The sequence below is a fragment of the Hyla sarda genome, chromosome 6, assembly GCF_029499605.1.
Source record: "Hyla sarda isolate aHylSar1 chromosome 6, aHylSar1.hap1, whole genome shotgun sequence".
NCBI lineage: Eukaryota > Metazoa > Chordata > Amphibia > Anura > Hylidae > Hyla > Hyla sarda.
Window position 1 is genome coordinate 113365903 of NC_079194.1, and position 110339 is coordinate 113476241.

The window sequence follows — 110339 nt, forward strand, 5'->3', positions numbered from 1 at the left end:
GGTGTACCAAGCGCCTTTTGCACCTCTGGCAAGGGCTACACTGATGAGTAAAGACATTGTGCCTGAACTGCATGGGGGCAAAGGTCATGGCCTACTGTTAGGGTAAGCTGCAGGTCCTGTGGCTAAGGCTATGTTTCCATTATGGAATATCTGCATGGACATTTTCCATAAGGACGGAACATGCTGGCGCTAGGACTGCTTGGAATAGCGCTGTTTCATAGACAGCAGTGCATTTCTGCATGGACTCCGCAGAAAGAATAGACATGACTATTCTTTCTGCAGACGCCGAAATCTGAATTTCCGTGGCAGAAATTTTGCCATGTGAACAGTGCAGCAGAATCCAATTGAAATCAATTGAACTCTGCTGTGGAAATTCCATCATGTGAACATAGCCTTACAGTAACAGGCAGCTTTCACCTGTATGCGTGTGCACATACCGCTGAAAGTGGCACTCACTCGCCTGGGGATCCATGGTAAGTTGCCTGGATCCCCATGAACAAGCATGAGCCCTCTCTGGCCGGGCAGTGCCGAATGTGTAGTAGACAGTGGCGTACCAATGCTTTTGGCAGCCTGTGCCCCCGGCAGGGGCCAGGTTCACCAAAGCAAAGGTACGCAACTGGATTAACTTCAGCACTCTGTGACCCCACTCTGTAACTTTTCTGACTAGCTGTGGTGTCTAAACATTTTTATTATTCAACAATACCACTAACAATAGATCATGGAATTCAGAATGACCTGTTCTTTCCCAAATGACTGCATTGGCAGGGGCTGGACTGTATATACCGGTGACAATAGGACTGAAGGAAACACCCCAGTTCAAAGAACAAGAAGTGGGTGTATTAATGATGAATGCAGTGCTGTACCCATTTCAGCCACTTGGTGGCACTGCAGGACCTGACAGTTTGCATGAGACTTTTCAATGTAGTTGGTTGATTGTCCCATCTATGGTACATCTTTATGGTTTGATACAAAAACAGACTTTATTTTGCACATGTATCTGCAATGAGATAACTGACAATAGACAACAACATCTCTCAGCATGCCCGGCCAGCCAACGGCTGTCCGGGCATGCTGGGAGCTGTTGTTTTGCAGCATTGAAAGGGCCACAATTTGAAGAACAATGACTGGAATGTAAACAGTTAATGCAACTTGGCATCAAAATAATGGCGCATACAATCACCCCTTTAGTTTTCAGACATATTTTATTGTATGTACAGGTGTAATTTGGCACTCAAAATGGCTGGCCTACCAAGCCTTGACACTAGATTACATAGAAATACGGCTCCTCTGCAGTGGTAGAGAGAGACATGCCCCCCCGCCCCGCTTGGGTGACTGTCTCACTTAGATTGTCACAGCTTTCACTCTACTCTCCACAGTACATTATCACATTCCAGACGTCAAGGGATTCGGCCTCAGCTGCCTTGAAATTCTTCTCTGACTTAGGGAGGTCTTGTATATGCAGCAATGACTAAACTTCAGATAAAAGATTGCTGGTGCAACAAAAGCCACAAGGTGTACAGATACACAGCCACAGGTAAAAATACCTATATACAGAGGCGGCCTCACACTACAAGGTAACTGTAAATACTGGATTTTCCACGAGCAAGGGTCGGCGTACTTGGCATTACTACAGGGGCCCTTTAATGCAGTCTACTCTCAAGGCAACGTGTTATAGAGCAGGAAGAGCTGTGTAGATTACATATATAGTTTAGTAAAAAAAGGTTCCAATATAACTTATATCTCTGTGCATAGTTATTCCTATACAGTGATGGACAGTCTTCCCTGTATAACAGTGTTTTCGGTTCTCCACCAAAGTTAATTTTTTATTTATTTATTTATCATAATGCAGTTTGGTTGCTAGAGATATGGGGGATTCATCATTTATGGTCTACTCTGTGCAGGTTTAGAACACAAATGTTGCAGTGATTTTGACGTGCGTGGGACAAATTAATCAAATGCCCCACGGGACCACATCACCTCAGCATGGGGCCAGTTTAGATGCTTTTGTAGGGCTGGTGGGAGTCTGAGTTTGTGTGTAAAAGAAGCGACAACTTTGTGCACTTGATAAATCACTAACCACTGCAAAAACTCTTCTAAAGCAGTCCACCATGTGGTTATGGTTCTACAAATTCTCTAAATAAAAGGTCCATGAAAAGTTGCACAGAAAGTGGCAGCAACACAATTTACGTGACAAATTTTGAAGAAAAAAAAAGAACCCAGGGTAAACAGCTTGATGAATTCTACCCATAATGCCTAACCACTGCAGTCTTCTATGTGGGTTATTAGGCAACAAGTCCCTAACAACTAAACTATCTTGGGCTCTTTAAGTCTTCAGTAAAAAAAAAAAAAAAAAAAAAGATAGTCTCAAAGAGGGTGGAGAGGGGTAAGAGAATGACTGGTGGTCCAGTTTATGTGGTTTATTTATCAAAATAGCTGGCAGCAGGGGCATTGCTATAGAGGTAGCAGTCACACCGGGCCCTGGTGCCTAAGGGGGCCCCAAAGTATGACGGCCCCATAAGAGACCAGTATTATATTTGACATATGGGGCCCTGTTGCAGATTTTTCAACGGGGCCCAAAAGCTCCAAGCTACGCCTCTGGCTGGCAGTAATTTTTTCCAGGAACTTTTAAAAATAAACTACAACTTTTTATGGCCCAGTTTTGCACCTGATATCCTAATAAGGACGTAGACTGTCAACTGGGTCATCACCACTCTGTTCTCAAGGATAAGAGCATTCAGTTTTATCTCCCATGTTGACAACTGAGCATTAGGGACCACTCTCTTGACAGTCTATGGACATTGTTGCAGTCTATGGATTGCCAAGGGTGCAGTCACCACTGCTCTCAATGGAGCATGAACCTTAGTGCTCTTCCCTTTATAACTGATGAGAATGTTGGTGACCTCTCGTTGATAGTTTACACCGTCAGAATACTGGGCCACAAAACTAACAGCAACAACTGGTTAAACAAAGGGGGCTAGAATTAAAATGTAAAAGTATCCAACTATGTGGAGCAGTGTCTCCAGTAATGATGCCTTACCTTTACTAAGTGGTCCTTTTTAATTGAAAGGCCTCTACATAAGAGGAAAGGGGCAGCCCTGTTTTTGTCTATAGTTAAATTTAATTGTAGTTGATCCTTCTGATCTGTCATAGATACATGTGACATTGGTGAACTCAGATCATAGCTCCTCTCTGGAATGTGAGGGAGAGAGATGAAAACCCCTTTGGCACTGCTCAGAGATTTCTGTTACTGTAAATCGGACACAAAATTCTATATGAAGGTTTATTGAGGGAAATGTCAGTCAGATTCTCAATAAAATAAATCTCTGAGCAGTGCAAAGGAGTTCAATCTCTTCATATAGCTCTTTAATTATGAAAAAAAAGTTGTTATTCTGACCCCTGTGTGTAACATGAAAAGTACCCAGCAGCACTTTCTGGTTTGGGGTGTACCGTTATGCATTCAATATAACACAGCATGTATTTACAATACGCGTATAGTTTGCTCAAATGTAGTGGTAGCCTCCTGTTCTTCCTAGTGTTTTTCAATACAGTTGTTTCCTAGGCTTTGAGATTTCCCTTTGTCTGATTGTCATGAAGTCCAAAAACAAACATTTTTCTCTTTTTTTGTTTGTTTTTGTTAGGTCTCTGCATTGCAAAATGACAGCGTAGGCCTCAAAATGGCTGTTATGGAAACATCTGGTTTAGCTCGTACCACATTGGTTAATGTACCATTTTTATATAGGTCCATACATTGTGTTTAAAACAATACTATTTTGTAGGGTTACGTCTGGCAAATGTTCTGCCTTTAAGTGCTTTAATAAGTCAATATCGTAGACTTAAGTCTTAGGCATTCATCTTCTAGTCCAGTGACATAAGTCACATTTAGCAATCCAAAATAAATACATAGAAAACGGTTCTGTAACAAAACAAAGATATGGCGATTCCTAAAACACAGATGCTCGGTGTGCTTATAACAAGTAACTGCTGTATATCATATCCTACTGATATTATAGAAATGTTCCACCTTGAAAAAACAAAAAAACAGGCACCTTTCCCTTTACAACAAGTCCATGGTTGAAACAATGTTTTAATCTCACAGTTCAATGGTCTCGCTGGCAATGCTGTGTGAATCTATGGTTTGACTTCTTTCGATCAGTCTCCTTCCAAAACTTTTTTCAGGCTCACTGCTCTTGGACATGATGCTAGGTTGGGAGCCTTGCTTTAAAAGTTGGGTGGTAGGAGCATCTTCAAGGGGAAGGCTTTCAACAGAAGATAGTCCATGACGCCAAGGATTCCAACTGATTTTGATTGATCCTTTTGAAACACTGTCCATGGAGCTGACCGACACCACTGCGTCAGTGGTAAGATCCCGTGGGAGCTCTTTACTTTGTTGAAGGCTTTCACTTGGAGTGTCAACCTCGGTTGTTGAGCTACACTTGGCCATGCTGTACATGTGGTCAGGGTTGCTGCATCTTCTCATTTTCAGGTCAGCTGAAATAAGAGGGTCTACTGTCTGGTTCAAAGCAGAGCTTTCTTTTAGGGAAGAACAAGAATCCTGTCTGGTCAGGTAACTAGGATACTGGAGACTAGAATCTAGAAATATGCTGTCTCTTACCAGATGTTCTCGGAACAATGCCTCGTCAATGCTTCTACTAAGATTAATAGGGGACGGTGGGCGAAACTCCAGATCTGTCAGCGAGAGCATTGACTCCTTCTCAAAACAAATACTCGTATAAGAGCGGCCCATGGTCACATTCTGAGATTTTGGCCCGAAAACAGAATCAGGTTTGGGTTTGAAGAGGGGGGATGAAGACTGACTGTTGTTCCCCATAGTAGCATTACTCTTTGCCTCATTGTTTTCCTTAAGAATTCTAAGTGGAACATTTTCGGCTTGGTTGCGGATGAGGGTTTTGCTGATGTTATTATTGACCATCCTGTCTTGAATGCTGTTTGTCCATTCATAGCAGTTGTTGGGATATTCTGGAGCATCATTTTTCTTGTAGGTGCAAAAGTAGCTGATGATTTTTGACCAGCAGGTATGATCATTACTACTGCACTGTAGGCAGAAGCTGTGGGATGCTACAAAGATCATGGAGAAGCAAAGAGCCAGTTCGAATATTCGAAACCAGAACTGCAGAAACCACCAGGACCAGGAAAATTCATTCTTCTTGCCAAGTAGTCCATATAGCCACAATATGGCATATACCTGTAAAGCACAGCACAGAAGTCCAAAAATACTGCCTACTAATAATACTCTGGATGATGTAAAGATGCACTTGATATTTCTTCCTTGGGATTGAACGACCACAATATCTTCACCAGTTGGTGATACTCGTTGTGTTTCATTGACGATCTCTTTACTGCTCTTTCTAAGTTGGTAATATGCTACGAAATTGCCAACCATTAAAAAAATACCCCAAGAAATTGAAAGAATCTGCAAGACCATATTTACAGAAGGATTCAGGAGATGGGTTAGGAGATCAGCACTTATGAGAACAATAAAATGAATGACTGCTATGACAGCAAGCAAAGCAAGACTCTGAAACTTTGGAGGTAGAACTTGAAGACGAGAAATTTTCAGGACTAGTAGAACCAAAGTAGCAAATGCTGTTAGCATAAGTGGAAAGGTAATGTTGTACAGTATAAGGGCAATAGGCTGCGTTATCTTCATCTTCGTCCCATAGGGATCAAGAAGAAAGAACACTCCCCGTAGGACTCCAATTACAAATAAAAGGGCATTGGCCAAAATAACATAAGGAAGATAGGATACTCGTAAAATGGGAGATCCAATAAGGTTGATAAGGGCAATCACAGATAATAACAAGAAGAGGGCACCAGTCCCATAAACGTGCATGTTCCATGCAAAGCTTAAGGTGCGTTGTAGGTCATCCCACTTCAGTAGTGTTTGATTGGCTCCAACATATTCACATGTGCCAGTATTTTTGGAGCACATTGGAGTATCCAAGGTTGGTTTCTTGGAAGGATTGTAAGTTGGGACATCTAAGAGCTGAGGACGATGAAGGGCTCTCTGTGTTGTGACTCTTATCTCTCCTCTGCGTCCATTCTTTCTGGTTTCATTTTGGGACACTTTTGATGTGGAAGTCTCTTCTGAACGTGAAATGTCCAGCAATGGGTCTGAAAAAGGTCAGTAAAAAGGTTAGTGTAAAATAACTAACAATAAAAGAAAACCACAAGTTTTTTCCATACATTAGTTTCTGGAGATTTTAATCTATGTAAGGTACCAAATGCATTTCCAACCTATAGGCAACCATAAATGCAGAGCTGTGTTGTTTTCTAATAATATTTGGTGCTGGTTAAAAATTAGCAAATTAATTTGGAATTAATTTGATTTGGTGATTTGATTCTAGGTTAAAATAGGAGTCTTGCCTCTGCTCTTGTACACGGAGCAGCGAGGCATATATTGTATACCTTGCAGGTCATCAAATTTGTCTAGAGGTAGGCAGTGATACATAGAGCACTGCAAGTTACAATCTCATTTACTTGGCCGGTTGCTCAGTACCTTGCCCAGCACATGTTCACTGAGCAGCTCCTCACTGCTCACTTTACTATAACAGAGACTCCTGTAAACCGGCCCAGACATAAGATAAGACATACCGCGCCACTGCTCACCAAAACCTGAATTGGCCATTGAAGTCATTCAATTCTGATTTGCAGCAAATCCTCCCGAAACATATTTCAGTAGGTTTGCTTATCACTAGTGCTAATTTCTAACTCTGTATCTAAATATCCTAGCCAAAACTGAATAGCTTATTGTCATCCAGCACCTTTGATTCATGTCCCACCCACTCCAGTAACGCTTATGCACGCTCAGCAGGACAGTATCCCACATGATCGGATACAGCAGTTTAGCAGCACATAATCCCAGGAGAATATTTTATAGTAAAATTTCATGATGAGGAATATAGCACATGGTAGGCTTAGATACACTCGATCTGCTGGTGTTTGCTGGAAATATTATAAACATTACTATAAGCCACAAGCAAAAAAAAATTTCAGGCAATTTGAGAGATTATAAAAATGGCCCTTAAACTCACCACCCTCATCTATAGACTGTATCCGGTGTTGTGAAGAAAGATGATACCCAGCACTCAGCAGTGATGCACAGTGAAGATTCATCATGCCATAGTGTAGTACAATGACGCGTTTCGGCATGGGAGCCTTCCTCAGCTGTCTACCTAGGCAGACAGCTGAGGAAGGCTCCCACACCGAAACGCGTTCTTGTACTACACTATGGCATAATAAATCTTCACTAAGCATCCCTGTTGAGTGCTGGGTATCATCTTTCTTCTACCTGTGGCTTTGCCCTACCTCGTGCACCACTGCAGTTCCATAGAAGTGCCGACATACCCCTGTATCCATTATTGCAGCTCAGCACCAGTAACTATGGCTGAGTTGTAATACCAGACACAGCCTTCAGGTTAGAGCAATGCTATTTCTAGAAAATAGAAGGCCCCTATTTCTAATCTCGGAATCCACTTTCTAAACTGTGTAAGTGTTCACGTCCCCATAAGAATAGTATTTCATAAACAATCATCATATAGCATTAGCACAGTCTTATATTCATATATTATATTGTGACTTTATGTTGGAAGGAAGAGCTTTTGATCTCTGTGATAAATAAAGAGAAATTGTATATTCCTACAAGCTATAATCAATCAGATGCCTTCTACTCCGACAGGACAGCTATAATGTACAGTGAAACGTCTGCATTCCTCAACCTTATAGTCATAGGCGTGCACCGAATACAATGAGCTACATTCATAGCACCATTCCTGGTATCAGTCTATGATATGCTATGGATATGATTCATCCACATGTGTAAGGGTGTCCTGCTTCATAGATAAGCCGTTTCTATGGGACTGTATACAACATCAGTTGTGTTAATCCAAAAATGTATAAACAATTTAAGTGTAAGAAACAGCTCTTGACAGCTTGATGGACGTTTGTGATGTGCTTTTCTTTAGTTAATGCTAGTATTTCTATTGCCCAAGGCCTTCATTGTAAATATTATGTTTCTTCAGTTCACCTATGTAACTGACATACTGGATATATGATCGTTGAGCATTACTTAAAGGGGTACTTCGCCCCTGGCATCTTATCCCCCATCCAAAGGATAGGGGATAAGATGTCAGATCGCCGCGGTCCCGCTGCTGGGGACCCCGGGGATCGCCACTGCAGTACCCCGCCATCATTACTGCACAGAGCGAGTTCACTTTGTGCGTAATGACGGGCGATACAGGGGCCGGAGCAGCGTGACGTCATGGCTCTGCCCCTCATGACAACCCTCACTTCCACCACGCCCCCTCCCATAGACTTGTATTGATGGGGCGGGCTGTGACATCACGAGGGGCGGAGCCATGATGTAACGATGCTCCGGCCCCTGTATTGCCCGTCATTACGTGAAGAGCGATCTCGCTTTGCACAGTAATGATGGCGGGGTGCTGCAGCGGCGATCCGCGGGGTCCCCAGCAGCGGGACCCCGGCGATCTGACATCTTATCCCCTATCCTTTGGATAGGGGATAAGATGTCTAGGGGCGGAGTACCCCTTTAACCCCTTAAGGACCGGGGTTTTTTCCATTTTTGCATTTTCGTTTTTTGCTCCTTGCCTTTAAAAAATCTTTCAAAAAAACTCTACTACTTTGTAATGACGTCAGTCATTGTGCCCAAAAATCTACGGTGAAACTGAAAAAAAAATCATTGTGAGACAAAATTGAAAAAACGGTACCATTTTTGCATTGATAGGACTTATTGCTCGCTTTTTATTCATTTTTTCATGATCTAAAAAGTGACCAAAAATGCACTATTTTGGACTTTGGAATTTTTTTGCGCGCACGCCATTGACCGTGCGGTTTAATTAACGATATATTTTTATAATTCGGACATTTCCGCACGCGGCGATACCATATATGTTTATTTTTATTTACACTGTGTTTTTTTTTTATGGGGAAAAGGGGGGTGATTCAAACTTTTAATAGGGAAGGGGTTAAATGGTATTTATTCACTTTTTTTTTGCAATGTTATAGCTCCCATAGGGACCTATAACACTGCACACACTGATCTTTCACATTGATCACTGGTTTCTCATAAGAAACCAGTGATCGATGATTCTGCCGCTTGACTGTTCATGCCTGGATCTCAGGCACTGAGCAGTCATTCGGCAATCGGACAGCGAGGAGGCAGGTAGGGACCCTCCCGCTGTCCTGTCAGCTGTTCGGGATGCCGCGATTTCGCCGCGGCTATCCCGAACAGCCCACTGAGCTAACCGGCACGGTTTCAGTTTCACTTTAGACGCGGCGTTCAACTTTAAACGCCGCGTCTAAAGGGTTAATAGCACAGGGCACTGCGATCAGTGCCGCGCGCTATTAGCCACGGGTCCCGGAAGTTGTTAGAGGCCGGGCCCGACCCGCTATGATGCGGGGCCACACCGTGGCCCCGCGTTATAGATCGGGAGCGGACACATGACGTTCCAGTACGTCATGTGTCCTTAAGGGGTTAAGGTTCATTGACCCAAATGCAAAATCTGTACAGGTGAAACTCAAAAAATTTGAATATGGGGGACAAGTCCATTGTATTTCATTAATGCAACTTAAATGGGTACTCCGGCGCTGACATCTTATCCCCTATCCAAAGGATAGGGGATAAGATGCCTGATCACGGGGGTCCCACCGCTGGGGACCCTGTGATCTTCCACGCCACACCCCGTTAGAATCTGCCCCCGGAGTGTGCTGGCTCCGGGTCTGATTACTGGCAATCACGGCTCTGCCCCGTATGACGTCACGCTCCGCCCCTTCAATGCAAGCCTATGGAGGGGGATTAGATGTTTTAGCGCCGGAGTTCCCCTTTAAAGGAAAGGAAGCATGAAATGCTCCAAAATCTCCTGGTAGACGGATGCGTTGACCCTGGACTTAATGAAGCACAGTGACCAACACCAGCAGATGACATGGCTCCCCAAATCATACTATATTGGGGATTTGGGGTTTTCATGAGCTGTAACCATAATCATCACAATTATGACAAATCACGGCTTGAACTATCTTGCTTTGCATGTAATGAGTCTCTCTCATATATTAGTTTCACCTTTTAAGTTGCATTACTGAAAGAAAGAAATTAACTTTGCACAATATTCAAATTTTTCTGTATGTACTTTAAAGGAGTTATTCAGTATAAAAAAACGTATGCCCTAGGGGATAAGTGTCAGATTGTGGGGGGTCTGACCGCTGGGATCCCGAAGATCTCCTGCCCTGGCTTTCTGCATGAATGAGGTGTGTCAACCACGGTACCAAGCTGTGGCCAACACGCTCCTCCATGCATCTTTATGGGAGAGCCAGAGATACAGTGTTCATGTATCTTTAGATTTCCCATAGAGATACATGGAGGGTGGGGTGTCAGCCACAGCTTCGTACCATGGTTGACACACCTCATTCATGCAGAGAACCGGGCGCTGGGTTCTGAAACTTATCCCCTATCCTGGGGATAGGGGATACATTTTTTATACTGGACTACTCCTTTAAGTTGTGCCTATGTAGGAGCATCAGGAGAGGTCAAATTTTTTGTTTCGTACTAAGGGACCCTTCTTCTTTATGCACAGTATTTCCACTGACTGAATTTCCAAGGGACTATAAAGTGTCCGCTTTAGTGTACAGACATGAAGGGGAATAACTACAGACTGAGCATTGTATTTACCTAAAAATTACTGTCTCTCTGTGCAAGCAAAGCCACATAAGACCTTTCCATGCACCTCCGTCCAGCAAAAGGCTGTAGGGCTTCATGTTCACAATCAATTAACATCATGGGTAATATTGTTTGCCCTGGACCCATTGTGGCATAGGTAACTGCTGCATCTCATCAATGGGCAGATCACAGGAAGTGGTGGGTATTATAATAGAAATCACAGAGCAAGTTACACAAGAGGCTGGGCACAGCCCAACACACACAGGGATGAGTTCATCAGTGTATTCAAGGGCATTCAAATACAATCTCCAGGTCACAGGAAAAGAAAACAGGATTTGATGGGGATTAAGTCGGGCTGGGTGGTATACAATAAGATCAGTGACGTTACTGTGGAGCGCTCAGAGATAGCTTCTTAGCTTCTGTAGTATCTGAAGATGGTTTTATTTAAGAGATTACTAAAGAAAATGTGTAATAATGATATAGATGACTTAAAAATGACTTATTAGGGCATGTGGACATCATTGGGCCATTAACCTGCCAATGCACCCCAAGAGTGCAAAGTCTATTAGCACCATATTGTGGTAAGGGTTGTATTTGCCATTACGGCACCTATAGGCCTGTGCCTAGGGCAGCAGTGTTAAGGGGGCAGCACTTAACACTGTGAATTTAAAAAATGATAAATACTTTTGATGTAGTTGCTGCCGCCATGCTTTGGCCTGGAGAATAAAAATATTTTTTCCCCTACAGGTGAATCCACATTGATTTCACCACATTCTGTGTACAGAGATCTATTGTGAATCTGCAACAAAATCCACATGTAACTCATGTGTTTTTATTGTGTATTTATTGTGTCTAGGGCAGCAAGGACTGTATATACATAAAAAAAAAAACGTATATATCTTAAAAAAAACATATGCGGTTGCAGTACGGTTTTTAAATCGGAGACAAAAACGTGGTCAACCACGGTTTTGACTCCGGTTTAAAAACCGTACTGCAACTGCATACGTTTTTTTTTAACTTGGACGTCAATGGGAAACGCACATGTATACAGTTCCATACAGGAAACTGTATACGGTTTTTATTTTCCACATGCGCATTTGCATCCTAAAGTCCCCACCCAACACCCCTCCCATTAAAAATAGACAAAATTATCAAAAACATGTTTTTTTTCCAAAATAAAATGGACGGAACTGTATGCACTTTTAAAAACAGTATACAGTTTAAAAACGCGCACGGTTAACTTTTTCCCATACTGTTCCATCCGTTTTTTTGCCATACGGTTTTCTTTAGAAAAACGGATTGAAAACAGTATGGCAAAAACGTGATGTCAACCCAGCCTTAGACAGTGCTCACCGAAATCAATAAGCTGTCCGTATAATCCACGTGTAAGAGACACTCTTTGTATACACTCTTTGCTCCGGCCTATACCAGAGGGTCCTGAACATGAATCTCTTTATATTAACTATAATGTATAACTTTAGGGTAGGGAATACTTTCCTTTGGTGAGCCTAATGTACTTCAGTTCTGCACTGGACTCCAATGGTGCATTACTGATGACAACAATACGGTTCACTACACAATGTACAACATTTCTTAGCAAAATGTGTCAAAAATTGAATACCTAGTGAGTTTTGAAATCGGTTGGCAGAAAGGTGTGACCATAAAGAAATCCCGTAATAATTTTCTCCAAAGAGTTCCTTTAGGGTACATTCACATGTACAGGATCCTAGATTTGATGCACATGATTTGATGATCAGGATTTTCTGCTGCAGATCTCAATGTAAACTAAATGACTGAGCACAGCTTCAAATCTGCAGTTACAAATACAGAGCATCAAATCTGTGCAGGATCCTGTATGTGTGAATAGACCCTTACGGGATTTTCCAATTACAATTTTTTTTTCAAGGGGACAGGGATTGAGAGTGAAATTTTAATAAATATCTTTATTTTTTTTAATCTATAGTCACCCCTTCTGTCACTTCTGGTCCAGTGCTTCCATTGCTCCGAGGTGCCCTGGTGCAGCTGCCATACACTCTACATCATGCAGATTGTCCTGTGCATCATTGGGGCACTATCACTGTGGGCTCTGTAGAAGTGCTGGACTAGGAGTGACTGACAGGTGCGTATAGGGTATTTCTTTTTTTTTTCCCCCTCCTAATCTCTGCCCCTTTCAATTTAATAAGACAACCCTTTTTATTATTCTCCTCAAGAAGTCAATGTTTCTTATTGTCCTTTACTATATAATTTTCTCCTTTTACTGAGACATAAGAAATGCCAATGTAGGGGTTGCAACTGACCTGAGGAATAAGGAGGACCAAAGGCCACAATGCCAGCTAAGAAGATGCCAATATCATAAGTAGCACATCATTGGTGGTCTGGTCTTTCCTTGCTGTGCATTATAGAAAGGTTTACTCTACTGTAGCCCACCCAAGTAAAAAAAAAAACAGTAAAAAAAAAAACAGTAAAAAAAAAAACTAGCTGCCTTGAAACTTGGTGGACTATGGGGGAGGGGGGCTGTTACAGATTTTTCAGGGAACCCAGGACACCTCTGTATATGACATACCGGTAGTCAAATCAAGCCTAACTTGTGTCTAACATGTAAATGGGTAAATGACTTTTAATCTCTGCTATTTGTTGCTATCTTCTTGGCTTGTACCTTGTGTTTGTACAGTTCAAATAAACTGTTAAGTAACCTTATGAAATTCCTCCTGATCCGACATATTTTCCCCAAGTCACTAGACTGAGCAAGGCAGTATTTGATGTTTTTTTTAACTTCTTTTTTGACTTGGGTGGGCTACAGCAGACTAAACCTTTCCATAATGCGTAGCAAGAAAAGACCAAAGTTATACTTTAGAGAAATCAATGTTCTTGATGAGGTGGTGGAAATGTTCTTGCAGATGCTTCAAGTTAAACTGTACTCGGCTTGGGGCAGACACAATGACTTGAGGTCCCTACAGAGGCAACGCATGATGCTTCAATCCAGAGACTAAATGAGTTTTGTGTTATGGAAGAAGTGAGTGATGTGGGTCACAGCCCACGGCCAATACACTCCATGCTCCTGGATCTCCGGGCTGCCCTGATGATATTTAAAGCAGTAAAGAGTCAGAAGGGAAGGGAATGAGCAAGAGTTTACTAGGGTCACAACTGGGGTCTTTATTGTCCTAAAATGAATGCGTTTCTCACCTCTTTTAGGATAAGCAAATATAAAAGTGGTAAAGTGACGAAAGCTGCTGGTGAAAAACAAAGAAATATTTTCTGTCTTCTGCAAACATAAAGCATGGTGGTGGAAATATTTACTAAATTCAATTAATTCAAAAAGTTTTATTTTAGACACTTTTATGTTATTTACATTTTGTTATGTTTCTTGTGCTAAAATAGCTATTTTTTTCCTCATCATTCTGCACTAGAACCCCATAATGAGAATGTAAAAATAAAATATTTATTTATAAAAAATGAAAAACATAAATTGAGCATGGACATAAGAATTCAAGCCCTTTGCCATGAGACTTGAAATTTTGCTCTGAGGGCCTTCCATTTTTATGGATCACCTTAGATGTTTTATCATCTTTATATGAGTTCCTTTTGCTAAATTCAAGTGATTTGACATGATATAGAAAGATACAGCCCTCTCTATATCTCACAACTTACAATGCATATCAGAGCAAAAACAAAGTCATGGGGTTGAAAGAACTGCCTGTAGAGCTCAGAGACAGGATTGTGTAGAGACACAGATCAGGATAAAGGTACAAAAATTATTCTGCTGCAGCGGATGTTCCCAAAGACACAGTTTGTTTGTTTTCTCCAAATGCCAATCATATTTACAGGTATGGTTCCCTACACCTGTAACCCTACAGCAAAGCAGCACTCCCCTTCTCTATCTAAACTATATAAAAGGGTGATATGTCTATGGTCTATACACTCCAGATGAGGAGTTAGTCAGCTCTCCGTGACTGATATATATCCCCCACAGATGCTGGTCCTTTGTCTTTCCCTAAATGGTAAAAAATTCTTAAAGGGGTACTCCGGTGGAAAACAATTTATTTTAAATCAACTGGTGCCAAAGTTATACAGAGTTGTAAATTACTTCTCTTAATCCTTTCAGTACTTATCAGCTGCTGTATACTACAGAGAAAGTTTTTTTCTTTTTGAATTTCTTTTCTGTCTGACAACAGTGCTCTCTGCTGACACCTCTGTCCATGTCAGGAACAGTCCAGAGTAGGAGCAAATCCTCATAGCAAACCTATCCTGCTCCGGACAGTTCCTGACATGGACAGGGGTGTCAGCAGAGAGCACTGTGGACAGACAGAAAAGAAATAAAAAAAAGAAAAGAACTTTCTCTGTAGTAAACAGCAGCTGACAAGTACTGGAAGGGTTAAGATTTTTTAAGAGAAGTAATTTACAAATATGTTTAACTTTTGGCACCAATTGATTTAAAATAGTTTCCTTTAATGGAAAAAGTTTGGAACAATTAGGACTTCCCCTAGAACTAATCGTTCCACCAAACTCAGAGAAGAAGGGCCTCGGTAAAAGAGATGACTAAGAACCCAATGGCGCAACCATCACTGCAGCACTTCACAATGTGAGCCTTATAGCAGAGTGGCCAGAAAGAAGCCTCTTTTCAGTAAAATACATGTGAAAGTCGGTCTGGAAATTGCAAATAAGCAGCTAAAGGACTCTCACACTGTAAGATACCAGATTCTCTGCTGTGATAAAAAAAATTATTGAAGTTTTTGCAGATTCATGCTGTGGGGGTGTTTTTCAGCAGCTTGGACAGGAAGACTTGAATGAGGCAAAGCACAGAGATATTCTTAAAGGGGTACTCCGCCCCTAGACATCTCGAGTCGAGTGCAGCGCCGGAGGCTCTTGATGTCACGGTCACACCCTGCTCGTGACGCCATGGCCACGCCCCCTCAATGCAAGTCTATGGCAGCTTCTAGTGGCAGCTTTTTTAAACACAAATAAAACATAGAAAACTTCATTTTTTTAAACAAAGTACATTAGAAAGATTTTTCATTTACCATAAGGAGTGCAATAGCAAAAATTAGTTTTTATGAGAGTGCCCATTTAAAGTTATTGGACTTGACTGCACACAAAAGAGTAGTGATGGTTTTGTCCAATATTTTGAATCTGCGACAGAGGCCACCAATGGAGCCTCTGACACAGACGTGAACCAATCCTTATGTGTATGAGGGACTCAAGACACATCTTTTTTAAACAGACCTATCGCATTTCCAAATTATTTTCTTTAATCCTTACTTTTCAACATTACTCCCCTAAACCTGATCCCTTAATTTAGCTGTTCTCGCACACTCCTTGTGCCCTAATGCACTTTATACACAGATACCAGCTGGTGACTGGTTCACGCAGCTTTATGTGTACTACTGAACCAAGCTACAAATCAAGCCTTTTCCCTTTTTTGTCCGTTTTATTTCTTAATAGATTGTAACTTTTAATGTCACCATTTTGTATATACATGTATGCTCTTCAGTACTGAAAAATATTTGGTGCTTTATAGTTAAAGATGCGGAATTGGTGTGGAATATGCATGCGGAAATTCAGAAGTGTGAATGGGAGTGCGGAATCCCATAGAAGTCAATTGGGCTTTAAAGGGGTACTTCACTGGCCAGCGTTAGGAACATCTAGTTCTGTACGCTGTGCGCGCACTACGGGGGTAGGCCATGCCCCCTCATACTGTCAGGCCCCCTGCCATAGACTTGCATTGAGGGGGTGTGGCTGTGATTTCACGAGCCTCCGGCGTTGCACCCGACGCTCTAAAGGAATGCCAGGTGCAGAAGGAAGATCGCTGGGGTCCCCAGCAGCGGGACCCCCGCGATCAGACATCTTATCCCCTATCCTTTGGATGGGGATAAGATGTCTAGTGGCGGAGTACCCCTTTAATGACAAACTGATCCAGAGTGCTTTGGACCTCAAACTGGCCTGAAGATTCACCTTAAAACAAAAGAATGACGTTACTATATTCCACGTACTATATTCCACTTCTACAGTGCTACTGAACAATTATCTATGGTTGACTCTAAATGCAGAGTACATTTTATAATAAAAAATACTTTCACAAGGGAAAACTATAAAATATAGCCTTATGTTTCCAATAAAGCTAAAATCCAGACTCAAGAAGTCAACTTTCCATTGCAACTGTTTCCAATCAGCCTGTTTTATTAAAGTAACAAAATGTGACATTAATCAATATTCTAGGCCAGAGTGGGGTTGCAACACATTTGCAGCTGGTGATTTTCTCATTGGCATGACGAGAGTCTCAGTCGAGCTGGACGGGTTACAGAATACCTTGGCTGAAAATACCCTGCCGCACCGCCAGCTAGTTATGCAATTGTTATTAAAGGACATCGTAGAGCCGCACACTGAATTCATTGAAGGAATTGCAGCAATGACCTGAAACCTGTGGTCATTCTGCTTTTGGGAAACTATAACTTCGGACTGTTGGGAGTTGTAGTTTGCCCAGAAGCTTCAGAGTCAGTGGTTTCAAACGACTGTTTTACAGAACTAGTTTAGCTGCTTTTTGGAGAGGTGTTCTGCTCAGACTTCACATATCAGTGGTTCCCAATAAGGCTTAGTTTCCACTTGGTTCTTTTTCTGACAGTTTTTGGAAAACTGTCACTGCAGTTTTTGAGCCAAAGCCAGAAGTGTATTTCAAAGGAATAGGAAATATAAAGGAAGGATATATACGTCTCCTCCCATATGGATCCACTTCTGACTTTGGCCCAAAAACTGCCAGAAAAAAAATAAACAAGTGGAAACTTAGCCTAAGAAGATCACCTCTCTGATAATAAAAAGTTCTAATATTTGTCTTCTTTCTTTCAGGTTAGATAGCACTGATCTTTATATGACCTATAGAAGAGTTCCCCATAATCCACCATACGTGATTGGTACTATTGTAGAGTCTTTAGTGAAGGAATTCCCTAAAAGGTAAAAGGCAGTTCTTAAAATCTGCTTAGTTTTCCCCGTTCTTATTCTAAATTTCTGTAAATATATAAATAGAACTGAAAATAATAGACAGACAGTGGTCCCTGTGAAAAATGGCCTTTGTATTCCCAGCCTTTCACTTGAACCAACCTGGCAATGAACGCATGCAATAGCTTTGTTAAACAAGAGCCAACTTTTCTGATTGGCGCTCGTGTTGGGCAGCAGTTTGCCTATAATTGGAAATCAAAAGGTCGGGAAGAAGAGAAAGCATGAGCTCAGCCGAGCTCGTGGAATGACGGTCCCGTTTCGCGGGTTCTCCTCTTGGTCACGCCCCTGGGGCGTGACCAAGCGGAGAACCCACGAAACAGGACCGCCGTTCCACAAGCTCGGCTGAGCTCATGCTTTCTCTTCTTCCTGACCCGAGCCTTTGATTTCCATGTACTGCTTGGAATAAACCTACACCTTCTTTGGCATGAAACCGGGTGAGTGCGTTTTTTGTACCCTCTTCAAATGTCATATTGGCTGTATCATTTTTTCATATGAACGCACCCCCGACATAGCCACATCACCCGTCCATACGCATCCATCAGTTTCAACCTCAGCATCATGGGAGCATTTCCTTCACCACAGTGCTGGCTCCTTTTCCTTTATGTGTCCATAGTTTGCCTATGATACCACCCTAAGGATAAGTCAATTGCTCTCTTTAAAAGAGCATTACAGTCTGAAGGACCTGCTCTGTATAGATATGATATGTTCATAGAAAGCATTGTATGTATCCTGCTTCTGTTCAGAGTATCTGTCCTTCTTTATCTATGTATCTGAGGAAAGGAACTTAGGGGTTATTATTTCAGTAAGCAGACAATGTCATAGAGCAGAGAGAAATGCTAGCAGAATGCTTGGATGTATAGGGAAAGGTATTAGCCAGAGAGACTGAAGTGCTCATGGATGTATAGGGAGAGGTATTATCAGTAGAGAGGGAAGTGATCATGCCACTGTACAGAACACTGGTGAGACCTCACTTGGAGTATTGTGCACAGTACTGGAGGCAGTATCTCCAGAAGGATATAGATACTATAGAGAGAGTTCAGAGAAGATACTAAACTAGTACATGGATTGCAGGATAAAACTTACCAGGAAAGGTTAAAGAACCTTAACATGTATAGAAGAAAGAAGAGACAGAGGGAATATGATAGAGACTTTTATATACATAAAGGGAATCAACATGGTAAAGGAGGAGATTATATTTGAAAGAAGAAAAACTACCACAGGAGGACATAGTTTTATATTAGAGGGGTGAAGGTTTATGCAGTAATATCAGGAAGTATTACTTTACTGAGAGAGTAGTGGATGCATGGAATAGCCTTCCTGCAGAAGTGGTAGCTGCAAATACAGTGAAGGAGTTTAAGCATGCATGGGATAGGAATAAGGCTATCCTTCATATAAGATAGAGATAGGTATAAGGCTATCCTTCATATAAGATACAGATAGGTATAAGGCTATCCTTCATATAAGATAGAGATAGGTATAAGGCTATCCTACATATAAGATAGAGATAGGTATAAGGCTATCCTTCATATACGATAGAGATAGGTATAAGCTATCCTTCATATAAGATAGAGATAGGTATAAGGCTATCCTTCATATAAGATAGAGATAGGTATAAGGCTATCCTTCATATATGATAGAGATAGGTATAAGGCTATCCTCCATATAAGATAGAGATAGGTATAAGGCTATCCTTCATATAAGATAGAGATAGGTATAAGGCTATCCTTCATATAAGATAGAGATAGGTATAAGGCTATCCTTCATATAAGATAGAGATAGGTATAAGGCTATCCTTCATATAAGATAGAGATAGGTATAAGGCTATCCTTCATATAAGATAGAGATAGGTATAAGGCTATCCTTCATATAAGATAGAGATAGGTATAAGGCTATCCTTCATATAAGATAGAGATAGGTATAAGGCTTTTCTTCATATAAGATAGAGATAGGTATAAGGCTATCCTTCTTATAATGTAGGGACAAAGACGATTCATAATTATTCAGAATATTGGGCAGACTAGATGGGCAAAATGGCTCTTATCTGCCGACACATTCTGTTTCCATGCTTCTGTTTCCACTGGTTTGCAGGCAGTCTTGTATGGTCTGTTGATAATGCATTTCCATATTCAGTATCCTGAGTTGCCTTCCAACGAACAACCCACAGGGCTCCTTGCTGCCTTCTACATTCCAAGCCTTCAGCCGCTGATTGTCAATTCCTGCTTTGTTGTTTTGACTGTACAACATGTACGCAGCTATGGGGGCCCTGAGCAAGTTGGAACAAACACATTGTGACAAAAAAACAACAAGGGATGAATGAATTATTGCCTGAGTAAACATAACCCTGAAAGCTACTATGTGCTCTTCAACCTCTCCGCAGATAATACAGGAGAACAAACATCAAATCAATGAGTTGATGGGGGGAATTTTGATTCCATGAAGTTAAATGAATGAGAAGATGTTTGGCCTATAGACACAGGCCCCTACCAAAAGAGACATAAGGGGGTTATGAAGGATTAGAAAAAGAGGGTTGTCCCTAGGTTGTGTGTGGTATTAGAACCTGACTCTGCTCACTTCAAAGGAACCGGGCTGCAATACCACACAGAAACTGAGGACAAGAGTGGCACTGTTTTTAGAATGATTCAGACAAAACGAAATACGAAAATCAACTATAAGAGAACTTCAAACAGTGAACCTTGACCCTTCAAGCACCCAGTTCTGTTGCCTGTTTTTCCATTTCTGGTCATCTTCATGGATGCTAAAAAATACAGGTTTTAGTAAATGTCTATAAAAGGGGTATTTTTAAAATTTTTTTTTTTTAATCGACTGGTGCCAGAAAAGTCAAACGGATTTGTAAATTACTTCTATTAAAAAATCTTAATCCTTCCAGTTCTTATTAGCTGCTGAATACTACAGAGGAAATTCTCTTCTTTTTGGAACACAGTGCTCTCTGCTGAATCACGAGCACAGTGCTCTCTGCTGACATCTCTGTCCATTTTAGGAACTATCCAGAGCAGCATATGTTTGCTATGGGGATTTTCTTCTACTCTGGACAGTCCTTAAAATGGAGAGAGATGTCAGCAGAGAGCACTGTGCTCATGATGTCAGCAGAGAGCTCTGTGTTCCAAAAAGAAAAGAATTTCCTCTGTAGTATTCAGCAGCTAATAAGTACTGGAAGGATTAAGATTTTTTTAATAGAAGTAATTTACAAATCTGTTTGACTTTCTGGCACCAGTTGATTTAAAAAAAAAAAGTTTTCCACCGGAGTACCCCTTTAAGGGCTGCAGCACTTTTTAAACTAGTGAAATCTCCTCTGCAATTTCCATGACAGTTGAGAAAAGCACTTAAAGGGGTACTCTACTACCTTAAAACTCCATGCATCTCTGTGCATGGAGCGGCGTATTTGCACACAATCCATGTACTGTCTAGAGCAATGTTTCCCAACCAGTGTGCCTCCAGCTGTTGCAAAACTACAACTCCCAGCATGCCCGGACAGGCTTTGGCTGTCCGGGCATGCTGGAAGTTGTAGTTTTGCAACAGCTGGAGGCACACTGGCTGGGAAACACTGGTCTAGAGGAAGTGCCGTAAATACCCAGGTACATAATTGTGTCTTGTCATAATGATGACTAGTAATTCTCTGTGTACGCTACCTATATCACTCCTCTCTGCATAACATGTGCAGCAGTAAACAGAGAGAGCAGCCGATACTGGTTGGTGAGGTGCACTGAGGGCAAAGTTCCACATAAGATGTGAGGGAAAGCGTCATGCTTACCCTTGGGAACGCCCCCTCCTCCTCAATAAACTGCCAGGACAGTGGACAGGATAAGGGTTTGGGCAAGAAAAACTATTAGAACAATGGAAGGATCAGAAACATGAAACGAGGAAGGTACACTTTTTGACAAGTACGCCTTAAAGGGGTATTCCAGGAAAAAACTTTTTTTTATATATCAACTGGCTCCAGAAAGTTAAACAGATTTGTAAATTACGTCTATTAAAAAATCTTAATCCTTTCAGTACTTATGAGCTTCTGAAGTTAAGGTTGTTCTTTTCTGTCTAAGTGCTCTCTGATGACACCTATGTCGGGAAACGCCCAGTTTAGAAGAGGTTTGCTATGGGGATTTGCTTCTACACTGGGCGTTTCCCGAGACACGTGTCATCAGAGAGGACTTAGACACAAAAGAACAACCTTAACTTCATCAGCTCATAAGCACTGAAAGGATTAAGATTTTTTTAATAGAAGCAATTTACAAATCTGTTTAACTTTCTGGAGCCAGTTGATATATATAAAAAAAAGTTTTTTTCCTGGAATACCCCTTTAACTCTAAATTAGGGATTTGGATCAGGAATCAGGAAAAACCCAGCTCCAACCACTATAAAGATGTATTAGGAAAAAATTAAAACAGAAGATTGAACTTACTGGTATAACTATAATCTGATACCTTTAAATTACTGAATTTTTCCCAGCATACATCTGTGCTGTTTTGTTAACGTTCATGTTGCTGACATCTGCAGTGAAGCACACTGTACACGGCTCAGTAATCAATGTTCTAATAGGCTCAGACCAGGCCCTTTAAATAGTAAACCTGAGCCATTAATGAATTCAGCAGAACCCTGTCCGACCTGATTGGTCCTATAATTCATAACACAAATGTGACTCTGTTTTTCTCTGCTCGGTTTATAAAGCTGTTTTCCATTTAAATACATGACATAATCAGGTTCCTGCGATGGCAATCACTTAAAAAAATCTTCATATAAACATATGGAGATGGCGAAGACCACGAGTGACTTATAGAGAAAGCAGACATTATTTATTAAACTGGGAAAATAGATATTCATCCACGTAAAACTGATATAGTGAAACTAACTCCTTATAAGGGCCCCAACATATGGTCATATTAAAACTATGTGGACATATGATATTGCACCCACTTAACCAAGGGTGCTCTCAAAAAAATAATAACATCATCTTAATAATTTTGTGGGATTTATAAAGAATTGGAGAAAAGAATATTGTGGCATGTTCCCATAAATAAAGCATTTCTTCTAAAAAGACTATGGTACCACAGAGCTGCTAGAAATACATGTGCTACACTTTGTCATGGTATAATAGTATAGAGTACGTGCTGTGATTGGCCAGGCACATGGGGTAAAGGAAGAAACTGTGTGTGCAGCTGAACTACCCTGGTCCTACCCCCTAAAATGAAGAGAAAAAGAAATAGCTATGGACCATGGAAGGGGCTCTCAGGGGCCCTGGTCTATATTTGTAACCTGTTTTATTTTATCAATATCTTTTTATGGGTGAGGTCTGCAGGACCCCAACTGGACACAGTATTCGAGATGTGGTTTCACTAGAGATCTATACAGTGGGGCTTCACAATCTCCCTCTTTCTACTGGTTATACCTCCAGTCAGGGCTCAAGTCCTGCAGGAACTCATGGGAACAGAGTTCCTTCACTTTTTCTACAGCAGGAACGCAGTTCCCATTAGTAGAAGTCATGGAGGACACGCCCTTAAAGGGGTACTCCGCTCCTAGACATCTTATCCCCTATTCATAGTATAGGGGATAAGATGTCTGATCGCGGGGGTCCCACTGCTGGTGATACGGGTCCCACTGCTGGTGCCAGATGACTGGTGATACGGGGCAGAGGCTCGTGACGTCCCAGTAATGCCCCCTCAATACAAGTCTATGGGAGGGGGCGTGACGGCCGTCACGCCCCCTCCCACAGACTTGCATTGAGGGGCTGTGACGTCATGGGCCTCCGGCGCTGCACCCAATGCTCTAAACGAACACCAAGTGCAGCAGGGAGAATGTGGGGGTCTTCAGCAGCGGGACCCCCGGGATCAGACACCTTATCCCCTATCCTTTGGATAGAGTATAAGATGTCTAGTACCCCTTTAAGTGGAAATCTTGGGTGAGTTCCCACACCCAGGAGTTTTTTCCCCAGGATTTGACCCCTGCCTCCAGTCTAGCAATGCTTCTACACAAGGCTCTGCACCAGGCCTTAAAGTGGGTATTCACATCTGAGACGAGAGGTGGGACATTTATGGCATATCCTGTGTGGCTATGACATAACTGCCCCATATGAGAATACCATATGTATAGTGCCGAAATCCTGAGCAGGAACCTATATTTACTAATAAAAGACTGTGTTCTGCAAGCAATTTTGGAGTGCAATGTCTAGCAGCTGCTTTTAAAGGCCCTGAGACCAAAGTATAGGGGATAAGATGTTTGAGCTGCATGCAGCAGTGCCAGCTCACAAACAGTTGGGTGGCGACCACTGGGCCGGAGAATCGTGACGTCACCCCCTTCCCCCGCTATGCAAGTCTACGGGAGTCTACGGCCGTCACGCCCGCTCTCATAGACTTGCATAGCAGGGGCGGGGGGTGACGTCACATGGGGGCGGAGTTGTGGCGTCACGATACTCCGGCCCCGTGGTCGCCACCCGGCTGTTTGTGAGCTGGTATCGCGGCGTGCAGCTCAAACAAGTGGATGGCGAATGCAAGATTGCGGGGGTCCCCAGCGGCGGGACCCCCGCGGTGAGAAATCTTATCCCCTATCCATTGGATAGGGGATAAGATGTCTCAGGGCCGGAGTATCCCTTTAAGGCCAGCAAGATATCATCATGTATTAAAACAGGCATGGACTTGCAGGATAGGGACATAATGCTACCGCTTTATAAAGCATTGGTGCGACCTCACCTGGAATATGCTGTTCAGTTTTGGGCACTGGTTCATTAAAAGAATGTCCTGAGATAAAAAACAAAGATACAAAAGGTGCACAACTAAACTTATAAGGGGCATCGAACATCTTAGCTATGAGGAAAGATTAAAATAATTAAAAATTTTTGTCTTAGAAGAGACATTAAATGGGGATATGATCACCTTATTTAACCCCTAGACGACCATATAATTGGGACTTAATTCACAGTACGCATTGAAGTGTTATGTGACTATGAAGCAAGCGCAGGAGTTGAACTAAATGCTATCTTACAATCTATAAGTAAATTGCTCCCCCTAGTGGTAGATCCGGACAGAAAGAATTATATCATTTAAGTCAAGACAGGTGAAAATTTTCACCTGATTTGTGAATCCTTGCATAAAGCTTTTTGATTCAATTTAAGTTTTTTTTTCCACAATCCAAGGAAATATAATATATTTATATCCCTGTACTAGAGACTACACTTAGCCCTCCAATGACATGAGGGTCAGGACACTGCATATGTGTTTAATGAACTTAGCCCTACGGCCATCTCATACGCTTTACTGTGACATCTGTTTTGTATAGTGGGTTTATTTGTCCGGAGAGGTTACCAGAGATCATATGCAGTAATATAAACCAGACAGTGCCATACACTGCACTATATTATGATGATGCCATGAATTCACTGCAAACAAAGCTTTAAGATGACATCTCCTAGTCCTGAAAAAGCACTTTATTGACCTTCTATGTCCGGTTGTTCAGGTAGAACCAGAATATCATCCTGTTCTACCTCCTGCGCACTGTGTAAATATCCACTGCGCATTCACAGCCACCATGATCTTATTAAAGGTCTCTCTACACGCTCCCCCCCCCCCCCCATGCTACAAGGGTTTAACCTGAAATGTCCCTTTTAAATTCCTGCCATTTACCTAAAGAAAATGGAGAAGAGCATCCCTATAAAAGTCATCCCTACTGGAGTCACCACCTTGCCCTGCCATTGATGTTTATTTGTAAAAGCGGTAGTGCTTATTCTTATGTTGTTATTGTATGCGTTATATGTGAACAATTTGGTGCCCTATCTGCTTCTGAAGTGTGCACCCTGTTGGTTCTTTTTTGTTGTAAATAGTAGGGATCGACCAATATCGTTTTTTTAGGGCCGATACCGATAATCGGTGCAGGTTAGGGCCGATAGCCGATAACTTATACCGATATTCCGGTATAAGTTATCGGCTATTTAACCCCCTGCGACACTGCTGCAGATCATTGATTTAAAGCGGGCGCTTTAAATCAATGATCTGCAGTGGCTTTTGCGGGGCCATAGGCCGCCGCTGCCGCCACTACCCGCTTCTCTCCCCCTACCTGTCAGGGTGGTCCGGGCCATCCATCCTTCCTTCCTGTAGTGTCCGGGGGCGTTCCGGGTGAAGAGTGAACCGGTCCGAGCTGTCCTTCTTCTCCGGCGGTCATCTTCTCCACTCCGGGCAGGCTTCGGCCTAGTACGCTGCATATACGCCGCTGCGCAGTGACGCCTGTGCGCAGCGACGCACCTGACGTCACGGCGTAGCGGCGTCTATGCAGCGTACTAGGCCGGAGCCTGCCCGGAGTGGAGAAGATGACCGCCGAAGAAGAAGGACAGCCCGGACCGGTTCACTCTTCACCCGAAACACCCCCGGACACTACAGGAAGGAAGGATGGATGGCCCGGACCACCCACATTATGGGTAAGTTTAATTTTTTTATTGACTCGGAGGGTGGGGGAGGGGCCCGACCGGTATAGCGGTATGGGCAAAAATCCATACCGGTATACCGCCCAGCATCACGGTGGGGGGTGCGACGCGGTGCGGTGGGTCGGGGGTGCGGGGCATTATCGGCAAGGTAATTGCCGATACCGATAATGCCCAAAATCGTGATTATCGGCCGATAATATCGGCCATACCGATAATCGGTCGATCCCTAGTAAATAGCTTGTGGGTCATTGGTGCAGAACATGGTGGTACAATGAATGGTGCCACAACTCCAGAGTAGTTGGGGGCAGGTAAAGCGATAAGGCTAAGTATGGTACCAGTAGTGCAGTGTGTGGGCAGACAACAAGAAAAGCCTATGGATCCTGCACAAAGTGTGTGAGCATAGCATGCCAGCGTACAGCCACAGGGAAGTGCCATTGAGCTGTGGGCAAGGACAGAATAATAGGGAGCCTGAGTGGAGTATTATACCCTGTTCCAGAGGAGCCAATGTGCCTGGGAGAGGGACACTATCAAGCCCTAATTACTCCTGATAGCTTTTAGTGCTAGTAGACACATGGGGGGAGATTTATCAAAACCTAACCAGATCTAAAGTTGCTGAGTTGCCCATAGCAACCAATCAGATCGCTTCTTTCATTTTTTAAAAAGGCCTCTGAAAAATGAAAGAAGCAATCTGAAGTAATCTCAGCAACTTTTCCTCTGGACAGGTTTTGATAAATCTCCCTTATGGTACCTTTCTTACGGTACAGCTGCATGTGCTTCCTTAATGCAGATGTGGTATCCCAGCACCACATTTCATACGGTACTTATTTATCTATGGGTCCCCATAGCCAGAGTCCCTAGGACTTAGTAATCTCAGTTAGTCAGTCCGCCCCTAGTCACCCCTATTATAGTGTATAGATTTCTAATTTATCCATAGAATAATGTATATAGTGTTATTTCTGTATATAAATGGTTAATTAATGGTTTCCATGGTGTCGCAGGGCCTTCGGGTCATTTGATGCGTTCCAAGCCTAATTCTGGATGCGTTCCAGGCCTCACTTTGGTACCTCTAGCCTCATTTTGGGTTTTGCAATTTATATAGATCCTGTGATGAAAGCAATCCCATGATACAATGTAAAGTGAGTGGCAGACGTTCGGACCAATCAAAGTCGCCACGCCCCCTGCCCATATAAGGGAGCGGCGGACATCTTCTCGCTCTTTCTCATGGCTCTTGATGAGAGAAGACCTATATCTCAGTAATCACAGTGATTTAGTCCTGAGCCTTGCGGCAACGGCTGAATGATCTAAATTATAGAGTGTGTCATCCCCTAAGCACTCTGCAGTATCACCGGACTCAATATTTCCCCTAAATCCGGACGGATCTGCACATCATTCCCTAAATTCAGAGACTATAGGTTTCATGCAAGGTCCGCAACTTCTGCCAGTCGCTAAGCAACCTAAGAACTGTTATATGAGACTGTTACTACGCATTGGATATTGCAAGCACTGCAGTAAAGTTATTCAAGTTCAAGATAAATCTGCTTGTGGACCTTCAGTCATTTCATTGCACCTATCGCTTCTGGGAAGGGCGGCGATAGGCCGGAACATAGATTCAGTATACCAGCCCTCACCCTGGCGTCACGAGTGACTGGGTTAATACTAACCCCACATATACCAACACAATACCATCCCTACCAGAGGCTTAGGAATGCCTCTTTGACAGCACAGAAGAATAAAAGCATTTATCTAGGTTATGGAAGCACAGACAAATATATGAAAGATACAATGTGTCTCCATGTCTTAATTTTTTATCTAACAGTATCAGCAGTTTAGAATATGATTTGCAGCTGAAAGTGTCCTTTTACATATCACTGGAAAAAAAAAACTTGTGCTAATGTCTAAAACTAAACCTTTATTATACCCTTAACAAAAAGTTCCAACAACAACAACAACACTCTTCAAAAGACCAGTCAAAGAATGGGAAATACGCAATGGATACTGTATATCTGGCTGTGTAGAAGGAAGTGGAGGGGTAAATGCAATCCTACTTTTAATGCCATCCTCTTACCCTGCCTTTTGGAGATACCATCTTTTTAACACGGTGGCACCAAAATAAGGTGACAAAATAATAAATAAGATAAGAAAGTAATACAAAAGACACTGTATTAAATGTGGTACAGCTTCAAAAGTACACAGCAGCCAATAGCCCAAATAGTCATAAAAAGATAGATAGATAGATAGATAGCTAGCAAGGGCTTGATGATGGCCCCGTGAGGTGGCCGAAACGTCGTGCTGTAACACTTTGGTGATTCAATAAAGCCACTACTTTTTGATCACTACTGAGCCATGTATCCATATGGCCAATGACTGAAGACTGACCACAGCATGCACCCACCCACCTCCTGACCGAATTGAGTGCTGCTCCCCTTGCTTGTTGTAGATAGATAGATAGATTGTGCATTAAGTCCCAAAAGACCCACAACAAAGTTAATGGTACAAATAAGTTCCAGTAGCACAAAATGGTTTATGAGGTTTTTATCAGAGAACCAAAAGATGTCCACAAACACAATGCAATAAAAAACACCAGAGCCAGACTAATGGGGAAAACTATAGTAGACTATTATACGTAAAAGAGATCTTTTAGAGAGAGCTTGGCAATGGGTAGCCAAACAATAAGCTCCACTATGGGTGAAATCATCAGGCTGGGGTAGGGAACAGTCTCTCAGAGATTTACAGCAGAGTGTTGGGACAGATGAAAGCTGAAAGTCACATTGGTCAAAACCGGCCTCAAAGCCCCAGTCAGGAACCACTCAGAAAATCATCAAGCCATTTTTGGAGAAAAATTCAGCTGTAAAGTTCCGTGTCATTCCAGAACTGAAGCCCCCTTAAACACCTTTCTGCTGTGTTCTGTAAAGTATTTTTGGTGACGTATTTGGAATCAGTCTATTAATCTTCAAGGAAAGTATTAAGCAGCAGTTACAGTGAACGCTTGTGCTTCACCCCCTTTTTTTGCTGCAGCTGGGGCCTCCATTCTCCCTCTCGGGGGCCCTGCCCCATCCATCGTCCAGACTCTGAGTCATTTCCTACAGAAGAAACTCTGGAATTGCAACAAACTGACACCTGCACAAGTTCTACGGTAACAAAGTCATTCTGTGTTCTTTCAATTGTCTGTTTTAAATTTCTACTCTGGAGACATCGTATCTGGGACGGAACTCAGGAAATGGAATTTAATTCTTTTTATGATACCGGCCGAGAATAACCACAATCATTATCGCATATTTAAAGTGTGACTTTGTAAGTGAGGAAGATGCCTCAGTGATATTCATTGACATTTATCTAGGAGAGGTGGACCCCATATCAAAGTTCTGGGTTATATCATCTTACACCCCATTCTAGAATAGGAGCAGGTATGAAAAAATGGAGCTGTCTCATGACAGACGGCTCCTTTAATAAGATAGCTACCACAGCGATCAAATAACCGCCAGCTCCCATGAGCCCCAGCGAACAGTAGCAATTGGCTGATTATTTCCCCCTGTGGTAACTATAAAAGAAGTATAATATATAATTCGGCCCTTTACATTAATGCCTGTCAATCTAAAAATAAGAATAGCCTGAGGCTGCCACAGTGAGAGCTTTTTGCCTGTTCGATGCTTTTTTGCCCTGGCTTAAAGTGATGGTCCTCAGATGGTGTCCCCCATTGTAATGGCCATACTCGGTGGTAGATTGGTTGTCTATTTCTCTTTCTTAGTCCAGTTATTTAGAATGTATAACTATTAGAGCTAAACATAGAGGAGAGCTGGCAATCCCCCAGAAGAAGAAAAATCACAGGAATAACCCAGCCCCCCAACTCCAATCCGGTTCCCTTCCATCTGTTTCTTGTTACTCCCTTCAGTCCACTTTCTGTATGCAGCCCCTCATCACGTAGAGAATGAAAACCAGTCCTCAGACGCATTCACTGCAGTCATGTTCTTTGTTTTACCGCTCTTAGCCTCAAACTTTTATGCACCATTAGTGACTGAATTCATGAGGCGTGGGCATCAAGCCATACAAGAGGCCTGTCTGTGTATACTTTCTCTTTCTATCATCTATCTGTTGGTCTGTCTGTCTAACTCTCTCTGTATAACTATCACTGGTATTTGTAGTATAGACAGAGGCATAATTCGAAGTTATTGAGTCCCCAATGCTAAATCTGTAAAAGTCCCCCTCTGTGCCATTTATTATACTGGTATCTCCTTATGTGGTAGGGGCCTTTGGGCCCCACTAGGCACCAGGGCCCAGGTGTGACTTCTATCTTTCAACCCCAACCGGTATACATCTTATTTTAGGAAATTGTGCAGGAAAATGTACAGGTAATATTTTCTGCAAGATACTAATGAATAGGAAGCTTAAATCAAATGATATGTAATAGACAAATGCGATGAAATTACCACTAATGATTCCCAGAAGGGGTTCTATTTTGCTTAAACATTGCAAGCAAGGGACCAATAAAATCAATAACAGTATGCTTAGTATATTGAGTTGGAGTTCTCTTTTAAAAATCTTTTCACCCACAACAAATAAATCACACCGATCTGGGTAGATCAGATTGATGCAGATTGTTTAAGGGGACATATATATATATATATATATATATATATATATATACTGTGAGATGACAGGTATGGTCATCGGGGAGTGCTATATTATGGGGATACTGGGTTTGAGAAAGCACATATCTCATCCAAGGAATGGTGGGTGAGATATGGGAAATCCAGAAATAGTTAAAATCCCTGGGGAGACTTAGCTTGCTAAGGACTTTGGTAAGTCCTGTTCTCTGGCCTGGATTTTATAGCATGAAAGCAGGTTCAGGTGTTTGGTAGTGGGGCCTTTAAAGGGGTACTCCGCCACTAGACATCTTATCCCTCTATTCAAGGGACCCCCGCAATCTCTCATGCAGCACACCCGTTTCTCAGCTGCACAGAGGGAGGATCTCTCTGTGGCTGATGACAGGCAATGCAGGGGATGGAGTATCATGACGTCACGCCCCGCCTCCTCTATGCAAGACTTGCATTGAGGGGGTGGGGCGTGATGGCATTAGGGGGCAGAGCCATGACATCACAATACTCTGTCCCCTGAATCGCCCATCATCAGCCCCAGAGCAATCCTCGCTCTGTGCAGCTTTTGGACAGGGGATAAGATGTCTAGGGGCGGAATACCTCTTTAATCCCCTTCCTGGGCTACTTTAGGATAAACTAGCCCAGATCATCACAGGTGCTGAAGACAGTTTGTCTCTGGGCTTTAAAACTAGGTGAGAATCAGCCTTAAACGGGGACGCTGTTTCCTTTGTGAGTAACACATTTGTTGACTGTTGTGTTGGGTAGCTGGTAGTAAGCCACCTATATAGACAGGGAAGTTTTATGTATAGTTTTTAAGAGAGAGACTGGTAATTTAACATGCTTATACACAGGGTTATTAACCCCTTAAGGACTCAGGGTTTTTCAGTTTTTGCACTTTCGTTTTTTCCTCCTTACCTTTTAAAAATCATAACCCTTTCAATTTTCCACCTAAAAATCCATATTATGGCTTATTTTTTGCGTCACCAATTCTACTTTGCAGTGACATTAGTCATTTTACCCAAAAATGCACGGCGAAATGGAAAAAAAATCATTGTGCGACAAAATCGAAGAAAAAACGCCATTTTGTAAATTTTGGGGGCTTCCGTTTCTACGCAGTGCATATTTCGGTAAAAATTACACCTTATCATTATTCTGTAGGTCCATACGGTTAAAATGATACCCTACTTATATAGGTTGGATATTGTCGTACTTCTGGAAAAAATCATAACTACATGCAGGAAAATTTATACGTTTAAAAATGTCATCTTCTGACCCCTATAACTTTTTTATTTTTCCACGTACAGGGCAGTATGAGGACTCATTTTTTGCACCGTGATCTGAAGTTTTTATTGGTATGATTTTTGTTTTGATCGGACTTTTTGATCACTTTTTATTCATTTTTTAATGGTATAAAAAGTGACCAAAAATGCGCTTTTTTTGACTTTGGAATTTTTTTGCGCGTACGCCATTGACCGTGCGGTTTAATTAATGATATATTTTTAAAGTTCGGACATTTACGCATGCGGCGACACCACATATGTTTATTTTATTTTTTTTACACTGTTTTATTTTTTTTTATGGGAAAAGGGGGGTGATTCAAATTTTTATTAGGAAAGGGGTTAAATGACCTTTATTAACACTTTTTTAAACATTTTTTTTGCAGTGTTATAGGTCCCATAGGGACCTATAACACTGCACAGACTGATCTCTCATCCTGATCACAGGCGTGTATTAACACGCCTGTGATCAGTGTTATCGGCGCTTGACTGCTCCTGCCTGGATCTCAGGTACGGAGCAGTCATTCGCCGATCGGACACCGAGGAGGCAGGTAAGGGCCCTCCCGGTGTCCTGCAAGCTGTTCGGGATGCCGCGATTTCACCGCGGCGGTCCCGAACAGCCCGACTGAGCAGCCGGGTCACTTTCACTTTAGAAGCGGCGGTCAGCTTTGACAGCCGCTTCTAAAGGGTTAATACCACACATCGCCACGATCGTCGATATGTGGTATTAGACGTGGGTCCCGGCCGTTGATGAGCGCCGGGACCGACGCGATATGATGCGGGATCGCGGCGCGATCGCGCTTCATATCGCGGGAGCCGGCGCAGGACGTAAATATACGTCCTGCGTCGTTAAAGGGGTATTCCAGGGAAGAACTTTTTTTTATATATATCAACTGGCTCCAGAAAGTTAAACAGATTTGTAAATTACTTCTATTAAAAAATCTTAATCCTTTCAGTACTTACGAGCTTCTGAAGTTAAGGTTGTTCTTTTCTGTCTAAATCCTCTCTGATGACACCTGTCTCGGGAAACGCCCAGTTTAGAAGAGGTTTGCTATGGGGATTTGCTTCTAAACTGGGCGTTTCCCGAGACAGGTGTCATCAGAGAGAATTTAGACAGAAAAGAACAACCTTAACTTCAGAAGCTCATAAGTACTGAAAGGATTAAGATTTTTTAATAGAAGTAATTTACAAATCTGTTTAACTTTCTGGAGCCAGTTGATATATAAAAAAAAGTTTTTTTCCTGGATAACCCCTTTAATGTTGTAATGTAAAATTGTTAATTCCATCCATTTTTTGGTTCACAATGCATTTTCTTGCAGGGGATACCTGTGATTTTAGATTATTGCATATTTTAATCTATTTACCAGCAGATTCCTAATTAAAAGCAGGTTGTCCAGTGAGACAATGGAAAAGACTGCAAAGCGCTCTCAGGGAAATTTCTAGATCACTGACACAGTATTTTATAGTTTGATAGCGTTCCCTAGTGAATGGTTAATGTGAATTTATATTAAGGGTTAACATCTTACCTGGCTGTTTTGTCACTAGCATCTTCCATGTTGTAGACATGACAAGTCCAGGAGGTAGGCTTCCAATAATGGGGTTTCTTTGAGTTAGTGGTGTCAGTTTTCCAGGCTGTGTGGATGGTCTCTCTGCTTCAGAGTCTAAGGGTTAACAGAAAGCTTTCGGTCAGTTTTGTAAGTTCAGAACATATTACATGGATCAAGATGATCTATAGGAAATACGTTATTGGCAGCTATTCTACCTGCCGACCTCTGACCTGAATCATGGATAGGAAACTAGGGCTGGGCGGTATACCGGTTCATACCGAATACCAAAATTTTTTTCCTGCACGATATGAATTTTAACCCATAGCGCAATACCGGTTTGGCCCCTCCCCCTCGGGAATGAATTATCCCCACATCGGAGAACTAATCATATGTGACCAGCGGGCACTGTTCTGCCCCCCCCCCCAATTAATTATTACCCCATCGGGGTAAATACTCATATGTCACCCGCTAGTGCTGTCCTCCTCGTCCTCCTGTTTGTTGCGGCCGCCGGCACTGACACTCTATACCAGTGGTCTTCAACCTCCAGATGTTGCAAAACTACAACTCCCAGCATGCCCGGACAGCCAACGGCTGTCCGGGCATGCTGGGAGTTGTAGTTTTGCAACATCTGGAGGTCCGCAGGTTGAAGACCACTGCTCTATACTGTATCCCTATGCCCGAGCTGCAAAAAGGTAAACAAAATAAACTTTAACTCATCTTCCCCGTCGTCCAGACCGTCGTCCAGACGGACAGCCGTCAGCCAATCACCGGCCGCAGCGATGTTCCGCCTCGGCCGGTGATAGGTTTAGCGCACTGTCATGTAAGAAACCGGCTTCTTACATGACAGTGGGCTCAGCCTATCACCGGCCGAGGCAGAACATCGCTGCGGCCGGTGATAGGCTGACGGCTGTCTGACGTTCACGTCCCCAGGAAGAGCGTAAGGCCAACGTCGGAACATGCGTTTATTTTGTTTACCTTTTGCAGCCCGTGCATAGGGATACCGCACAGTATAGAGTGTCAGCGCCGGCGGCCCACAACAAACAGGAGGATGAGAAGGGCAGCGCTTGCGGGTGACGTGAGTATTTACCCCGATGGGGACAGCACTGGGCTAATAATTAATTAATTGGGGGGGGGGGGGGATACCTTTATATACCGTGGAACCGCCATAAGTTACAAAAATACCGCAATACACATATTTGCTCATACCGTCCAGCCTTATAGGAAACAATGGAAATTTTATTTTTAAATGGTTCCTAGGGAAAAATGTAGAAACTAACCACAGCTTTAAAGCTTTAAAGCAGCACCCCAATGCACCTATTAAGATGTTTTCTGCACAAGAACTAATAAAGGCTCTCCCATTCCAGAACCTAAAGATTGCAAGGGATTGAAGTATGGGACTTAAACTTTAATTTCCCCTGTGGGGCTGCTGCAGGGAAATGTAATATTTCCTGCCTTTACTACCCTCACAGGTTACTGCAAAGCTTTGGGGGTCAAAGCATTAGGACACCCTGTGATTAGCTTACTAACTGGAGAGATCGCACTATCTCACCATTCTTTGAATACCTAACAATTCAATTTGAACAAATGATTGAAAACAACCCTATTCGGTAAGATAATAAACCATAGAACGAGGAAATAATATAGTATACAATGAACCATACTGTCATTTTTCATAGACCGCAAATGTCCTATGAGGAATCCAGAAATAATAAAATTATTTCTTAAAGGGGACCTGATGCAAACATTGAGATCTTGACAGACTATGCATTAGGCTCGGGGATATCAGAGTAACTAGTACTCGGGGCGGGTCCCGGTGGCTTCTCCCCACCCAACTGGCTTGAGTGATGCATCGTTCTTACTATACGCTGCTAGGGAGACACACTTCTTTCAAGTCGATCAAGCAGGGAGCAGCCACCAGGACCAGCCCGAGGACTAGTTACCTGGGTCCCAGTGGAATTTTCAAACTATGATTACTCTGAAATGCCTGAGCGTCTCAGAGTAATTCATAGCGTTCTAGTCTGCCTGTACCAGTTTTATGCTGATGACAGGTTCCCTTTCAGATTCATCATTTGTCATTCATTGAAATGTGGTAATGCCATAATAATATTTGAAATATCTACTCACTTTTTCCAAGCACTTGCATTGCTGGTGTTGGTGTTTCATTAGATTGTGGAGAAGTCAGCATCACTTCTTGTAGATTGGTCTTCCGAGAAGAGACGGGAAAAGTGTCAGTTGCCCTTCTATCCTGATCCCCCTCAAATATTAATATTCTCTCAGTTTCTGTTCTTGCTTTTGCCTCCATTGTTATGGGATCTGTGATATCCATAGTGGCCTGGAGAATGTCACTTTCCATATCAACAGGATGCAATGTAGAGAGTGATGTTGGGGGCTGAGGCTCGTTATGAGGCTCTGTAGAAAGTGCTATATTAGGAACCTGAACACCTGCACTTACTATTTCCTTGGATGAATGCTGACCTTCTGTATCATTTCCTAAGTTCATGGACTCTGCAAAGACTGTGTTACCATCCTTCTGATAATGTACGCCACCATCTTCATGAGCAAATTCAATGTCAGCAGATATAACTTCATTACTTTCTGGTTCAGCGTCTTGCAGAGCTGAGTATCCATCAGTGGTCCGGAATGCAGCTCGGTATCGTTCTGTAGGCTGCAGTCCTTGGACCTTTGGGATTGTATTGTCATCAAGAAAGTTGTCCTCTAATGTGACTTTTGGCTCTTGTGATTTTGCAGGGTCATCTTGAGCTCCTAGGCTATTTTTTAACAGTTCTTTGGTCACCTGTTTATCGTTGCTGTCTATTTGAAGTTTGTGTATTGGAGTAAAAGGTCCATCATCTCCCATGTGGGATTTTAACATGGCTGTAGATATCAGAGTTATAGTGGAAACGGTTGGGCGGACAGTGGTTAATGTTTTGATGTCATTTTCTTCCAAATTATCCTTTACCACATTATTATTCAGTTGCAAATCCTCTTCTACCATTTGAGAAAAAGGCCTCATGTGGGTCAACTCCATGTGTTCCTCATGCGGAACTTTGTTTCCAGTCTTATTTCCAGTATCACCATCTGAGCTTCTGGACATAGTAGGATGTATTTCCAAATGTGTTGGCATAGGTGCTTTGGACGTGGTGACAACAATACCTGATGAGGGCATCTGGTCCATTTTATTGTTTATTTTCAAGTCATTTTGAAATTCATTTGGGATATTTTCTACATTTTCTGAAATATTATTCTCTGTCATCAAAGATCCAGAAATCCTTGCAGGAGGTTTAGAGAGAACGATATCTTCATTATTTCCTGGAGTCCATGGGGGAATATTAGAGGCCTCAACCTTTGATGTTTCTAGAGCCCACCTTGATATTTCTTCAGAGAAATTCCTCATTGAGTTGTCCTTAGTTAATCCATAGCTAGGCTTGATGATTGCCAATGTGGAAAAAAATGTCAATGCGGCAAGCTGTACACAACCAGCCATCTTTATGTGCTAGGGAGGGTAGTCTTTATCTCATTTGTCTACTGTCCAACCATAGCTGGTTGCACGTGTACCGGTATACCCAGGAGACCTGTCACACATAAGAAATACAAAGGTTACTATTTATAGCAAAGCTAATATTAACATAAGACAGCGAGCCAAGCTCTTAAACGTTCATGGAAGCATGCGAGATGGAGATTCCTCATTATACAAATGAATACTAAATTGTTATTGTGTACATCTGCAGTCTCCATCTGTGGGGAAACTACAATTCCTACCGTGTTTCTCCGAAAATAGGACCGGGTCTTATATAAATTTTAGCCCCAAAAAACACACTAGGGCTAATTTTCAGGGTAGGGCTTATTATGGTATGCACATTGAACAACATGGCGGTTCCACGGTATTTACCCCCCCCCAATTATCATCATGTGATATGCGCGAACTGTGCATATCACATGATGATAATGGGGGGGTGTAAATGCCCCCCAATGTCCCTAACCCCCCCCCCCCCCACCCCCGCCGATTTATCAGCCCAGCGCTGCACCCCACAATATCCCCATCGGGGTACTGATCATTTGTCACCCGCGAGCGCAGCTTCTCTCCCCCCCTGCCAAATAATTATCAGCTGCTGCGCTGTATCTATTCCTGTGCCCAGGCTGCAAATATTAACCCCTTAAGGACCAGGCCATTTTACACCTTAGGACCAGAGCGTTTTTTGCACATCTGACCACTGTCACTTTAAACATTAATAACTCTGGAATGCTTTTAGTTATCATTCTGATTCCGAGATTGTTTTTTCTTGACATATTCTACTTTAACACGGTGGTACAATTTTATGGTAACTTGCATCCTTTCTTGGTGAAAAATCCCCAAATTTGATGAAAAATTTGAAAATTTAGCATTTTTCTAACTTTGAAGCTCTCTGATTGTAAGGAAAATGGATATTCCGAATAAAAAAAAATTTGATTCACAAATACAATATGTCTACTTTATGTTTGCATCATAAAATTGACATGTTTTTACTTTTGGAAGACACCAGAGGGCATCAAAGTTCAGCAGCAGTTTTCCAATTTTTCACCAAATTTTCAAACTCACTATTTTTCAGGGACCAGTTCAGGTTTGAAGTGGATTTGAAGGGTCTTCATATTAGAAATACCCCACAAATGACCCCATTATAAAAACTGCACCCCCCAAAGTATTCAAAATGACATTCAGTAAGCGTTTTAACCCTTTAGGTGTTTCACAAGAATAGCAGCAACGTGAAGGAGAAAATTCACAATCTTCATTTTTTACACTCGCATGTTCTTGTAGACCCAATTTTTTAGGGTAAAGGGGTAAAAGGAGAAAATGTATACTTATATTTGTAGCCCAATTTCTCTCGAGTAAGCCCATACCTCATATGTCTATGTAAATTGTTCGGCGGGCGCAGCGAAGGAGCGACAAGGGGATTTTGGAGAGTACGTTTTTCTGAAATGGTTTTTGGGGGGCATGTTGCATTTAGGAAGCCCCTATGGTGCCAGAACAGCAAAAAAAAAAAAAAAAAAACACATGCCATACCATTTCGTAAACTAGACCCCTTGAGGAATGTAACAAGGGATAAAGTGAGCCTTAATACCCCACAGGTGTTTCACGACTTTTGCATATGTAAAAAAAAAAAAAAATTTCACTAAAATGTGTGTTTCCCCCCAAATTTCACATTTTTGCAAGGGTTAATAGCAGAAAAGACCCCCCAAAATTTGCAACCCCATCTCTTCTGAGTATGGAGGTACCCCATAAGTTGACCTGAAGTGCACTACAGGCGAACTACAATGCTCAGAAGAGAAGGAGTCATATTTGGCTTTTTGAGAGCAAATTTTGCTCGGGGGGCATGTCGCATTTAGGAAGCCCCTATGGTGCCAGAACAGCAAAAAAAAAAAACACATGGCATACCATTTTGGAAACTAGACCCCTTGAGGAACGTAACATGGAATAGAGCGAGCCTTAATACCCCATAGGGGTTTCACGACTTTTGCATATGTAAAAAAATAAATAAAATTTTCACTAACATGTGTGTTTCCCCACAAATTTCAAATTTTTGCAAGGGTTAATAGCAGAAAAGACCCCCCAAAATTTGTAACCCCATCTCTTCTGAGTATGGAAATACCCCATGTGTGGACGTCAAGTGCTCTGCTGGCGCACTACAATGCTCAGAAGAGAAGGAGAGCCATTGAGCTTTTGGGAAAAAAATTGTTTGGAATGGAAGTCAGGGGCCATGTGTGTTTACAAAGCCCCCCATGGTGCCAGAACTGTGGAACCCCCCACATGTGACCCTATTTTGGAAACTACACCCCTCACAGAATTTAATAAGGGGTGCAGTGAGTATTTACACCCCACTGGCGTTTGACAGATCTTTGGAACAGTGGGCTGTGCAAATGAAAAATACAATTTTTCATTTTCACGGACCACTGTTCCAAAAATCTGTCAGACACCTGTGGGGCGTAAATGCTCACTGTACCCCTTATTACATTACGTGAGGGGTGTAGTTTCCAAAATGGGATCACATGTGGGTATTTATTTTTTTGCGTTTATGTCAGAACCGCTGTAAAATCAGCCACCCCTGTGCAAATCACCAATTTAGACCCCAAATGTACATGGTGCGCTCTCACTCCTGAGCCTTGTTGTGCACCAGCAGAGCATTTTACACCCACATATGGGGTTACAAATTTTGGGCTTATCATGAAAGCAGGAAGAAATGGAGACCAGGTAACATTAGACTAGAAGCTGAATGGGACTGGGGGAGGTAAATATGAATTATTTTTTATTTATTCATTGAATTTCCTTGGCATTATGTTTTAATGACTGCTTTAAGAAATGCATCATTAAAACAAAAACTTCAAAGGAAAGACTATGTTGAAGATACCAAGTTACTGAAGTCTCTGGGTGGTACCAGAGAGATTCAGAATTCAGACATTAGGTAGTGGAAAGGGTACTCCAAATAATGGGTCATCCCACCCTGATTCTCTCATGTTATAAAAAAAAAAAAAAAACAGGCTTGAAAGGGTTTATCTGGTTTATAAAAGGCAAATACAGGCAGGTCCCCAATAGGGATCCTCATCTTTTTCTTGGAGCACAAATCAGGTCTAAAGAGCATCTTTGCTCTGGAGGACAGGTAACTCCTGTCCAGAGGAAAAGTTGCTGAGTTGCCCATAGCAACCAATCAGATTGCTTCTGTCATTTTTGAAAAGGCCTCTGAAAAAGGAAAGTTGCGATCTGATTGGTTGCTATGGGCAACTCAACAACTTTCCCCCCCTTGACTTTAAAGGGAACTGTGTAATGCTTCATTTCTCCAGTGGGGGGCACTGCACAGAAACGGAACAAATGCTGACAGGTTCCTTTACACATTACAACTGATTGCTGGTGGTCCATATAAAAGGAAGCAGGATTATTGGACAGTGATTGTTTAATGTGGACATCCCCTTTAATATTAAAACGCAATCCAAACCTGGGAAAGTTTCCAGGATGACAGACACACCATGTGGTAAAACCATTTCGTTTCATCAATCTCATGCTGTTTTTACATTAGTATGAATTTTTATCCTGGGATGAGAAAATTCTCTGCAGATAAAATTTCCAACAACCTGAAGTCGTAACTCCATATTAATTTGAAGCCCCTTTGAAACTCTCTGACATTTCCTCTCTTAATCTCTGTTTTGGTTAAGACCTTTCCTATTTCTGGGAATTGTACTACTAGACAAACATACATTCTGTAGAAAGGAGATATTCTACAGCCTAGGAAAACACCCACAATTTAGTAGGACCCACTTAACTTCAATTGTATCTTAGGACACTAAATATGAGCAAATGTTCCCTGTTTTCAGCCTCTCCCCAATCTTATATAGCTGACTGTCATGTTCTTAAAGAGTAACTAGATGTTACGGTTGCCTTTGCAATAGAGTATGTTCCTATATACCCTGACACTTCAATCAATGCTTACAGCAGCATAGATCTAGGGTCGCATTAAAATATACCTCTCAAAAATTTACCCCTTTTACATGTTTGTTTCAAGTAAATCTAACCTATTATGTCTATTTGAACCCATTATGGCCTATTCACATTGCAGAATTTCCGCTATGGAAAACTTCTCTGTGGTAATTTAAATTCCAGCCATTCTTTCAACGGAATTCTTTGTAGACTACGTTGCTGTCAATGGTGATGGTGCTTGTCCATGCCGTTTTGCCGCAGGAGGATTTCTACAGCGCCCTGCAGACAGAATCTCCACCTTGAATATATTGGGCAGACAATCCATAGTAGGAATGGGCCATTAGTGTCATAGCTCATTTTAAAGGGGTATTCCAGGATTTTTTTTTATTTGACTATGCTACAGGGGCTGTAAAGTTAGTGTAGTTCATAATATAGTGTCTGTACCTGTGTGTGACGGTTTTCTCACAATATTTATTTTTAACAGCATACAAAATGACTGTTGTCTCAGATTTTTCTCAGGTTGCAGTGCGGCCGAGACCTCACAGCTGATGAGAGGGAGCTTGTCGGCTTCAATGGGTGGAGCGATCAATTGGTGGGAGAGAGATCAATCTGCAACTAATGCAAAGCTGTAGGCACCCTGATTGAAAACCACAGGTCTTTTGAATGGATGCAGCTTATTTATGTTTCAATGGGTGGGGTGGCTGATGTGTGGGAGGGAGGAAAATGGAATTATGGGATTTGTAGTAAAAAAAAGAAAACTGAAACAGGACATAGCAGTTCACAAAAAGCTAGCCACAGTGTTATGGTAATCTCACAACATAGCCATTTAGCCCCAAGACAAGCGCAGGTCCTTCCTAAGCATGTCCATTACTGTCTGCCAGGTACGTACTAAAATCACCTTGTGGTGGATAACCCCTTTAACTTTATGGATTTGTGAAATTTCTTTAGCAGCCATAACTTTTTTCTTATGTGTGGCTATATAAGAACTTGTTATGAGTGGGACAAGTTGTAGGTTTTGTAGGGACCATATTTGGGGATATATATATATTGTGTTACATAGCTTTTACTAAATATTTTCGTAGTGGAATGTAATAAAAAAACTAAAAATGCAGGAAGAATTACTGATTTTGTTTGTGGGGTGCTGATGGGTGACATGCAATACCTTTTTCAAATCCTTAGATGCCATGGTTGCTATTTACCACAGCATTTAAGAGGTTAAACTAACAGAATTGAGCTCATGTCCCACCCTGGAAGTTGCAGGGAGATACCAGCTGTGTATTTATGGTATCTTGCTTATTTATTACATACTTCCCGATCCAGCAGAGGAGCTTGTACAGTAACAGAGGGAAATCCTGCACTCTGTCAAACCCCATAGATGCTGCGGTCACTACTGACTGTGGTAAGGGTCAGACTCATCACTGGCCTCGACAGTTGCAGCAGGGTTCTAGCTGTGTATTAGAGCCGGGGTCTGTCAGGAGATCTTTAAATGACGGTGGAACGTTGCAGTCTAGAAATGCATGCAATTCACACAGTGTAGTTTTAAGCCATCATTTTAGTCATATTTTTTTGTACCCAACCTTATGTGAGACAAGGTAATGCAGCAATCATACTGCAGTGTGCACCAAACACATGGGGCCCTAGCCTTAACACTCACTCTAAAATATAGCTGCAATTGTAATTCCTTGAGTTGTCATTTTCTGACATACAGTATATTTAAAATGTTGTTCAGTTAAACACATAGGGGAAGATTTATCAAAACCTGTGCAAAGGAAAAGTTGCCCAGTTGCCCATAGCAACCAATCAGATCTTTTCTTTCATTTTGCAGAGGCCTTGTTAAAAATGAAAGAAGCGAGCTGATTGGTTGCTATGGGCAACTGGGCAACTTTTCCTCTGGACAGGTTTTGATAAATCTCCCCCATACTGGTTGTCACTGTTTTCTCCTTTGACCCTTAGGCTAAGTTTCTACTTGTTTTTTTTTTGTGGCCCAAAAAAAAAAAAAAAACGCAGGAAAAAACACAACAGCATTTTCCTGTGTTTGTGGTTTTTTTTCTTGCGTTTTTTTGGGTGTTTTTTGCATTTGAGTGGAAATTGCATTTTTGGCCCCTTTGGCATTTTTTTTGGTACCCAAGATTTGTTGGGTACCAAAAAAGAAAAGAAAAAAAAGGATGCAGTAGTGATGGAAAAAAAAAGTATTTAACGAAATTTATATTTTTTATAACAAAATTTTTTTTTTTTTTTTTTGTAAAGTGTGTGTGTTTCACTTTTTTTCTCTCTATTTTTTACATTTTGTAGGTAGTGCGGAGCAGCTCTATACAGCTCTCTCATCTCTGCTCTGTACTCCGGATGGCCAGTGATGTGAATAGAACATCACTCATTCATATTTTCCGCCCAGAGTGTGGATTGGCCGGATGGTTGCAGCCAATCACCGCTCTCAGCGGGAAATATGAATGAGTGATGTTCTATTCATATCACTGGCCTGAGTATAGTGCAGAGATGCGAGAGCTGTATATAGCCGCTCCACATCTCTGCAGTAGATAGGACGATCGCATCGGGTGTCAGGAGTGATACCCGCTGTGATCTGTTCTTAACTGCAGGTACTACTACTCCCAACATGGAGCACACCCTGCTAAATGCTGGGAGCTGCAGTACCTGCATTAATAGACAGATCGCAGAGTGTAACTTCTGACACCTGTTGCGATCTGTCTATTAATGCAGGTACTACAGCTCCCAGCATTGAACAGAGTGTGCTCCATGTTGAGGGAAGTAGTACCTGCAGTTAAAGAAAAATCACAGTGGATGTCACTCCTCACACCTGTTGTGATCCTTCTGTATAATGTATAGATGCGGCCGGCCGCTCTTCTATGGTCCCCTGCACTGACGTATATATATATATATATATATATATATATATATATATATACCAATTCATATTTCCCACAGAGATTTGTGATTGGCTGGAACCATCTGGCCAATCACAGCTCTCTGCAGGGGGCTCTGCCCCCTCAATGCAAGCCTGTGGAGGGGGCATGACAGCTGTCACGCCCCCTTCATAGGCTTGTATTGAGGGGGTGGAGCCGTGACGTCACTATGTTCCGTCCCTGTGATTGCTAGTAATCAGACCCGGAGCGAGCACGCTCCAGGGGCTGATTCTAACAGGGTGCGGCGTGGAAGATCACGGGGGACCCCAGCGGCGGGACCCCCGCGGTCAGGCATCTTATCCCCTATCCTTTGGATAGGGGATAAGATGTCTTAGCGCCAGATTACCCCTTTAAATGGGCACCCTCATTAAAACTATTTTTTGCTATTGCACTCCTTATGGTAAATAAAAAAAATCTTTCTAATGTACTTTTCTTTTTTTTTTTTTTTTATAAAGTTTTCTATGTTTTGTGTTTAAAAAAATCTGCCACTAGGTGTCTCCGTACTTGTCCGGAGCACATTTCCCATTATCTCTTCCAGAGACTTTGGACGCCTGCTGGCCTGGCAGAAGTAAAAAATCATGAAATGCAGTCAGGGGTGCTTATCATAGCCCATCTCAAACACTGAACTGCTCTGGGCTGTGTGTAGCAGAGTGAGGGAGGAAGTTCTCCCCTGTATGGCTTCAGATGATGTCACACCTGCTGGATAACGCCCCTTCCCAGTCTGTGAATCTGACTGAGCAGAAAATACAGAGGTAGAAAACTAACAAATTATAAAAATAAAGGCAGGGGGTGGTTTATCATGAAGGGGCAGTGAACTGGGAGGATTATAACATTTAACAAGATCATGACAGGTATTCTATAACATATAACATATGGCTGTAGATTGTTAAATATTCTTTACTTTTTCAGTAAATGTGTCAGTCTGCTCTATAGTTCAGGAATTTTATTCATAAAATCAAACAGGGGAATGTTTCAAGAAAACAACTTGAATGTAGTGCGGCAGGGTAAGCTTTTTGCAATGGCCGGTGAATTATCAACTACGTCTTTTTAAAAATATTTTCAACATTTTTGCACAAACATTCAATTTTTATGCAATTTCACACCAGCCCGGACCACACCAAGAAACTTGTCTACATCTTAGCTACTTTGCTATTTATGAAGAATGTTCACCTCTGTGATAAATTAGGGGAAAGTAAAATGAACTTGATTTACAAAGACAATGATAAAGTCCCACTCAAAATTTCAGGATGATGAGCGCTATGAGTCTCTCCCAGATAAAGAACTGTGCTGCTGCACATGGAATCGTGGGAGAACACTGCACAATGTGAACATGCATTCAATGTTGTAATTTAAAAATGTACATCTAAAAAATATAACAATAACCAGGCACAAAAACACTAAAGTGATACATCAGCTCAATGCACGGTCACATAAAGCTACAGACTGGCCTCATCACAGGCTCAGACAAACACACTTGACCTTGAGATGGTCATTGTGCTCCCTCAAGGTCAGTCACACATTATTAGTTAGAGATCTAAAGTGGTAGTGAGTTATTCTGATATGTAGCCGGACACAGCAGATGAGCTCAACCAGCCGACACTTCATTGATTTTATTGAACTTACGGTTATGCGGATCTGCAGCTTCCCAAAACGTCGATAGAACAACCATTGGGTTTTTTTTTTTTCAACTCAGATTTCTGCTGTTAGAGAGAAAATGCTGGAGGAGATAAAAGGACTCATTGTGTGATATTCTGGCCGTGTCGCTCAGTCCACAGCCAATAGTAGCAATTGGAGCAGCCTGCAGGCCTTACATGCTCCCACTCCTCTCCATGTCGTGTGAAGTAAATAAGCAGTAGCTGTCAATAGTTTAACCCCCTTTCAATATTGAGTGAGGATTTAGTATTTTACATAATTCATCAAGCTTTCCTAGGCTTTTGAGTGGTAGATCTACCTAACTAAGGCCTTATTCTCACAGTAAACCATCTGCATGGAGCCTGTACAGCAGCAAGGATTCCCTACAGCTCAATGTGCTAATAAATGATGCCTCTTATACTGTATTTTCTGTAATATGGGTATTATACAGCATCTCGTGGCACATACCACTACAGTGGGGATCAAAAGTTTGGGCACCCCAGGTAAAAATTTGTATTAATGTGCATAAAGAAGCCAAGGAAAGATGAAAAAATCTTCAAAAGGCATCACATTACAGATTAGACATTCTTATAATATGTCAACAAAAGTTAGATTTTGTTTCCATCATTTACACTTTCAAAATAACAGAAAACAAAAAAATGGCGTCTGCAAAAGTTTGGGCACCCTGCAGAGTTAATATCTTGTACTGCCCCCTTTGGCAAGTATCACAGCTTGTAAACGCTTTTTGTAGCCAGCAAAGAGTCTTTCAATTCTTGTTTGAGGTATCTTTGCCCATTCTTCCTTACAAAAGTCTTCCAGTTCTTTGAGATTTCTGGGCTGTCTGTCACGCACTGCTCTTTTAAGGTCTATCCATAGATTTTCAATTATGTTGAGTTCAGGAGATTGTGAAGGCCATGGCAAAACCTTCAGTTTACGCCTCTTGATGTAATCCCCTGTGGATTTCGAGGTGTGTTTAGGATCATTATCCATTTGTAGAAGCCATCCTCTCTTTAACTTCAGCTTTTTCACAGATGGCATCAAGTTAGCATCCAAAATTTGCTGAAATTTTATTGAATCCATTTTTTCCTTCTACTCGTGAGATGTTCCCTGTGCCACTGGCTGCAATACAACCCCAAAGCATGATTGATCCACCCCCATTCTTAACAGTTGGACAGAGGTTCTTTTAATTACATTCTGTTCACCTTCTTCTCCAAACCGTTGCTCATTCCAGCCAAAAAGTTAAATTTTAACCTCATCGGTCCACAGAACTTGTTTCCAAAATGCATCAGGCTTGTCTATATGTTCATTTGCAAAGTTCAAACGCTGATTTTTGTGGTGAGGACATAGAAGAGGTTTTCTTCTGATGACTCTTCCATGAAGACCCTATTTGTACAAGTATCTATTTATAGTGGAATAGTGTACCACAACTCCAGTGTCTGCCAGATCTTTCTGGAGGGATTGTGCAGTTAAACGTGGGTTTTGAATTGTTTTTCTCACAATCCTGCGAGCTGTTCTGTCTGATATTTTTCTTGGTCTTCCAGATCTTGCTTTAACTTCCACTGTTCCTGATGACTGCCATTTCTTAATTACATTCAGATCAGAGGATATTGACATCTGAAAACATTTTGCTATCTTCTTATAGCCTTCTCCAGCTTTGTGAGCGTCAACTATTTTCAGTTTCAGATTTCTAGACAACTGCTTAGAAGAACCCATGGTGCTGTTTGTTGGGGCAAGGTAAGATGATTCTGGGCATTTAAAACCTTTGAGATTGACATCACCTAGTCTTCCCAGATGATGATTGAGAACAATCCATGACACTGGCAGGTCTTAGCTTTGCAAAAGGGGGCAGTGCATGCTATAAATTCTGCAGGGTGCCCAAACTTTTACAGATGCCATTTTTTTATTTCTGTTATTTTGAAAGTGTAAATGATAGAAATAAAATCTAAATTTTATTGACCTATTATAAGAATGTCTAATCTGTAATTTGATGCCTTTTGGAGATTTTTCCATCTTACCTTGGCTTCTTTATGCACATTAATATAAATTTTTACCTCGGGTGCCCAAACTTTTGATCCCCACTGTATTCCTTCTAGCTCATTCTGTATAATTCTAAGAGAAAAACCTCCAAATGCCTCAATATGATTCCATGTGGTGCTGTATTAAGAATTTGTACAACACAGATCTGTAATATGGCTCTGTGCATGGGCCCAATAACTAATGGTGCCAGCTTTCCAGGGCTTCTGGATGGCCTATCTAAGGCTCTTCTCATATGTTATAAAATATGTTTGCAAGTGTTTAGAGCTGACAATCTGCCCACAGGGAACTTTTGCAAATTGAGGTTATGATCTGAGTTTTTTCTGCTGCCAAGATGTTAATTATTTGGTGTGAACAGCCACAGAACTGTAATTGTTTAGCAATGAATATTAACATTTTGTGATATATATTAAGATACATTATTTTGTAGCATACAATATTGACATTTTGAATGACATGAATTTCTCTGTATAAAGATAATAGAGGTACACGCTTTAGCTGTTGCTCACAGACCAGCAACCCCCTCCTCTCTCTGTAGAATGACCTCTGAAAAGGTCATAGAGAAAGTAACATTTCAAATGAATGGCACAGGTCCTGTCTATTGTTGCTTCTGTCCAATGGCCCTAATCTCAAGTTTTCCCCAATAAAAATTTACAGAAAAATGAAATAAAAAATTACAATTAGAAAAAAAAAGTAAAACAGACAGAAAAATGTAGAGATGAGGGAATTTTTGAAAAATTCGATTTGGCCGATTGGCCAAATTTTTTAATTTATTCATGGCGAATCGCTATTTAAAACAGATATTTCTGGCCTACAGAGAGCCTCAATAGGGGTGTAGAATGCTTTGCCTTGCTGTAACACGCATAGGGTGTGTGCTGGGTTAGTGAATTATTACTGTTATTCAGTATGACATGCAGATCAGAAGCATTGCTATTAGAAACACTGTCGCAGAGAGGCACAATGACAGAGCCTGGAGGTGGCATCAGTATGAGGAGACCATATAGTGCCTGAATGACACAAGGTGGAAGTGGCAGCAGCATGAGGAGAACGTATAGTGGCTGAATGACACAGCCTGGAGTTGGCAGCAGCATGAGGAGGCTATATAGTGCCTGAATGACACAGCATGGAGGTGGCGGCAGCATAAGGAGAACATATAGTACCTGAATAACACAGCGTGGAGGTGGAGGCAGCATGAGGAGAACATATAGTGGCTGAATGACACAGCCTGGAGTTGGTGGCAGCATGAGGAGACCATATAGTGCCTGAATGACAGAGCGTGGAGGTGGCGGCAGCATGAGGATAACATATAGTGGCTGAATGACACACCCTGGAGTTGGCGGCAGCATGAGGAGACAATATAGTGGCTTAATGACACAGCCTGGAGTTGGCGGCAGCATGAAGAGAACATATAGTAGCTCAATGACACAGCCTGGAGGTGGAGGAAGCATGAGGAGACCATATGGTGCCTGAATGACACAGCATGGAGGTGGCAACAGCATAAGGAGAACATATGGTGGCAGTAGGAGACAGCTTGAAGCTGGCATCAGCATGAGGAGAACATATGGTGGCAGAATAAGACAGCCTGGAGGTGGCAGAAGCATCAGGAGTCCTGAAAGTGACCAAGAGACAGAGTGGTGTGGTGGGTGGCAATACCAGTAGCGGGTGAGGAAGGGGGGTGAAAAAAGGAGAACTTGGCATCAGATTTGTGGCATCAGGCAGATGGCAGGATCAGATTAGGAGCTGAGGCAGGTAGAAAGAAGAAAATGGTCTCTTTTGTAAAAGTGTTAGTGTGCACAAATAAGTATTGAGGATATGCATTACGTAAAACTTAACTTTTAATAATATTCTTAGGATAAAATATATGGACCCATATTTTTAAAGATATTTAAGGTGCTGCTCCATAGTTACAGACATTCCTCGGCATCAGACCACTAGTGTTGAGCACGAATATACGTAAAGCTAATTTTTATCGCGAATATCAGCACTTCGCAATTTTGCGAATATTTAGAATATAGTGCTATATATTCGTAATGTCGAATATTCATGTTTTTTTTTTGTGTTCGAATATGGCCCCTGCCGCTCATCACTACAGACCACAAGAAAGTATTGAGGATATGCTAAAACTTAACTTTTCTTAGGATAAAATATATGTACCCAAAATTTTGGGGAAATCAAACAAAAGGAAAGGTGTGCAAAAAACACCATGTGCCTCCTACACCACCAAGTATTGATGTGATGCAAAGACCTCTAAAAGGTGGAACAGAACAACGTATGGTCCATTGTAACCAGTGGGGTAAAAACTTCCCCTGTAAGGCCCTACTCTCGCATTATTAATTCCCTTCTTGGCAAGTGCTACTCACCCTAAAAAGGACAGCCCCACACAGGAACCTCTCCCTATTTCCACCTATAAACACTGCCATTTCCCAGCGTTTTTAGGTGGAAATAGGTATTGGTCCCTGTGTGGGGCCGCCCCTTTTTAAGACGAGTAACATTTTCCTCAAAAAGGTGGAAGGGAACAACCTATTGTCCCCTGTAGCAGGTGGGGGTAAAAACTTCCCCTGTAAGGCCCTACTCTAGCCCTATTAATTCCCTTCTTGGCAAGTGTTACTCACCCTAAAAAGGGAGGCTCCACACAGGAAACTCTCTCTATTTCCACCTAAAAACCCTGGAAAATGGCAGTGTTTGTAGGGGGAAAGGGAAAGAGGGAGTTTGTAGGGAGAGGTTCCTGTGTGGGGCCGCCCTTTTTAGGGCGAGTAACACTTGCCAAGAAGGGAATTAATAATGCGAGCGTAAGGCCTTACAGGGGAAGTTTTTACCCCCACCGCTTACAATGGACCATACGTTGTTCCCTTCCACCTTTTAGAGGTCTTTGCATCACATCAATACTTGGTGGTGTAGGTGGCACATGGTGTTTTTTGCACACCTTTCCTTTTGTTAGATAAAAAAATAAATTTGGGTCCATATATTTTATCTTAAGAAGAGTTAAGTTTTAGCTAATGCATATCCTCAATACTTGTGGTCTGATGCGGATGAACGTTTGTAACTGAGGAGCAGCACCTTAAACATGTTTTGCACTATCCATATTTGTGACGTGTTGGTGTGGCACCATGGTCAATCTACTCTGATGCATCAGGCATTGGTGGGTGGAAATCCTGGCTGATCCATGCCTGATTCATCTTTACAAAGGTCAGTCTCTCCACATTTTTCGTGGACAGACAAGTTCTCCTTGGGGTTGCTATGGCCCCCGCTGCACTAAACACCCGCTCTGATGGCACACTACTGGCTGGACAGGACAGCTTTTCCAGGGCTAACTCTGCTAGTTGCAGCCACAAATCAAGTTTGGCTGCCCAGAAGTCCAGCGGATCATCAAGGTGTCTTGGCATGGTCATGTCAAGGTATGCCAACACCTGCTGGTTCAGGTCCTGCTCCATGTCTACCTGCTGCTGATGAGTTGCTTCACTATGCGGGTGAAGAAAGCTACTCATCAACGACTGTAGACTCAGGCTGCTGCTGATGGAGCTGGTACTGCTCCTGCCACCCTATTTCTCCCTAGCAGCCATGGCAGTGGAAGTTGAGCGCAAAGGGCCCCCCGAGTCAGACCTGCGAGAGGATGGACGATGGTGCAGATAGGCATCAGCCAACTGACTACGTAGGATACTTAGTGCATATATGAGGGGAGTACAATATGCTCCACTACGCTTAAAACAATATTTGTGTACAACACCAGCTTGTGTGTACTTTTGGCCTTTTCGCCTAAAGATTAACTTAACTCCAGGGCCTTAGCCCGGGGTATGAAACCCCTCAAATGCAACCCCCTAAAACATAACTTTTACTCAATATTAGTGAAAATATCAAACATCCCAACACAAAGGTAGGTTAAAACTGATAACCTGATGATCAATGTGAAATACAATTTATGATAAGCGAACACTCTCCACTTATCAATAGTACAGCTGCAGTGGCCGCTAATTTTCTGATCATACAGGTATCACTTAAAAATATGCACTATTGCCGCCTCTACATGTTTCGCCATACCAACGGCTTTGTCAAGAGGCAATGGTGGCAATGGCTGCTCCAAAATGGCCATGGGGGTATTTATCAACCTCCCCACTGATGTCATAATTATTAGCCCTGTATCTCTCTCCAATGGTAATCACTCTTACGTATCCCGTTTATCCACTTGCCAATCGCGTATCCATAGCAATTATAATCACCTGTGCTTTAGGCAGACTCACCAATCCCGTGCCTGAATGTGCTTTCACTTCCGAGCGCAACGAGTCAACGTCAAGCGCTGTCATCTTGCAGCGCCGCTGTGAAGTGAAGTGCGCTGCGCATGTCAGCTCCGCAATATGGGGAACTTCTCTTTCTACTCGCATCATTGTAGCTACTGCGCACACTCTAAGACTTAGCCTGAGAATCGCATCGGGAGAAGAGCTACGCATGTGTGTGCACTTAGAGGGTTGTTCTCTGTCCCTATGAATTCCAGATCTATTATATTGGTTCTCAGATCAGTAGTGATATTACCGTAATATATATTTAAGCCTATAATTTGCCCATATACTGGAGTGACAGAGATATAAATACCAATAATAATAATACACTGAGTGAATGGATTCAAGTATATCCACATCAACAACAATATGAATAATATATTAGAGCTACAATGCAAAATAAAATAGACATTAATTAATGCTTATAAAATAAAAATGAAACAGTCAATACTTTTGGCTGGCCTTTCACAGTATCTGGGCCCTTAACCCCTTAAGGACCCAGCCCAAATATACCTTAAGGACCCGGCCATTTTTTGAACATCTGACCACTGTCACTTTAAGCATTAATAACTCTGGAATGCTTTTACCTTTCATTCTGATTCCGAGATTGTTTTTTCGTGATATATTCTACTTTATGTTAGTGATAAAATTTTGTCGATACTTGCATCATTTCTTGGTGAAAAATTCCAAAATTTGATGAAAAAATTGAAAATTTTGCATTTTTTTTACTTTGAAGCTCACTGCTTGTAAGGAAAATGGATATTCCAAATAAATTATACATTGATTCACATATACAATATGTCTACTTTATGTTTGCATCATAAAATTGACATGTTTTTACTTTTGGAAGACATCAGAGGGCTTCAAAGTTCAGCAGCAATTTTCCAATTTTTCACAAAATTTTCAAAATCAGAATTTTTCAGGGACCAGTTCAGTTTTGAAGTGGATTTGAAGGGCCTTCATATTAGAAATGCCCCACAAATGACCCTATTATAAAAACTGCACCCCTCAAAGTATTCAAAATGACATTCAGTAAGTGTGTTAACCCTTTAGGTGTTTCACAGGAATAGCAGCAAAGTGAAGGAGAAAATTCAAAATCTTCATTTTTTACACTCGCATGTTCTTGTAGACCCAGTTTTTGAATTTTTACAAGGGGTAATAGATGAAAAATCCCCCCAAAATTTGTAACCCAATTTCTCTCGAGTAAGGAAATACCTCATATGTGTATGTCAAGTGTTCAGCGGGTGCACTAGAGGGCTCAGAAGGGAAGGAGCGACAATAGGATTTTGGAGAGGGAATTTTGCTGAAATGGTTTTTGGGGGGCATGTCACATTTAGGAAGCCCCTATGGTGCCAGAACAGCAGAAAACCCTAACATAGCATACCATTTTGGAAACTAGACCCCTCAAGGCACGTAACAAGGGGTCCAGTGAGCCTTAACACCCCACAGGTGTTTGACGACTTTTCGTTAAAGTCGGATGTGTAAATGAAAAAAAAAAATTTTTCACTAAAGTGCAGTTTTTCCCCCAAATTTACCATTTTTACAAAGGGTAATGGGAGAAAATGCCCCCCCAAATTTGTAACCCCATCTCTTCTGAGTATGGAAATACCCCATGTTAGGATGTAAAATGCTTTGCGGGCAAACTACAATGCTCAGAAGAGAAGGAGTCACATTTGGCTTTTTGAAAGCAACTTTTGCTGAAATGGTTTTTTGGGGGCATGTCGCATTTAGGAAGCCCCTGTGGTGCCAGAACAGCAAAAAATACCCACATGGCATACTATTTTGGAAACTACACCCCTCAAGGAACGTAACAAGGGGTCCGCTGAGCCTTAACACCCCACAGGTGTTTGACGACTTTTCGTTAAATTTGGATGTGTAAATGAAAAATTATTTTTTTTTTACTAAAATGCAGTTTTTCCCCAAAATTTTACATTTTTACAAGGGGTAATAGGAGAAAATGACCCCCAAAATGTGTAACCCCATTTCTTCTGAGTATGGAAATACCCCATGTTAGGACGTAAAATGCTCTGCTGGCGAACTACAATGCTCAGAAGAGTAGGAGCGCCATTGAGCTTTTGGAAAGAGAATTAGTTTGGAATGGTAGTCAGGGGCCATGTGCGTTTACAAAGCCCCCCGTGGTGCCAGAACAGTGGAACCCCCCACATGTGACCCCATTTTGGAAACTACACCCCTCACAGAATTTAATAAGGGGTGCAGTGAGTATTTACACCCCACAGGACTTTGGAACAGTGGGCTGTGCAAATGAAAAAGTTTATTTTTCATTTTTACGGACCACTGTTCCAAAAATCTGTCAGACATCTGTGGGGCGTAAATTCTCAATGTACCCCTTATTACATTACGTGAGGGGTGTAGTTTCCAAAATGGGGTCACATGTGTCGGGGGTCCATTGTTCTGGCACTATGGGGGCTTTGTAAACACATGTGGCCTTCAATGCCGGACAAATTTTCTCTACAAAATCCCAATGGCGCTCCTTCTCTTCTGAGCATTGTAGTTTGCCCGCAGAGCACTTTAAATTCACATATGGGGTATGTTCTTACTCAGAAGAGATGGGTTTACAAATTTGGGGGGGCTTTTTTCCTATTTCCCGATGTGAAAATGAAAAATTTAGGGTAACACCAGCATTTTAGTGAAAAAATATAATTTTTTTCATTTTCCCATCCAACTTTAATGAAAATTCGTTAAACACCTGTGGGGTGTTCAGGCTCACTATACCCCTTGTCACGTTCGGTGAGGGGTGTAGTTTCCAAAATGGGGTCACATGTGGGTATTATTTTTTTTTGCGTTTGTCAGAACCGCTGTAAAATCAGCCACCCCTGTGCAAATCACCAATTTAGGCCTCAAATGTACATGGTGCACTCTCACTCCTGAGCCTTGTTGTGTGCCCGCAGAGCATTTTACGCCCACATCTGGGGTATTTCTGTACTCAGGAGAAATTGCGTTACACATTTTGGGGGTCTTTTTTTCCTTTTACCACTTGTGGAAATAAAAAGTATGGGGCAACACCAGCATGTTAGTGTAAAAAAAAAAAAAAAAATTACACTAACAGGCTGGTGTAGCCCCCAACTTTTCCTTTTCACAAGCGGTAAAAGGAAAAAAAGCCCCCCAAAATTTGTAGTGTAATTTCTCCTGAGTACGGAGATACCCCATATGTGGCCCTAAACTGTTTCCTTGAAATACGACAGGGCTCCGAAGTAAGAGAGCACCATGCGCATTTGAGGACTAAATTAGGGATTGCATAGGGGTATTCTACGCCAGTGATTCCCAAACAGGGTGCCTCCAGCTGTTGCTAAACTCCCAGCATGCCTGGACAGTCAGTGGCTGTCCAGAAATGCTGGGAGTTGTTGTTTTGCAACAGCTGGAGGCTCCGTTTTGGAAACCCTGCTGTACAAGACGTTTTAAATTGTTTATTGGGGGGGGGGGGGGACAGTGTAAGGGGGTGTATATGTAGTGTTTTACTCTTTATTAGGTGGTAGTGTAGTGTAGTGTTTTTAGGGTACATTCACACTGGCGAGTTACGGTGAATTTCCCGCTAGGAGTTTGCACTGCGGCAAAAAATTTGACGCAGCCCAAACTTGAAGCAGGAAATTTACTGTAAACCCGCCTATGTGAATGTACCCTGTACGTTCACATGGGGGGGGGGGCAAACCTCCAGCTGTTTCAAAACTACAACTCCCAGCATGTACTGACAGACCGTGCATGCTGGGAGTTGTAGTTTTGCAACAGCTGGAGGCACACTGGTTGGAAAACCTTCAGTTAGGTTCTGTTACCTAACTCAATATTTTCCAACCAGTGTGCCTCCAGCTGTTGCAAAACTACAACTCCCAGCATGTACTAATCACCGAAGGGCATGCTGGGAGATGTAGTTATGCAATAGCTGGAGGTACCCAACTACAACTCCCAGCATGCCGAGACAGCTGTTTGCTTTCTGGGCATGCTGGGAATTGCAGTTTTGCAACATCTGGAGAGCTACAGTTTTTAGACCACTGCACAGTGATCTCCAAACTGTGGACCTCCAGATGTTGCAAAACTACAACTCCCAGCATGTCCAGACAACAAACATCTATGTGGGCATGCTAGGAGTTGTAGTTTTGCAACATCTGGAGGGATATAGTTTAGAGACCACTGTATAGTGGTCTCAAACTGCAGCCCTCCAGCTGTTGCAAAACTACATATTCCAGCATGCCCAAACAGCTGTCTGGGCATGCTGGGAGTTGTAGTTTTGCAACATCTGGAGGGCTACAGTTAGAGACCACGGTCTCAGACTGTAGCCCTCCAGATCTACTTACCGGCTTCCGTAGGATCCCGGCAGCCGTCCTCTTCAGAAGCACGTGACGCCGCCCGCCGATCAACGTCGCCGCAGCCTCCGGACGGGTAAGTGGACGTCGGCGCCCGGTCCCCTTCGGTTCCCCGTTCTGCCCCGCCTATTGTGGGTGGGCAGGACGGGGAAAACGAAAGTTAACCCCCCCGCCCCCGGTCTGCTATTGGTCGTCGCCTCTGACGATCAATAGCAGACCAATAGCAGGGATAGGAGGGGTGGCAACCCTGCCACCTCACTCCTATGCCTACAGGGGGATCGTGGGTGTCTTAGACAACCGCGATCCCCCTTCTATTCCGGGTCACCGGGTCACAATAGACCCGTATGACCCGGAATCGGCGCAAATCGCAAGTGTGAATTCACTTGCGATTTGCGCCGATCGCCGACGTGGGGGGGTCTGATGACCCCCCTGGGCATTTGCACGGGGTGCCTGCTGATAGATATCAGCAGTCACCCCGGCCCGGTCCCCGCCCGGCGCGCGGCGGGGAACGAAATTCCCACGGGCGTATGGATACGCCCTGGGTCCTTAAGTACCAGGACGTCAAGGCGTATCCATACGCCCTAGGTCCTTAAGTGGTTAAAGGGGTACTCCGGCGCTTAGACATCAAGATGCCTGATCGCGGGGGTCCCACAGCTGTCACGCCCCCTCCGATAGGCTTGCATTGAGGGGGCGGAGCGTGACATCACAAGGGGCGGAGCCTTGACATCACAACGCTTCGGCCCTGTGATCGACAGTAATCAGACCCGGAGAGAACACGCTCCGGTGACTGATTTTAAATGCGTGCGGCGTGGAAGATCATGGGGGTCCCCAGCGATCAGGCATCTTATCCCCTATCCTTTGGATAGGGGATAAGATGTCTAAGCGCCGGAGTACCCCAAATTAACTGGTTCTAGAAAGTTATACAGATTTGTAAATTACTTCTATATAAAAATATGAATTCTTCAAGTACGTATCAGCTGCTGTATGCTCCAGAGTAAGTTGTGTAGTTCCTTCCAGCCTGACCACAGTGCTCTCTGCTGACACCTTAGTCTGTATCAGAGACTGTCCATAGCAGGAGAGGTTTGCTATGGGGATTTGCTCCTACTCTGGACAGTTCCTGACACAGAGCATACAGCAGCTGATAAGTACTGGAAAGATAAAGATTTTTAAACTGAAGTAACTTACAAATCTGTTTAACTTTCTGCAACAAGTTGATTTGAAAACATATGCAATGCAATTTATTAAGGCAAACAAACCCATGTCTACCTCCTTTGTGCTTTAGCATCTATCCCTGTGTCAAGAAGTGACAGGCGAGTGTCAAATGCTCTGATAAAAGTCATGTGTTCACAGTCATTACTTTTGGCAGCCTTACTCCTGGATAACACCAGTGTGGCCCAGTACAAAATAAGTATAATATGCTGCATAGGCAACCACATCAGTAGAAAACTGGGCACAACTTGGGATTCACCATTCAGTAGAGAAACATAATGGAGCCAGTGGATGCACCTGTTCTCTGCTAGCAGTAAGTTAAAAAAAATGGAGACCATTCTATTGTAGTAGAAGCTTAGCTTCCACCATCCATCATGTGTCATATAGTCTTCACAGGACACTAAGTCAGCTCAGCTTCACAAAAAGGTTCTGGCTCAACTGCCTTCTACTATTTTGGAGCTCTTATTGTCATATAGTGCCCATGTGTAGCACTAGTGTTGCCCGGTCTTCCTACCTAAACTTCCTGTCCTTATATCCTGTTTTCATGTCCCATGCTCATATCCTGATCTCATGCTCTGTCCTCATATACAATCCTCTTATTCCCTCCTTATATCTTGTTCTCATATCCCATCCTCAGGTGGGGCTGACCTGTGATTAAGTGATTGTTGGCTAAAACTAGGGGATGTAGCTTTATGTGAGTGGGTGTGGTACAGAAGCTGGACCAACGCACAATAAGGTGCCAAAAATAGAAGGGGGCATGGCTTGTGGGAGGGACATAGCGGTGCTTGCGGAGTAAGGTACTGTAAGTCCCATAGACTTGCATGGGACTTTACACAAAAATCCTAACTCTTGAAAATGGGGGTAGATTAGGGTTAATTTAACTACCCTGTATTTTTAGTTGACATATAAGTAATGTGTACCAAATTTCACCAAAATATCTTCAGCTGTTTAGAAGTGATGCTGGGACCTACATACACATACATACACAAACGCATACATAAAGACACACACATACATACATTAAGTTTACAGTTACATAAATATTTACTAAATGCAAAAAATTTAGCTTCCTGCTGCAACTACTAGGGGGGAAAGGTTTGCAACTTACTGTATTATTTTTTCAACCTATATAATACATCCAATTTTTGTAAGCTGCTATGCTCCCTCTAGTGACATAAATGCAAGAGAGGGAAGATCTCCTGTAAAAAAAAAAAAATAATAATAATAATAAAAAAAAGGGTACTCGAATTAGGCTGCTGAAAGGGCCACCCAGGATACAAGTGTTTTGTCTTTCATCCAACACTACAGAAAATGGGTTGGGACATTTCTTCCAGGGCCCCTGAAGGAGCTATCTCTATAATGTTCCCATTTTAAGCTTGCTGCAGCTAAATTGTTTAAAGTAGTACTCCGGAATAGAACAATTTATTCCATATCCTAAAAATACTGATAAGTGTCAGATCGTGGAGGGTCAGGCCACTGGGACCCTCCACACAGTGGCGGACCAAGACGTGACCTCCGCCCCCACGCAGCACGCAGTACAGGTGCCGGTGACATCACTCATCCGGCGCCTGTACTGTGGAGGGGAGAAGACGCGGGCCCTGCTGCTGAGGAGATCGCTGCGTGGGACATCAGGTGAGCATCCTCCCCCCCCCTAAACTCTGCATATACCTATGGGGAAGAGGGGGGTTACTCTGCATATACCTATGGGAAAGAGGGGGGGGTAACTGCATATACCTATGGGAAAGGGGGGGGGGTAACACTGCATATACCTATGGGAAAGAGGGGATGGTGTACCTGCTTATACCTATGGGAAAGAGGGGGGGGGGCGGTAACTCTGCCTATACCTATGGGGAAAGGCGGGGTGGGGTAACTCTGCCTATACCAATGGGGAAGATGGGGGGGTGGTAACTCTGCCTATACCAATGGGGAAGAGGGGGGGGGGGCTCTGCCTATACCTATGGGGAAAGGAGGAGGGGGGGTGTAATTTTGCCTATACATACGGGGAAAGGGGGTGGGGAGGACTCTTCTGCCTATACCTAAAGAGAAAGGGGAGTTAACTCTGTTCCTATACCTATTGGGAAGGGGGATTAACTCTGCTGCCTACACCTATGGGGAAGGGTGGGGGGCTAACTCTGCTGCCTATACCTTTGAGGTAGGGGGGTTAACTCTGCTGCCTATACCTACAGGGAAGGGGAGGGGTTAACTCTGCTGCCTATACCTACAGGGAAGGGGGGGGGGCTACCTAACTTTATACCTGGATGCCTATCTACTTACCTACATACCCAGCAACCTAACTATGTACATACCTGGCCTTCATACATGGCTGCCTAACTACCTAGCTAGCCCCCTACCTACCTAACATGTCACCTACCTACATATCTGGCTTCCTGATCTACCTACCTAGTTACCTATTTACCTGGCTACCTACCTACATGCCCTTTTACTGTGCAGGACACCAAGGAGGGCATTATTACAGTTTGTGGGTCTATAGATGGAAAGATTGTAGAGGAGGGGAGAGCACTGGAAAAATGCTGAGTCTGACAGGTTTTTCCTGCAGATGTTAAGAGATCCACATGGCGGTGTTATCCGGACGGAGAAGAAAAGGAAAGAGGATGCCGCTGATCAGAAAAGACGTAATTGTGAGTCTCAAAATGTAACTGTAATCACTTATATGGTATACACATCCTGTGTACAGTCTGTGTATGGTGGTTTTATTCAGTACAGCATGGCGGTATTATCCAGTTATTGCCAAACAAAGGGTCCGCCCCGGGTGCCAAATGCTCTAGGTACGCCCCTGCCTCCACAATCTCCCATATGGTGCCTTAGCTCTCCTCCTGAATAGAGTGTGTCGACCACTGCACAAAGCTGTGGCCACCATGCCTCCTCCATGCATCTCTATAAGAGAGGCGGAGCTCTGCACTTGGGTATCTCTCGCTCTATATTTTTGTATGTACAGTCCACAGCTTTGTGTGGTGGTCGACACAGCTCTTTTCAGGCAGAGAGCCGGGGCGCCATGCTGGAGATCATGGGGGTCCCAGCGGTCAGACCCCCCGCTATCTGAAACTTATCCCCTATCCTCAGGATAGGGGATAGATTTTTCTAGCCCAGAGTACTCCTTTTAGAGGCGTATAACATGTTGGCTGTATAGTTAGCATTAGCTTGTCACCTAGGATCTTGAAACCATGGAAACAATGTTTTGGTGCATTCAACAGGTTATAAAAAAAAAAAAAAAATTATAATACAGAGAACAGAAACCTTTATACATTACTAGTATCTCAATTTCTTCAGCCCTGGATATAGAGGGTGAAGAGGCAGAATGGATCCCTATTCGTGGAGACATAACCCCCCTGACTCTCTATAAGAGACTATCACCTCTAGACTGTGGAGGTTATCATGGTTTATAGAGCTGTCTGACTGTGCACATCTTGTATGGCTGATCTGCCAGAACACTAAAACTACTGACCGGTGAAATCATTGACGGGCAATTGTGAGAATCTAAACAACTCTGAAATGGAGACGGAAAGATGATGGGATAAAACGTCTTATTTGGGCAGCATGACTGATAGGGCACCTCTGTAATGGCGGGTCTTGTGATTGTTTCCAGTATGCAGAGGTAAGCACCTACTAAAGGTTGTCCAAGAAAGGACAACAGTACCAGGATCATGGTTGCCAAAAGCTTATTGATACACATGGGGAGCAAAACCTGGCCAATCTGGTTCCATCTACCATACAAATTGCATAAAAACGTTCAGAACTCACAGTGAATGACAGCTTGCTGTGTATAGAGCTGTGTAGCCATAGACCAGTCAGAGCTCCTATTTTAATCACTGTCCTTTGCCCAAAGTGTTTATAATAGGTATGTGAACCAGAAACGGGTCATATGAATGTTACTTTGACACATACCACCTAACTAAACATTGCTGCCGACCTTTATGGCAACGATTTTCCCTAAAGGCAGTGGCGTCTTTCATCAGGATAAAGCACTCGGCCAAACTGCAATATTTGTTTAGGAAAGGTTTAAGGAACACAAAGGGTTCAAGGTGTTGACCTGGCGTTAAGATTCCACAGATCCCAATGCACTGGAGAAACAAGTCCGATCCATGGAGGCCTCACCTCCCAACTGACAGGACTTAAAGGATCTGCTACTAATGTCTTGGTGCCAGATACCAAAGGATACCTTCAGAGGTCTTTTGGAGCCCATACCTAAATGGATCCTACCTGCTCTAGCAACACAAGGGGGACCAATACAATATAAGGCTTCTTTCAAACTGCTGTTTTCGGTTGGAGCACAACGACAGTGTGAAAGAAGCCTTAGGAAGTTGTTTTTTTGTTATGGCTAATTAATACTTACTGTTATCATACATGGCATGATGTAAATACATATGAAGGAACACAGACCCTTTGCCTTAGTGGAGCTTCTGCAGAGGGGCCAAAAAACTTCAATTATTGTATTTCAACCCATATACACAGACTCAGCAGCTGTAATTCAGTATGGGTTTTCACTCTAGTATATGGCATGTTACAAACACCATATGTTGTTTTTGCAGACAAATCTGGAATTCTGGAAAAAACAACATTGATTTAATGGCACACATGAAAAGATCTGCACACAATGCCTGTAAGGGCCTTTTTAAGGAGAAGATATCAATTTGAAGTGTTCTCTATAAATGTAAGAGATTGTAAGTAGAAAATTGAAAAAAAATACATAAATTGTTTAAGCAGAGCTCAGCTTTCATTTTACAAATGTAATTTGAGAAATTAAGGCTGAGCTGTGATTGGTAGTTTTTGTCTCAATCAATTTTAGTAAATCTGGGCCAATGTATCCAATCTACCTTTAAGATAGATAAAGATAAAAATCCAGAGGGTGCAAGGACCGCTCAGAAATGTGCCGTCTTATAGGCGGCAAAGCATTTCCAAGTGAAATCCGCAAAAAGAATTGACAAGTTAATTTATTTTTGCGGATGCCAAAATCGGGATCTCCGTGGCAGAAACATCAGCAAAAATGCAGCATGATGGAACTCTGCTGCAGCGGAATGTCTGTGCGGAACATTCCTGCGGAATTCCACATGGACATTCCGCCATGTTTACAAAACATTGCAATATTACATAACATAAACTCTAAAGATCACTGAAATCAGAAGCCCTGTTTTTTTTTTGGCAACCAAAAGAAGAGACAAATTTAAAAAGAATCTTAGACATGGGGAGTTGTTTGGTTGACTCCTCAGCTTTATCTCTTTTTTTGGGCATTACTATGACATGCATAACAAAAAAAATTAAAATACATAGTATGTCCACTTTAAAGGGGTATTCCGGGCAAAAACATTTTATCCCCTATCCAAAGGATAGGGGATAAGATGTTTGATCGCAGGGGGGCCCGCTGCTGAGACCCCCTCGATCTCCCTTAATCTCCAGTTTCGGAAACCTCCGGGTTTCCGGGACTGGGGGCGTGACGTCGTGACACGCCCCCTCCATTCATGTCTATGGGAGGGCTGTCATGCCCCCTCCCATAGATATGAATGGAGGGGGCGTGGCATGACATCACGTCCCCAGTCCCGGAAACCCGGAGGTTTCCGAAACTGGAGATTCAGCACCCTCATAGAATGCGGGTGCTGCATGGAGATCGCGGGGGGTCTCAGCAGCAGGCCCCCCGCGATCAAACAGCTTATCCCCTATCCTTTGGAAAGGGGATAAAATGTTTTTGCCCGGCATACCCCTTTAACTTTGATGGTTCCCTGATGTTAAGCACATCACAGGTTGTCCTTTTTATGGGACCTCTAGCGATCAGCAGTAATTGGGAAAGCTGAAGGGATGTATTTCGTCTTCTTTTAGCACAACCAAAGAAGAAATGAAGTATTAGACATGCTTCTCTTTATTTGTATTTCGTCATTCTTTCAATATTCTCAACTTTGAGACAATTTTGAAAATTTGAGCACTAAAAAAAATTTCTGAAATGAAACCTGTCAAGTTGGATTAGCAGGATATCTATAACAACAAATGCATAGTGCATAGAGATTGATTGCATATTGATCATCCTGAACCACAACTATTCAGACATTCATTTTGTTCCTCTTGTTCCTCATTTGAAATGTTTTTTTATGATTAACCACAATTTTGCTCCAATACATGTTTAAAACGGTAAAAACTGAATTTTAGAAATGTTTGCAAATTTACTAAAAAGGAAAAACTAAAATATTGCATTGACATAAGTATTCAGACCTTTTACTCAGTGCTTAGTTGAAGCCCCTTTGGCAGCGATTGCAGCCTCCAGTCTTCTAAGGTATGACACCACGAGATTTACACATCTGGATTTGGGGACCATCAGTGGAAAACATTTTCAGGTCTCTCCAGAGATGTTCGACTGGGTTTAGGTCAAGGCACTTAAGGACATTCACAGAGTTGTCCCTAGCCACACCTGTGTTGTGTTGGCTGTGTGCTAGGTAGGCTGCCTGCCCCATGCTTGGCTTCCCAATGTGGAAAGTAGCGTGGGCCGGCCGCTGCCTCACACTAGCACATAAGGTCCTGACACTTGTACAGTAACCCCCCGACATGCGATGGCTCCGACATATGATCAAATCGACATACAATGGCCTCTTAGAGGCCATCGCATGTCGATGTCAGCATCGACATACGATGCTTTTATATGTCAGGGCCATCGCATTAACTGCTATCCGACAGCGCAAAATGCTTAAGCTGCTGTCGGATAGCAGTGTAATGTGCCCCAGCAGGTTCACTTACCTATCCCCGCTGCTCCGGGTCCACTTCGCGATCCTCCAGCCTTTTCTTCCGGCGTCATTATTACGTCGCTGCACACGCCGTCCCGGCGCCACAATGTAATAATGTCATCAGAAAGCAAGGCCCGGACACCGGAGAAGATGCGGAAGAAGCCGGAGGATCCCGAAGAAGACGCCAGAGCAGCGGGACAGCATCGGGAGCCCCAGGGACAGCATCGGGAGCGGTGAGGACGCGGTCTGGAGCGGCAGGGACAGGTTAGTATAGCTTCCTATACTTTACATTTCACGAATCCCTCACCATACGATGGGTTCGACAAACGATGGGTCGTTTGGAACGAATTACCATCGTATGTTGAGGGACCACTGTATCAGGACCTTGTATGCAGCGGCTGCAGAGTGGCGGAGCTAAGAGCGATAAGCTCCCAGTCCCGCCACTCACTCCACTTACCCACTCAGGAAGTCCACGCAGGACGTCTGTGATATGGCTCGTGTGGCGCGATTTGTTTTTTACAAATAGTGCAGATGGAGGGGGCTACCCTGCTAATATGGTGGGGAATGAAGCCTGCCTACCTACCTGCCTAAAGGGGGGGAGATCTACCTAATATGGAGGGTGGAAAAGGGGTAGCCTGTCTACCTATCTAATATTAAAAGGGGGGGGGGGATTTACCTAGCTAAGAGGTAGGGAGGGAAGGGGAACCCTGTTTACCTACCTAATATAAAGAGGGTGGGATCTCAGGTGGATAGCAGCAAGGATTTTTTTTTACTCGGCAACTGGTGATGTATCTGCTTTTATCTATAACACAGGCTATAAATGAAGTTCAGTAGAAGTTATATAATGTACAGTATGTACGCAGTGATCCCACCAGCAGGACCGTGAGTAAGGCTTTAAGGTATAATACAGGCTATAACTCAGCATCGGTACTAGTATGTAATGCAAAGTTTTTACAAAATGACTTTTAGTGCAGATTATTCCAACATATAAACTATTAAATAGTGTGAAATTGATGGGACTTCTGCCCATGCCAAGAGAACTCACATTTACTGAGTTGACCTAGGAGGTGCAGGGGCTTATGCTAATTTACATATGCAGGGTCTCTCTGAGACTGGATTAACCATGATATGTCCTTGGTTATGGATATGCAGCATACAGACCCCCAGACCAGTTTCTAGGGAAGATATCACTGCATTAACACTACACAGATCAGAGTTTCTAAGCCAGGGGCCTCTGCAAAACTACAACTCCAAGCATCCCCAGACAGACCCCCAACTCAATTTCCAACGAATCACTACATAAATCTACTACATAAAGTGTTTCGCAACTAGGGTGCCTCCAGCTGTTGCAAAACTACAGCCTCCAGCATGCCCAGATAGCTGGAAAGATAATACATTGAGAGGACTACATAGATCAGTGTTTCCCAACCAGGATGCCTCCAACTCCAAAACTACAATTCCCAGCATGCCTGGACAGCCGGGAACAAAATACAGCATCAGTACTACATAGGTCAGTGTTTCCCAACCACAGTGCCTCCAGCTGTTGCAAAACTACAACTCCCAGCATTCCCAGACAGCCAGGAACAAAATACAGCATCAGTACTACATAGATCAGTGTTTCCCAACCACTGTGCCTCCAGATGTTGCAAAACTACAACTCCCAGCATGCCCGGACAGCCAGGAACAAAATACAGCATCAGTACTACATAGATCAGTGTTTCCCAACCACGGTGCCTCCAGCTGTTGCAAAACTACAACTTCCAGTGGCTGTCCGGGCATGCTGGGAGTTGTAGATTTGAAACAGCTGAAGGCACCCTGATTGAGAAACACTGACATAGATTATGTTATCTATATAAGCCATATAGATGCCACTGCTCATTGGATTCTAACATTATTTGCAAGCACTGCACCCAAATTTCCAAAAGGGATATTTGGGATAAAACAAAAAGTCTAGTTATTGCGGCGTCCCCGTATATAGGTGACTGCTGCAATACCAAATACGGCCCATTGTGAAAAGTGGCACTTTTTCTGTCATTCCATAGAACCCCCATAAATAAATGTACCCCTAAAACTAAAGAAAGGTCATTCCATCACTAAGTAGGGTATGTGAGGAGTATACGGCCCTAAAAATATGGTCCATGCATAAAATCCAGATCCCCAGGTCGTGCTGTGCCCTCACACGCTCATCTGTCATAGCATACCAGTGTATAGGATTAGACTGGCAGCAGGGGGCTCAGTGTCAGTTCCCCTTAAACATGCCACATCACCCACCTGGCACTTGCTGTCATGACAGTGTGATCTCCTGTTCCTTCACGTGCTGTCCCTCACTATATGAGCCAGGCTCCTATCATCAGATTATACTGCATTAACCTGCCTTCTTAGCCGCAATACACTGATTCCATGCTGGGCGAGGGCAGAAAATGTGCAGCACTGCAGAACGCAAATGCAGCTTCTCAGTACTGCATGGGTTAAGATTCAATGTAATAACTATCTCACATCTGCCTTTACTTGACTTACAGGAATGATGCATTCTGTGTGGATTTGGTGCTCAATGAATGTCTCTATGGAGATATTTACATGATATAATGTCAATATTTATGTGCATACAAAACAAATATATATAAAAACAAATATATATATATATATATATATATATATATATATATATATATACACACACACATGTTTGATACACAGAGACTAGGTGACAATCAGCAGCAACAATCAGGCTGTAGTCTGTCTATAGACACTTACATGCTTGCAGGAGGCTACAGGCTTCAGGACACAGTCATCCTCTATGGTGGGCACATGTTCTGTGCTGCATGGCCTTCCCCATGCTGATGATGCTGAGCTCACCTTGGCAATGTCCCTGCAGTTCACTCTGCACAGCATCTTGCTGCCTACTGCCTGCATACAGCTGACTGGGAATGCTCAGACCTAGCTAGCAGAGCCCAGCTTCATGGATGTGGATGCAATGTCTCCTCAGTGGGAGGCAAGCCATCATAGGGATGCAGTAGGAATCCATAGAAAAATACATAAAACAAAACAATGACCCTAAACACCATTTTATTTATAAAAGTGAAAAAGTGATCCCATGCAGTACAGCTATGAATACAGAATGTGCAGCTCTGTAGAGAAGAAAAATGACAACATCTGTGTGTTGTAATTATTGGGACTATTTGCATTAAAGAGTGCCTGTGGTTTAAAATCATTAAATCGCTTATGGTGCCCTGATGACACACCTTTATATAGTTTCCTTTATAACACAATTAAATGTAGGAATTGTCTAAATCTATCTAATTGTTTATCGAGTATTTATCTATCTATTTATCGAATATCTATCTATCTGTTTATCGAGTATTTATCTATTGAGTATCTAGCTCATATCTATTTATCTATCTCATTTATCTATCTATCTATCTAGAAAAAAGAAAAAATAGCAGCATACAGGTACTTCGGTGAAAAAATTTGGTGTTTATTCACCCATCATCAGAGGCGACGTTTCGGCTGCCTCTTGCAGCCATTGTCAAGCTTGACAATGGCTGCGAGAAGCAGCCGAAATGTCGCCTCTGGTGATGGGTGAATAAACACCACATTTTTTCACCGAAGTACCTGTATGCTGCTATATTTTCTACTAGTTTGGGACTCTCATACTGGGACCAAGTCCAACATAGCTAGCACCAGAAGATCATCTCTTCCAGTGCTGCCCATACCTGAGCTTTCTATCTATCTATCTATCTATCTATCTCATATCTATCATATCTATCTATCGAGTATCTATCTATCGAGTATCTATCATATCTATTTCTCTATCTATCTATCTATCCCATATCTATCATATCTATCTATCGAGTATCTATCTATCTATTTATCTAACAGAGCAGCACATTCAAAGGAATTAGAGAGGTGCCAGCAGCAAGGTAGCCCGGTCCGGGCAGTCACACATCCGATGTAGTAATCCGCAGCACTCAAGGAGTAAGGTGCAAAATTAAGGTGCTTTATTCCATACTAATACAGAGCAACGTTTCAGCTGCCATGCAGCCTTTCTCAACCTTGAGGGACCTTACCTGCCTCCTCGGTGTCTGCTCCGTGCCGGGATCCCCTGCATGGCCGGCGCTCTCCTTCATTGTCATCACGTCGTAGCGCATGCCGTCCCGTCATCCAATAGGAGCTGCGTGTGTAGCGACGTGATGGTGGTGACGGAGAGAGAGGATACCGGGCAGCAGAGACGTTCCGGAGCGTCAGGGACACCCCAGGGACGCAGCGACAGCGATGGAGGGTGACATCCAGGGCAGCAGTGACGAGTGGTGACGGGTCCGGAGCGGCGGGGACACGCGAGTACTACCTCCTATACCGGTGGTCTTCAACCTGCGGACCTCCAGATGTTGCAAAACTACAACTTCCAGCCTGTCCGGGGATGCTGGGAGTTGTAGTTTTGCAACATCTGAAGGTCCGCAGGTTGAAGATCACTGTCCTATACTTTACATTGTATTTGGTTCAGAATCTTTATTTTCTAGATTTTTATCCTATAAAATTAGGTGCGTCTTATATGCCGGAGCGTCTTATATGACGAAAAATATGGTACTCACCTGAGGCCAATCTACTGGTCCTCGATGTTAGTGCTTCCTGTTCTCCATTCCAACAAATGGGAAATGCCCAATTAGCCAATCACTGACTTAGGTGGGTCACTGCTGCGTTTCGGGAATGGCTGATCGCATTTCTCATGTGTTATGCTGGAGAACCTGAAGCACTGACGATGGGCACCAGGGGCTGCTGGATACATGTTTTTGTTTAGTTTTTCCACACCCTTTCACTTGCTGCACAAATATAACTGTAAATTTAAAATGGATACCTCTATATTCATACAAGTTACCATGAGCTTCGAAGACAAAGTACATCACTGCTGAACGAAGATGTCCAAGTCTATCTCTACGTCTCAGGGCAGCTAATCACTATCTGCTGGTCTATGAGCAGTCTGTTTGTATTATCTGCTGCCTCTCTCTATCTGGGCCTTAGCGTCTTCAGCGGATAATTTTATTCTGTCTTATGCCAGAACTTTGTGTATATAATTAGCTTTTTTGGCCCATCAGCAGTGGTTCCCAAATTCTAGCAGTCTCTCTAAACTTTCTGTAAGTTCAACAGTTTACCATTGGCGACAACACTTAGATCCTGCTGTGCAGCCTCCTATTGGCACTATGGCTTTTTTGTCTGTCCTTATTGCCCACTCAGGGTCACAGCACTTACTTAAAAACCATCCTATGCAGTTTCTCTCTGGCTTTAAAGGGGTACTCCGGTGGAATTGCTATTATTTTGTTTTTAAATCAACTGGTGCCAGAAAGTTGAACAGATTTGTAAATTAATTCTATTTCAAAATCTTAATCCTTCCAGTACTTAGCTTCTGTTTACTACAGAGGAAGTTCTTTTCTTTTTGAATTTCTTTTCTGTCTGACCACAGTGCTCTCTGCTGACACCTCTGTCCATGTTAGGAACTTCCAAAGTAGGAGCAAATCCCCATAGCAAACCTCTCCTGATCTGGACAGTTCCTGATATGAACAGAGGTGTCAGCAGAGAGCACGTTTGTCAGACAGAAAAGAACTCCAGAATGAAATACAACTTCCTGTGGAGCATACAGCAGCTGATAAGTACTGGGAGGATTAAGATTTTTAAATAGAAGTAATTTACAAATCAGTTTATCTTTCTGGCGCCAGTTGATTTAAAAAACAATTGTTTCCACCGGAGAACCCCTTTAAGGCTTCTACCCTTAGCCCACTCACATGTTCCTCTGTGGCTGGAACCAGAACTACTCTGCTCATAGACTTGTCTAGGAGTACTCCACCCCTAGACATCTTATTACCTATCCAAAGGAAAGGGGATAAGATGTCTGATCATTGGGGTCCAGCTGCATGGAACCCCCACGATTTCCGGGCCCATACCCCGGGGTTCTAAACATTTCTGTTCAGCCGTCATGCCCCCTCCCATAGACATGAATGGAGAACACAGAAGCCTGAAGCCTGCGCTCTGAACAGAAATGTTTAGAATGCTGGGGTGTGGGCCCTGAGATAGCAGGGGATCCTAGCGGCCAGAACCCCAGCGATCAGATTTTATCCCCTATCTTTTGGATAGGGGATAAGATGTCTAGAGGCAGAGTACCCCTCTAGCATACTCCTCTGGCAACTCATGCAGTTAAATCACACTATACTTCCCATCTGGTGCTAAAATACTCCCCTTAAAGAACTCAATCTCTTTCTTTGCATTGGTTTTGTAGAGGCGCCACCACCTGGCAACCAGAAAACACCATTTTCTGGGACCCAACAACCCTTTTACAACATGGTAGGTGGGGACCCTGTTAAGTATTTTTCATTGGGGCCCAGGGGCTTTACATTGTGCCTCTGTTAACACTAAAATTCAGAAGTTCTATCAATGAGCATTGGCTAATAAGTCATTTATTTGAGGACTATTACATAAATTTGAGGACTACAACATCCCCCCCCCCCTGTTATAACAGCTGACACATTGCTGGCCTCCATCTCCTTAGCTTCATGAGTAAACTAGTGTAAAAAAATGTAATAATGACTTAACTGTCAATGAAAGATACTTTGCAAATAAGTTACTAAATGCTTTGAGAATAATAAAAATCATCCCTCCATAAATCAGTGCAGTGGATACATAACATATCAGTTCTGAGATGATTCATGATATTTGGCTGGACCCTTCAGATTCAGGATTACTGAAATCCCAGAAAGGAAACATATCTGTCCTCTCTAAGAATAACTTTTACTTGAAGGAAAAATATACACAACTCATGCTATTTATTTTACTGACATGAACAGTGTAACAAGACCGGCGGGCACTTTTTCCTAAGAATTTACCCACTTTTGCATTTTTAATTCATTCTTCAGAGCCTCTAGGGCACCTACTCTTACGTGTAAAGTGCTGCAGAATCTGTTGGCGCAATATAAATAAAATTATTATTATTATTTGTACCTCCTCTTTTTAACCTTGACTCCACACACCACCCAATAGGAACAACAAATTGGTGCAATTATCCCTCTAGGACTTATGATCCTGACTATATTTAAACAAATATGCAAATTGGGATTTGGAGCCAACTGGGCGCTTCCTTTCACTGCTAGAGCCCAACAAAGTTCAGCCCCTTCACCACACAGTCCCTTTTCTATGTGCACTGGTCACATCCTTTACTCCCCGAATTAACACCACCCTGTGCTGGCCTTGGGCGGTTGAGAGGAATGCCCAGTGGGCTCCATAGCCTAATTAGCATTTCTATTTAAACTCTGATATCTAAGTGCTGGAGGGGTCAATTAACTATTGTAAGGTATGCACGGAATCAGGGTCAGAAACACTATGCAGCTATGGCCTCACCTAATACCCTAAAAATATGCTAACAGACCTGCTTTAAAGAGTACCTGTAATGATCTTGTTAAATTTTATAATCCTCCCAGTTCACTGCCCCCATAAGGATAAACCACTCCCCGCCTTTATTTTTATTATTTTTTAGTTCACTACCTTGATATTGCTTTGTATTTTCTGCTCAGTCTCAGATTCATTCAGGCGTGACATTATCTGAAGCCATACAGGGGAGAACTTCCTCCCTCACTTTACCCAGAGCAGTTCAGTGTGAGATGAGCTATGATTGGCTAAGGCTGAACACCCCCGTGCTCTGGACAAGTAGGGAGACACCTAGTGGCAGCTTTTTTAAACAAAGATAAAACATAGAAAACTTTTTTTTTTTAAACAAAGTACATTAGAAAGATTTTTTTATTTACCATCACCTCTGTGAAAGCTCTCAAGCGATAGTAACTAGTGGAACACAGACCATGAATGACGTGAGATCCAAAAGCCTCCTAATAATACGATTTTGCGGGTGAAACAGATGTATCATTGCAAAATCTTGTAGCCAATTTAACGGATTTGTAAGTTTAGAAAAAGTATTTTCAAATACCCTTTTAGGATATTCTACGTTATTAGAGCGGAGTTTATAATTTAGGCTTCTATCCATGGAGGACCCAACATGTCTATTACACAGCATTTTAATTTTATTGGATGCCAACCATGTAATGCTTCATTTGTCCTGTAGGGATGCTGTTGTGGGATTGAACACTTACTGCCAGATTATAGGGGGACCCTTCAAACAAACAGTGACTGTAATTGTGATATTATATGCACTGAATTGCCACAAACTAGCAACAGTCAGATTTTTTATTATGCTTTATTAGGCAACAAGTTGGTTCAGTGCACAGTTTAAAGAAAATACTGTAATACGGTTTAGGAAACAGTTATGAGGATCCAAGGGACTGTTCTATCCATTATACAGAAGAGACTTCATGCACAGCTTTTATGTAAACCTGAACGTTCCAATTATGTAGGAGTAATAGAGCCTACGTTCCGCTCTTTGGCTCTTGAAACCTATAACTGCACTTGAGCCAAGCAGCAGGAACGTCATAGTAAATATAATTTGTCCTTGAGTCAATTGTAAAGTTAATAAAAGTTCTGCTCAGCTGCTTCAGCTAAATTTCTGGGAGAGTTGGGTGACAACTGATACAATCATCTAACTGTATTAGTAGTACCGGTAGTTGTCATCCAGCTTTACTAGAGCACTGAATATACTAAGGAACATGGATAAGGGACATATATTGCAGTATAACTCGGCTGATTTACCATTCAGACAGCTTGTGAGAGCTGCAATGGCCGCTCATTTACACCCGCATATGTGACAAACAGTACCTAGCATGGTCAAGAATACAAGAGTAAAAAAAATAACCAAACATTATTAACTAAAGGCCCCCACTTACATATTAGATTTGTATTTATTGCACTGCCAATACAGTTTAACAGTTTTATTCCTATTTTCCTTTTTTTTTTTTTTGCAAACAAACATTTCTTATGCACATGGGGGGACATTTATTAAGGTATTTAATAAAAAGTTGCGTGTGTGCGCCTAAGCACTTTTTTGTACTACTTTTGTGGGTACGCACACTATTTTTGTGTACACAGCCTTACCTAAGCAATTTTCAGTTTTCAGCGGTCGGGAATTAACCCCTTAAGGACTCAGGGTTTTTCCGTTTTTGCACTTTCGTTTTTTCCTCCTTACCTTTAAAAAATCATAACCCTTTCAATTTTCCACCTAAAAATCCATATTATGGCTTATTTTTTGCGTCGCCAATTCTACTTTGCAGTGACATTAGTCATTTTACCCAAAAATGCACGGCGAAACGGAAAAAAAATCATTGTGCGACAAAATCGAAAAAAAAAACGCCATTTTGTAACTTTTGGGGGCTTCCGTTTCTACGCAGTGCATATTTCTGATAAAATTACACCTTATCATTATTCTGTAGGTCCATACGGTTAAAATGATACCCTACTTATACAGGTTTGATTTTGTCGCACTTCTGGAAAAAATCATAACTACATGCAGGAAAATTTATACGTTTAAAAATGTCCTCTTCTGACCCCTATAACTTTTTTATTTTTCCACATACGGGGCGGTATGAGGACTCATTTTTTGCGCCGTGATCTGAAGTTTTTATTGGTATGATTTTTGTTTTGATCTGACTTTTTGATCACTTTTTATTGATTTTTTAATGTTATAAAAAGTTACCAAAATACGCTTTTTTGGACTTTGGAATTTTTTTGCGCGTACGCCATTGACCGTATGGCTTAATTAATGATATATTTTTATAGTTCGGACATTTACGCACGCGGCGATACCACATATGTTTATTTTTTTTTTTTTTACACTGTTTTATTTTTCTTATGGGAAAAGGGGGGTGATTCAAACTTTTATTAGGGAAGGGGTTAAATGACCTTTATTAACACTTTTTTTTTACTTTTTTTTTGCAGTGTTATAGGTCCCATAGGGACCTATAACACTGCACACAATGATCTCTCATCCTGATCACAGGCGTGTATTAACACGCCTGTGATCAGCATTATCGACGCTTGACTGCTCCTGCCTGGATCTCAGGCACGGAGCAGTCATTCGTCGATCGGACACCGAGGAGGCAGGTAAGAGCCCTCCCGGTGTCCGATCAGCTGTTCGGGACGCCGCGATTTCACCGCGGCGGTCCCGAACAGCCCGACTGAGCAGCCGGGATACTTTCAGTTTCACTTTAGAAGCGGCGGTCAGCTTTGACCGCCGCTTCTAAAGGGTTAATACCGCACATCGCCGCGATCGGCGATGTGTGGTATTAGCCGCGGGTCCCGGCCGTTGATTAGCGCCGGGACCCACGCGATATGATGCGGGATCGCGGCGCGATCCCGCTTCATATCGCGGGAGCCGGCGCAGGGCGTAAATATACGTCCTGCGTCGTTAAGGGGTTAATGATGTGCGAATGTTGCACGTAGGCAAAAATAAAAGTCGCAAACCCCTTATAAAAAGTCTCGAATCTACACCAGGTGAGACCTGGTGTACAAAACTGCCTGTGGTAAGCATTAGACTTTTGGGTTTTGCTTATGTGCTCTAAATTTATCATCCCCCTGTGATAGTATGATAAATATGTAGCACATTAGCAAAATTAAAGCAGAAAAAAATTACTTAAGAACTTACTTACCAAAGCAACAATGATAAATGTCCCCCATGATATTCAATATGTATTATTTTCCTACAGATCCGTATTGGTATAATTTGCAGCTGGACAAACTATAGCTAGTTTATGGTTATGTGACCCGTTTAACAATTAATAAACAAAAAATATATAATAAATAACAATTGTCCAGATTAAATATTCCTGTCACATAGTCACAAATTATTTTGTTTCTAAATAATGAAATTCTAATGCAATACTGTGCATTCATTGAGAAAAGTACAGCAAAATGGCTGATGGCATTCATTTTGTCTTGTTCTGAGAAACCAAGGGGTTTGCTGCAGCTGAACACTAGGGGGAAAATGCTTAACCTTTGTGCCTAATACAGTTTAGAAAAAGTTCAAAATGTTTGTGCAAATGGTTTGAGCAAAATTAGGTGACTTTTTGCTGATCTCATAAGTGGTCACCAATTGGGTGGTACAAACAGCAGAGGGAGAGTGGTTTACTACAATTTATACTAACTAACAGGTGTAAATTGTAGTGGAAGTCTACACCAGTTCAGAGCGGGCATAGATTTTGGAGGCTGCTGCACAGCGAGACACCAGTCTTAGTAACCCCCCCCCCCCCCCCGTGATTTCTGATATTATTTCTATTATCAGTTTCATGGTAATAAAAGGCCATGCAAGGGAGTGCTGGATCACATTAGGATTAGTGCTTTGTGCCATTTGTCAGCACACAGCCACAACCAGGATGGTGTGTGCCCAGCAAGAGGTTTGCATTACCCTGACTCATTCAAAATTACTGGGACAGGTTTCAGCTAACCAGAAAATACCTACACATCTATCAATGCTAAAAATATTGATGAACCATGCATGAAAAATATCAGCTTCAAAACTTCTGGACACTTCCCTATCTGAAATGAATACAATATAATCTCCAGCTGTAGAGATATGCAAATTTTTAAAAAAATTCAATTCGGCCGATTCGCCAAATTTCTCCTCAAAAATTGTTTTGGTCCAAATTTGTTCGCGAAGAATCGCTATTAAAAATGTCTATTTCTGGCCTACAGAGAGCTTCATTAGGAGTATAGAACACGTTGCCTTGCTGTAACACGCATAAAGTGTGTGCTGGGTTAGGGAAATAATACTGTTTAGTTAGTTTGACATGCAGAACAGAGGCATATTAGAATCACTGTCGCAGAGCGGCACAATGACAGAGCCTGGAGGAGACCATATAGTAGCTGAATGACACAGCGTGGAGGTGGCGGCAGCATGAAGAGACCATATAGTGGCTGAATGACCCAGCGTGGAGGTGGCAGCAGCATGAGGAGACCATATAGTGGCTGAATGACCCAGCGTGGAGGTGGCAGCAGCATGAGGAGACCATATAGTGGCTGAATGACACAGCATGGAGGTGGCGGCAGGATGAGGGGATCATATAGTGGCTGAATGACACAGCGTGGAGGTGGCAGCAACATAAGGATACCATATAGTGGCTGAATGACACAGTGTGGAGGTGGCGGCAGCATGAGGAGACCATATAGTGGCTGAATAACACAGCGTGGAGGTGGCGGCAGCATGAGGAGGCCATATAGTGCCTAAATTACACAGCAGGAGGTGGTGGCAGCATGAGGAGACCATATAGTGGCTGAATGACACAGCCTGGAGTTGGTGGCAGCATATAGTGGCTGAATGACACAACCTGGAGTTTGCGGCAGCATGATGAGAACATATAGTGGCTGAATGACACAGCCTGGAGGTAGCGGAAGCATGAGGAGACCATATAGTGGCTGAATGACACAGCCTGGAGTTGGCGGCAGCATGAGGAGAACATGCAGTGGCTGAATGACACAGCCTGGAGGTGGCGGAAGCATAAGGAGACCATATCGTTGCTGAATGTCACAGTGTGGAGGTGGCGGCAGCAGGAGTGGACCATATAGTGGCTGAATGACCCAACGTGGAGGTGGCGGCAGCATGAGGAGACCATATAGTGGCTGAATGACCAGCGTGGAGGTGGCGGCAGCATAAGGAGGCCATATAGAGCCTGAATGACACAGCGTGGAGGTGGCGGCAGCATGAGGAGACCATATAGTGGCTGAAAGGTGGCAACAGACGGAGAGGACCATATAGTGCCTGAATGACACAGCCTGGAGTTGGCGGCAGCATGAGGAGACCACATAGTGGCTGAATGACACAGCCTGGAGTGAGCGGCAGCACATAGTGGCTGAATGACACAACCTGGAGTTTGCAGCAGCATGAGGAGGCCATATAGTGACTTAATGACACAGCGTGGAGGTGGCGGAAGCATGAGAACATAAAAATGCTGAATGACACAGCCTGGCGGTGGTGGAAGCATGAGGAGAACATATGGTGGCAGTATGAGTCAGCTTAGAGCTGGCATCAGCATGTGAAGAACATATAGTGGCTGAATGACACAGCCTGGAGGTGGCGGAAGCATGAGGAGACTATATAGTGGCTGAATAACACAGCCTGGAGTTGGCAGCAACATGAGGAGACCATATGGTGGCTTAATGACACAGTGTGGAGTTGGCAGCAGCATGAGGGGAACATACAGTGGCTGAATGACACAGCCTGGAGGTGGCGGAAGCATAAGGAGACCATATAGTGGCTGAATGACACAGACTGGAGGTGGCAGCAGCATGAGGAGAACATATGGTGGCAGTATGAGACAGCTTGGAGCTGGCATCAACATGAGAACATATGGTGGCAGAATGAGACAGCCTGGAGCTGGCATCAGCATGAGAAGAACATATGGCGGCAGAATGAGACAGCCTGGAGGTGGCATCAGCATGAGGAGAACATTTGGTGGCAGAATGAGACAGCGTGGAGGTGGCATCAGCATGAGGAGAACATATGGTGGCAGAAGGAGACAGCCTGGAGGTGGCATCAGTAGGAGGAGAACATATGGTGGCAGAATGAGACAGCCTGGAGATGGCAGCAGCCGGTCTCCGCCATGATCCTCTTCCTGGTTGCCAGTGGTCGGCGAGTCATACTGTGCTCAGCCAATCACCGGCCACAGCGAAGTGGAGCTGAACCCACAGCATAAGATACTTCTGTGGGGGAGGGAACAGCATAGGACAGAGGCAATGGGAGGACAGGGACTGCTCCCGGCCATGCCATCTAATGGTTGTGTCTGAGGAACCCACCGACTGATGACTGGGGGTATCAGATGTCACTTGTGATGAAGTGGATGACCGTGTTAACCAATCGATGATGGCAGATGGGTTGCTGGTCGAGTCACGAACGCTAGCTGATACCGGGAGCTCAGGCCTCTCGCTGCGATTCCTGCTGTCACTCGCCTCTAGTCTGCTGCGACCTCTGCCTGATGAATTTAGGCCTCTGTCACTCCTCTGTGTATGTCCCCACTCTTCGCTGCCTGACACACTTATTGCATATATGAGGGGAGTACAATACGCTCCACTACGCTTAAAACAGTATTTGTCTACAACACCAGTAGGTGTGTACTTTTTGCTGGCCTTTCACAGTATCTAGGCCCTTGAGACTTTAACAGGAATAAAATGGTACATCTCTTAGATGTACTTATGTGGTATGCACATATGAGGGGAGGACAATGCGATCCAGTATGCTTAAAACAGTATTTGTCTACAACACCAGCACGTGTGTACTTTTTGCCTGGCCTTTCACAGAATCTAGGCCCTTAAGACTTTAACAGGAACAAAATGTTACACCACTTAGATTTACGCACAGATTACACTTAATAGAGGACAATATGCTTTTAGTGCTCTGCTCATCCTAACTGGCTGGCTACTATTAGCTTTTCAGTTGTTGTACACACCAGTGCTGCAGCACACAGTCGCTGTGTACTACACCCAAAATCTCACTCCCTTCGCTATCAGTGCTTCTAGGGTGAAATGCTGCAGTAAAAAAGCTTTTCTGTGCGACACACTGCTCTTTGTCCCTCTCTGCAATAGAATGCTGATGTGACTGGGAGGTGAATCGCTGCTGTAAAAATGCTTTTCTGTGCAACACACAGCGCTGTCAGTCCCTATCTATCTCTCTGCAATAAAAGGCTGAAGTGACTGGCCGCAAGATGGCTGCCGATTATATAGGGTTGTGACATCACAGGGGTGGCTGGCTGCTGATAGGCTGCACGCTGCATGTGATTCAGGGTCAACCCGCTGACCCTTGTTACCACCTTCCCAGAATTCCTTGCCCCCTGTCCTCACATGTGGATCCGCCATTTTAGATGCCCTGGAGCCTGGACCGCACTAAATGGAGTTTAATGAAGCACTTCGCGCAATTGAATCACGGTGATATTCCATTAGTTGTGAATCAAATTTTTCCTGAAATTGGTAACAAATTTGGATTCGTCAGATACCATTCGCTCATCCCTACCCAAGTGCTTGTCATACATTTCAGATTACTCTGACCTGATTCACACACACAGACATAGTAACTATAACTGGGAGTACAATAGGGACAGTGCACTATAATCATTGGTAAGATTTATTTGGCCATAAAAATTATTATAAACAGTGATTAAACAACAACAAAAATACTGTATATTAAATTGTGCAGCACTCTAGCATAGGCTCAACTTAAATGTAGGGTTTATTCATCCATCTTAGTGTACAACGCAACCTTTCTCTCAGAGAGTGATGCTTCATAAAGGCTCTGTGAGACGGGGAAACATTGGAGCTTTTGAGATAGCATTAGTGAAAATCACTAGAATTTGCTGAGGGCTAAGGCCTTGAATTCATCTATCTATCTATCTATCTATCTATCTATCGCTGTTCCAATTATTCGTGAACCTCTTCTACAACTTTGCAATTTTATTTGATGTCCTGCTTTTATTTGGACTCTATCTATCTATCTATCTTATAAGGGGCCTCTAAGCACTACCACCAGCGGAAGTGGAGGAAGATAAGTGGGCCACTGTGGCTATAATGCCCCCAAGGGCAAAAACAAACGAGGAGCTGGCCCACATTTTCACATTTCTTTTCAACACAGTTAAATATAGGAATTATCTAATTATCTATATATCTCATATCTATCTATCTCATATCTATCTATTTATCTTCTATCTATCTCATATCTATCTATCTGTCTACAGTGTAGAAACAATGCTGCAGCACTCCAACGTAGATAGTAGAAATAGATGAAGTTTATTCCATCCAAAAAGGTGCAACGTTTCGGTCGCCAACTGAGGCCATTTTCAAGCATGCTTGAAAATGGCTTGAAAAATGGCTGCAGTTGGCGACTGAAACGTTGCACCTTTTTGGATGGAATAAACTTCATCTATTTCTACTATCTACGTTGGAGTGCTGCAGCATTGTTTCTACACTGTCTATAGTTCCTGGGACCGGGCTGAGCGTCTGCTTGCACCCACTCATCTTTCTAACCAGGAGTGCTGCTCTGCAATATTATATCTATCTGTTTATCTATGGGTATTTTAGAAGTTCATTAGAGAATTTATGGCAAAACCAAAAACATGAGATTACATTATCATTAAACAGCATATGTTGCCCGCATCACACATCTTTTTACAGTTTCTTGATACACCCTCTAGTGTTCGAAATACAAAGGTTAATGTTTTTTTCTGACAATTCAGAGAATCGGTCAAATGGGTGTGAACTTAATTTTAATAACAGGAGTTGATACCAGGTAATGGGTGGGATTATACAGTCAGAGGGGGTGTATTGGGCATATACGCCCTTCAGTTTACAATATTCACACCCCCTGATGGTAAAATCCCTCTTATTTTAGGAACGAAAGGGTGTATCAATAAACAATAAAAATGTGTAATCCGGGGGACATATGCTATCAGGGTAACCTAAGCTATTTAATGACAGTAAAATATGATTTTTCGGGGGTTGTCAGAGGTCCTCTTTAATGTATGATTGGTCTGTGTGTGCGTGTGGGGGGGGGGGGGGGGGAGGGATGTCTTTGGGAACCCTTGAGATCTTAAGAGTGATTGGGGTGGTGGATTATGTGCATTGCAGTTCCATTCATAGTCTATAGGACTTCTGAAGATAACCAAGCACGGTACTATCTTGTGAATAGGGGGTAAGTGGTAAAGGTGGCATCAACCAAGAAGTCATTTCCCCCTATCTCTTGCAAATACTATGGACTCCTGCTGGCCTGGCAGAAGTCCAAAATCAGGAAATGCAGTCTAGAGTGCTGAGGGAATGTGTGCAGCCTTAGCCAATCATAGCTTATCTAACACTGAACTGCTCTGAGCTGTTTGTGCACCAGAGTGAGGGAGGAAGTTCAAAAATGTTGCACAAACACTCAATTTTTACGCAACTTCACACCAGCCCAGACCACACCTAGAAACTTGTCTACATCTTAGCTACTTTGCTATTTATGAAGAATGTTCCCCTCTGTGATAAATTTGGGGAAAGTAGACATGACGTACTCCCAGAAAATGGGGGTAAAATGAAACTTATTTACAAAGACAATGATAAAGTCCCACTCAAAATTTCAGGATGATGAGCGCTATGAGTCTCTCCCAGATAAAAGAACTGTGCTGCTGCACATGGAATTGTGGGAGAACACTGCACAATGTGAACATGCATTCAATGTTTTAATTTAAAAATGTACATCAAAGACATAACAATAACCTGGCACAAAAACACTAAAGTGATACATCAGCTCAATACACGGTGACATTATTTACAATACAAGATCATGACAGGTACTCTTTTTCCAGCACATTAGGATGGGCAAAGACCGCCACCTTCAGCAGGCCAGCTTGCAAGTAACATATGCTCTATATCGAATTCAGACTATGGACGGGGAAGCAGAGAAGTGTAACATGAGACCTGTAGTATTTATATGTGGGCAGTGCAATATACTGGGACTTTACCTTTCCGTAGACAGTACAAAATAAACAAAAAACAACACCATGCGTAGGAGTCACTGAGTCATGTGTATCTGAAAAGAAAAATCCTATACAAAGCAGTCCTTGAGTTGCCCTTTTTGATCAAATTGTCAGAAATTCTCTTCATAGTTTCTCAGTTACATCTGCCCTAAGACTTATTCACCTAGCTTTCCCAGCTTTTTCTTAGATTGGTGAACTCATTGAGAGACTTGGGAGTTCACCAATCAATACAGAAAATGCATGCTAAAAATTCTACAAAAACACATAGTGTAAACACAGCCCAGGGTACAGAAGGGGCATTCCCTATTACCTTGGAGTGAGGAGGGGAGCCTGAAGGTTCCCTCTACCCCGTGTTTCTCAAGCGTGGTCCTCAAGTACCCCTAACAGGTGATGTTTTCTGGATTTCCTTAGTCTTTCACAGATGATATAATTATGGTCAGTGAATCAGGCATCACCAGTTATATCACCTGTGAAAGACTAAGGAAATCCTGAAAACATGACCTGTTAGGGGTACTTGAGGACCGCGCTTGAGAAACATTGTTTGATGTCCCAGTACAGGATATAGTCCCGTACAGTACTTAGGCCCTGTCAGAGTCCCTCTGTGTCCTAAGGGCTCTCCTGCACTCATAATAATATATATTATATATATTATGTATAGTGTTATGTGTGTTATGGATAAAGGACCTTTAAGGACCTTTGAGTTAGTCACAAGATAATGTGTTCACATGATGTGTTTGTTACCCAGAGAGCACCAGCTAACCAAGTGACCTGCAGCTTGACCTATGGGCTTCTGGCTCAGCCCCCCTTTAAAAGAGGGGCAGCCATTACAATCTCTCTCTTCCACCACTCTTAGATTCTGAGGCACAGTAAACATCTCAGAGCCAGTGTCCAGCACATCTGGAGGCCTCAAGTCTAACCTACAGCCACTTGTGAGGAAGTCAAGTCATCTATGTTTGCCTAGCTGTAAAAACTATTTCCATCTGTCTACCTCAGTAAAGCTACTGTTAACCCTTACCTGGTCTTGGACTATTATTGCCCTGCCTAACCTAGGGATAGCGGAGCTACCGTTCGGGTGGTTACCGGGAAAACCACGCCCTGGTGTCACAAACATTTAGGGGTTAATAACACGTACCCCTGGGCTATAACATCTACCCCATACACCTCCCCTTCACACCCCGTGGTTCACCACAGCTCCTTTACCCTAAATGAGGAGATCAGTACTATATATGGCATGTATTATTTGGGGGACCTGGTTGCAGATCTGAATTGGAGCCATGAGCTTCAAGTTACTTCTCTGGGTGAAATTGTTCTTTAAGGATTTTCCAGCTTAGTGCCATGACCCAAGCAGTTCCAGTCCTTGGGCAGCTGACTGCTATGTGGTTAATCTGGGATTACAATATGTGTGCATGGAAACCACTAAATAGATTGCTAGTGACTTCACCATTACAATATAACAAGTGTACAGACAAATGCATAGTGGGGAGCCAGAGAATTAAGAATCCCTAATTCCGCTGAATATTTAGTAATCCCATGTGACCTGCTGACAATAGTACGTTACCATATTTATTTGCTAATTCTGATAAGATACCTTGCCCTGTCTTAGAAAAAAGCTTCAGTTGCAATATACACAAATAGCTATACGTTCACACCTTACCACAAAACAATTACATCTCATGATAAAAGAATATGCATGCCATGGGTGTGCAATTTAATAGCCTGGAAGAGAGTACGGATAGGGAGTGACCCCACCCTGTCTAAGTGAGTATTAGTCAATTCCTACACTATGTGCTGTCTGAGAGAAGACATTACAATTATTAATTATTATATTGCACCCGCCAAGAGATTAAAGCGGATTTCTTGCTTATAAAGAGGAAGGATTTCATCACTGGACTGAATTAGTATTTGCCTAGCCTATCATTTTACAGAGACCAACATGACCAAGGTAAGAATGGTATCCCTGGGCCAGGATACTGCAGGGGAAAAAAGGGTATTTGGCTCTGAGTTTCTACCACCCCATTCACAATATAAACACAGGGCCCATGTGGTTTATAACACATTATATTGTGGAAAACAGATTCTGACCACTTAAAGGGGTTGTACAGAAGTAGAAAAACAGAACAGTGCCACCCATGCCCATGGCCAAGGGTCCTTTTAGATGGGCAGATCCATGTCCAGTTTGAGGGCTGTTTGGCATTAATTTATTGAGCCTTTTACATGGTTGTATGGTCACATGATCACTTACATCATTGTCGACCAATGAGGATTTTTCGCACCGCGTGATACCAGTGGTCAGCAAATGAACAGGCAATTGCTTGTAGCTCCTGAGCCCAGATGCAAAATCTGCAACAGAGCCCCATACTGGTCTTTTACGGAGCAGTTATACTTTGGGGCCCCCTTAGGCACCAGGGCCCCAATGCAACTGCTACCTCTGCACCCCCTATAGCTACACCCCTGCTGATTGCTAATCAAATTGGCAGCAGGAAGACATTAGTGCGTTGCAGCGAGAGACCGAGATAAGTGAGTATGACTTTTTTTTTATTTTCATGTCGGCCCTAGCTACATATTAACCTTTTTTGCTAACTGGATAAACCCTTAAAGCTGCAATACTAAACACAACCTGTAGCACCTGTGTATACACTCTTTTAGAGCAGAAGAAGTCCCCAATTGTGCACATCACCGTTCTGTAAGGCTATGTTCACATGGTGGAATGTCTGCACACAAAATTTCCGTGTAAACATTCCACCGACAGCAGAGCAACGGCAGAACATGCTGAACATGGCCTAAGAGAACCATCAACCTAATAGAATTAAATGTAATGCTACATTTCCCCTGTAGGCTAGTGGTTAGTAAAGCAGGACCTACAGCCCCATTAGATTAAAAAGAGTTTGTTTTTTTAAACAGGTACTCCGCCCCTAGACATTTTATCCCCTATCTAAAGGATAGGGGATAAGATGTCTGATTGCGGGGGTCAAGCCGCTGTGGACCCCCGCGATCTCTCCTGCAACACCCACGTTCATGAGCTACATGTGGCTGATGACGGGCAATACAGGGGTCGGGGTATCATGATGTCACGGCCCCGCCCCCTCGTGACCTCATGCCCTTCCCCCTCAATGCAAGTCTATGCATTGAGGGGGTGGGGCGTGATGTCATGAGGGGACAGAGCCATGACATCATAATACCCCGAGTATCGCCCGTCATCAGCCTTGGATCGATCTTTGCTCCATGCAGCTCATAAACCGGGGTGCTGCAGGAGAGATCAAGGGGGTCCCTACTGGCGGGACCCCCGCAATCAGACATCTTATCCCCTATTCTTTGGATAGGGGATAAGATGTCTAGGGGTGGAGTACCCCTTTAAGGAAAAGTTTGTATAAGGTCAGCCAATTTCCTGCCTTCCAATATACCCTGCAGTTTACTGGGAGCAGTTGCTTTGGGGTTATTGTGGGGGGCTCCTGGCTTTGCTATGGGGCCCAATGACTTGTAGTTATGTCTTTAAACTATTTTGTGGAATGGATGCCATTGTCTGTGTAGGCCAGTGTTTCCCAACCAGGGTGTCTCTAGCTGTTGCAACATGACAACTACAGCCTTGGGCATGCTGGGAGTTGTAGTTATGCAACAGCTGGAGGCACTCTGGTTGGGATACACTGGTGTAGGCTGAGAAGGATAGGAGTTTAAAACACAGAACACCTGGTACCTGCACCTGACGCATGAGAAAGAAGTGTTATTATTCCTGTTGCTCCTCCAAATAGTGTTTACTGTATGTGAGCTGGAACTTGCCAGCATGTGGGTTTGAGCAGGCCCAGCACCGCACTCACCTAGTGACACATTCCATTAGCTCTAGTGCCCATTCTTGTCTGGACTTGAACTTCAAGATTGTTTGAAGTGGGAGCCATGAAACATTTTGTTTTTATCAGTGAGTATAAGAATTCGGAATTTGCAAACCTATATATTATATTCATTTAAAATTAAAGGAAATGTTCAGGATGACACAAAGGGTCCTTTTGTCCACAGTTAATCCAAAAACCAATGCTGAGCAGCTATTAGCCCTATCAAGTACAACTTTAGGGAGCATTTGGATAAATAAACCAGATTGCAAGCTCTGGGTAAAAAAATGTTTCCCTTCAAGCCCCATGTGAGCCCTACTGACTTAAAGGGGTACTCTGGTGAAAACCTTTTTTCTTTTAAATCAACTGGTGGCAGAAAGTTAAACATATTTGTAAATTACTTCTATTAAAAAATCTTAATCCTTCCAGTGCTGAATGCTACAGAGGAAATTCCTTTCTTTTTGGAACACTGATGACATCACGAGCACAGTGCTCTCTGCTGACATCTCTGTCCATTTTAGCAACCATGCATAGCAGATGTATGCTAAGGGCAGCATGGTGGCTCAGTGGTTAGCAATGCTGCCTTGCAGTGCTGGGGACTTGGGTTCAAATCCCACTAAGGACAACAATAAATAAAGTGTTATTGTTATTATAATAACGTCAGCAGAGGGAACTGTGCTCGTGATGTCATCAGAGAGCATTCCAAAAAGAAAATAATTTCCTCTGTAGTATTCAGCAGCTAATAAGTACAGGAAGGATTAAGATTTTTTAATAGAATGCTGTTTAATAGAATATGTTGAATAGAATATGTTTAACTTTCTGCCACCAGTTGATTTAAAAGAAAAAAGGTTTTCACCGGAGTACCCCTTTAACCCCTTAAAGACCAGGATGCCGCAATTTCACTGTGGCGGTCCCAAACAGCCCAACTGACCTGCCGGGAATGGTTTACTTTGGTTTTAGACATGGTGATCAACTTTTATAGCCGCGCCTAAGGGGATAATGTCGGGCATCACCACGATCAGTAATGTCCGGCATTAGCCACGGCGCCTGGCGACCACCGTGACCCCGCGTTATAGCACGGGAGCTGGACAGGTACGCCTTTGGTCATTAAGGTGTTAAAGGGGTACTCCAGAGGAAATTTTTTTTCAAATCCACTGGCAGCAATAACATATTAAATAACATAGGCAGCAATAGGCAGGAACTGTATCATTAACATGAACAGGAAATGTTACTGGGCATGCTTTGTGATCTTTAAAAAGGCAATTCTACAGGGAGGGAAGGCTGAGCTGTGAGCTTCATCTATTGCCTATGTACTGGTGTCACCTTTCACTGTAATGCTGTAGACATCACTTTTTCCAGCAGCCTTCTCCTTATCACAGACAGAATAGGAAGTCTCAGCTTAGTTTTTGGCTTAGTCCAGGGGTCTCAAACTCAAATTATCTGGGGGTGACTGGAGGTTTCAGCTGGGTAAGGCTGGGTTGCATGTGCCCCTCACATATAATGCCACCATCATGCACCCCTCACATATAATGCCCCCACCATGCGCCCCTCATCATCCACCAGCAACATCCCCCCACTAGCAGTAGCACCCTCATCATCCACCAGCAACCCCAACCCCATTCCCCCTACCCCTCTGTGGTAATAGCATGAGCTGATGGATGATGCGGTTGCTACTGTTGGGGGGGGGGATGGGGGAAGCATTAGGTAGGCAGCAGTTTCCCCACATTATATAGGCAGCAGTTACCCCACAATAGGTAGCATAGTTTCCCCACATTAGGTAGCCTTAGCACAGATTCCCCACATTAGGTAGCCTTATCACAGAATCCCCACATTAGGTAGAGCAGCACAGATTCCCCACATTTGGTAGCCTTAGCATAGATTCCCCATATTAGGTAGCCGTAGCACAGTCTTCCCACATTAGGTAGTGCAGCATAGTTTCCCCATATTAGGTAGCACAGCACAGTTTCCCCACATTAGGTAGTGCAGCACAGATTCCCCACATTTGGTAGCCTTAGCATAGATTCCCCACATTAGGTAGCCATAGCATAGATTCCCCACATTAGGTAGCACAGCACAGTTTGCCCACATTAGGTAGCGCTGCACAGTTTCCCCACATTAGGTAGCACAGCACAGTTTCCCCACATTAGGTAGCCTTAGCACAAATTCCCCACATTAGGTAGCGCAGCGCAGTTTCCCCCCATTAGGTAGCATTAGCACAGATTCCCCACGTTAGGTAGCCTTAGCATAGATTCCCCACATTAGGTAGCGCAGCACAGATCCCCCACATTAGGTAGCACAGCATAGTTTCCCCACACTAGGTAGCGCAGAACAGTTTCCCCACATTAGGTAGCCTTAGCACAGATTCCCCACAATAGGTAGCCGTAGCACAGATTCCCCACCTGAACTGCGCTATTTACATCTGCCTGCGGGGACTTCCTTGCGGAGGTGCGCGCTTTAAGTAACGTCATTGTACGCGCTGCACAGGACGTCGGAGTCCCAGTGTGGCGCTTGCAATGACGTCACTCACCGCATGCACTTCCTCCATGAGCTGTGTGAAGTCCTCCGTCATTTAGCCCTGCTAGCCCGAAACAGCGCTAAATGCCTGAAGAAATCACCTGCCCGGCCCCGGAACTGCATGTCCCGGCTGTCGGACGATACAAATTCCAGATCCGTCGTGCAGGCCGCAAAATTTCAGTTGGAGACCCTTAGCTTAGTGGTAGGAATGGAAACTGCAAGATTTCAGGATTATTTTAAAACACGGATAGTAAAATGGAAAATTAGAATAAAAATGAAAAAAAAAATATGTTCAACATAAAAACTTGATTTAAACAATAGGTCATTTTCTGATGACACATTCCCTTTAAACTTGCTCCCGTAGACTGTGAGTAGTGTAATTATAGGGCTATGGCTAAGGTGTATTTGACATAAGATGTCATCAGACCTGATGCATGATCCACTTAGGATACAAACCACTTATTTACGTTACAGGCAGCCCCTGGACTGGACCGAATGGAAGGGGAGGGGGCACATGACAGGGGATGGATGAGGAGCTTGTGAGAGGGTGTTAATGAGGGGTTAATGGTTAGAGCGGGTAGAGGGGGAGGAGACACGAGGGGTTAAGAGAGGGGGCAGTAAGAGGAAGTCTTAGTGTGTCCCCAGGAGAAGAAGTGTCCCGCCCACCCGTGTTTATCGGGTTAGGGTGGTGGCTATGTTGTGTGGGCATGGAGAGCTTGTCGCAGTGGCAGGAACGGTAAGGGGGGACTTGGAGGCATTGCTGGAAAACGGTGGCAGCGACCCGGTTATACCGACCCCTGGTGGAGCTGGGATGGGACCCAGCTGGTCATGGCAGTATATTCTCCGGAGGTGGGGCCCTTGGGTCAGGGGGTGAGGCGACAAAGGGCTCAGTAGGAGAAGGATAGGATTTGGTTGCCTTCAGGTCCCCCCTTTTTCTGACAGTTAGCATCTTAGGGGTTAAGACTGTTTTGCATTTTATAATGGTTATGAAGGGGTTAGTGTTGTTACCCCGTGCATTTTTTCTATGTTAAATGTGAATATTTATATATTTATGTTAAATGGTTAATAAAATTTGGTCTGCTGTCGCCTCTGCTACCACTAAGCCGGAGTCCGCAACATGTTGTAATGTGGGTGGGTGGCATTAGGCGAGCGGATCTAGACGATCCCCTGGTCATGTAAGAATACTAGAAAAATCTCTGTCATTGTAAAGGGGTATCTGAGTATTTAGTCACCACCATCCCATTCTTCTCTGCCAGGTCTCCTTGAACAGCCAGAATGGCACCAGAACAGTAGGAATTTAAATGGTAAGTAAATGGCACAGGAAGCATGACTATAGGAGTGTTATACATAAGATTGTCCAGCATGAGGAGAGGAGATTGGTAGGGCAGAGAAGAAACAGGGTTGAGTCTTTGGATTACTGAAAGCAGGCGGGTGACTGGGTGACCAGCAGATTGGGTCCTCTAATTCTACAATTACTCTCTATAAGTGCAAATTGTAACATCTCCACTAGGGATGTCCCAATACTGTTTTTTTAAGACCAAGTACGAGCACCGATATTTGTTTAAGTACTCGCCGATACCAATTCCCAATACTTTTTTTCAATGCCATGTGAAAGTTTTTTCTTTTTTCTGTAATGGGAAAAAGTTTTTTTTTTTTTTTTTTTTAATAAGAGAAAGGGCTTTTTTTTTTTAATTAAATATCTATCTTTCTATCTATCTATCTATATATATATATATATATATATATATATATAATTTTATTTTATTTAAACTTTTTGAAAAGGGGGGGGGGGTGATTACATTTTTTTAAATTTTAATTACCATTTATTATTTTTTACACATTTATTTTTACACAATTTTTTTTAGTCCCCATAGGGAACTATTACATGCAATCTGTATATTGCATAGCATAGCATAGCATAGCATTGATCAGTGTTATCGGCGCTCCTTTACTAATGCCTACCATGGTTGGCAGCAGTAAAGGAGCGACGATCGGACACATGCAGCAGGGTAAGGGACCTCCGACCGTCCTCTCAGCTGATCGGGACGCCTCGATTTCACCACGGTGATCCCGATCAGCATCCCTGAGCTAACCGGCAGGACTTTTAGACACCACAATCAACTTTGGGAGTGCAGCTCTGGAGCACAAAGTCACGTAGAATGCTGTGCAGACTCATAAGAGGAGAAGCAGAGGATCTGCCCACAAATCAACTCCCTAGTGTGCTGACAACAATAGCGCTGTAAAGTTATGGTCTATTTATAGATTGCTTCAAATAACTTTTCCTCATAGCCAGAGTGATGAATAAACCCGATCAAGTTAAAAGAAAGCTGGAACATAAAGGGCCCCTATTGTTACCTCGCCTTATTCATCCTCCAGCTTGAGGACTGCAGTTTGATGTTAGAGGATCGTGTTTATGCTTTGCCGTCATGTTTATTCACACATTTCCTGAAGCTGAGATGACATTAAACTGCAACAGCTCTGCTGTGTTCACATAATAACTACAGACAACTCTGCTGAACTAAGCTAAAGCCACTTCCCGTGACACAATGACAATAATTGGATCGGATGGCTAAAGCTATGTGTGATATCATTACCGAAAAAAAACAAAAAACAAAAGAAGCTGGAGGGCTCATCTGCTTTTAATCAGGGGATATGGGAGATCTCCGCAGGAGTAAAGCCCTTCTAAGGCTCAGTTCACACTACGGAATTACCGCCTGCAATTCCGCTCTGAAATTGCAGGCAAAAATTCCGCCTACTAAAATGTACTGTATAGTGAATGGGTTTCCGTTCACAAAGTGACACTTCGGAATTTGTGAAGCGGAATTTGTGAATGGAAAATCTGCTTGAAAATGTCCGCCTGAAGAATGGCATTGATTATTCTTCAGGGGGAAATACAGTCTCTCAAGTTACAATATTAATTGGTTCCAGGACGACCATTGTATGTTTAAACCATCGTATGTTGAGACTAGAGATGAGCGAACTTACAGTAAATTCGATTCGTCACGAACTTCTCGGCTCGGCAGTTGATGACTGCGTAAATTAGTTCAGCCTTCAGGTGCTTCGGTGGGCTGGAAAAGGTGGATACATTCCTAGGAAAGAGTCTCCTAGGACTGTATCCACCTTTCCCAGCCCACGGGAGCACCTGAAAGCTGAACTAATTAATGCAGGATAAGACATCAACTGCCGAGCCGAGAAGTTCGTGACGAATCGAATTTACTGTAAGTTCGCTCATCTCTAGTTGAGACCATAACTCTATGGAAACCTGGTAATTGGTTCTGAAGCCACCAAAATGTCATCCAAAAAATAGGAAAAAGTGAGGATTAAACAAAAATAAGTAGATAACTAATATAGATAAAAGATCTGCTGGGAGTTGTAATCACTGTCTATTTCAGTGTTTCCCAACCAGGGTGCCTCCAGATGTTGCAAAACTACAACTCCCAGCATGCCCAGACAGCCTTCGGCTGTCCGGGCATGCTGGGAGTTGTAGTTTAGCAACAGCTGGAGGCACCCTCTTTGGGAAACACTGGTCTATGTAGAGGACAGGAGCTTCTTCAGGGTCCTGTACAGAACACGCAATGTCCTAAAAAAAAAGGAAAATGGAGCCGCCTTCACCTGATGTCCAAAGGAGCAGGTAACCCTGGCACAGGTAAATAGTACAGAACATGTAATACCTCCCTGTACTGTAGGGGGCGCTACCAGACACCAGTCAGTGTATGCACTTTAGGAATATACAGGTTTTACCAGTGAAATATCCATTCTGATTGGTTGGTTCTTCCAGCCATTGACACGTTTCGCAGATTCCACAGCATTGTATGTTGAGTCTGGTTTCAAGTTAGAATGGTCCAGAAAAGACCATTGTATGTTGAAACTATTGTATGTTGAGGCCATTGTAAGTTGAGGGATCACTGTACTTGCGGAACACATTGCAGTCTATTGGAGACTGCAGTGTCTGCGCGGTCCTAGCACCGACTGATTCAGTCGACGCTGTCCGCACTCGGAATCTCCAGGTGATAATTTTCTGCCCCGATATTCCGTAGTGTGAACCTAGCCTTAGGGTCTATTCACACAGGCAGAATTTCCACTTGCGGAATTCCGCAAGCGGAAATTCAGAAGTGTCAATCATAGTGCGGAATCCCATAGAAGTCTATGGACTATAATTTGAGGTGTAATTCTGCCATGCGAATAGACCCTAAAGGTGTCTTCTTTATAACATTAAAATTAAAGAAAAAAGGAAAAGCGCTCCATGGCATAATAGCGTCACTATAGGTGATCGCTCTAGGTAGTTGTGCGATCCAAGCCCAACATTGCATGGCGCGTTAAAGGGAATCCAAGGGCTTACTGCTGCCTTCCCATCCAATATAACACACCGCAAGTACGTTCCTCCAAAACGAGATGGGATTACACAGGCGCTGACAGACCATTCACAGCAGGATCAGGTGAAAGACAACTTTATTCCTAAAATGCTACGCATTTCCCCGATTAAACACCATGATGAAGCTGTTGGTATTCAACCGAGAAATGCGTTCCTGCGGTGATCCTGCTGTGAACGGTCTGTCAGCACCTGGGTAGTCCATCTCATTTTGGAGGAACAGGCTCTTTATAACATGTCTACGTCACCTTTGTCGCTATTATGTCATTTATTTTTTACAAATATATATTTGTAAACTGGAAACTATCATTCCAACTTCAGTTGACAGATCTGTTATTATTTTAATATAGACGTATATAATGTTTATAATGGGCACCCAGTTGGCTAATGCCCACCAGAAATGTCATCCTGGCGAGCAGCCAATCCAGCAGCTAAAACCCTAGTGATGGGCCGCTTGAGGCCACACATTCAAGTAGGTTGGCAACTATGGACTCAAGGTCACATCATGTCCTCCATACAGTTTCCCTGTATAGTAAAGAATCCATGTCAGTGATAATGATGAAACCTTTTTTCGTCTAGATATAGAGGATGTCCCCATGTCATGGTTACAGGTATACATATATCTAGATCACTAGAAAGATCTCTGTACTGTCCATTCATATGTGATCAGGTCCCCCCCAAAAAACTGTCTTTTTTTTCCAAAGTACATAACCCCAAATTGCCATAAATAGAAAACTTATTAGGAGTATGTTTACAATGAACTTTATTGGGAAGTCGAAATCTTCAACAAATCTGCAGTACAGTGCACACAGAAAGTCTGCAGACCCTTTCACTTTTTCCACATTTTGTTATGTTTGGATCTTGCACTAAAATCAACAAAATTCAGGTTTTCCACTATCAATCTGCACCTAATAACCCATAATGACAAAATTTAAACAGAATTTTAGAAATCTTAGCAAATGCATTAAAAAGGAAAAACTAAAATATTGAATGGACATAAGTATTCAGACTCTTTACTCAATACTTAGTTAAAGGGGTACTCTGCTGCTCAGCGTTTGCAACAACGCCGGTATCGGGAGCTTGTGATGTTATAACCCCGCCCCCTCATGATGTCACGCGCCGCCCCCTCAATGCAAGTCTATGGGAGTGGGTGTGACGGCTGTCATGCCCCCTCCCACAGACTTGCATTGAGGGGGCGGGATGTGATGTCATTAGGGGGCGGGTCTATGATGTCACAATCTCCCGGCGCCAGCTCCAGCGTTTGGAACAGTTTGTTCCAAATGCTGAGAAGCGGAGTACCCCTTTAAAGGGGTACTCCACTGGCCCTCGCTCGGAAGTAAATGTTTTGAATGCTGTTTTCAGGCTGCCGGGGGCGGCCTTGCCTCTCATGACATCACGGCCACGCCCTCTCAATGCAAGTCTATGGGAGGGGGCCAGTGGAGTACCCCTTTAAAGCACCTTTGGTAGCCATTACAGCCTCCAGTCTTCTTGAGTATGATGCCACAAGGTTTACACACCTGGATTTGGGGATTATCAGTTATTCTTCTTTGCAGATCCTCTATAGCTCTGCCAGGTTGGATGGGAACCATTGGTTGAATCTATCTTCAGATGATATTCACCTGGGTTTAAGTCAGATCTCTGATTGGACGAAGCAAGGAAATTTACAGAATTTTTCTGAAGCCACCCCTATTGAGAAAAAGTTGACCAGTTGCCCATAGCAACCAATCAGATTGCTTCTTAAAATTTTTCACGGGCATTGTCATTGCTTGAAGAAGCAATGTGCTTGGTTACTATAGGCAACTGCACTACTCATCCTCTGCACAGGTTTCATAAATCTTCCCCATTGTCTTGTTGGAAACTAAATCTTTGTCCCAGTTTGGGATATGTTTGGGATAGTCCCAGTTTGGGATAAGTAAATGTTTTCGCGCTGCGGGTGTTGGCCACGCCCCTCATTACATTACAACCATGCCCCCTCAATGCAAGTCTATGGGAGTGGGCGTGATGGCCGTGACAGCCGAGAGCAGTTCAGTGTTAGAGGAGCTATGATTGGCTAAGACTGCACAACCCCCTCCCCCCCCCCCTTGGCACTCCAGACTGCATTACCTGATTTTGGACTTCTGCAAGGCCAGCAGGAGTCCAAAGTCTGTACAAGAGATAGGAGTAAGGAGACACCTAGTGGCAGCTTTTTTAAACACAAATAAAACATAGAAAACTTTTTTTTTTTTTAAACAAAGTAGATTTTTTATTTACCATAAGGAGTGCAATAGCAAAAATTTGTTTTAATGAGAGTGCCCATTTAAGCACAAGGCTTCAACATAACAGTATGTGAAAAAAAAGTGAAAGGGTTTAAAAATGCTCTGAATTCCCCATAGAAACATACCCTAAATCTCCAGCACAAGTACGGGAAGATTAGTGAGCACATGAATTGCATGAGCTTTTGCGGTGCTACAGGGGGTCTTTTATACTCACACCCACAGGTATGATGACTTACTTTCACATTAAAGCATGTGTTTCTAGTGCAAAGATTCAAGCGACGGTTCCATTTATATAGAGCAATCATAAAATGAAAATCTTGATCAAAGGTTAAAAAAAGGCCAATAATACAGCCATGTCTGGATACAGCAGAGCACTCTGTACATCTGGTAATATGCCTCGGTAACAGAATAAACAGCAGTGATCAGTACAGAGCACTGCCAAGATAAGCAGCTTTCAGAACCAGCTTAAATGACTGAACACAGTAAAATGGGGCAACCATCCTGGCCCCATATAGAGATAGATCAGCAGGATTCCACATTAGCAGGACGTACAGCAAACAATATCCTCTTCAGAATGGCATTACTTATCTCCAGGTACCTGATCAACAGGTTTAATGACACAGAGCGGTGTCTGAGACATCAAAGGTCATGTCTGATATATGTCTACATTAGTGTTTTGCAACCAGGGTGCCTCCAGCTGTTGCATAACTACAACTCCCAGCATGCCCAGACAGCCAACGGCAGTAATTCTGTCTGCGCCAGAATTTGTGCCAGAATTGAAAAAATCCAGACTAACTCTGTCAATACACTCCTGTCAATACACTGCTTTTCTAGAACTGCAGCTGTCAATACACTGCTTTTCTAGAACCACAGCTGTCAATACACTCCTTTTCTAGAACCGCAGCTGTCAATACACTCCTTTTCCAGAACCGCAGCTGTCAATAAACTGCTTTTCCAGAACCGCAGCTGTCAATACACTGCTTTTCTAGAACAGCAGCTGCCGATACATTGGTTTTCTAGAACTGCAGCTGTCAATACGCTGCTTTTCTAGAACCGCAGCTGTCAATGCACTGCTTTTCTAGACCCGCAGCTGTCAATACACTCCTTTTCTAGAACCGCAGCTGTCAATACACTCCTTTTCTAGAACCGCAGCTGTCACTACACTCCTTTTCTAGAACCGCAGCTGTCAATACACTCCTTTTCTAGAACCGCAGCTGTCAATACACTCCTTTTCTAGAACCGCAGCTGTCAATACACTGCTTTTCTAGAACCGCAGCTGTCAATACACTCCTTTTCTAGAACCGCAGCTGTCAATACACTCCTTTTCTAGAACCGCAGCTGTCAATACACTGCTTTTCTAGAACCGCAGCTGTCAATACACAGCTTTTCTAGAACCACAGCTGCCGATACATTGGTTTTCTAGAACTGCAGCTGCCAATATGCTGCTTTTCTAGAACCGCAGCTGTCAATACACTGCTTTTCTAGAACCGCAGCTGTCAATACACTGCTTTACTAGAACCGCAGCTGTCAATACACTGCTTTTCTAGAACCGCAGCTGTCAATACACTGCTTTTCTAGAACCGCAGCTGTCAATACACTGCTTATCTAGAACCGCAGCTGTCAATACACTGCTTTTTTGTTTTAGAACTGCAGCTGCCGATACACAGCTTTTCTAGAACCGCAGCTTCCAATAGGCTGCTTTTCTAGAACCACAGCTGTCAATACACTGCTTTTCTAGGACCGCAGCTGTCAATACCCCGCTTTTCTAGAACCGCAGCTTCCAATAGGCTGCTTCTCTTGAAACCCAAGTGTTAGTATGCCGCATGTATGAAGCCCCATTTTTTCTAGAACCTCATGTTTCAATGTGCTGCTCTTCCATAACCCTGTGTCTCAGTATGCATGTTCTTCTAGTGCCCCATGAGTCAGGCCTCCAATTTTCAATGACTACAATTGTCAATGTGTCACCGTGCTAAAAAAAAAATCTCCTTTTTTTTATTGCTTTCTTTAGACATTCAGTATGACTATTCCAAATCCCTGTTTTGCGAGACAAAATGGGGGGGTCACTACTTGTCATGTCCCAACAAAAAATTCTTATTGTAAGAGAACATAATGTCACATAAATTGGAATAAATTATCAGAACTGTTGTAGGCTTTACCTTTGCTACCAAATAAATGAATGGTCCCCCAATACCTAGACCAGTGTTTCCCAACCAAGGTGCCTCCAGCTGTGGCCAAACTACAACTCCCAGCATGCCCGGACAGCCTTTGGCTGTCCGAGTATGCTGAGAGTTGTAGTTTGGCCACAGCTGGAGGCACCCTGGTTGGGAACAGTGGCGTTGCTAGGGTTGGTGTCACCCGGTGCGGTAGAAAATGGTGTCACCCCCATACCTACCCCCCTCAGTAAGTTTTTAGCCTGTTGTGACGGACACCACTGTTGTAGCGCATTGTGAGAAATTCCAGTATAATAATCAGATATACCAGTTGCCACAGAATGGGAAAGTGTTAAAGAAGTTTTCACCATTGAAATATACAGCTCCCAGAATTACTTAAAGGGGTACTCCACTGGAAAACATTTACTTTTATATCAACTGGTGCCAGAAAGTTAAACAGATTTTTTAATTACTTCTATTTAATATCTTAATACTTACAGTACTTATAAGCTGGTGTATGCTCCACAGGAAGTTGTGTAGTTCTTTCCAGTCTGACCACAGTGCTATTTGCTGACACCTCTGTCCATGTCAGGAACTGTCCAGAGCAGGATAGGTTTGCTATGGGGATTTGCTCCTACTATGGACAGTTCTTGACATGGACAGAGGTGTCAGCACAGAGCACTGTGGTCAGACAGAAAATAAATTAAAAAGGAAAATAACTTCCTGTGAATTGCTTATACAGCAGCTAATAAGTACTGGAAGGATTAAGATTTTTAAATAGAAGTAATTTACAAATCTGTTTAACTTTGTAGCACCAACTGATTAAAAAAAATGTTTTCCAGTAGAGTACCCCTTTGAGCAGTGGTGAGGTTATGTTGGGAGTTGTAGTTTCACTGACCATAACTGTAGAACTGACAAGTGACTACAGCTCTGATAGGACATAGTGAGGAGAATGTACAATGGTATCAGTGACTACAGGTGACATCTTCTCTATAGTGAGGAGAATACACAATGATATCTGACTACAGGTGACGTCTTCTCTATAGTGAGGAGAATACACAATGACATCAGTGACTACAGGTGACGTCTTCTCTATAGTGAGGAGAATACACAATGATATCAGTGATTACAGGTGACGTCTTCTCTATAGTGAGGAGAATACACAATGATATCAGTGATTACAGGTGACGTCTTCTCTATAGTGAGGAGAATACACAATGATATCAGTGACTACAGGTGACGTCTTCTCTATAGTGAGGAGAATGTACAATGATATCAGTGATTACAGGTGACGTCTTATCTATAGTGAGGAGAATACACAATGATATGAGTGACTACAGGTGACGTCTTCTCTATAGTGAGGAGAATACACAATGATATTAGTGACTACAGGTGACGTCTTCTCTATAGTGAGGAGAATACACAATGATATCAGTGATTACAGGTGACGTCTTCTCTATAGTGAGGAGAATGTACAATGATATCAGTGACTACAGGTGACGTCTTCTCTATAGTCTTCCCTTATCTAATTCAGATGGTACATACCGCCAGGACTTGATCCAGCTAAAACTTCTCTCTGCAGAATGTGACGCCCAGACGTCTCCTCACTATGTCAGCGCATTCTCATCCTCTATATGAAAACAATTATTATTATAAACCTGCCAGACACTGTATCCTCTAAATAGAATACTACTATACACTATACTCTTTGATTATAAAGCTTCCATACACCATACCCACTGAATATAATACTACCACACACTGTACATTCTGAATATAATACCAACACATACTGTACCCTCTGAATATAAATCTGCCACATACTGTACCCCTGAATATAATACCGCCACACACTGTACCCACTGAATATGATACTACCACATACTGTACCCTCTGAATATAATACTACCACAAACTGCGCCCTCTGAATATAAATCTGCCACATACTGTACCCTCTGAATATAAATCTGCCACATACTGTACCCTCTGGATATAAATCTGCCACATACTGTACCCCTGAATATAAATCTGCCACATACTGTACCCCTGAATATAAATCTTCCACATACTGTACCCCTGAATATAAATCTGCCACATACTGTACCCCAGAATATAATACCGCCACATACTGTACCCTCTGAATATAATACTACCACCCACTGCGCCCTCTGAATATAATACTTAGAGATGAGCAAACTACAGTAAATTCAACTTGTCACAAACTTCTCTGCTCGGCAGTTGATAACTTTTCCAGCATAAATTAGTTCAGCTTTAAGGTGCTCCCGTGGGCTGGAAAAGGTGGATACAGTCCTAGGAGACTCTTTCCTAGGATTGTATCCACCTTTTCCAGCCCACCGGAGCACCTGAAGGCTGAACTAATTTACACAGGATAAGTCATCAACTGCCGAGCCGAGAATTTGTGACGAATCGAATTTACTGTAAGTTCGCTCATCTCTAATAATACTACCACAAACTGCACCCTCTGAATATAATACTACCACAAACTGCGCCCTCTGAATATAACGTTGCCATACAGTGCGCCCTCTGAATATAATACCACAACCGCAGTAACACCCCTCAACATCCGTTAGCTGATGCTATTACGACGGGAGGGGGGTATTGGTGGTGTTGCTAGTGGATGATGGGGGTGCTACTACTCGGGGGGTGTTGCTGGAAGATGATGAGGGTGCTACTAGCCATCCCCCCTGGCAGTATCACCCCCATCATCGATCGGCAGGATCATCCTCCTGGCAGGAGCACCGCCATCATCCACCATCAGGATCTGCTGATGGAGGTTCTGCTGGGGGGGGGGGTGTTGCTAGGTGATGATGAGGGTGCTACTGCCAGGGGGGGAGCATTAGGTAGGCAGCAGTTCCCCCACATTAGGTAGGTCGCAGTTTCCCCACATTAGGTAGCATCTATTCCCCACATTAGGCAGCATAGATTCCCCACATTTGGTACCAGTTCCCCCACATTAGGTAGGTACCAGTTACCCCACATTAGGTAGCAATTTCCCCACATTAGGTAGCACAGATTCCCCACATTAGGTAGCAATTTCCCCACATTAGGTAGCACAGATTCCCCACATAAGGTAGCATAGACTCCCCACATAAGGTAGCATAGACTCCCCACATAAGGTAGTAGTTTCCCCACATTAGGCCGCAGGTTCCCTTGCAGGTTCCCCACAATGGGTCAAAGTCTCCCCACAATAGATTGCTGGTTATACCCCCCCCCCCCCCCCCACACACACACACACACAAAAAAAAAAAAACATACAACACAGAGAGACACACACACACACAAAAACACACACACAGTCAGAGAGACACACACTCACAGACACACACAAACACAGTCACACACACACAGAGTCACACACACACAGAGTCTCATACACACACACAGAGTCACACACTCACACACACACAGAGTCACACAGTCACACACACACAGTCACACACACAGTCACATACACACACACAGACACACACACACACACACACAGTCACACACACACAGTCACACACACACAGAGTCACACACACACAGAGTCACACACACAGTCACATACACACAGTCACATACACACACACAGTCACATACACAAACATAGATAGAGACAGACACACACACTCACCCATCCAGCGCAACGCTCCTTCTCACCGGGCGCCGTGCGAGTGACGTAACTGACGTCCTCTTGCGCGGCCATGCGGTGTGACGTCAGGCCGGCGCAGACGTGGGAGCGGAGGACGGGCACAGTGCTGGTGAAGGTGAGGGGTGTGATGACGGTCGGACGCACAGTGAAGTTGAAAGAGGGGGTTTGCTGACGGATGGGCGCACCGCACACACAGCGCGGGGGGGGGGGGGGGTTGGGTGCTGACGGATGGGAGGCCGGTCGGGCACAGATGGGGGGGGGGTGCTGCGGAGCGTCTTGGTGTCACCCCATTAGGCTGGTGTCACCCGGTGCGGGCCGCACCCCCCGCACCCGGGTCGCAACGCCACTGGTTGGGAAACACTGACCTAGAATGAGAGACTGTAGCTGCAGGAGGATTATTGTTGACACGCTGCTAGTAAAGATGTTCTTTATGATATGGACATATCCCACTCACAGAACCACCTGTATGGATGAATCCATGGTTCCTGAGATTTAGTATTGAGCACGAATATTCGTAATGCAAATTTTTATCGCGAATATCGGCACTTTGCGATTTCGCGAATATTTAGCATATAGTGCTATTTATTCGGAATGATGAATAATCGTTTTTTTGTTTTTTTCACTTGCAAATTTTTATGCAAATTTTTGCATGGAAAAAAAAGGGAAGGAACATAGCGAATATGCGCATTTCGCGAACATAGGACGAATAATCGTCAATATATTCGCGAAGTTTCGCAAATTCGAATATGGCCCTTGCTGCTCATCACTACTGAGATTATCCCTAACATACAGATCTACCAGGACCAGAGACGTGCACAGACATTTTGGGGGGCAGGGGCTGAACTAAAAAAAAGGGGCACTTCTTAAAATGATTTATATCTTAATGCCCACATAATGATGCCAGACTGGGTACTTATAGGAGGAACATCAAAAGGGCTGGGGCTCAAGCCCTCTTTCTAGTCCCTGACCAGGACTGAGTATTTGTGATACATAATTGTGAGTAATCGTAATATATAAGCAATGCAGTTCGAAAGAGCTAAATAGCAAAATTAGCTCTGCTACAACTAGATCATTATCCGCTATTTAAAACTCAGTTAAAATGAGATGAGTCTTACCTTATTCTAAAACACAGTATATCCTCACTGCTGCTGTGAGATATGTAGAAATCCTGATGTTGTAGCTGAAAAATGCTAATTCCCCCAAATGACAGCAGATGAATGAGGCTCAATGCTCCGGGTCTACAGTTCTATGTCTGGCTTCTCTTCCTCCCTCCAAGTGGCTTCAATAATCTGCACAGAGCATAATAAAGCTCCGGGTTACACCTCCAAATCTGACTGAGCCAAAAAAAAAAAAAAAAACTATGCTAGAGAACTGCCTCGTTCCTGCTCCGCCACTTTTTAACCTCTGCTATTTGCATGCCAGGAAGAACAGGGAGCAAATACTCCTGGAAAGCTGTGGAGGAGCCTGGCAGCAGACAAGAGGGGAGATAATTGTACGAGAAATCCCACATTTATAGAGCATATTGTGATCAAAGAGGGACAGCAACCCTCACTTTCCATTCAGACATCATTTATTGTCATCTATGATGGATTTAGTCTTCTGTAAGGAACAGAAACTTGGAGGTGACCATAAGGAAAGAATGTAGCTCGGTTCACGCCAGTCGTCCTAGTCAGAAGAGGTTGTAAGGTCTAAGGCTTTTAGGTATACTTATATGGAACGGCTTAGTAACAAAACGTGCTGTGCAAAAGTGATGAGAAGATCTGCAACTTCCAGATATAACTTCAATCCCTCACTATTTACTAACTGGCTGGTTGCTGTCAGTGAATGGAAACATTCTTATTTACTGTATATTCATAGACAGAAAGCATATGCAAACTTACAGTGGGGATCAAAAGTTTGGGCACCTCAGGTAAAAAATTGTATTAATGTGCATAAAGAAGCCAAGGAAAGATGGAAAAATCTCCAAAAGGGATCAAATTACAGATTAGACATTCTTATAATATGTCAACAAAAGTTAGATTTTATTTCCATCATTTACACTTTCAAAATAACAGAAAACAAAAAAATGGCGTCGGCAAAAGTTTGGGCACCCTGCAGAATTTATAGCATACACTGCCCCCTTTGCAAAGCTGAGACCTACCAGTGTCATGGATGGTTCTCAATCATCATCTGGGAAGACCAGGTTATGTCAATCTCAAAGGTTTTAAATGCCCAGACTCATCTGACCGTGCCTCAACAATCAGCACCATGGGTTCTTCTAAGCAGTTGTCTAGAAATCTGAAATCTGAAACTCACAAAGCTGGAGAAGGCTATAAGAAGATAGCAAAATGTTTTCAGATGTCAATATCCTCTCTTCGGAATGTAATTAAGAAATGGTAGTCATCAGGAACAGTGGAAGTTAAAGCAAGATCTGGAAGACCAAGAAAAATATCAGACAGAACAGCTCGCAGGATTGTGAGAAAAACAATTCAAAACCCACATTTGACTGAACAATCCCTCCAGAAAGATCTGGCAGACACTGGAGTTGTGGTACACTATTCCACTATAAAGAGATACTTGTACAAATATGGTCTTCATGGAAGAGTCATCAGAAGAAAACCTCTTCTATGTCCTTCTTCACTCAAAAATCAAACTTTGCAAATGAACATATAGACAAGCATGATGCATTTTGGAAACAAGTTCGGTGGACCGATGAGGTTAAAATTTAACTTTTTGACCGGAATGAGCAAAGGTATTTTTGGAGAAGGGGAACAGAATTTAATGAAAACAACCTCTGCCCAACTGTTAAACATGGGGGTGGATCAATCATGCTTTGGGGTTGTATTGCAGCCAGTGGCACAGGGAACATCTCACGAGTAAAAGGAAAAATGGATTCAATAAAATTTCAGCAAATTTGGGATGCTAACTTGATGCCATCTGTGAAAAAGCTAAAGTTAAAGAGAGGATGGCTTCTACAAATGGATAATGATCCTAAACACACCTCGAAATCCAAGGGGGATTACATCAAGAGGCGTAAACTGAAGGTTTTGCCATGGCCTTCACAATCTCCTGACCTCAACATAATTGAAAATGGATAGACCTTAAAAGAGCAGTGCGTGACAGACAGCCCAGAAATCTCAAAGAACTGGAAGACTTTTGTAAGGAAGAATGGGCAAAGATACCTCAAACAAGAATTGAAAGACTCTTGGCTGGCTACATAAAGTGTTTACAAGCTGTGATACTTGCCAAAGGGGGCAGTACAAGATATTAACTCTACAGGGTGTACAAATTTTTGCAGATGCCATTTTTTAGTTTTCTGTTATTTTGAAAGTGTAAATGATGGAAATAAAATCTAACTTTTGTTGACATATTATAAGAATGTCTAATCTGTAATGTGATGCCTTTTGGAGATTTTTCCATCTTTCCTTGGCTTCTTTATGCACATTAGTACAAATTTTTACCTGGGGTGCCCAAACTTTTGATCCCCACTGAAAGGTTTGCTACTGTGGTAGCCCAGTACAGGAGGTGTTACCCCGTGCTTCTACTGATCTGTCAGGCAGCCTCCTTCAGAGTCCCCAAGGCCCCCTGCACTTGTTTCCCCTTTGTAAATATGTTTTACCATGTAAAGTGTTATAAAATGTAATGTTGTTTTAAGAGTTATACCATGTGATTTGTCATGTGATTGTTACCTAGGAGGTATCAGTGACCAGGTGATCCCAGGAGTGACCTTTGGGCTCCCTGCTAGTCTCCCCCATATAAGCCCTGGGTGGAGCTAGCTTCGCTCTTTTTGAGCTCTGCTCTTCTGCTAAGCTGAGGTCCAGTGCAGTCCTGTGTTGCACAGGGGAAGACTTTGCCGACTGGACCAAAACAGGAAGTTCCCTGGGCGCAGCCATATTGGAGGTTCTGGCGGCTGCGTCCGGCTCTGCTGTCTTCTATCAAGCACCTGCTGCAGTGCAGACTCTGCAAACACCAACATTCACCAGTATCAAGTCTCCAGTGCCGGTAACTATCAGCATCAACCCACTAATGTCCGCAAGTCTGGTCACAAGACAAACTACTACTGGGTACCTGCAAAATAGAGGGGAAGCATTCATTATAGTACTCCCACTAGCGGAGTCTAAGCTGCTGCAGCACTTCAGCAATTATCTTAAAGGGGAAAGCACATTATTCTTCTTAAAGCGACAGCGCACTCAAAATTCTACAAGATGTCAGAACCCAGCTCTCCTGATCAACCAGGCAACGGTGCCCCTCCATCTCCAGCAGCGGGATCATCACCTGCCCCAGCGGCCAGAATGTTGTCAATCCTGCCTGCAGTCCACATCAACAACCCTGGTGTTCCAGCGTCTGCACCGGTATTTATGGGGAAGCCTGTCCTCCCTACCTACAATGGAGACTCTTTCACCCTGAGGGATTTCAAAGAAAGGATCCAGAGTTTGTTTGTCTTTCACTCTTTCCCTCCTAATCAACAGGTGCAATTGCTCACAGGACAACTACAGGGACCAGCGTTAGAGGAAGTCCGCACTTGGCCAGCCTCCGACAAGGCAACTGTAGAGCAGATCTTTGAAGGACTGTACCAGCTATTTGAGTCCCATTCTTCATCAGAGGTACATCTCTGGCTGTATGAAAGGCGACAGAAGCCAGGTGAGACCTTGAGAGCATATGCTGTAGCCCTACAGAATGCCCTAGAGACTGTTCAAAAATTAGATAGTATAACTCCTGAGCAGGGCAACAAGGTATTAATGGACAGATTTATTGATGGGGCTCATAATAAGTGGGACAAAGCCCAACTGAGAATGTTAGCAGTCCAAAACCCCAACTTGTCATTCCCCGCTTTCAAGAGACTGGCTAACCAAGTGATTGAGTTCAGGACTTAGTTAGAGGAAGCTTGTCCACCTGTCCAAGAGCCATTAGGGGCGGTAGCCAGACCTATATCACCACCATCACCAGCCCCCGCCCCAGTCACCGCAGCCTCAGATTTACAGAGTGTTAGGCAGGACATTCAACAACTGAATATGGCTGTGAAGGAGCTTGCCACCCGGTCCGCCCCACCTGACCGTGAACCACCCCTACCCAGAAAACCTGCCCCTTCTCCCCGCAATTTCAACTCCTGCAACCCTCCGCCTAATAGACCCTCAGGGACTCCAAGACCCTTTTGTACCTATTATAATAAACCAGGACATTGGAAAATGCAGTGTTGGGATTTAAACAGATTTCCCGAGGTCGCGGACCGGTCCTCATCAGGTCCAATCCTTGAACGACCTCAGTCAGGACTCTCACTTTATGTGCCCCTATGTAAAAATTATTGTAGAAGGTGTTCCGTTGGAGGCGTTGATGCAAGGTCACAAGTGTCTACTATACCTAAAAATATTTTCTATCAGCAATGGGATGCTAGTTTATTGTGTGAACCGGAGGATGTTAGCTTCAGTGTAGTTGCGGGTAATGGGCAACCAGTCGCCAGACATGGATACTGGTAAGCCAATCATTCAGTTGGGAGAGCATGTACCTAGCAGGCAGGGAGTGATTGTAACAAATGTTATACTGGGGGTGAACATTATGAAAAACTGTTTTGTTGAAATAGTAGATGCCTTGCATGCCTGCATATGTCCCCTTCAGGCCAGCGGGCTGCGCAGCACCACTTGAAAGTTCTACAAGCAGAAGTTTGCCAACAAGCAAGGTGAAATCTTCAGAGTTCGAGTACAAGACATCCGGTCTGTGATCTTGTAACCCAACACAGAGACTATGATCTAGTATCATTCACCTCCCGGAGTCAAGAATAGAGCCCATCAAGCCCTGCTGGAGCCTCTGCAACTAGAAGACTACCCTCTTGTCTGAGCTGTGAGAAGCCTTGTCACCGTTACCATTGGGAGAGTTCCAGTCCGGTTAGTCAACCTGTCTGATGCTGCTACTGTGTTACCCAAATACACCCCAGTAGCCCAGTTTTATCTCATAGAGTCAAAGGACATCTTAACAGAATGCATGGTGGCCCGACAGCGTGCAGCCCAAGTGGCTGAAGGATCCAGTACGAGTCCTCCCAAGCCCTGGTGGACACAACTCCAAGTTGGAGATGACACTACCCCAAGGCACCAAGTCAAGGGAGTCATCAATGTCGCCAAAAGGTACCGTGAAGCTTTTAGCAAACACCCCACAGATTTCGGGCATATGTCCATGATCCAACACCGAATCCTCACAGGCGACAAGGAAAGACACCGCCCGGTCATGCCAGGCATGTATCAGACTGTCAAGAAGATGCTGGTCGACATGAAAGAGGCAGACATCATCCAAGAAAGTCAGAGTCCCTCGGCGGCACCACTTGTCCTGGTCAAGAAAAAAGACAGAACCATTCGCTTTTGTGTCAACTACAGGAAACTGAACAATGTCATACATAAGGACGATTATCCTCTGCCAAGGATCGAGGAGTCACTCACAGCCCTTGGGTCTGCTGCTTACTTCTCCACGCTGGACTTAACCAGTGGATATTGGCAAGTGCCCATGGCCCTGGAAGACCGGCAGAAGACAGCCTTCGTGAGACCCATGGGACTGTTCGAGTTTAAAAGTATGCTGTTTGGGCTATGTAATGCTCCTGCTACATTTCAGTGTTTGATGGAAAGGTGCCTGGGCCATCTAAATTTTTAAAGTCCTACAAGGAACACCTCAGTCATCTGTCAGATGTCTTCCAAGTCCTGATCAAGCATGGACTGAAGATCAAGCCGTCAAAGTGTCACTTGCTCAAACCTCAGGTACACTACCTGGGTCATGTTGTCAGTGCCGAGGGAGTCCAGCCCAATCCTGAAAAGGTGGAACTTGTCATGAACTGGCTTACCCCGCGCACGGTGAAAGATGTCAGGAGCATCCTGGGATTTGCCGGCTATTACAGCCGCTTCATTCCCCACTTCGCCAAGATTGCAGAACCCCTCACAGCTCTCTTATGGGGTATGGCGAAGGAGAACTACAATGGGAAAATACCTGTTGAATAGACAGCGTTCCGAGCGTTCCGGGCGCTGGTACGGTCCTGCAGGACTGTCCGGTGAGGAGGTGGTCCGGTGGCATAGTGGTTCCGGGCTGCTATCTTCACTGGGGGCGCCTCTTCTCCGCGCTTCCGGCCCGGAATAGAGGCGTTGCCTTGACAATGACGCAGAAGTACGTTGGCAATGAACGTACCTCTGCGTTGTTGTCAAGGCAACGTGACTATTCTGGGGCCGGGCCCGAAGCGCTTAGAAGAGGCCTCCCCGGTAAAGATAGCAGCCCGGAACCACTATCCCACCGGACCACCTCCTTTCCGGACAGTCCTGCGGCACCGGACCAGCGCCGAGCGGAGGTGAGTACTGTACAGAACTAAAGGGGGTGAGAGGGGGCTGGATGATGTCGAAGGCCGCAGTGGTCTTCAACCTGCGGACCTCCGGAGGTTTCAAAACTACAACTCCCAGCAAGCCCGGACAGCCGATGGCTTGCTGGGAGTTGTAGTTTTGAAACCTCTGGAGGTCCGCAGGTTGAAGACCACTGCGGGTGGAGAGTTCACTCGAGTATAAGCCGAGGGGGGTGTTTTCAGCACGAAAAATCATGCTGAAAAACTCGGCTTATACTCGAGTATATACGGTAGATGACTAGAACTCATCTATGCTACATTGGGACTAATGCCATTTAAGATCCATTTTGTGTGCAACTGTGCTCTTTTTTTTCTGTAACGAAAAGACATAAATGGAGTTTTAGAAGGATTGGTGCAGGAAAGAAATCTGTTGTGAGGAGAAAAAGGTATATTTCATTGATAAGGTATATTACAATATTAAACTACATTTGTTTGCAGCATTCAAAGTTCTGCAGGTTTTACAGCTAAAATCTCCCAACATTCCCTGCTTGTTCAGTGTCTGCGTAGTGCATATTCTGTTTATTATTCATTCTGGCAGGTCTAGTTGTTATCCCAAAGACTGCATAGTAATTTAAGGTAAAGAAAAGTAACTGTGTCGCTGTAAGATAGGAGAGGAGCCCAGCTAAGCTTTTCAACTGTTTCCAATGACAACCTGGACCTGTATGCTTTATAATAACTACTTCCTTCGGATGCAAACATAAATGTAAGCAGTTTTTTTCAGCTACAGTATCCAGTGTATAATTTGGGGCATAAGGAATTAAGGAGAAATGTTCATTAGTTCAACTATTATTTTAAGTGCGTACCCCCATATTCACTGTGTGACCACATGGGTGTGTCATGCATGTAACAGATGAAGACCTCTGACATCTACCGTGACTCATCACCCAATAATCATAGTGGTTTTTCATACCAAATGTCGCACACACTCACACATCAACTATTACAGAATGATACATACAAGTTGTTGACCAGAAGTGTCTTGTGACCTGCACTTTTGGGTGTAATGTGAGCCAACAGTAGCAGTGAGTAGGTTGAGTTGAAGCGACACTAGAAGGACACTTTGTGGCACTATATATGGGGTTCATTTTGCATTTATATATAAGGCTAAATGTACATAGCCATTGTGTTCTGATGCATTAAAAGTCCGTTTGGCATAAAAAAATGGGTTGGAGCACAACGAACACCGGCAAGTCCCAACGGATCCCATTGGGGTTCTTCGGGTGTCGGGTATTTTAGAGGTATTGAGTGGAGGAAAAAGACTGGACATGTGGTATTTTTTCTCCACTCTGAGCGACAGAGCACAACTACTGTGTAAACGTGCAGACCTTCATAACTTTGCCCCATAGCTTCTGATTAAATTGGTCACCAGTCTGTAATAAACAGTAGACTGTTAGCTATTTAGCATTTTTTTTTCTTTCAGGGCTGCTTTCACAAGCTCTATTTAGAGCATTTCTTTGTGTAATTTGTTCGAGTCTACACGGCCTTTCATCTTTCAGATTTTTCTTGACGCACATCTTCTTTTATTTGTTTATAGGATTGCTTTTTTGTGCGAGGCATTGTTAAATGTTCACACTTTAAGAGAAGGAATAACAATGTCCGTTTTACAATATGCACGCTCACAAATGGGGAGTGCACATGTGGTAGACAGATGGAACGGTTACAAATCCCTGTATTCTTTTGTACATGCTCACAATGTGCTATCTAGAACGTATTAAGAGGGTAGTCATCATCTTTTGCTTGACAGAGTTTAGCCAAATGTAAAAGTTGTGAAATCAGTTGTGTATCCACCGCTAATATGGTATTACATTGAATCTGAGAAAGATCTATCAAGGCATTTTCAAGTTATCACAGAACATCCACACAGACAAAAGCCTTTCGGGTCAAACAGTAGAGCTCACTTTGTTCATTCAATTATGCGCAGTACTAGGAGAATGCACACAGTACAGATTTAGTCCACAAAGCTATGTCACTGATAATGGACAAGATTTATCAAACCTTGTGCAGAAGAACAGTTAAGCAGTTGCCCATAGCAACCAATCAGATTGCTTCTTTCATAAGGGATAATGACCTAGTCCAAAAAATGGTGAAAAAAGAAGTGTTGCACTCACTCATGTGTCAAGCGATGGACCTTGGGATAGTTAAATGGAGGATCAATCAAGACATATGAAGACGATCCATGGAGTGGGGAGCCGAGAGACGCCGCTCTCTCGGCTCCCCACTCCATGGATCGTCTTCATATGTCTTGATTGATCCTTCATTGAACTATCCCGAGGTCCATCGCTTGACACACAAGTGAGTGCAACACTTATTCTTCTTTCTCCATTTTTTGCATTGTGGATTCCTTTACTTTTTTTTGTTAGCACCTGGTGCATGGACCTCCTCTATTAATTAGTATCTATACCCAGGTTCTCATTCATTTGGTGCTATATGCTGTGCCTGCATGGTAATTGGTTCTCTTGCTTTTGTTTATCGATAAATAGCCTAGATTTACCAATCTGCCTGTGGATAGAAACTGTCTGGTTTTGGCCATAACAACCAATCACAGATCAGCTTTCCTATCTTAATGAGCTCTGGTAAAATAAAACTGAGGTGTGATTGGTTGCTATGCAAAGCATACAGAGGGACAGTGACAGTACTGTCATAATGCACATTGTGATGTCACAGTATAATGCTAGTACATGTTCATTCTTCCCTTGCATCCTCCATAGGCATCACTAACTGCACCTTGCCCCTGACTGGTGATGGCCACCATACTTGCTATGACATATAATTG

The 110339-nt window shown here is 43.2% G+C and overlaps 1 protein-coding gene across 4 annotated transcripts; it reads right to left on the reverse strand.

Annotated features, from left to right (window-relative positions):
* Positions 1–1183: 1183 nt before the first annotated feature.
* On the reverse strand, positions 1184–101507 carry PRRT3 (proline rich transmembrane protein 3). 4 transcript variants are annotated; one of them, XM_056524732.1, is made up of 4 exons: positions 101340–101507; positions 35637–37084; positions 33492–33626; positions 1184–6132 (listed from the first exon to the last, which is right to left on the reverse strand). In XM_056524732.1, exons 2-4 carry the CDS (start codon positions 36994–36996, stop codon positions 4091–4093), a joined length of 3537 nt encoding a protein of 1178 aa, XP_056380707.1. In that variant the 5' UTR covers positions 36997–37084; positions 101340–101507; the 3' UTR covers positions 1184–4090. The 4 variants fall into 4 exon arrangements, with proteins under 4 accessions (XP_056380707.1, XP_056380709.1, XP_056380708.1 ...); XM_056524734.1 differs by lacking the exon at positions 101340–101507 and adding an exon at positions 98115–98199; XM_056524733.1 differs by lacking the exon at positions 101340–101507 and adding an exon at positions 66810–66991.
* Positions 101508–110339: the final 8832 nt, after the last annotated feature.

Coding starts and splice junctions, on each gene's coding strand:
- PRRT3 (XM_056524732.1), bottom strand. CDS start 36,996: ATGGCTGGTTGTGTACAGCTTGCCGCATTGACATTTTTTTCCACATTG. Junction 33,627..35,636: donor AATGCAAGTGCTTGGAAAAA/GTGAGTAGATAT, acceptor GTTAACCCTTAG/ACTCTGAAGCAGAGAGACCA. Junction 6,133..33,491: donor GCTAGTGACAAAACAGCCAG/GTAAGATGTTAA, acceptor GACCTTTTTCAG/ACCCATTGCTGGACATTTCA.